At 41.0% G+C, this 144,179-nt stretch overlaps 2 protein-coding genes across 2 annotated transcripts in view; one reads left to right on the top strand and one right to left on the bottom strand.

The window, feature by feature from the left end:
- ABHD3 (abhydrolase domain containing 3, phospholipase) overlaps window positions 1–11,188 on the bottom strand; it is a 19,090-nt gene extending 7,902 nt beyond the window's left edge. Inside the window, exons 1-4 of the mRNA XM_060243910.1 lie at window positions 10,972–11,188; window positions 7,157–7,320; window positions 5,053–5,235; window positions 2,772–2,817 (exon numbers count right to left, since the gene is read on the bottom strand). Of these exons, the coding sequence (XP_060099893.1) occupies window positions 2,772–2,817; window positions 5,053–5,235; window positions 7,157–7,320; window positions 10,972–11,118 (540 nt within the window). The 5' untranslated portion in view covers window positions 11,119–11,188. The remainder of the gene's footprint in view (window positions 1–2,771; window positions 2,818–5,052; window positions 5,236–7,156; window positions 7,321–10,971) is intronic.
- A 12,058-nt stretch (window positions 11,189–23,246) lies between these two features.
- On the top strand, window positions 23,247–106,748 carry MIB1 (MIB E3 ubiquitin protein ligase 1). Its single transcript, XM_060243908.1, has 21 exons — window positions 23,247–23,879; window positions 30,355–30,526; window positions 31,503–31,632; window positions 33,166–33,270; window positions 38,938–39,004; window positions 39,313–39,517; window positions 40,273–40,456; window positions 42,961–43,105; window positions 46,246–46,379; window positions 47,684–47,791; window positions 51,146–51,343; window positions 54,232–54,383; window positions 78,420–78,552; window positions 82,817–82,903; window positions 85,842–86,003; window positions 93,303–93,484; window positions 96,802–96,994; window positions 97,734–97,812; window positions 99,562–99,675; window positions 100,221–100,321; window positions 103,150–106,748. The coding sequence occupies exons 1-21, from the start codon at window positions 23,651–23,653 to the stop codon at window positions 103,288–103,290; spliced, it is 3,021 nt and encodes a 1,006-aa protein (XP_060099891.1). The 5' UTR covers window positions 23,247–23,650; the 3' UTR covers window positions 103,291–106,748.
- The last annotated feature ends 37,431 nt before the right edge of the window (window positions 106,749–144,179 follow it).

The following is a 144,179-nucleotide window of genomic DNA, read 5'->3' as shown; positions in this document are numbered from 1 at the left end:
TCATAATCGACTGTGTCAAATGCTACTGAGAGATCTAACAGCAATAGCAGCGCTGACCCACCTTGATCCAGATGCCATCTAAGGTCATCTGTGAGGGCGACCAGAGCAGTCTCCATCCCATGACCAGGAATGAAGCCAGACTGGAAGGGATCAAGGGTAGAGGTATCCTCCAGGAAAGCTTGGAACTGCTCTGCCACCGCTTTCTCAATCACCTTACCCAGGAATGGTAAACTCGAGACCGGGCGATAATTGGCCAGGACCATGGGGTCCAAAGCTGGCTTTTTCAAAAGCGGGCGGGCCACTGCCTCTTCAAGTTTAGCCGGAAAATTCCCTGTTTCCAAGGATAGATTAATAATGTCGGCTAAAGAGCCCTGGATACCCTTGCCACCTGCCTTAATAAGCTAGGATGGACATGCGTCCAGTGGGCAAGTGGTCGGCTTCACTGCAGCCAAGATCCTGTCCACATCTTCCTGATTAAGACGTGAAGTGATCCAATATGGAACCCGAAGATGGGCAGCGGGCTTCCAGTTCCCATACTGTGCCAACCGTGGCCAGGACAACAGCTAAGACTTCAAGTGTACATGCTTTAGGGCATGAAATGTAGTAATATTTTACCAAACAACTTGCAGAAACTCTCACCACACAATGAAATCCTAGTTAAGTAACATTATACAAGATTGTACTTCATTCAATAGGCAAACTCTGTACACTCACATTAGGGTTGGATTAGATTACCCTGGAGGTCCCTTCCAACTCTATGATACTAAACTTATGGACTGGATTGCAAATAAAATTGTACAGTTGGATGCAACATCACTGCATTAGCATAATAATAATAGATTTTATTTTATTTTATAATACTGCATGCACATCTACTGCCAACTGAAAGAATTGTATCAGCACAGTAAAATGAGTAAGCACTTCAACACTAGCAGCACCATCACTGGATGCATCTAAGCAGCTATCCAAAGTTGTGCAAAAAGGAGAAGGTGGATAAAAGGGAATGCCTGAGGGAAGATTCTGAGGGAATTGAACTGGTTAAGTATTTGTTCTTCCCATCACCCCCATTATCTCAGCAGATCTGAGACTAGGGGAATTTGCCCATGTCTAGTTCTGCCTTAATTACACACTACTGTGAGAAGATTTGAACTAGGGACTCTCGGTTCTAGCTCATGGTCATCCCCAGTATGTCATACCATTGGATTACATCCAGCACAAGGATTGTGAGTCTCTTCCACTTTCATATCCCTGTAGTAGCCCTTTCCAACCAGGGAAAATTTATTCCTGCAGTCCACATGGAATAATAGCCAGACTGGTTGATAAAGTGCAATGAAGAGGAGGAAGGGAGAGAACTTGGGGTGGGGGGGGGGGTGCTCTGTTGTTGAAGGAGGCAGAAAGGGTGATTTCATCTCCTTTAGCTTCCCCACTGCAGCCTCCACCCATGCAGCTATTAGTTCATATGAATCTTCAGGGGAAGTTACTTCAGGGGAAAACAGAACAAAAGCATCCTAATAATATAAGGCCTGAATACATTACACCCAGAAATCTAAACTAATACTTTCAGAACAGGCTTGGCAGCTGATCTGCACAAGTAGAACACTCTGCTTGTTGCTGCTGGGGCTAAGATCTCCTGTTAAGATCTCCTGGGCAAGCTTCAGGTTTAGAAACTGACAAGAAGATTTAGTAGATTTCCCTCTGCCCTCCTTTGGTCCATGCTTCGAAGATGACAGCTCTTCCTCTTTTTTTAACCATCTGCTCACTCTTCCAACAAGCTAGTAGCTCCTATTTGCTTGCTATCTTCTGGGTCATAGCAAGGACTGGACCTACTGGCTAGAGATTAAGCAAGTGACTGACTGCTGTGTGCCCTGCCCTCCCCCCACCATTTGGGGCTGATAAGCCAGCAAACAAGGATGGCAGAAAAGAATAGTTGCCACTGCTGCTTGCTTGTCCACTCTTGTCTGAGTAGCAGTTGGGATTTGTCTCTACCACCACCCTGCAGAGCAGAGCGAGAGCGAGCGAGAGTCAGCAGTGCTGCCATGGCTCCTTCCAGGGCAAGCAAAGAAGAGCCATTGTCCATCTTTTCTTTCTGAGCAGCAAACAACAGAGAAGTGATGAGGCACAGCAGTAGACATGGGCTCAGTAGTGGAGCCTTCTAAGCCAATGGGCTTGACAGCTGTCAGAAGATGCCACCCCTTTGTATTTTGCCATTGCCTTCTGGTTCCCAACTAGATAACAGTCTAGACTGACAACTGTACAGCACATATTGCTACAAGAGGATAAAACCACAGGCTGCTCAGCCAACATTGGGAGAAAGGACTGTATATTTGAGACGTTTTTTACAGTAAATGAGGAAGGAGAACCAGTACAGAACTTGCGGCTATCCCAGCAACTGCCTGGGTCTTCCGTCCCTCAGTTTGAGAATGCTTGTTATTAAGATGAATCTGTGCTTCAATTTAGCTTGCAGATCTAGAAATCTGTTCTCCCATTCTAATTAATTGACTTCTTCATGGAATGTGATAGTACACTGCCAACCAGGAGTCTGGAGAATGGTTATGTGGCATAGATTTCTGTAAATAACACTTTCTTTTTTGCTCATCCTTATTATGCTACATGAAATAAATGGAAACAATTACCAGCAAGGACTTCAACCTCCCAACAATAGCATCAATAGGAACTGCCTATGGAAAAGTTGCAAGCTTACAGGTGTTGGCACCCTTGCTACATATGTGCTTTATGGTTGCTCAAAGATCTTATTTAAGAGTCATTCTTACCAAGAGGTTTTCACCAGCAACTCCTCGATAGTTAAAAACCACACACCTTTAAAAAAAAAAAGAGCACTTCTTACTGGGACTGTTGATTGTCTTTAGATCCAAAGAGCCATGCATTCCAAAGCTGCTCTGATTTATAACTGGGTTTGTCAATGCATCAGTGAAGGGATGTAAATTTATATACTTTCATTCATTCCTACATTCATACATATCTAGATTTTTGAAATCTTCTGAGCTAGAGCACACAGGTTCATTTAGGAACAGGTGAGAAAAGGGTGAAGTGCTAAGGAATTCAGCCTGAGAGTGGGAAGGCACCTGGCTGCTTCCCTGGAGCTTATGGCCAGCATCTGTCAGTTAAAACCAACCCTTGACTAAAAATGCACAATACACATTTGCTGAGAACCCATATTTTATTTAATGTAATAATATTTCAAAGAAGAAATAACCTGTAGAAGAGGGACAGCAAACCTTCATTACTACCAAGGAGGCAGGGAAGAGGAAATTGGGCAGAATACACTGGTGTGCTAAACAAAATTTCTTCCTTCCTTCCTGACATAACAAAGATACATTCCCTTTTACTGCTAAAACCCATTGGCGAGGGGTGGTTTGGAGGAAATGATTCCCCCACTAAAAAAATTATTGAACTGAATAGTAAATTACATTAAAATGAATCCAACCACAAACTACATTTGTCAATACTGGTACAAGTACTAAGCGCTATTTTAACCATTCCTGGCACCAGGGTAAAATTAAATATGGTTCTTAAGTCCCAACAGTATTCTTGCTTGAGAAGAGACAGGCTTTCTTTTAAAATAACCTGGTTTAAACTATAAACTCAGCATACATATATAAGGTTGGATCCAGCCAGCTTTTTCATTACGTCTCAACTAATTACGCCTCTTGCTACCACCCCTGGCCTATGAAGCTTTTATCTGTACAGGTCTCATGATTCACAACATGACCTCTTTTTTCGTTGGTCAAAGACGACATCCTCTTCCCTGTTTCACCACTAAAAAATCTAGCTAGATCCAATCCATACAGTGCTCACCTAAACAGAGACATACCCATCTAAGCCCATTGACTTTAATGGATTTGGAAGGGTTTAAAATGTTCATGAACCACTGATTATCTCTTAAAACTGAACTTATAGCTCTTATATTATAAACTGTTGTCCGGATACAAAAATAGGATGGATGAGGGCCAATAAACTGTAGCTTAATCCAGATAAGACCAAGTTGGTTTTGGTACCGATTGTGGAGCCACTTGACTCTGGATGGGACTGTAGTCCTGTAAAGGAGCAGTTTTGTAGCTTAAGGAAGTTGTAAAACAGGTTAAGATCCTGTTTTACAGTCAGTTGCTCAAATTTGCTTCAGTTGCTTCACCATCTGTAACCCTTTCTTGGTAAATGTGATCTGGCCACAGTGATTTGTGTTCTGGTCACCTCCAAGTTTGATTAGCAACATGCCCTGTGTGGGAACATTTCTGAACACAGTCCATAAGTTTCAGTTAGTGTGGAATGCTGCAGCAAGATTGTTTGCTGGAGTGGACTACAAGCAGCACATCACTGTTGAAAGAATTTCAGCAGTAACCTGCTTGCTTCTGGTTCCAATTCAGGGTGCTGGTTTTGACCTATAAAGCACTGCACAAGCTAAGACATGGATTCTTAAAGGCCATCTTCAATATCTTCATTTCAGGCTTTTAGTAACCTGGTGACCATGAGGATATGGTCTTTTCAGAGGCTACCCCAGCTTTGGAAGCCTTCCCTCTCCTTGGATCTGATGCCATTATTATATGTTTTGCAGTACCAGACTAACTGTGTAGTCCTAAGCAGACTTATGTTCACTGAAGACAACAAGGTCTTCAGTCCCTGTCTCCCCTTTTTTGTTTTCTGCTCTTTTTAATTGGTTTTACATTTCTGCTACTGGTGTTGGTTTTAAGTACTCTCAATTGGCTGCTCTGGAGTTTATTACTTATCAGTGTTTTAGTTAATGCTGCCTTTATGATTAGTTTGGACATTTGTGATATTTGGGGTTAGATAGGTTCAACAACTATGGTTTTATGAGATCTTTATTCTGTTAATTGTTGAGGCACTTTAGTAGAAAAGCAATATAGGAATACATAAATAAGTGGGTGATGGAAAGTCAGGGCTATTGATGAGAAAGAAAGTATCTTCCCTCTTCCTGGGCCACTCTCTTCACTTGCCATGATCTATTACAGTTTCCCATTTGTAAAACCGAATTCAAGCTGTCCTAATGAAAGTACTACTAAATGAAGCTGATTATACCTGTAGCCCAAGTCTTTGCTTTGCTGAATCATATGGAGAATGTAGGATTCCCTGCTTGATCCCGTGAGGCCAGGCAGCAGGATGATAGTGGGTCGCGTGCTGGAATCTGGGTAACATATGCTGTCATTGTTATCAAACCAATCCAGGGAAATCTGTCCTCCATCTGTTGCTTTAATGAGCTCACTGGGAGAAACAAAATTAATTACGTAGCTTTGCAAAAAAAAAAGAAAAGGAGCCAATGATCACTTCTTTCTATTCATGAAGTGGATGTCCCACCTGCAGACGTGCTGAATGGAAAAACCTGGCAAGGGGCAGGTTCCTAGTGGTAATAAATCCTTTCCTCAGCTATGACAGCAGTTGAGAACCACACTGACTTCAATGCTGCATCCAAGAACAGTTAGCAGAAACAAACTATCCAAGAACAGTTAGCAGGAACAACACTGGCAGCCAAGAACAGTTAGCAGGAACAAACTATCACCCATCTGGGCTTGTCACCTGCTTCCTAGGGATTAAAGTGGCCAAGGGTGGACTCAGAGGATTGGGTCTTGACAACCCACTCACATTCTCACCTAGGATCTTTCAGACTCACAGAAGGATGGATGAAATATTTGGCCTTGGAGAACATGTGCATCAGGTAACCATCCTCAGACCCAATTCCTTCTTCCCCACCAGAAAACCTGATTAAATACTAAGGCTCAAGCCTGCCCAACCCTACCCCACTGTGACAGCTGTTCCTGAAGCAAGGTTGATAGATCTGAGCATAGGATGCCCAGAGTCTTGTGATCCAGCTGACACTTTATGGCTTGAGCAAAGGAGCTGCAATCCATGCTCCCAGAGATGGCTCCAGGGAACTATTCTGCAAAGGATATCCACACAGAGAAAACAGCTCCTACTCAGTTTTCATTTGATGGATCAGGAGCACAGGCTGTAAACTGGATGTCCCTACAAAATGGGATTTGTGTTGTGGGCAGATGCTTCACCCACACTGCTCTGCCTTCTGTGGAATGTGCATTCAAATGTGCATCCTCATACAGAGTGGAATGTGCCTTGAATGTTGTAGTGAAAGCAGTTTAATGCAAATAGGCAGGATCTCTACTCAGCTGCAGGATTTGGATATGCATCCACTTTATATATTTAATTTGTTATTAGTACTAATTGTACTTTACAAGATGTTACCAGTGGCATCCATAAACTGATTGGAATATTAAATATGCAGATTCAAAACAAATTTCTTTAAAGCCAATATTAATATGTCAACTGCACCATTGCTACAATGTTTTTAAACACATTTCAATTAATAATAATAATAATAATAATAATACATTCATAACAACACTAATGAGTACTTTATGCAGCCTGACTATATCTGAGTGGGATTGTTATGCAGCTGCACCTACTATTCAATGGACAAGGTAGGTAGGTGTGGAGGAGGAGGGGGAACCCTCAGAGAGGTTCAGGAATTGCACTCCTGTGAGCTTCTACTGAATTCAAGGTCTGACTACAGGCCACCTCAACTCATCAACTCAAGTTGCATGACTGAATTACCATACAGAGCCACTCTTTCAAAGTCTTTCAGAGTCTTGTTTTCTAATCGCAGACTAGAATGATATTTATAATGTATAGATTGATGTTGATAAGTAAATTAGGTGGACTACAACTAGGAAATACATGTTCTTTTGTGATTTACCTAGATTTGCAGAAACCTCAACTGGCAGGAAACTTTATTACCTTTTATGGCTATCCAGATCAAATGGCCAAGCCACACTTTCACCATGTGATCACAGCCAGTTTGCCCTCTTAATCAACAAACTGTATGTATTTCAGCCCACAATACCTGATCCCCTCATCAGATGAAGTGTGCTTAGAGAGCACACGAAAGCTTACGTTCTGAATAAAACTTGGTTGGTCTTAAAGATGCCACTTGACTTCTGCTTTGTTCAACTCTTTCAAAGCGTACGCTTGCTTTCAGGACCAGTTCATGGGCCCTAGACAATAGGTATAACTGGGCCCCCTTCCCCCTTTGCTACAGTCCCTTTCTTCTAACTAAGGATGGGCACCAACCCAATCTCATTTCTGCAAGATTATATACTAGAGACATACTTACTTCCTGTATTGCACATATGGTTGAGATGTGATTAATGGACGCAGGAGAGTCTGTACACGGCCCTCCCAGCACCACACAGTGGGATAGTAGGTTTCTGTCACTACTGGGCAATATTCCTGTAGAAACCAGTAGAAGTTCTTACTGCCAGTCACCAGCTCAGGTTTCTAGAAAGACAGATGAATGTTTATACTAGAAGAACAATGTGAGATACTTTTATTTTCTGTTATTTTAAGTTTATAGTTATTAAAAGCATAAGCATTACAAGAAAACAATTTTTGACTGGCACAGGATCAACACAAATTTCAAGTCTTGCTTATACATTGTGCCAATTGCTAATTAGTTAATTAAGGGGAGCTCTGTGAGAAATCATGGGGGAATGGACATTCCATTCCCTTTGCCCTGTCTTTCCTTCTTCTTGATCACTCCCACCACCTCATTGCTTCTCTCCACCCCCACCTCTTTCTCTCTTTCTTGGCGGCAGAGGGACCTGGAGTGAAAAGCATATTGTCTGCACTGTGTGCTCTAAGCTACTGCTAATGTTGTTGCAGGAGTAGGAATAGGGTTGCCAGGTCTGGATTGGAAAATACATGGAGACTTTGGGGATGGATCCAGAAGAGGGAGGAGTTTGGGGAAGAGAGGGACCTCAGCATGGTGCAATGTCATGGAGTCCACCCTTCAAAGCAGCCATTTTCTCCAGGGGAGCTGATCACTGTCAGCTGGATATCAACTGTAAAAGCAGGCGATCTCAAGGCCCCATCTGGAGGCTGGCAACTATGGGTTGTAGGGGAAAAGAACCAGGACAAGATGCTTGGAGTCTGTGAGGAGAGTCTTCTTTCCCAGCTCTCCTGCTGTCACCTTCCCCCTTGCAGCCAAAGTGTGTGTTTCTGTATCTCTCCCTCTTACTCTCCTGCCTGCCTCCTTTGCCCCTCTATAGCCTCCTCTTCAGCCGCTGCTGGCACTTGCTGCAATATTGTTTATGTTCATTACAGACAATCCCTGTAATGACAGCTGAGATCTCATCACATGGTGTGCAAAAGCTCTTGTTTTCCTTTGGGTTTGATGTCCCTCTCAATTTTTTAAAAAAGGGTTTGCAGCAAAACTGAGGCTTCTCCCAGATTTGTTGATGCCCCCCCCCTCCCAAATCACAGCCCTGCTCTGTGGAGTTTTTGCTTTGCATTCTAAGGTCATGATAAGAATTAGATACATTGATATATATGGGGAGCAGGGCTTTTTTGAGCAGGGATGCACAGGAAAGCAGTTCTGGCAGGCTTGATGTCAGAGGGGTGTGTGTGTGTTACCTAATATGCAAATGAGTTCCTGCTGGGCATTTTCTACAAAAAAAGCCAATTGAGGAGTGTCATTTGAGTACTATGTGTTAGATATCAGTAAACCCTGGAGGCAAGCAGGGTTATAAAGTATGTAACACTTGGTATGTATTATATGCCACCTTCAGCCTTGGGGAAAGGTGGAACATAAATGTTACTGGTAAATAAACTGCATCAAGTTTTGGATTGGATTATCTCTGCATAAGAATATGCTTGTTCTGATGTAACTTTCTATTCAAATGTTTGTTTTCTAAAAACCATGATATGCTACATACTTAGGCCCTTACTGCTCAACCCTAAGGTTTTCTGCAGCAGCAAATAAATACTCTGGTCAAATATGGCATACCAAATGCTGCACTGTGACATCATTGTAAAACTTAATGTCAGCACTACAGGTATGTCATGATAGTATTCAGGTGGCAGCCACCCTTTGAAATTATTCAAACTTTCGATGGTTTTTTTAAAGGTACAAAGCTGTTCATCTTATGAAACTAGTATAGAAACTAGTGTAAGAAAGACATACCCTTTAATTTTTTCAGGACAATTACTTTAATGATTGATGGTGTGCTGTAGGCCTCATTTTGGGCAGGAATTCACAGCAGCGAGCTCTGAAACCTCTAAGTTTTATTGTACTCTTTCTTTCTTAATTCTCCCCCAATAGTTGCTTCTGAGTCCCATTGTTCAAACCCCCTGTGAGAATTTTGCTGAACTCTAAGATTTGTCAAACTTTCTATTATTTCCCCCCACAAAATATGGAAAAATTACCAAAAGCAGGCAGATGGAAATCTTCATCATGCCACTGTGGCCACATAGGACAAAGTAATTTAAAACGTATGATGGGAGTAAGGTTTTATTATGACAGTCATCATTCATGAAGCATTTTAAGGTAGATGCTGAGCTGATATAATTTAGTACACCTTCCGGGGATGTCAGATGATGTGTGGTATATGCAAATGAGTTATGCTAATGAGCTCCAGCACCTCTTTTTCTATGAAATGACCCCTGGTGTGCTGCAACTAAAGAAGAATCCATGTCAATATACAAGAGGCAGGGTGAGAGCCTTTGCATGAAAATTATATGGCTCAAACAGAAGAGGCAGGTTCCAAGGTATGTAGACGAGAATAAGCTTTAGTGCAGGAAGTCATCTCCAGCACTTTTCTTCATGTGAAAATCCAGTCTACTGCATTTCACAAGAAGCACACAGAAAATTGTCTTTAGCTGCATAAGCCTCAAATATATTTCAATTACTGAAGACGACTTTTAAAAAAAGCTGCATTTTGCTATCCTGGCCTGATATCCCATATACTTGTAATAAATGAACAATTTTCTGTACATTGAAATAAATTAAATCAAAAGGACATCATCTCTAAGATGCAGTCATTCAACAGCTTAGTTACACTGAATTTGATTTAATGGAACAAAATCCTTGTTAATTAGGCACTCTTTCATGATACTTTCTCTGCTCTAAATATATAGTTTGGTAATCTCTAAATTGTCTGGCAACAGCTCTACAGGCCTTCCCTGTCCTCCTGTCTGAGACATTTTTTACTGGAGGCACTTAGGACTTCAGGCATACAAAGCATGTGATCTGCTACTGAGACACACAATCGTTTCCCACCTGCCCTAGCTTCACCTTACATGCTTTTGCATAATTGCCAATTGGTTCTCTTCTAACTACTCATTCTAACCCCTTAGTCTAACCCTAATATCAACAGAATATTTTCTATATTCTGCTTGAGTTCAGTGGCACCTTTAAGATCAACAAAGTTTTATTCAAGATATGAGCTTTCATGTGCAAGCACACTTCTTTAGATATAACGAAATGGAAGAAAACCATTCCAAATTATAGACAGGGCTGAAAAGTACCGTAAGTATATAGCATGATGATGACATTTTGAGCCAAAACAGGAACAAGCCAAGAGGATGCAAGTAGTGCTCTTGGAAAGTCTCTGAGAAGCCCAAGTCATAAACTTGCTAATGGTACTAACAAAAGACATTAACTACTTTGGAGGAAATTGAACCCCCCTCTTCCCATGTAATACTGCATCCCGATTGTTTAAAAGATAGGTCGCCTCAAAACCACAACTTTAAAAAATAAATTTCAAATTCCATATCGTACAACCCCCCCCGCCCTTCCCGGTCTCTGGTCATCGGTTCATCTGCAATATCTGCTGAGCAAACACTGAAGCGTTGGGTACTAAACAGGAAATGGAACGTCCAACTCGACATTTGTTCAAGCAGAGAAAAAAGCACCGCAAAGCGCTCCGCCCTCCCCGCTCATTCCAAGGGACTGCTGAGATTTGCAAGCACTTTCCTTCCCGTCCGGGACGCAACGAGAAGCCAAGGCCAATTGGCTCGCTTGGTTCAAAACCCAGTTTCGTTGACCGATGAAGACCCGGGCCGGCTTTCCCCACCTCCTGAGGCTCCCTCCGTCTTCTTTAGCCGAGCAGGACCGGCCAAGTCCCAAGAGAGCGACGGGCCCCTACCCACCTTGGCGATACTGCTGAGGTAGTACCAGGCGTAAGCGACCCCAAAACACAGCACCAGGGACCAGCCTACGCCGGGAGCCAACAGCCCCTCCGGGACGTGGCGCTCCAGATACAAGGACAGCTCCCGGCTCAGCCCCTGCAGGTTCATCTCGGGAAGTGCCTGGAAGCCCGCGCGGTCCGCAGGTTACATTCCCGGGCGGGGAGGGGGGAGGAGACACCCGGTGTGGCTCAAGGGGGTGGCGCGCCGCGGCTTCTTGCTGCTGAGAGGCGGTGCCTCACGCCTCAGTCGCTCTGTCCTTGCCCAGCCCCTTTCTCTCCCCGGGGAGAAGACACTTGGCGCTGAGCAGAATGTCTTCGAAGGGCCACAGGAACACGCGTGTTCGATGCGCATGGCTGTGCAATGAATGTATGTGGGCCACAGGGAGAAACTAAAAGACGATTCTTTGCTTCTACGGAGGTAATTTAAAGAACTTCTCAAAAAGGCTAAAGGCGAACGTATGAGGGGGCAATCAAACCTTTAAAAGGTAGTCCTCTGTGCAAGCAACAGTCGTTCCCGACTCTGGGGTGACGTCGCAGCACGACGTTTTCATGGCAGACTTTTAACGGGGTGGTTTGCCATTGCCTTCCCCAGTCATCTACACTCCCCCCCACCCCGCCAAGCTGGCTACTCATTTTACCGACCTCGGAAGGATGGAAGGCTGAGTTAGCCTGGATCCGGCCACCTGAACCAGCTTCCGCCGAGATCGAACTCAGGTCGTGAGCAGAACGCTCGAACTGCAGTACTGCAGCCCACTCTGCACCTTAACAGCCAATAAATACATGATCTGTGGCAAAATAAGGCCTGATCTATGCATGCCTCTACAGTTGGTAATCGCCAAGATATCCCAAATCTACAACTGGTCGCCAGACTAGAGATCAGTTTCCTTGCAGAAAATGGGGTGATTTGGAGGATGAACCCTATGGAGGTCCCTCTCCCAAACCCAGTCCTCCCCAGTTGCACCTCCAAATCTCCAGGAATTTCCCAATGTGGAGTTGGCAACTGTCAAATGCAGCAGAGATTTGGTAGAGCTGGCATAGTACTTGGAGTATCAGGGGCATGGCAAAATGGATCTTGGCTTCCTAAGCCCCTCCACCTGTGGATTTGCCCCTGACAGAAGCATATTGTTACACCACTGAAAATCAGATCACACATGCATATCTTTTTTGTTGTTGTTCAGTCACAAGGTCGTCCAACTCTTTGTGACCCCATGGACCAAGTCATGCTAGGCCTGTCTTCCACCATCCTCCGAAATCTGCTCAAATTTGTGTTACATCAGTAACACTGTCCAGCCATTTCATCTTTTGCTGTCCCTTTCTTCTTTTGCCTTCTGTCTTTCCCAGCATCAGGATCTTCTCCAGTGAGTGCTCCCTTCTCATTTGGTGGCCAAAGTATTTGAGCTTCAGCATCTGACTTTCCAGGGAACAGTCAGGGTTGATTTCCCTCAGGACTGACTGATTTGATCTTCTTGCAGTCCAAGGGACTCCTAAGATTCTTCTCCAGCATCACAGCTCGAAAGCATCTATTCTTCTGCGCGCAAGCCTTCCTTATGTTAGTAACAAATGGTAACAATATCTATTTCTTGCATCATTAATAACTTCTTTTTATCTATCTCATATATTACTTTCTAACCACCCCTCCCCCCGTTACTTGACCCCCACTGGTGTTATTTACTTAAAATACTAACATTTAAAGGTACCCTTAACTAATAAAAACAAAGATTAATATTCTTCTTCCTTCTAAGACTTAATCATTATCAAAAATTGTCCAATGCCCTTTTATTTTCCACTCTTTTTCTACATATCTTCTAAACTTTTTCCACTCCATCTTAAAAACTTCTGTCATAGTCTCTTAAAATTCTTGTTAATATGTCCATTTCACTCCATGTCATAACTTTTACAGTCCAATCCCATTTTCTGGTATATTTTCTTGCATCCACAACTGCGCATACAGTGTCCTAGCAGCTGAAAGCAAGTACCAGATTATAGTTCTATCTTCTTTTGGAAATTTTTCCATTTGCAATCCCAACAGAAAAGTTTGTGCAACTTAAATTCATATCCCAAGATCCTAGAAATTTCTTGTTGAATCATCTGCCAATACTTTTTTGCTCTTTAATAAGTCCACCACATATGGTAGAAAGAACCTTCATTTTTTTTACATTTCCAACATCTATCTGGCATCTTATTGTTCATCTTTGCCAACTTTTTAGGAGTCATATACCATCTGTACATCATTTTAAAACAGTTCTCTTTAATACTATGACATGTCAAAAGCTTTATAGAATTCTTCCACAAATATTCCCAAGTTTCCATCTGTATTTCTTTATTTACATTAATTGCCCACTTAATCATTTGAAATTTCATTACTTCATCTTCCGTAGACCATTTTAAAAGTAATTTATATAATTTTGAAATTAATTTTTCATTGTCTCCAAGCAAAACTTTTTCCATTTCTGTTTGCTCTCTTCTTATTCCTTCAGTTTTAATATCATTTTCCACCAAGCTCTTTATTTGTTGCATTTGGAACCAATCATATTTATTATTCAACTCTTCAGCAGTTTTCAGTTCTATTTTGCCACTTTGTATTTTTAATAGTTGATTGTATGACAACCACTTTTCTTCACCTGTCTCAGCTTTTATTTTTATTGCTTCTGCTGGTACTATCCATAACGGTTTTCTCTCATCCCCATACTTCTTATATTTCATCCAAGTATTTAGCAAATTATTTCTTATATAATGGTGAGAGAAAAAAAATCCATCTTTTTTCCCATTGTACTTATAAGCGTGCCAGCCAAATTTATTTCTATGACCTTCCAACGCTAAAAGTTTTTAGTTTAACAGCGTCACCCATTCTTTTATCCACACTAGACAAACTGCTTCATGATATAATTTTAAATCTGGTAATTGGAATCCTCCTCTCTCTTTTGCACCTGTTAAGATTTTAATTTTGATTCTTGGTTTCTTCCCAGCCCACACAAACTCTGAAATTTTCCTTTGCCATTTATTAAATTGTTTACTGTCTATCACAATCGGAATCTCTCTCTCGGCTTGACTTCGCAAACGAAGATTTAAGAAGGGTGCAGTAGTCCACGTCTGCTGCAGGCTCGCTGGTGGCTGACAAGACCAATGCGGGACAGGCAGATCTGGCCACAGTGGCTGCAGGGAAAAGTCTGATTTGGGGTTGGTGCTGTAGCAGTGCGATTCTTCTTCAATCTCCTTTTGTCCTCAAGACCAGCTATGCGTGCGTTCTCAAAGGAAGAGACAGCCTGGTGGATGGTATGCCTCCATGCTTTGCGATCTGAGGCTAGGTCAGACCACTGGTGATGGTTGATGCGACAGGTGCCAAGGGATTTCTTCAAGGAGTCCTTGTACCTCTTCTTTGGTGCCCCTCTATTTCGATGGCCGGTGGAAAGTTCGCCATACAGAGCAATCTTGGGAAGGCGGTGGTTTTCCATCCTAGAAATATGCCCTGCCCAGCGCAGCTGCGTCTTCAACAGCAGTGCCTCGATGCTTGTAACCTCTGCCCTCTTGAGGACTTCAGTGTTGGTCACAAAGTCACTCCAGTGGATGTTGAGGATGGTGCGAAGGCAGCGCTGATGAAAGCGCTCAAGGAGTCGCAGGTGATGACGGTATAAAAACCCACGATTCGGAGCCGTAGATGAGGATTGTCATCACAACCGCTTTGTAAACATTGATCTTTGTGCCTTTTTTCAGATGCTTGTTGCTCCACACTCTTTTGTGCAGTCGGCCAAATGCACGGTTTGCCTTTGCCAGCCTGTTGTCAATCTCCTTGTTGATCTTGGCATCTGAGGAGATGATGCACCCCAGGTAGCTGAACCGCTGGACTGTCTTCAGAACTGATTCACCCACAGTGATGCAGGGAGGGTGATAATCTTCCTGGGGTGCAGGCTGGTGGAGAACTTCTGTCTTCTTCAGACTAACTTCTAGGCCGAATAGCTTGGCAGCCTCTGCAAAGCAGGACGTCATATGCTGCAGAGCTGATACTGAGTGGGGGACGAGTGCAGCATCATCAGCAAACATAAGTTTTTCCATTGTCTTGGAGTGAGCCTTTAGTCGCCTCAGGTTGAACAGGCTGCCATCAGTGCGATAGCGGATGTAGACACCATCGTCATCATCTAGATCTACTGCGGCTCTTTGAAGCATCATGCTAAAGAAGATCGTAAAGAGAGTTGGTGCGAGAACGCAGCCTTGCTTTACACCTGTGCCTATTGGGAAGGGCTCCGAGAGGTCGTTGCAGTGTCTGACTTGGCCTCGCTGGTCTTCATGTAGCTGGATGATCATGCTGAGGAACCTTGGGGGACATCCTAAACGTTCCAAGATTTGCCACAGGCCTTTCCTGCTAACAGTATCGAAAGCTTTGGTAAGGTCGACAAAAGTCACATATAGACCCTTTTTCTGTTCCCTGCATTTCTCTTGAAGCTGCCTGAGAACAAATACCATGTCGGTGGTGCTCCTGTTAGCTCTGAAGCCGCACTGGCTCTCTGGGAGGAGTTCTTCTGCAATGGTGGGCACCAGTCTGTTCAGGAGTATTCTGGCAAGGATTTTGCCTGCGATGGAGAGCAGGGTTATCCCCTGGTAGTTGGAACAGTCTGACTTTTTCCCTTTGTTCTTGTGTAGAGTGATGATGATTGCATCGCGAAAGTCCTGTGGTAGTTTGCCTTGTTCCCAGCAGGTGACAAGTACTTTGTGAAGTGTGCTATGTAGTACTGTGCCCCCATGCTTCCAGATCTCTGGTGGGATTCCATCAACTCCCGCTGCCTTGCCACTTTTCAGTTGCTTGATGGCTTTAACAGTCTCTTCTAGGGTGGGGATCTCATCCAACTCTGTTTTCACTGGTTGAAGTGGGGTGAGGTGGATTGCTGAATCTTGAACTACACGGTTGGCACTGAAGAGAACCTGAAAATACTCCGACCACTGGTTCAGTATGGATGCCTTGTCTGTGAGGAGCACTTGGCCGTCTGCACTATGCAAGGGACTCTGAGCCTGATATGATGGGCCATATACTGCCTTCAGGGCTTCGCAGAACCCTCTTAAATCACCAGTGTCTGCACATAGCTGGGTTCTCTTTGCAAGCTTGGTCCACCACTCGTTCTGAATGTCTCGAAGCTTGCGCTGGAGGTTGCTAATTATTATTTAATAGTGAGATTGGTCTATAATTTTTTACATTCGTGACATCTCTATCTTCCTTTGGAATCAATGAAATAACAGCTTCCTTCCATGTATTTGGTATTTTCCCTTTTATTCTTATCAAATTCATCAATTTCTGAAGTTTTGGAATTAACTCCTCTTTGAAGGTTTTAAAAAATTTAGCTGTATATCCATCTGGCCCAGATGCTTTTCCATTTTTCATTGCATTAATTGCTGCTTCAATTTCTATTTTTTCAATTGGATCATTCAAGACTTTTCCCATATTTTCTGTTAAGGGTTCTATTTTAATCTTTTGTAAATACTCTTCCATCTTTTCTTTCTTTATTTTAACACCCTTAAATAATTTCGCATAATATTTAAAGGATTCTCTTTTTATTCCTTCTTGATCTACCACCTCTCTTCCCTCCACCACAATTTTATTAACAATTTTACTTTCTCTCTTTTTCTTCCATTGCCAGGCAAGATATTTTCCAGGTTTATTTGCTCCCTCGACAGATTTCTGCTGCAACCTTTTCAGATTCCATTCCAGTTCTTTATTTAACAAATGTCTCATTTGTGTTTGTAATATTGTAATCTCCCTCATTTTCTTTTTCCCTGGCCTTTTTCTCAGTTCCCCTTCTTTTTTCTTTATTTCATTTTGAATGTCCAGCATCTGTTTTTCTTTTGCCCTCTTGTCTTTATTATTCAATTTAATCAATAGTCCTCTCATTACTGCTTTATAAGCATCCCACACCGTCTGAAATTCTATATCTTCTTTATCATTTATTTGGAAGAAAGCTTTAGTTTCATTTTCTAGAAATGTCACTATTTATTTATTCTTTAGTAAATCTTCATTCAATCTCCATCTTCTCGACTTTTTAGACAATTTTGTAATCCATATTATTGGATTATGATTAGCCCCTATTTTAGGTAAAATCTCTATTTTCTTTGTTATAAGGCATAAATCTTTAGTACCCCACAACATGTCAATTCTGGAAAAAGTTTTATGTCTTGCTGAAAAAAAGGTATAGTCCCATACTTCAGGATTAAATTTCCTCCATATATCCTCCAAGTTTTCTTGTTTGACCAATTCAAAAAAAGACTTTGGCAATTTTCCTTCCTTATTTTTTTTTCCCCTCCAGACCTATCCAGTGTGTTCTTAATTGTTCCATTAAAGTCCCCCATTATCAAAACTTGATCATATGTCACTTCATCGAATTGTTGTATAATGTCTTTAAAAAAAGCATCCTTTACTCCATTTGGTGCATACAGTCCCAGTAACTTTTTTTTGCATTTAATATTATTTCTACCACTACAAATCTTTCATCTTTATCTTTAAACGCTAGTTTCGGGTCCAATTCTTGTTTAATATAAAAAAATCACTCCCCTTTTCTTCTGTTCAGCCAATGAATGAAATTCTAGTCCCAATTGTTTATTCCATAAAAATTTGTAATCCTTTTGTTTGATATGTACTTCTTGTAAACAAACTATATTACAATTTTGCTTTTTTAATCCAATGAAATGTTGCCTTTCTTTTTTGTGGTGAATTTAGTCCATTTACATTCCAAGACAATAATTTGTAATCCATCATGGTGCAAATTCTTTATGTTCTTCGTAAAATCCATGCAGTTCCTGTGTGCTTGTAATTGTAATCCTTATTTCTTGTAGCTCAAAGCTCAAACCTTCAGGTATTATCCATCTATACCTCATTTTATTGTCCCGTAATTTTTCTGTCAATTTCTTATATGCTCTTCTGTCATTTATCACTTGTCTTGGCAACTCCTTCATAATTCTTACTCTGCTGCCTCCCACTATCAATGTCTTTTCAAAGTTTTTATTCATGATTTTCCCCACCATTTCTTTTGTCATGTATCTTATAACCACATCTCTTGGTAGATTATTTTTTTTGCATATAGTGAGTTCACTCTATCCATATAGTCATACATGTTTCTAGTCCCTTCAGGGTCTTCCTCCAAAAATTCTGCAATTATTTTTATTATATATTCTTTCAAATCAGTTTCTTCATCCTCAGGTACTCCTCTCAGAAGTATCTGGGTCTCCATCAATTTGCAGTCATGAATTGCCACTTTTTCTTGTATTTTTAACGAGGTGGAATCATGTTCTTTCACTCTCCGTTCCACCTCTTGCACTTTTTTTGATGTCACCACAGTCTCATTTCTGAGATCCTCCATATCTATTTTTAGCTCTTCAATATCTTTTCTAATTTCTTTTTTGGAAGCAGTTATAATCTCCCTCATCCCTTTCATTAACCTGGCTTCCATTGCATCTAATTGGTCCTGCATTTTCTCCAGTGAAGCAGTCCTTGCATGGGTTTGACATGTAAAAACACTGACAATTTTGACCTCACCAAATTAAATTTCAACTATCAGATTTAAAACAGTGAGGCTTGCTCTTTTCAGTAAGCCTAATTTCACTGTCCTCAGAGCCTCCTGGGCTCAGATATTAATTTTTAAAGTTTTTATTTTTTTCAAAATGGCGATCGCGACTTTCTGCCTTACTTTAAAAAATTGTTCGTTTTTTCCTCTAGAGGCTTCTAAAATAGTTATTAACAGTAATGTCCAATAGTATTTACCTTATAATCTTCACCTCTGTCGGCTCCACCAATTTTTAATGTCTCAAACACTTTAAAAATTGTAATTAATTTTTAGCCTCCTAGCAATGGCCACCGATGTTTTTATATGATTTTATAGTCCTAGAGTAGGCTGGCTGCTTCGATGATTTTCCTTTTCTATCCGATACTTCCTGCTTTACTTGCCACCAAATCCTCTTTTCTCTGGTAGAGAGATCTCACGATGCTTGACGTATTTCTTGTGTTGGCTGTGGGAGCTGCAAGTCTATGACAATGGGGCTTTTTCTCCAAAACCGCAAGTAAACAAAACAATAAATTCCTTTCCACTTTTTAGCACTGTCCTTTAAATTTACAAAGTCCAAATTTTGCCCCTTCTCCCCTTCTTCTTCCAAGCTTTCTAGATTTCAATTTCCCACCTTTTGATTTTATTTTGTTTTATTAGTTCCGGAATGAAAGATAGCCATCTGTACCTTTTCTGTAGTTATCCAGATCAACACCGGTCTTGTATAGCTTTAGATGTTTAGCAGTATCAAAGAAGATTAGGATCCTCTCGAGCTGATGTCAAATAAATGACTCTGGAAACTTCTGCAGATGATGAAAACGCAACTCGTCTCCGGAGATCTCTCAAAGGAGCCCCCCCCCAGGACTCCCTTTTAGCCAAGGTAAATCTCCTCAAAGTTTCCTGTGCATATCTTGGACTGATCTCTGACAGAGAAAAGTAGGCAGTAGGCATTAGATTGCCTTCCACTACCCTGAACAGAAGTTCCAGCCTGCTCCCCTTCTGAGAAGCAGTTCAGCTCGGCATTTTCCAACCTTGGAAGTCCGCTCAAGCCTTCCTTATGGTCCAGCTCTCACAGCCATACATTACTCCTGGGAATACCATAGCTTTGACTATACGGACTTTTGTGGGCAGGGTGATGTCGCTACTTTTTATTATACTGCCTAAGTTCACATAGCTGTCCTCTCAAGAAGCAAACGTCTTTTAATTTCATGGCTACAGTCACCGTCTGCAGTGATCTTGGATCCCAGAAATGTGAAGTCTGTCATAACTTCCATGCCTTCCCCTTCTATTTGCCAAGGAGTGATGGGGTTGAATTCCAGGATCTTAGTTTTTTTGATGTTGAGTTTCAAGCCTACTTTTGTGCTCTCCTCTTTCACCCTCAACAAGAGGTTCTTTAGGTCCTCTTCACTTTCTGCCATTAGAATGGTATCATTTGCATATCTGAGGCTGTTGATGTTTTCCCCGGCAATCTTAATTCCGGTTTGTGCTTCATCCAGGCCAGCATTCCGCATGATGTACTCTGCATAAAAATTAAGTAAGCGGGGTGACAATATACATCCTTGTCGAACTCCTTTTCCTATTATAAACCAATCAGTTGTTCCATATCCCGTTCTGAGAGTTGCTTTTTGACCCTTATACAGGTTTCTCAGGAGACATGTGAGGTGTTCTGGTACTCCCATCTGTTTAAGGACTTGCCACAGCTTGTTGTGATCCACACAATCAAAGGCTTTTTTTTCTTGGCTGGTCCTGCTTGGCTAAAGAAGACAGAGGGAGCCCCAGGAGGTGGGGAAAGCTGGGTCTTCATTGGCTAGTGCCTCTAAGCACTAGCACAGGTTAGGATGCCAGCTAATGCACTCACTCCCTAATGGCACTTTATAAATCCCATCCAGGATACCCATAACTCAGATTATAGGACATTTCAGATTATATGAGCATATCTCTGGTCTGGTCATTGTTCTGAAAAACTGGAGCACATAATGTTACACAGTGGTAGCTGGGACAGCACACAAAGGGCCCTTGGCACACTCTCCAACACCAGTGTTGCCAGTTGGGAAACCATGCCCCATTAAGCGACAAGGACACACAATAGGAACAAGAAATATTTCCAGTTGGGATGGCTGTAGTCTGCCATCTGCTGAGAAGAATTTCAACTATATTTTTTGTTTATTTCCAATGGAAAGGACAAGGAATTAAGTTCTTTTTCAACTCTGCTATCCAGTTGCTGTTGAAGAGCTTTCTGAACCATTGGTGTTCATAGCTAGAAAGGGGAAATATAAAATTAATTGGGAATTTTTGGATACTTCAGCCTTAGAGATACTTAAGTCCCATTGGTATAAAGGAGCTGAAGATGGAGTTTCATATTAAGGGAGATGCATGGCTGTTGCCCCAGACATGAGCCTGGTGGCTCCCCACCACCACTTTTAGTAATATGTAGATACCATTATACTCCACAGCTGAACAGTGTGGAAGAATTTAGGCACAGTGATCTCCTTCCATGCATTTCCTTTAACCCACACTACTGGGAGAGAGAGGAGCATATGATCTAGGACTTCTGTTTGGGGAAGTTTCTGTACCCCCTGGAACGTGTTATTTCATCTATCTGTTAAGTGTGGTAAATCAATGAGGATAAACTGCTCTTAGATTTCACAGGTTCATGCCCCTTTGCATAAATGCCCAGCTTGTGTTAGGGGGGAAAAATAAACCAAAGCCAAGCGAGAATCACCTGATGAAGAAAAATCCTTTACAGAGCAATTAAAAGTGCATCTGCTCAGATGCCTCTTCAAGCCTTCTCAAATGGGGCTCTCCAAAGAAAATTTTCTTAGGATGATACTGCTAAGCTTCAAAAATCTTTTCTTCAGGCTATTAGTGGGAGCCAGGTCTAATGTTTAATAACATATGGAATCAATTTATATTGTGAGCTACATTTTGATAATATGTTGCACCAGGACTCTTTTTGTAGAAAAAGCCCAGCAGAAAGTCATTTGCATATTAGGCCACACACCCTGATGGCACCATTGTTTCACATAGGGCTTTTTGTAGAAAAACCCCAGCATGAACTTATTTGCATATTAGGCCACACTCCCTAAAACCAAGCCAGCCGGAACTGCGTTCCTGTGTGTTCCTGCTCAAAAAAAGCCCTGTACTATATTGTGAGGTAAACCTGTAAGATTAGATAATACACATTTCTGTTTTACCTTGTGCAGCTGTAGCTTTTGCTACCTTGACTATATCATTTATTTAAATAAAATACAAATATTTTATTTATTTATAGTCTGTCTTTCTCACTGAGACTCAAAGCGGGTTACAAAGTTTTAGTCAAATATGATCAACAGAATGAGACAGACAATAAACAGTGCAATAGGATTGTAGAAATTTGAAACCAAGTAGAAATCTGAAACAGAAGCATAAGCATTAAATAATGCAGAAATAACATATTATAGGGTTACCAGATATCTTCTTTTTTGGTATCTCTCCTCTTTTGAGTTCTAAAAAAACCTGGGGAAGCGTTCTCTTTTGGGATTGGAAGGTTAGGAATATTCCTAGTTAGTAGCAATTATCACAGTTTAAATAGTAAGTGTATTTAAAATGAGATGTGTCATTGTGATCACTTGTTTGAAGTAGTAAGTTGGGAAATATGCCCTCTTTTTATTTCAAAATATGGTAACCCTAACAGTAGGATCATTTTCGGAGCAAAAAGCAGTATATACCATACACAGTCTTTGGTAAAGGGCAGTCTCTGTCCCTTTACCAAAGCAATTTTCTGAACCATTTATTTACAGTACAGCCCTAGTACCTGTGTAAAAAAGCCATCCTGAATAATTTAGTTTTGCATAGTTTGCAGAAAGCAAGGAAAGTGGATGCCTTCCAAAACTCAACAGGCAGACCATTCCATAGTGTGTGTGTGTGTGTGGGGGGGGTTACACAAGAGTGAATGCATGTGTATGGGTGGTTGCTGACTTTGCCCATTTACTGGGTGGCACCTGCAGAAGTGAACTGAAACTGTCATAGCAGTGCACAGGCAGTCCTGCAAATATGATGGACCAAGTCCATGAAGGGTTTTGTATATGACCGCCAGTACCTTGAATTGAGCCTGGTTACTACCTATATCATTTTAAAAATAAAATATAAATAAAACAATTCTGCTACATTTCTAAGGCTTTCCCCGTTTCCCCTGTATTTCCATATAATTATAAATTACACCCTTCATTGGACAGGGCTTGCCTTCAATTTTATTTACTGTCTGATATAAGGTATTTGTTTATGCTAACACAGTCCCATATACTTTTCATAATCATGCTCTTAATGCAGCAATTGGTACTGAGCTGCCACTCTTAATAGCCATGAAGAAAACAGACACTGCTGATTCCGCTCGTGAAAGCAAGCTATTGGCACATCCAGTGTTACTGAGGTGATAAAAGTGAAAATTGAGGCAGTTGACGTTGATAGTTATCATTAAAGGCAACAAAATCACTTTATATTCTTGATCGAATCCAAATCAATTATATATTTTCTGATTAAAACACAGCTCCTAGCATTAATCTTTCGGAGCTCTGAAGAAGACGGGAAACGAAAATGCCAGCGCGGCCACAAGCAAGCCACTGTCTATAAACCTGTGCCCAGACTACTGCAAAGTTCCGTTCGGTTCCCTAGGTGTCGCTACGGAGCTTGTCTCTTTGTTCCCTCTCTGCTTCTCCTGAAATGGCAGAAGGGGAGCATGCGCAGGAAGAGCTACGGCCTTTCCTCAGATTCTGGTCTCCGTGGTTGCGCCGCCGCCGCCGCCGCGCCCGGATGTACCAGCTGACGCGCCCGGCTGGCCTCTGTCTCTGCAGACAGTAGGAAACAGCGTGAGAGGCTCCTGCCAGGGAAGAACCATTCGGGAGAAGGGGGGACTGTTGGTTAGTTCGTCGTCAACGCTGCGCTCCGCTGGCGGAGGCCGCATCCAAGCCCACCCTCTCAAGTAATACAGGAGACCGGCCGGCCCGGTTCCACGCTTTCTTCGTCCCGACGCGACTCTGGGAAGAGACTGCTCGCTTTCCCGTTATCGGCCGCAACGGCCCACAGCCGCCCTCTTCCTCGCCCCCGTCTCGCCTTGTGAGGGCCGTGGGCCAAAGACGCTGGGCGAGAATGAGTAGCTCGCGGAATAACCGGGTGATGGTGGAAGGCGTCGGAGCGCGGGTGGTGAGGGGCCCGGACTGGAAGTGGGGGAAGCAGGACGGCGGCGAGGGCCACGTGGGCACCGTGCGCAGCTTCGAGAGCCCCGAGGAGGTGGTGGTGGTCTGGGACAACGGCACGGCCGCCAACTACCGCTGCTCGGGAGCCTACGACCTGCGCATCCTGGATAGCGCGCCCACCGGTAAGAGCAAGGCGGGCAGGCTGATGGGCGGACAGTCTGCCCGCAGTTGTCTGTCTCTGGGATTCCTGCTTGGGGAAAGGAAATGGTGTGTTCCGCCTTCCTTACGCAAATATCCTCCAGGCGGCTGCCATTATTACATCCAACTTCGGCTATCAAACAAGTAAGGGGTGCTGGAAGGGGGGAGATTTTAACTAGCTAGGCGGCTTCCCGTCTTTGCTGGGAATCGCCAGACGAGTGTGATGGTGGCTGGCGCCTTCCCTTCCCTGGCGTGGTGTCTAAGGCCAGAACTGCTCTGGAGGGTGAAGCGGCCTTTGATGCCTGTCATTGTCGCTTTAGCTCTCGGATCTGCAGCTGGAATCGAGGGCTTCCCAAAGGCTCAGAGTGGGAATTATGACAGGCAGAACCAGGCTCGAGAAAGGCCTGGGGGTCGAGAGCATGTGTTGCTAGAGGGGGCTTGACTAGATGGAGAATGTACTGGTGGGGAGCACCACAATCTTTAAAGGCTGAGAAGCTAGCTGAACCGAACTCACTGGTACCACATAACGTTTTTAGAAGAGCTTTTTGTTTTATTGGGAGGCTTCAGAGATGTTATAGTAGTGAGAAGTTCTCAAGGCCCAGGCATCTTTTTTGTAAGTGGAATGTTGTTTTTATCTAGCAGTAAACATACTGTGACTCAGACATAATCTCAGCAATTTTTAAAAATGTTTTGTGTTTGATTTAATCTTTCAAAGAGGGATGAGCTGTTTATGCGATCAGAAACTTTAAAATAATCTAACACCAGTTAATCCTTCCCAGCCAAGAAGAACTACAGGGAGGAAGGCCCCTTCTTTCACAAAAACACTGTGGTTATGATGTTTATCCACAACATAGTCTTTGTGTCTGTAGTAAGATAATTTAGTAGTACAACCTTGATCTTTTTGTAATGCTCCATTTTGTTAACAGTAGCAATTATAGTTTGTGCCTTTTGTTTTCTCAAATTATGCCCATTGATCACTGGTCCATATATACTTACTCCAAAATGTGAGCTTTAGTGGGGTATTTCCAGATAAGTGTGCATCATCCTGACCTGCATAGCCTAGGCTAGTGGAATCTTGTCAGATCTTGAGAGCTAAGCAGGGTCGGCCCAGGCTAGTATTTGTATGGGAGACGTCCAAGGAATTCCAGGATTACTATACAGAGGCAGGCAATGGCACACCACCTGAGCATTTCTTGCCTTAAATCAGCTGTGACTTGACAGCAGCAACAACAAAGTGTTTATAGGAAAGTTGTCTTACTGTTCTTCAGTTGATGAATGCCTTTAGAAAATCTTCAGACATTGTATACATTAAATGTGGAAGGCGCACACAACCTAAGAGGTGATTAGCGCTTTCAATTTTGACTTGCTTTTACCTTTTAGATAGAAGCCTTAGAAGGGCCCTATTTCCCTTACTAAGCTGATACAGATTGCTATGGTCAGAGCTGTAATGTCATAACTTTATCCTAATTAGGTTTAGTTTTCCAGAATAATATTTCTAACAAACCTAATTGCTATATTGTACCCTGCCCTGAGCCCACTTGAAGGAAAGGCAAGCTAAAAATTGAATAAATCAGATCATTAATTGTACTGCAGTCTTCGAGTTATGGTGTATAAATCAGTGTGATACTTTTTGGGATGCTGGTGCAGCATGTTATTGATTTGAAAATGCTCTGAAATGAATTGTCATAGAATAATAGTCATACTAGGGCTTTATTGTGTGAGTAATTTATCAATCTGTCCAGTATATTTTTATCCTATCATTCCTCAAGGAGTTCTGAGCAGCATATATGGTTATTTCCTTAATTTTATCTTCACAACAGCCCTCTAAATCAGGTTAGGCTATGAGATTAACTGTTTGAAGGTCAGCCAGTGAGTTCCTTGACCACTAGAAGCATCTCTTTAACCCAGTTAATTATCTAAGGGTTTGAATTCAAAATAGGAGAGACTAACTTAGTAGAGGATATACATTCAATATAAAAGGTCTCATGCTAAAACCCTGTTGCCTTTAGCTATGTGATCTTATCCTGAGAAAGATTTCTGTTTGAGGCTCTGAAGAGTTCTTGCTAGTCTGATTGTACATTCATTGAACAAGTCACCTCTTTGACAGAAGACAGCAAATTTTAATATTAGGAGTCTTATGCAAAGTATCTAAAGCAGTGCTTTACACAAAGTTTACTTTGTATTTTTTTATTATTTTTAAATTATATACCACTCTTAAAACACCAGCTTTGAGACAGGTCTTTTTGTGTTCTTTAAGCACTGTGTTTCTATATGCTTTGCAATCATAAGTACTTGAAAATTAATGTTAATTGCCACAGTATAGTAAGGAAATATAAATTGTAATATACTCTAGGATCAAATTTATCCTAATGTTTAGTAACCTGTAGCAGTTGCAGAGTGATGTTTGTTTTATAAATTCCGATTGCTTGCAGTGTGAGTTGTCATTACTCTCTCCTGTTTGCTCTATCTTAGACAGTTTCCATAGGATAAAGTTGCTGTTGTCTATAATACTTACATCCTGTATAGTATAGTGTAGAAATGCAAGGAAATTTGTGAATACAAAGAAATTGCCTTTCCCATTCGACTTTGGAAAGAAGCATCTTTCATGTTTCCAGCTGGGTCTTGTAAGGCTAGAAGCACTGATGGGGTTTTTCTTGAAAATTATGAATCAGATGTTTTTCTGAAGCTTTAAATAGAGCATGATCACATTTAACATACTTATTTTGACTAATATTTAGTAAATAAATTAAAAGTACTTCATGTTAACTTTATGATCCAATAGCAACAAATGATTGAACTGAAATATTTAATTATGGAAAAAGTAATCAGATGTAATTGAAATGTTGTGTTCAGACATTTCCAAAGATTTATGTGGAAATTATTTTCATTGGAATAATGCTGGTAAAAATTTAAAGACAATGTAGCACATACTTCCCTTGGATTGTTTCAGTTTAAGGGAAACAAATCTAAAAGCACTGAAAAAATGATATATTCATTTTAGCATTCCAAATAATTTTTGTCCCGGTGTCTAAAATTACCACCAACCCACTTCCCTGGATTCTGCTGTCCTCCCCTACTCCCCACTTTGTTCTGAGTTGTGGTAATCCACAAGGGTTCTGCCACTACTTAGATCTCTTCAAACCTTCTAAACTCGGAAGGCAAACTTAAGAGGAGAGGAACATTAAATTATGACAGCAGCCTTGCCTTACTCTCTAAAGGCCATTTAAGTGCCATGCCATGTGTTTGGACTCTAGAACAGGGATGTCAAACATGTGGCCCAGGGCTGAATCAGGCCCCCAGAGGCCCCTGAGCAACTGGTTGTCATCTGCTTCCTTCTCCCTCTCTCTTGCTTCCTTCCACATAACAGCTTGCTTTGCAAGGCTTGCTCAATTGCACAGGAGCTACAGAGCAAAACCTCTGTTTCTTCATTGGCTTAGGCTGCTCCTTGGGGAGGAAGGGGGGGGAGGCAGAGTTCGCTTTGCCAGGTTCTCTCAATCCCACAGCAGAGCTACTGAGCCAAGCCTTTCTTCCTTCTATTTGCTGAGGCTCCTCCCCCTCCTGGTCCCCTGGGGAAGGAAGGAAAGAGCCAGAGCTTCCTTTGCCCAGTTCCCTAAATCCCATGGGAGAAATACCAAGAAAGCACCTTTAAGACCGAGTGCTAATGTTTTAAGGATGTTTAAAGTTTTTTTAAAAAATCTTTAGTTGTGTTTGCCTGTGTCCTTTATAAAGCTTATATCTCTGCTACCTAATCTTACATGGCCCGGCCCAACAAAGTCTCATTTATGTCAGATTCAGCCCTCATAACAAATGACTTTGGCACTCCTGCCCTAGAGAGTAGGCTGGGGCTCTTGGGTGGTCGCTGGGCTTTTGGCAGTGGCTTCTCGTGGTGTGCTCTGTTTTTAGGTTAAGGCTAAAAAACATGGAAAGTTCCCAAATAGTGCAGCTGTATATGGCAATTTGCCTACATCTTTTTTTGCCTTGCTTTTAACCTACAGAGCTGGGGTGTCTGAACTGTGGCTTGGAGGCACATGTGGCTCTTTCACACATATTGTGTGGTTATTGAAACCCCCACTGCCCCATCAGCAGGCTTGGAGAAGGCATTTGTTTCCTTAAATCACTTCTCCAAGCCAGCTAGCAGCTTGCAGAATGCACTTAAAGTTAAAGTTGCTTTCTTTTCACATCTTTCTCCCTCCCCATCTATTTCCTGCCTTTCTGGTTGCTTCAAACATCTGGCATTCATGTCTTACATTTCTCAAGCATCTGACATTTATTCTATGTGGCTCTTATATTAAGCAAGTTTGGCCACCCCTGGTACAGAGTATGTTATCCAAGTTGCCACCTGGAGGCTAGCAGCCATGTAAGCGACAAATTTGTGGAGCATTCAGTGTAGCTGTTGGTTAGCTGTTGCCAGACTCTTGACTTCCCACATTCATGATCAAGTGGGGGAAAGAGCACAGGCAGACACCTGATCTTTCTGTCACGTTTCTCATGGAAAATAGTGTGTGGTATTTGGGAGTACTGCTTGTCCAGCAAACTCTAGTAGTCAGTCTCCAGAATGCAATATTATGTATTGGTTGAGCAATTTACATAGAAGTACATTGGTACATGCATTCTATACACATGCAGTATACACACACATTCTATACATATGCAGTGTCACACATGAAGCTGTCTTCTGCTGAGTAAGAGAGTTGGTTTGTCAAAATCACTGTTGTCTACTTTGTCTGGTTGTGGCTTTCCAGGGACTCAGATAGAGGTCTATCATATCACCCACTATGCCTGAGCCTTTCAATTGAAGATGTCAGGACTGAACCTGGAACTTTCTGCATGGAAAGCAGGTGCTTTGCCGCTGAGCTCCCCCCACCCCGAATTTTTGAATGTGTGTTGGGACTTCTGAGTAGGTGGAAAGTAGCCTGATTGAGGGACAACTTGGTGGTAGACTTTTGGGGCAAATGCAGCTAAAATTGACATCATCATGTTAAATTCTATCCTTTGAAAAAAGTTCTTCCGATTATTGTAGTTCTCTGGTGACTTAAATATGGGTTTCGCATTTGGTTTCTTAAAAAGTCTCAATAGGGAAATGTACACAGTTAATCAGTTTTTCAGTTTCTTTCTCGGGGAGCGCAGGATATAAATGGAATAAAGTAAAATAAAAATTTCTTAGGGGCATCTTGTAATTGTCTCAGAAATCCTTTAATATTTTAGTTACAAAATATGTTTTATATTCTTGTAGGTATATATAAACTGTAAGGGTATGTCTACATTCATAAAGGTTTGTGGCAAGAACCTAGTGCTGCTGGATTCAGTTACTGAGATTATTACATCTGAGAAAATAAGAGTTAAGATGAATCACAACAGGTATCCATTTAGTGAAGCATTTTGTTTCTAGCATTGGGAAGCTTACTACCAAGGCATGATCCTGCATGGAGCAGGGGGTTGGACTAGATGGTCTGTATGGCCCCTTCTAACTCTATGATTCTATGAAAGTGGTAGCTTTTTGTCATTATGTCCTCAACATTTGTTACTGGGAGGCCTGTTGCTTATGAACATTTCATTTAGCAACCATAGCTAATAGTCATGGGTAGATCAATCCACCATGAATTTGCCTAATCCTTTTTAAAAACCACCACAGCATCTTATGGCACCGAAGTCTGTAAAATCTATCTATCTTCTTCATACAGCTGTCACCTTATGCAGAAATTAAAAAAGAAAAGGGATTACTTAATGATATTTTTCTGGTATTTAATTATATGTTGTCTGAAGAAGTCTTTTCTTCTTTTTGCCATGTGCATCCTTCTGATCTATCTTATCCAAATTCTAGTATTATAACAGAGTTTTTTACGACAATTTATTCCACAACACTCATAATTTTGTAAATTTCATATGTGGGATTTGTTACCCCCCCCCCCCATACTGCAGCTTTCCTTCATGTGGGAAGAACTCTTATTCCTTGATCATTTTTACTTGTTTTTTTCTACACCTATTCCATCTCTTTTTATGGGTATGGGGCCATTATTAAAACTTTTAGACTAGTCATTTTGTTTTCAGACTTCTTTCATGAATTTGCTTATTTCCCCAAGGCAGAACACTGTATACATGTTTTTAATGAGCTACCCTAATCACATCAAAATATTCTTTTGTGGATACTTACAGAGCCATCATGGAAGTATAAATAAGACTGAACCTTCAAGCTTCATCTTAAGCAGTATTGCATGTGTGCCTGATTTATGAACTGTCATAGATTATTATAAGTAAGTAGGTCAATTCCAGCGTTTGGCACAATTCATGGATAAATACGTGTCATAATTCAGAACCTGAATGCAGTATGTGATAAACTGAATCATTGGTACTGTGTAAAGAATGTGTAAAAGTTAATTAAATGTTCATGGCTGTTGGGTTTTTGCTTACACAACAAATGCATGTTCCAAAATGTTGTGTGTCTTCTGCTCCTTTTCACAGGAATTAAACATGATGGAACAATGTGTGATACTTGTCGCCAACAACCAATAATCGGTATTAGATGGAAATGTGCTGAATGTACAAATTACGACTTGTGCACGGTATGTTATCATGGAGACAAACATCATCTACGACATCGCTTTTATAGAATAACTACACCAGGAAGTGAAAGGTAAGCTGTTAAGGGGCTGGTTATAGGGATTGTATCCCACCAGCGCTGCCTACCTCTTTCTATAAACAATTTAAAATGCTGGTTCTTACCTGTGGGGCTCTAAACTGCTTGAGGTCAGGGTAGTTTAGAAGAACCATCTCCTTCCATATTATCTAGCATACCAATTAAGGTCTTCTCATGCCCTTGCTGTCTGTGCCTGAACCTACAGTGGTGCCACCTCACCTACGTTACTTTCCTAGGCACTAGACCAAATAATTTCTCTTTACTCAGGCTTATATTTAAGATCTTCAATTTTTTAAAAAAGTTGCCTTATGGTTACCTAAAATGAGAACTGGCTATATCAACATAATTTAAACTGAGAGCCAGTTGGGTGTAGTGGTTACCTGCGCGGACTCTTACCTGGGAAAACCAAGATTGATTCCCCACTCCACCTACACCTGCTGGCGTGACCTTGGGTCAGCCACAAGTTCTGTCAAGGCTGTCCTGCTCAAGAGCAGTTCTGGGAGAGCTCTCTCAGCCCCACCTGCCTCACAAGGGTGTCTGTTGTAAGCTGCTCTGAGACTCCTTTGGCTAGTGGGGTATAAATCCAATCTCTTCTTCTGCTTTTATGTGCTTTTATATTAAGGCTTGTTTTTCATGGCTGATTTCATTTACATGTTTTTCATTGATCTTGTTTTTAATTCTTTGCTGTTATTTGCTTTTTTCCATTTTAAAGTTTTGTTTGTAAGTCATCTCAAGCAGGTCTAGAGAGGCAGCATACAGAGTTTTAAAATATTTTATCTTCATATTTGGATCAAGAACTATAGTTATGAAACAGTATATGACTTCGCTATATAAGCAGCAGCTAATCTGAATTCTGCAATTTTTAGTATATCAAAAAGTGATTTCTTTATTAAAACAGGAAGAGAAAATATATTGATCAACTTGCTTGTGCTGTAGAATCTATAAAAGGTGCTTATTTCACATTAAATTTTAGGGTATTATTGGAGTCTCGACGTAAATCAAAGAAGATCACTGCAAGAGGAATCTTCACAGGTGCTAGGGTGGTTCGAGGAGTTGATTGGCAGTGGGAAGATCAGGATGGTGGCAACGGACGTAGGGGAAAAGTAAGAGTTCAGATACTTTCAAGGTCCCTTATCAATTTTTTTTAAAAGAACCTTACCAGGATAGGGGGTTAGGTTTGTCCCGCCTCCATTGAACCACATAACAACCCTGTGAGGAAGGTCATGCTGAGAAAGCACAACTGAGCAGTATCCTAACCATTGTATCATGCTGGCTCTCACAAAACTTCTATATCAGTCTGTATACTGTTAACTGTTCACATATTACAGTGAACACACATACAACTTGCATGTCCATGCTGTGTATAAGAAGGAGTCATTGACTGTGCACTTTACAAATCTAAATGGGCGCCAGTACCTGGATAAATGTGGAATTTCAATCACATATTCCAGGGATAGCCAACGGTAGCTCTCCAGATGTTTTTTGCCTACAACTCCCATCAGCCCCAGCCATTGGCCATGCTGGCTGGGACTGATGGGAGCTGTAGGCAAAAAACATCTGGAAAGCTATCATTGGCCACCCCTGACATAGTCAGCTGTATGTGCCTTGAATGTTACATGAGAATTATTCAACCCAAGTGTACACTGTCCACAGCTTGTGTATATGTTCACTGTAACTGTGTGAACAGGGCATGTGAGTGACAGGGTTCTAGCTGAGCTATTTACTTGAGGGTTGCTTCAGTCATATGACTGCTCCCTTTTTGACCAAAATATATGCTAAGAATAGTTTGTCTGCATTTGTGATCAAGAAAGACATGCTACTTGTAGGTGATATTACTTTGTAAATGGCTGTAATTGGTAACTGTTCCATTATGTGTTTTAACTCAGTAGTGTCTGTTCCTCTAGTTAGATCAGGTGGGTAGCTGTGTTGGTCTCAAGCAATAGAACAAAGTTAGAGTCCAGTGGCACCTTTCAAGGTGTGAACTTTGTGTGTGCAAGCACAGTTTAATTGTCAGACAATTAAACATTGTTGGTCTTAAAAGTGTCACTGGACTCTAACTTTGTTCTATCCCTGTTGTGTTGTTAGCATAGCTTCTCTTCCCTAGGCTGTATAGGGTACCACACAAACATAACAAGTGTGTGTTTCCCCCACTTTAAGGTACCAGAGGTGGCATAAATATGTCCCAACTTCTATTTACAAGTTTCAAAAAGAACTGTGACTGCTGCAAGACTTTCTTAATAGAAAGAAATGATCAGAGATGGAGCTGCACTTTCAGAAAACGAGCTACAGGAAAAAAAGAGCTCCATCTCTGATTCCTCTTTGGGAAAGGGTATGGTTATGGAAAGAGAGATGGCTGTTTTCCCAACTAGTGGAGCAGAAAGTGTTGGAATTTTCATGGTGATCTCTAGTACTGCTTCCCTTTCCTGTCACTGTCCACCTCTGTTGTTGGTCATTTCCCCTTGGCTAATCAAGAAATATGTTTTCTGGATATGAAGATACTTGGCTAAATAAAATAAAAATAAAATTGATTTTTAAAATACTTTGAACAGAAATTCTTACATCAAATACTTATTTATACATTGTGGGGAAATATCATTTTTGCACCAGATACATACATCTCTTTTTGATTCTGTTAGGTAACAGAAATCCAGGACTGGAGTGCATCAAGCCCACACAGCGCAGCATATGTTTTATGGGACAATGGAGCTAAAAACCTTTACAGAGTTGGCTTTGAGGGCATGGTAAGGAGTAATGTAACACAAAGAGTAAAATTGCTTTGTGGGGGAATGGAGGAATAGAAAAATGGTTTGTGCTGGGCTATTTATCTTCTTTTGTGATGTCCTTCTGTCAGTTTGCATGCTATTAAGCACTTCATTGTTCCTACAGCTGCATGGACGGTCATGCATATGCATAGGTCTGGTCTCAGTTTATTGAGGCAGATGACGTAAACTTTTGAGGTGGATTCTGTCTCACTGTTACTGGCAGATGCTTTTATTAATACGTTGCCTAAGAGGGCTACAAATTCCTAGAGAAATATAGTTTAAATGTTTCTTTATAATTGTAAATAAGTTTGCTGTTTTTCCACTCTAATAGTGGTCAGATATTTGAGTTAGCTTCCTAGTACAGTGATTGCTTAGTTGCAGTCTTGATCACTAATTTTATGTTCATTTCAGGTGTTCTAGGCTATAATTGCTATACTGTCTATAAAACAGAAGTAGAACCAATTTTTGCTTCTTCCTAGTAATCTAGATTATGAATCAACTTTCCTTGATAACAGCTGCCATGCATCTTTTCAGAAAAATATTTAATTGGAGAAGCGTTAAAACTGATGGTGTTTGGTCTTGTTTTTAGCCCTAGTAAATTATTATTCCATTCTTTTTAAGATTGGGATTTAATGCTGTCCATTGTTTGTTCAGATCAGTCATCACATTTCTCCCATTTTACTCATTTACAACCTGTGTCTTCCACTACAAAAGCTTTTTTCCTCTTTCTCCACTATGATGAATGCTGGATTTTTTTCTGTGGCATAAAATTTTGTATACACCAGTATCAAGACTACAGTTAATGGATGTAATATGCCATTAATGGAATTATACTTTTGTGTATCATGTTGGCATTTTACTTTTAGATGTGTCTGTCTCTTGATGGGAGAAGTGTTTTAAAACAGAAAATCTGTTTGATAAGAAGGTGATCTTGCACTGATTCTCTGTAAATTAGCCTTTGGATTTTTGTATTAAACATTTATCCGAAGTCATGTTTTCAGCTTTTGGAAGCAGCTCATTTGGTTTAATTTTGTATACTTTTTTTGCATATTTTTATTCTTTTTTTTTTGTCATTGTCAGTAAGGGAGAATACAGTTAATGTGATTTGTGTTGATAAATGCAGAGTTCTTGCCAACTTTATAAATGCAGCATAGTTAGACTGGGAGAGTACTCTTGTTTCTACTTTGTAGTTTATTACAGTTAAGATTTCAAAAGTTTGAGTTTGCTGGCCTTTCTCTTCATATATATACAACTGCTGATTATTGGCAGCTGTGTGAGCTGATTATGTATTGTTCTTTCCATCCTGCAGTCTGCGAGTTCCTCAAGTTTACTGGTCTGGGGTTTTCTCAAAGTAATAAAGAAATAGACAAGATCTTTGCTGTAACACATGGCTGGCTTATACACCACCTGTCCCTTTGTTTGCTCCCTTAGTTCCAGATGATATGAGTTAGAGAACTCTTCTCTTCTTGCTCTCTTCACCTCTTTAATGTAGGTGCATTGAATGATCTTTGCCCCAGGGGAATTGCTTCAGAGATAATACCAGATGGCTGCTGTTTGGATTAGAAAGAGCGAAACAGGGAAGGGGATATAGGGGTTCTTCTGTGTATACCCAATAGATATATGTTTTTAGATCAATTATTTTAATCTGCATCCTATGAATAGCACAATTAACCATAGCTTGCAGAAATCTTTTAAATATTAAAAATGATATATTTTGGTGAAATTGCTTAATTGCTAGTGTTGTCAGTGGAGCTTAAAAATGATGTATGCAATATGTTTATGCAGTCTTTATACTTAACCATATTTCAGGGCAAGTCCTCTTGAACCTGAAAAATTTCTTCAGCTTGTGATTTAAATTGAGAATATTACGAGCATGCATGTTGATTTTTGTGCCATTCACTGACTCCAAGCCTCAGACAAGGCATTTAAAGCTGCTGCAGCTTGGCACATGCCTATTGTTGAATGACTTGAACTCATACGTTCCTGTTCTATGTGTGCCTTATAGACATGTACATGTTTATTTATTTACATTAGACTTTTATCCTGGCCTCTCTGCAAGCAGACTCAGGGCGGCTTACAACAGTCGTTTACACAATTTAAAACAATAAGTCAATAAAATCTATAAAACATTAATACAATTAAAATTTAAAAACTATTCCATGGTGCTGTAACATTACTATGTTGGCGGTTCTGCTTTTCAGATGGTTGGTCACCGGGAACTCTAGCTGATGTCAGGTGGCAGCTCTCTCTCAGTTTAAGCATCGAAGGCCTGTCAAAACAATTCGGTCTTACAGGCCCTGCTGAATGTAGGAAGGTCCTGCAGGGCCCTTATGGCCTGCAGGAGAGCATTCCATAACTCTGGTGCTGCCACCGAGAAGGCCCTGGCTCGTGTCAAACACAACCTGGCCTCCTTTGGTCCAGGGGTGGACAGCAGATTTTTTGTCCCTGAATGCAGTGCTCTCTGGGGGATATATGGGGGAAAGGCGGGCCCGCAGATAAACAGGTCCCTGACCATAAAGGGCTTTAAAGGTCAATATCAACACCTTGAAATGGATTCGGAACACAATAGGTTGCCAGTGCAGCTCTTTCAGCACTGGCTGAATGTGCTCCCATCCCATGTAATTTAGAAAGCAGTAAAATAGTATCATGACTCAAAGCATTGAATGTGGCTGGGAATTTTAAGACTGAGTTATCTATCATGTAAAGGGGGGTGGGGGAGGATGAGGACTGGTTGATTTGGAGGGGGGAAAACCCTCTTTGCAATCACCATATGTTGTGAACAACAACCAGTTTACAAATTCGCCAATTCCCAATGTTAGAATCCACTAAATCCTCCCACCCCCAAACTCCTATTCTGCCAAAATAAATAAATACTGTCTGTTATGGTATCCAGCTTCACTTTTATCTGGGAGGAAGTACTGTAATTGCACAGTGAATGCAGTGGCAATACATTCTTGTCTGTCGGGCAAGACTACCATTGATGCCTCAGCTGCTGCAAGAGTTGTTGCTTCTATAGTTATGTTGACAATATTTGTAATTATAGAACATGTGCCAGCCATTCATGGGGCAGTGCTTTGTGATGCAGAATTTATGAGGAAAGAAAGGGAGCACTGTACAGTCGTATAATCCAGAGATTGGGGCCATGGACAGACAAGGCAGATCTTTCCACAAACTTGATTAAGGCCCTAGGTTTGCACAAAACTATTTTTTTTAAATTGAGCGGATCCCCTGTTCCCCAGGAATAGTAGAAGCAGTACCTGTAGCTTTAAGAAACAAATGCCCTTAGTTGCTCTTGCAAGATAACTCCAACAGTGTTGCTAGCCTCATTGGAGGGTTAACCCCCCATTAATAGAAGCAGTACTTGTAGCTTTAAGAAACAAATGTCTCCCATGGCCATTGTAAGGCAACCACAACAGTATCACTGCCTTTAAGCCTTAGTTTCTGTTAGAAGAAGGCAGCAGGAGGGGGCAGGGCTCATGTCAGGGGCTGTTTTTGGCCTTTGAGGGAGGGCTCACCAGGGCCAGGCCCATCAGCAACCACCAGGTGAGTTGCTGCCACATGATGTGAATGACTCCCCCAGGCCCATTCGCCTACTACTAGGAATGGGCGCGAACCACATTATGAGCCAAAATTCAATCTGAATTCTGGCTGGATCGGCGCTTGAGAGACAATGTCTGGCATGCATATGGTTTCCAAAGAAATCGCCAAGCTTTTGGGTGCAGCTCAGGGCTGTTTAGTAAACAGAACCCACCCAGAAACTGTGGTGTAAAAATAAACATTTTTGCTAAACAGTAGTGTGGTGTTCTCCAGCCTTGGAAACACAAATAGGGAGCATCCAAAGCTTGACAGGCACTGCTGCCTGCCAATAACAGAGTTCTCATTTGTCCACAATGGGACTCAGATCTATGTAAGTATAGGACAAACACATGTTACTTTTGTTGGCTTTGTGGTTTTGGATGGAGATGGTGTACAAACGAAAGAGCTTTGCTTCTAGGCATGGTAGGGGGATTACTTAGCTAGCCTAGTCAGGGGCCAGTCGGGCTTTCTTTGCCCTGACTTCCACTGTGTTGTGATTTGGGTTTTGTTTGTTGCTGCTACGGGTGAAAAAATTGAGATTGAATTCCTCTTTCACATAGCATCTTTGTTTAGCAGGATTTTCCTGTATTCTGCTTCCTTGACAGTTTCCTTTTTCTTTTCATTTTATTTCAAATCTCCCCCCTCCCCTACTTTGGGTTGCAGTAGGTTGAGTAATTACTTGGGGTGTGGTGGAGTTGGCTGCTTTTGAGGGGCTTTAACTTAGTTCTCTATTTTATCCCACCACACACACCTGGCTGCTTCTTGTTTTGGGTGATCTGTATTTTACGGTCCACTGACTTGACTTTCCTGACCACTGCTCTCCACTTGAAACACTCTCCTACTGATCTGCTTCTCCTTGAGGGGGGTGATCTGTATTTGTCAGCCTGCCTCCCCCACCTTGGCTTGGGGGGCTTGTTCCAGAGTTACTGGGTTGACTTCCCTTTACTTCCAGCTCTCAATTTGGAATCCCCCTCTCTGACCTGCTTCTCTTCTGGAGAGCCATCGATCTATGCCTATCTGTCTGCTGTCCTGCCTGCTTGTCTGTTTCCTTCTCTGACAGCTGGCCCACCTCAGCTGTGGTTGGATTGGGTGCTTGATTATCATGAGAGGGGATGGAAGGGGTTGTACTTGTGACCATGGGTGGATACCATCACTTTCCCCTGTGCCAAGTGGTCATGGGCAATGAGCACAGCCTCTCCCCACCGTGGAGGACACCTCCAGCACATCATTGGGGTCTTGGTGACTACTTTTTCCTGCTCTGACCATGTGGCTCTCAACTGCTGCTCAAGAGTTTTTGGTATTGCTACCTAAGCTGCAGCACGAAACTCTGTTTTAAAGGGAAGATAGTGATAGCAGTGACTAGGGTGGTGGTGGTTGCGAAGCATCTTCCCCTTTCACGTCCCAAGATTCCCAGCTGTCAGCTGCTCCTGTTTCTATTAGTATGCCACCATCTAACGCTCCCCAGTCCAATGCCAGGAAACAGCTGTGTCTTCTACCTGCTCCAACCATTGGCGTGGAGACACGGTTCCACTCCACTGCATGGAAGTGTTTCTGCACCCTGGGGAGTGCCACCTCTGTGTCCGGAGGGTCAGGGACCCGCAACACTTGGCCACCAATGTTCTCTGGAGGCGTCTGCAAAGGACACACCCCAGTTTGTTGCCGCTGAAGGAAGGAGTGTTGGCCACTAGTGGGAGGTGGAAAAGGCCCACTCCTATTCAGCAGGGAGAGGCAGGGGAAGAGCATGCCACTCAAAGAGGAGGGCTCTGGGTGCTGTGGCTGAGACTACAAGGCAAGCTACCCTCCAAGAGGTTATGCTCACAGTGCTGGAGGAAAGGGCAAGAGAGAGGGCTCAACAAACAATCACTTACCCCATCAGACAAGTGTACTGAAAATGAGTAGCAAGTGCACTGAAATAATTTATACATAATAGGCATTAAAGCTACCAAATGCTTGTGTGGCACAACCATGATGGTGTAAAGTCCAGGCACAACAATTGTCAAGGTTTGTATTTAATCTATTAAAACTATAGTTCTCTGTAAATGTGTTATATGTATGTGTGTTGCTTTTCAGTCAGATCTTAAATGTGTCCAAGATGCCAAAGGAGGTTCCTTCTACCGAGACCACTGTCCCGTACTGGGTAAGTTAGAGAAAACCTACTTTGATGTTTGCTTGTTGGATATAATATCCAGAGAAGTGTAGAGATGTGTCTATATAACTTTATTTAAGTTATGTCCTGCCTCCAGATCCCCAGGACTTAGGGTGACTTACAGCAATAGAACCATAAAATATAATAGTCTGGTTCAGTCCAACACCACCAAAGAAGCTGTTTTTTGTTTTTTTTTAAAATAGTATCAGGTTGAATTTGTGGCTCCTCGGTACTTAGGAATTTGTAAAACTGTGTGTGATGTGTTTACATCCCTACCACATATTTTCTTTTAATTTTAGGCGAGCAAAATGGTAACCGGAATCCTGGTGGTTTGCAGATTGGTGACTTAGTTAACATTGATCTTGATCTGGAAATTGTCCAGTCTTTGCAGCATGGCCATGGAGGATGGACTGATGGAATGTTTGAAACTTTAACCACCACTGGCACTGTTTGTGGTATAGATGAAGATCATGATATTGTTGTACAATATCCAAGTGGCAATAGGTATAGTAATAGCAGATTTTTACTAAGGCAGACTTTGGTTCTTATGCAAGTATTTTACTTGAAGTTTACTCTTGTATCCTGAAACAAGAACAGAAGTATTTTTCTGCATTCTTTATAAACCTAAATGAAATATAATTTTAAAATCTTTAGATAAAATTGTAAAACTATGATAAATTTTAAATTTCAAATTACAGTGATTGGAGAAATGTCAAAAGGCTGCTTCTTGTCATTGCACCTATGTCTGTCTCTTTAAATAGTCTCTTAAATCAGACAATACTTTGTTATACAATATAAACAATATATTTTTATTGATACCATCTCTAAACATACTGGACATTGCATTAAGACTGGTGGCGTAGGCGCTTTTCAGGTTATACATGTGATAGCAATTGGCAATAGTTAATTATTATAAGCAGTTTTTTTTCTTAGACTGTGTTTTTACCAGGAATGTTCACTAGTAGTTGTGTTTGGGCTTTGAGTTACCTGATTATATTCTGAGAGTTGTGCATAGGAGGCCAGCAATTTGTTATAGAAGTGAAGTCACATAAATTCTTTTTTTATTGCTTTTTTAAAAAGTTGGATGGAGGCTGACTCTCCCAAGCTAGATACCTAACCATGGAATGTTGGATTCTTGCAGAATCTAGCAATCAGACTACTGAAATGGGGGCAAAATTGGCTAACAGCGAAACCCTACGTTTTTGTAAAAGCATAAACCATTTTTGGTAACACCGCTTTAAATGACTTATATTTTCTAGGTGGACTTTTAATCCTGCAGTTCTTACCAAAGCCAACGTTGTCCGAAGTGGAGATGCTGCTCAGGGAGCTGAAGGGGGTACTTCCCAATTTCAAGTGGGTGACCTTGTCCAAGTTTGTTATGACTTGGAAAGAATCAAGCTGCTTCAAAGAGGACATGGTGAATGGGCTGAAGCAATGCTTCCTGTAAGTTTTTAAAAAATATAAATGGTTTTTAGTATATAATTTCACATTAGGAAATTAAGCTTTGTAGGTTAGGTAATGTTTCCTCTAGATGACAGTTTGTGGTGCAGTCTTCTGGAATATTGTATAATTTTATCGAACTTGTTGTTAGCCGCCCTGAGCCTGCCTAGGCGGGGAGGGCGGGATATAAATAAAAATTATTATTATTATTATTATTATTATATGGTATGAGTATTTTTATGTGTTCCCTGGTGCCAGTTGATGATAAAAATTTTTGCATCTCTGCTAAGGTTTAGTTTAATTTAAGGTAATTTTTAGATTTATATCCCGCCCTTTCGTGCAAGCGGGCTCAGGGTAGTTTACAGCGGAAATTTAAATACCAATTACAGGTTAAAAATAAAGCATCATAAAAACATAACAGTATAAAACGTAGGTGATACTGTATCACAAACACAGATGGCAAAGCTATACAGTAGTGTATAGGCTGATATTTATCAACACAGCACAGTCACCATGATGGAAGGTGATGGGGAGACCAGTTCATAACAAAGGGATGCCTGCTGGTTGGGTTCTTACACTTTAAATGTTGTCATTGGGGCTGATGACCCTGTACCACTGCCTAGGATACATAAACCTGTTTGTGCAAGTGCTAGAAAATCCATCTGGAGAAGCCTGATATTCAGAGATTAAGGGCTAGTCTACACATGCAACAGAATAGAATTCCAGGTTGGCAAAATGGGCTATACCATTCTAGCCAGAAAATTGGACAAGTCCCTTTGTTAAAGTTTCCCATGTAAAATCTTCTTGAAAATACATTAACACATCTAGGGAAACACCAGACATATCAGCCACTTTTTTTCCACCTGCAGGTATTTATTGACAGAACTTAAAAAATGTAATCCTTCACCTGTGGATTGAAGTGGTATATTCCATTATACCACCTCAGCACTCTGCCACCTCTTTACCACATCATTCTGCTGCATGTGCAGACCTGGCTGGAGTTGTCCACTAAATAAGTTGTTGCGCCCCTGGCACGCCTCGGTGTCCCTGGGTGTGGCCGTCGCCCCTCTACCTGTGACCACCCCTTTTGGGTCTCATGCTGGTGTCCCCTGAGGTCTCAGAAATAGGAGGGGGAACCGGGTTACTGCACCTCAGGTCCCCTTTCCTCTCTGGCTGTGCTTGGGCTCCTGTCTCTCTCAGTTGGCAGCCCCTCTGTAACATCAGCCAGCTTCCTCCCCGACCTCTTGGCCCTCTGCCTTTTATCCTTCAGCGAATTCCCTCCCCTCTTCCTGGGTCCCACCCCTGGCTAGCTCCGCCCCTGTTAATAAGCCCGGACGCCAAGGAGAGGCATTCTGGGGCTTGGCCTCTCTGGGGTTGCTGGGTCGTCCATGGCTGTAGTGGAGTGTCGGGGTGCGGCGGCAGTAGCCGCTGTGGTTCGGCCTGCCGGCCCCTCCCTCATTGAGCTCCTCCCTCACCTCTCCTCTCTGGCCTCTGCGAGGCGGCTGATCTCCCTGCGTCCGAGGATGGGTGCGCTGGCTGTGGGGGCCGGGGTGTGTTGCTGGTGGCGTCACTTTGCTGCCAGCCATTGAGGTACGTGGGGGCCTGGTGGTGGGGGCTGCCAGCGTCGTCCCAGGTAGCTCCTTGGGTGCCAGTGGGTGGGGAGGGAGGCTAGCGAGTGCAGGGGGGCCCCCCGTGGAGTCCCAGCCCAGGCTGGGCAGGACATAAGTATATGAGAAGACATACCATTTTACTTTCCTAGAATCATTTTTTAGTGATAAGGCTTGTTTGTGACTCTGAGAGATTATATTTCTATCAATAAAGACCTCAGAGGAATTCAACAGAAAATAATGTTGGTACTTAAAACTCTGTGGTAGCTACAGAAAGAACACTTTCCCCCCATGTGAGGTGCAATCAGCTGTAATACATAGTAGGAGTAGACTTTTTTTCTTTGTTGGATGTATTTAGCTTCATTTCTTTTGCTTCTGTTATGTAATCAGCATTCCAGCTGGTCTTGGAATGGAAGTTTTGATGGAGAACTCTAGTATCCAAACTAGAGAATAAAATAGCAACATAATGATATAAAATCCTATATAAATCCTGGGACCTGTTGGGAACTGCAAGTAAGAACAATTTGGTCATTCCATCCCATGCCTGTAACATCTCCTTTTCTCTAAGAGGAATCTCTGAGAGTTCTCAAGGGCTTGATTAAATGGATTTCTTCCCCCTTATTGTTTAACCAACTCTTGGCTGCTCTCAACATTCTGTGCCTTGGAAGCATATCCAATACTCATTAAATTGTTTTGGGGTTGGGTTCATTTTCCTTTTGATTAATTTACATCATATTTTTCTGCAAGTCTGCAGGTGACTTAAAATGCTGAGATGCCTACTTTGTCCGTGGGTGGCCTTTATTTTGATTAGTGAGGCAACCATCCACTTTAATATCAGGCAGAGCAGTATGAAGTTTTTAAAAATGATGTATTTGGGGGTTTGTCTTGTCTTCAATTTAGACTTTAGGTAAAGTTGGAAGGGTGCAGCAAATCTATTCAGACAGTGACTTAAAGGTAGAGGTCTGTGGAACCTCTTGGACGTACAACCCAGCTGCTGTGTCAAAGGTAGCATCAGCAGGCTCTGCTATAAGCAATGCATCTGGTGGTAAGTTAGAAATTTTTATGGCATGTTTCTGCATAATTTGAAACTTTGAAAGATGCTTTTATCAAAAAGTAATATGCAGCAAAAGCACTCTGCTAACTGTGTTTTCTTCTGTTCCACTGTGTTACTGTAAAAGGAGAAAAACAAGTTACAAACACAAATTAATAGTTTGGTTAGTTATGTAGTCTGTGTAGTTTAATGTGTCTGGAACATTAATCAGTGCCAAGTTTACAAGATATTACAGTAGGACTGTGGACACATGAAGCTGCCTTATACTGAATTAGACCATTATTCCAAACTAGCAATGGGGTCTTAGGTAAAGATCTTTCACATCACCTGCTACTTGATCCTTTTAAATAAAGAAGCCAGGAATTAAACCTGCATACCAAGGAGCTGTTCTTCCACAAAGCCTCCATTCATCCCAATTTTGTAACTGTCTTAGGCAGAAGAAATTAATACTACAGTAAAAATAAATAGTACTTCTGTTGTCATATCTGTTATACAAATATATAAGAATACCCCAGATTTTCTGCCTTTACAAGACTTAACCCAAGCAATTTCTATGATATAAGGAAAACTGAAGGATTGGGCCTGGAATGGAAGTGCAGCAAAGAGAACTCTGGCAAGAATACATGTGCAAAGAGACCATTCCAGATGTAGCATATCATTTTACACTTAGTTATAAAGAAAAGCCTGTTTTTATTTCTCTTTAAAGTAAAAAGTGGACACTATTTCAGGTTTTTTTTGAATCAGTGTTTTTGAGGGGTTCTAAGAGCCAGATATGACCTTTTAAATTAGTTTTCAAATTAGTATGGAAAATTATTAGTTCACACAAATATTAAGTGGATTTCTTATTTTCCTATTGCTCTTGTTCTTAAAACTTAATAGTTAGTTCTTAATAGTTAGTCCCTTAATCTTAGAATTGATCTTTTAATCATTAATATTTATTATGTTATGAACTACCTTGGAGTGATATATCTCAAATAAATAGTTCAGATTGACAGATTAATGTACAAGGGTATCAAACTCATTTGTTATAAGGGCCAGATCTGACATAAATGGGACTTTGTGGGGCCAAGCCATGCGTGTCATAAAATATAACACCAGGTAGCGGAGATATATACTTTTTAAAGGATATAGACAAGCACAATTAAATATGTTTTTTCTTAAAATATAAATATGATTAAAGGTCTTGTGATATTTTGTTTAAAATGGTAAGGTGGGGAAAAAGTGGGGTTTGGCAATGCAATTTTAAAATAAAACATAAAGAAAAAGCACAAGGATCACTGCAGAAACTGAAAATATAAAATGTTCTGAGGTTAGGAAAACATGAAATGGCTGGACATTGCAAGTTTCTTGCCCCCCCCCCCCCCCCAGATTGGCAATGGCATGCTAGTGTAATATCTCCCTTTGGCTTTGGGTTCCCAAGTTAGAGTACTCAATAGGCACCAGTTTTCAAGTCCATTCAGCAGAGATGGGCTGGCCCAAAGCCTCAACCTTTTATTTGCAAGAAGACAACTCCAGTAAGCAACAGCTTCAAGTGGCCATACAAACATTGGAAATTGAAATGACTCGGGTTCCACCTCTTTGAAATACATTTAGTACAGACAACAATGCAAGGAAAATGCAGAATGGATTTTCTATTAAGGTCTGTGGACCCAGAAAGGCTACACCCAGAATAGTCTATCTGGGCTCAGGGACCTTAATAGAATATCCATGCCACATTTTCTTTGCAGCTTTGCAAGCCCAGAAGAGCTTCCTGCTGAACCAGGCAAATACAGAAGGAGCTGTGAACTTTGGCAGCCTCAGAGCTTCAGAGATCCAAGTGGGCAGTTGTGTTGGTCTGAAGCAGTTGAACAAAGCAGGAGTCAAGTTTCACCTTTAAGACCAACCAGTTTTTTATTTAGAACATAAGCTTTTGTGTGCTCTATAGCACACTTCATCAGACGAAGAATCCAGCACAGTGAGCAAAGCCATACATAGCTAAGCAGAGCCATACATAGCTGGTAGGCAGTGGCCCGGAATGCAACATGGTACAGATTTAAGAACCAATGACAGTGAAGTAAAATTATCTGGAGGCAGAGCTTTAGAATGTAAACTGGTACAATGACAGAATAGTAAAATTAACAAATTGAGCAAACCTTTGATCTGAGTAGCATGAGCATGTGAAAGCAACTAAACAGCAGTATGCAGTAAAATTAATAAATTGAGCAAACCTTTGATCTGAGTAGCATGAGCATGTGAAAGCAACAAAACAGTAGTATGTAAAAATGTGAGATTGTCTGTCAATGACAATGGGAGATGGGTTCAATATATGTAATGGGATAAACAACCAAAGTCCCTGTTTGAATGTGTCAATACAGCTAAAAGAGAAATACATTGGATAGTGATGTTCTTGTCCACCTCATTTACTATTTAACATGTAAACATCATTCTAGTTTGTCATAAGAAAAAGGAATTCAATAAAATATAGTGAAAATGGGTAAAGTATATGTACCGTAATGAGATATACAGCCAAAATCCCTATTTTGAGTATGTCAGTACAAATAATTATACTGATACACTATTGTAAAAGAGAAACACATTGGAATACTGTGGATGTATAGCTATACTCACTGAGTATATTTAGAGCACACGAAAGCTTACGTTCTAAATAACAATTGGTTTGTCTTAAAGGTGAAACTTGACTCCTACTTTGTTCAGGAGCTTCAGAGAGTGAGGACAGGAGGGGGAGAAAAGAGCTGTGGGCCTGTTTAAAGTCCTGGGCAGGCTGGTTGTAGCCTTTGGGCCATAAATTTGAAACCCCTGGGTTATGTACCTGAGCAGTTGCTGCTCAAGACTGCTCATACAGTGTTCATTCTTGAGCGTTATTGCATTTGAATAGATAAAAGATGCATGCCAGGAGCAAATTACAAGGTGTCAAGTGCTTGTCATGAAGGGGTTAATACTCTACTGTACTTGTCTTTACACTGCATTTTTCTTATATTGCTGTTATTTCCTACTGCTTCCCAGGCCCACTTTTGCACAGCTGCTTGTTTGAAACACACCTAATTGTTGAAAAACATTGAGTTATAGTTTGTCATATAGTATTCAGGAACACTGATCCTATTAAATTAAGGGCTTTATTTATCTTATGTTCACAGAGAGATTGTCCCAGCTGTTGAAGAAACTGTTTGAAACTCAAGAATCTGGTGATCTTAATGAAGAACTTGTTAAAGCAGCTGCTAATGGAGATGTAGCTAAAGTAGAAGACTTGCTAAAGAGACCAGATGTGGATGTGAGTACTTCTGTTACCTTGTTTCAGAGAGTTAGAAAAAGAAGAAGGGTAAAGTTCAGTAAATTTATTCAAGTAAAGTCTCCAAAAGCCCACTGGCTGTTGGGCAAGGTGAAGATAGGATTTCTTCTTATGATCTTTGCAAGTGGAATTATGAGAGTAATGAATGTTTTGTCGGCAAGTCAATCACAACTTGGTTATAGAAGAATCTCAGTTCCCCAAGTTGCATTGTATTTTAAAGGCTTTTGAGATATTGTTCCAGTGTACCCAGTCTATGGACTTCAAAATAGTTCTTGGTAGAATCACTAATTCAGTCAGGAAGAGAGAAGTACAATGTTTGATTTTTTTACAGCTGATTCATTTTGGTATGCCTGTCTTTTGAATCCTGTATATAAACTGATAAATTAAAAATAATTTTTAAAATAGTAAGGATAGATGTAGAGTGCTGAACTGGGGTGGAGAAATAAGTACCTTGGCATGAGTTACTCAGTTTTCCCTTAGCATAAATGTTACTCCTCTCCAAAAGTAGCTTTTAAATCCTTAATAGATCTTAGATCAAAATTCTATAATTTACCAGATTAGAAAGTCAAGAGGTATTACAGTTTTTGGAAACAGTTGATTAGAAGTTTAATACATTTTTTGGAAAATATTTGTAAAGAGTTGTTGAGCTCCTTGATGTTTCATTCAGTTCTCTGTGCCCTCTGAATATTGCAGTATAATGAACTGCTTTATACTGAATCAGAACCTTTGTCCATCAAGGCCAGTACGGTCTACTCAGATGGGCAGCAGGTCTCCAGAGTCTCAGGAAGAGGTCTTTCACATCACCTTGATACTTTTGTATGGGAAGCTGGGATTGAATTTAGGACCTTCTACATGCAATGCGACTGGTTTCCCACTGAGCCATCTCTTCTCCTATTCCTTGTACATATACTTCTAAAAAAAAGGTAAAGGTAGTCTCCTGTGCAAGTGCCAGTCGTTTCCAACTCTGGGGTGACGTCACATCACAATGTTGTCATGGCAGATTTTTTATGTGGTGGTTTGCCATTGCCTTCCCCTGTCGTTTACACTTTACCCCCATCAAGCTGGGTACTCATTTAATCAACCTCTGAAGGATGGAAGATTGAGTCAACCTGGAGCCAGCTACTTAAACCCAGCTTCCACCGGGATTGAACTCAGGTTGTGAGCAGAGAGTTTGGACTGCAGTACTGCAGCTTTACCTCTCTGTGCCATGGGGCTTCTGCAATATACTTACAATATACTATTGTAATATATAAGTTGCCTTGAAATGCTCTATCTTATTCTTGTAGGTGAATGGGCAATGTGCAGGACACACAGCTATGCAAGCAGCTAGTCAGAATGGACATGTTGACATTTTGAAATTGCTTCTAAAACAGAATGTGGATGTAGAAGCAGAGGTATATTTTCTGACATTGCAACAGTTTGCAGATTTAGCATGAGTATGTAACTATCTTTATATATTGCATCACATTTATTTGTGACTGTTGTTAATATTCCTCGTACAGCTAAGGAACATCTTTATTTCTTGGTGCCTCCTTCTCTTGCTCCGATTGTTGTCTGCATCTGTTTTCCTGCTTTCAGTTACAAAAATTGCCTTAGTTATGTTACATCTTATATTAAATTTGTGCTTGTTAATATTCCAGCAACTTAAACTAATGTCAGTGTTGGGGAAAACATTAAAGGGCTGGGAAATCTGGACCCTCAAGTCTCCTTTCCCAAATTCCATTTTGGTAGGTATGGCTGACTGGGTACTTCCTTGCCAGAAAAAGAGAGAGTCACAGACAAGATTCATTCTAAGTTCATTCATTATGTTCCAAGTAGATATCAAGTAGAATACAGAAATCCTGAAACCCACATGTACACCCAGACATAAGGAATATATTCCAGCTATACATCAAGCCCCCCTGGCAGATGAGCTTTTGACCATTAGTAAAACCACAGGTATTGTGGCAAATAAGACCAAATGAATCCTGAGGGTTTCAACTTAAGAGTAGTTTATTTCTGTCACAGGTACAGGATCCCATGCTACATTCCCTCCAGTGGCATGAGCCCCCAAAAGCGCCTCAAGTTTCTCACCTGGCGTAGGGTCTGACCTGAAGGAGTGGCCTGGTGCCACTCCTTCTCAGCGTCTAACTGCTGCACAACCAACTGTACGACTGGTCAGGATCCCTTCTTGCTTTCTTGGTTGCCGGCCTCTGTCTGCAGCTCAGAAGCCCTTGAATCCTCTCCAGTCCCACCTGGAGAAGAGCGGGGCTTCAAACAGTCTTGACATCTTGGTGACCCTGCAACTGCAGTTGCTTCTGAAGCCTGCTCAGCCCACCTAGCAAAGGGCTTTGCTCCAAGCAGTCCTGACCTTTGGGTGAACTCTCACAGGTATATATCTTGGATCTATAGCTGCAGTAAATGTGATGCAGGACAAACCAGAACTGACCTGATGTACTGACAAACACCCCTCCCCTTCTTTCTGTCTCTGGAGCCAGGAAACTTTCAGAAAATCAAGGAAGATAGGTTGTGATACCATGTCTATTTAAACTTTGGTAGGGACACCACTAAGTTCTGGAATGTATGAACATTCTCTAAGGCAAAAAGCATGTACAGGGGTATTGGTAACAGAAGGCCCCAGCCCCAGCAGAGTTCTGCAGCCTCCTGGGAAACAGAACCAAAGAGTTAACTATGGAGCTAATTTACTATAGAAATTAAAGTAACAGGGTTAGCAGTCATAATAATAAATGGGATTAGGACTGGTCTAAACTAGGGCTAGAAGCAGTCAGAACACCAAACTATTATTTGGGAATGTGGGGGAGGTGATTTGCATGCAATCCCACAGCCTGTCCCACTCCCTCAAACTATGGTTCTGTTTTATATCAGCACTGATCTTTACTTGAATCATCTTATAGTGCAACTTGATGGGAGACAGAATAGTCTTATGGATCCTGTCAGGACCATCTGTAGACATCCTATTCAGTACGCCCTTGTCATATAAAATCTTCAGTTTCTGGGCAAGGTAGTTGAGAGAGCAGGAGCTGAACAGCTCCAGGCATTATTTCTGGAAGATTTCTCTATCCTAGACTCATTTTAGTCTGGCTTCTGCTCTGGCTATGGGATGGAAACGGCACTGGTCGCCCTCATGAATGGGCTGTGATATCTGGATCAGGGTGGGCTGGTGATGCTGTTATTAGACCATTTGACACAGTTGACTACATTCTTATGTCTCACTGCCTCACCAGTGTACAAAGGACAGCTAGTCTCATTTCTCCATAGTCAGGGACAGATGGTGGTGCTTGGGAGAGGACATCACCACATTACTCTCTGGTATGCAGAGTTGCTCAAGGGATGATCCTCTCCCCTATGCTATTTAACATCTGTTTGCACCCACATTGCCCAGATAGTTCGATAGTTTGGGCTGGATTGTCACCAGTATATTGATAACATCCAACTGTATCTGATGGTTGGCAGCCAGCCAGATGCTGTCCCAGATATCCTAGTCAAGGATCTGAATGCCGTGGCTTCATGGTTAAAGCAGAGTTGACTGAAATTGAATCCATTGAAGACAGAGAACCTGTACCTGGGTTGCAGGGTAACTGGATCAGGGATCCAGCTCATCTCTGGACAGGGCACCATTAAACCTGCTCCAGTGGCAAAGAGTTTGAGCGTGATCTTGAACACCTCACTTTCAGTGGAGGCTTAAGTCACAGCCGTTGTAAGATCTGCATTCTTCCATCTGCGTCAGGTCAGACAGTTGGTTCCCTGTCTCTCCCCCCATGACCTATCTACAGTGATCCATTAAACAGTCACTTCCAGGCTAAACCAGACTGATCCGGAAACTGCATCTGGTCCAAAATGCAGTGGCACGTGTGCTCACAGGGACACCACTGAGAGCACACATACATTCAGTGCTGTGTCAGCTGCATTGGCTCCCAGTTGAATTCCAGATAAAGTTCAAGGTCTATCTTCTTACATTCAAAGCCCTATGCAAACCAGAACGTATCTGCAGGACTGTCTCTCCCAATACAGCCCCCGAAGGACTTTACATTCTTCCATTCAACATCTGTTGGTCATCACTGGTCCCAAAGATGTCTGCCTAGCGTCAACCAAAACATTCTTGGCTCTGGCACCAGCCTGATGGAACACTTCTTAGTGAGATCCAGGTACTGTGAGATCTAATACAGTTCCACAGGGCCTGTAAAACAGAGATTTTCCACCAAGCCTATGGTCAAGGCTTCAGCAGTTCTCCTACAATGGCATCCCCTGCTCTGCTTTGCTTAGCTTTGCCTTAGCAGCATTTATAGTCTACCATAGCTGCTCCCTCACCCATCCACTTCCCTTGTTCTTTTTCAACTTGCAGCTATGCATAATTTGGAATTTCATCGAATTCATTAAATTGTTTAGCTGACGCCTCTTAAGGGTTTTAATACCGTATTGAAATTTTTATGAATTATATTCTATTTTAATTCTTTGTCTGTTCTAAGAATGTTGTAATCTACCCTGAGCCTACTGTACAGGGGGAGGGTAGGCTGAAAGTCCAATGAAATAAATAAATGAATAAATATGTGGTAAGGTTAGGGCCACCTTGGTAGTGATTGTTGGCAGAGAATTACAAAATCTGGGTTCTAGGCATTTCATGCCAAGATTATTAAGCTTTTGCTGCTTGTAAGGACACTGCAGCATTTTTCCTCTCTCATGCTTTATCATCTACCAGAAGTAAGTAATAGAAAACATATGATTAATTCAATTCAATGTTGCTTGTTTAGGACAAAGATGGAGACAGGGCTGTTCACCATGCAGCTTTTGGTGATGAAGGAGCTGTGATAGAGGTCTTGCATAGAGGCAGTGCAGATCTGAATGCTCGTAATAAACGTAGACAGACTCCACTTCATATTGCTGTCAATAAAGGTCATCTCCAAGTAGTGAAGACATTACTGGATTTTGGTTGTCATCCTAGTCTTCAGGTAATTTTAAGAGCTGTTTTGCTGTTCTGATAAAATAACATGCATGAAAATATGAGTATTGGATTTGTACAATTTACTAAAATTACTAACAGAACCATCTTAATCAAGCTTACTCAGAGATGTATGAACTCGGGTAAACATGTTCCCACACAAAAATTTCCAAATACTACATCTTGATATTCTTGAAGTTTCTTGAAGAATCTCTCCTTATTGCTTCATCCCAAAAGTAATTTGCTAAACTGCATTAAAGTCTAGTTACTTGCAACTGAACCTACCAGAAAACACTTTAAAGCAGGAGGATTTAACCAATTGTTTGACTGATAAATAGAAATTCTTAATCAGTATAAGCAGTTGTTAATTTTGATTTAAATATGTACCTACTTTGTATCTCTGTTAGCTTCTGGTCTCTAACTAAGGTGAATTTCCAAATTTATCATGGTTTTTATTGGTCCTTTGCCAAAAGGAAAAACTGCTAACATTATATGAAAGCTAGGGACCCACCAGATTGTTTGCAGTTTTGCTGATAAGCCTAAGTGTAATAAACTTTGTAAATGAACCAAACCATTAAATTTATTACTGAACATTCAGAAAGGACATGAAGTTGCACTGCAGTTTGTAATTTAATATAATTTAATACTTGTCCTAGATGATGTAGTAATAGCTTATTTGATTATGGAGGATAACATAGGAGATAACAGAGCCAGGTAAATAGCCATGTTGATCTGAAGCAGCAGAACAAAGTTTGAGTTCAGTGGCACCTTTAAGACCAAAAAAGATTAATTCTGGGTATAAGTTTTTGTGTGCATGGTATCTGAAGGAGTCTGCATGCACACAAAAAGCTCATACCTAGATTAAACTTCATCCATCTTAAAGGTGCCATTGGACTCAAAGTTAGAAATCAAATTGCTGCAGAGATGTATTATAGAATTCACAAAGCATAGTTCCGTAGTGAAAACATTTTCAGCAGACTTTGCTGTGTGCTTAACAGAAAAACTTGGTTGGCAGTCCGAAGGGACAAGTTGATGCAGGAAGGCCAGGGGATTAAGGTGGCTCTTCCCTTAAAAGATTTCTCATAAGGTCTACTGTTAAAAAGGCTCCCCACAGCAATACAAGCATAGAATATAAAGTGGTACACCTGCAGGAAGTTAAGTACATTTGAGATAACCTGCCAAATACTAACAGCATCACCTAAAATGCAGCTTGCTGCCTTAGAAATGAAAGTGGTTTCGCTTGTGCAGATACAATCAGGAGTTTGACTCTTAAAATGTGATGCAGTTTGAAGCTAAACTTGGCACTCATTTGATAGATAGTTAAGGCCAGTGAATGAATTTGTGCCAAAATTAGAGTAAGATGTTAATCTGGTAAGAAGGGTGCAACCTTTCAAATTTGGATATAGTCACCATCTGTTATGATTTCTGTGATTTGTGCTATAAAAATCTGCACAAGGCTACACTTAAGACTATGTGTAGAAGTTGGAACCTGCATCTCAGTGGCTGGATGATTTGCTGCAGTTATTTTTACCTGTATAATGGCTTCCTATAGTGATTCAAGTACAAGTCAAGTTTTAAGTGATAAAGTTCGAAGTTGTTTTATATATGGCTGAAGCTACAATGGCAATCTTTATTAATGGCAAAGATGAACATTATGATAGTACTTTTTATGCTGTATAGCAGCTAGTAAGTATAAAGCAGTGATGTTATTTTGTTTCTGTAGTTTAGATATCGTTAGAAATCTAAATAAGATTTTTAACACACGTTTTAAAACCACGCTAATTCCTGAAGCCTCAGTTGAAGCATTTCAAGCATTTTAGTCCCATCAAACATAGTGTCTCATTCCTGCTAATAAATGTTTCATTAAAAGTCAAAATTTGCATTGTCCAAGTTAGCATTTGAATGAAATGCTGGCCACTTCCTTCTATATGTAAGGTATATAATGTACAGCATAATTACTCAAAGGTTATCCATGTAAAGCTGCCTTATACTGAATCAGACCATCTGTTTTTCAAGGTACTGTCCATTCAGACTGGCAACGGATCTCCAGGTCTCAGGGAGAAATCTTTCACATAACCTACTGCCTGGTCATTTTAACTGCAGTAGGGCTGGTTCTTCCGCTAGGCAAACTAGGCGACTGCCTAGGGCGCCAGGAGGGTGGGGGGTGAAAATTGGGCTCCCCACCCCCCTCCTGGTGCCCCAGGCAAGCACCTAGTTTGCCTTTCTCCCCCGCCGCCCGCCACCACCGCCTGCTCCTCCATTCCCTTCCCTCCCACCCATGCCTCCCCCCTTTCCCACCGTGGCTCCGCGCCTCCCCACCACGCCTCCTCCTCCTGCCCTTCGAACCCTTTCCCACCCACCCCGTGCCAATTTCAATGCCAGAACCAGCTCTAGCGCCGCGGTCCGGCTCTCTAAAGCCCCCCCCCCACCCGAACACTCGAATCACGGGTAAAACTGTGCCACGGGGCCAGGCTGTGCTCACAGTCTCTCAGGAACAGCGTCCTGAAAGGGTGACCCCTGCTGCCACTGACTCCTCCCCACTACCTGGATGGGGGAGGAGGCATTGAAATTGGCACGGGGTGCGTGGAAAAAGGGTCCGAAGGGAGGGAAGAGGAGGCGCAGGGGAGAGGTGCGGGGGGGCACGGAGCCGCAGTGGGGAGGTGGGAGGCGTGGAGGTGCTTGGTGGGTGCCAGGCAGCGAGTCTGCCTAGGGCACCATGGGGTGTTGGGACACCTCTGAACTGGAGATGCCAGAGATTGAACCTAGGACTTTCTGCATGCAAAGCAGAAGCTCTTCCACTGAACCATTTCCTGGAAATACACACATAAAATAGATTCATAGGTTTTTCATGATGAAATGCATTCTCTGTTCAAGGGATTAACATTTCTCTTTTTTTAGGATTCTGAGGGCGATACTCCTCTTCATGATGCAATTAGTAAAAAGCGTGATGACATCTTGGCTGTACTTCTAGAAGCTGGAGCAGATGTTACTATTACAAACAACAATGGGTTTAATGCTCTCCATCATGCGGCACTAAGAGGGAATCCAAGGTACAGTAGATAGTAATTACTTCCTTGTGTTTGGTAAACAGAAGGATAATATAATTCATTGTTGGGAAGATTTTATGCAGTAGTTCACAGATGAATGTTTCCTCTGTGCAGTATTCCACTTCTAATAAAACTGGCACTGCTTAAAATGGGAACAGTTTTCTGAAGTAGGGCCATACATACCTCATGGCTGCAACTGAAGGCCACTTTAAGTTGTTTTGTATGATTAACTATGCATTAATGATCTATGCATGAATGAGCAACATGTTGATTGGACATACTGTGCCACCACAATACTTTGTTTTCAGATTACATGCTGAACTGCTCATGGACAGCCCACTGTTGTGATAGCCATCATATGGTGTAGTATAGATAATCATATGGCACAATATAGAAAATTTTTATGTGATAGCTGCAACATGTTGGGAGATTAAAAGTGCCTTCTTAAAATAGAGGCAACCTTTTTCTGAGTAGATTGATATGTGAAGCACTTGACATATACTAGGTTTAAAACTGTGAAGTGGATTGGGATAAAAAAGAGTGCTAGGTTCCAAACATTCGTAATGTAATTATTGTACCAAAACAGTAACTGCAGTTTTTAATGGAACTTGAAATAAAGCTGTTCTTAGGGTTAATGAACTGGAGCTTCTTGAGAAGATATACTGCAACTGTAACTGAAAGTGATCAATGATATAGAACATAGACAACGTAATACAGTTGGCTTCTGCATTGCACCACTTATATTAGTATTTCATGGTTATGCTGGATCTTTGATTCCCAGTGGGGTGTCTTTCATTGTGTTTTCTGGTGCCTACTTGCTTCTTGTGACTTTAATGAAACAGCAAAAAAGTAGTTTTAGGTTTCTGCTGTACAGCTGCCTGATTAACATAGTGCTGAATCTCATCCCAGGCAGGTATGTCGAGCCATGTTCCCTCAACTTGGCATAAACACAACTCTCTTACATCTCCTGGCTTAACAATCTCTCCCTGTGAACTTGCAGGGAGCTCAGTGCTCCCCATTCTTTGGAAAATAAAACCAAACAGCTACTTTCTCAAAAGGAACAGCCAGTCTCCAGTTTCCTCTGCCTGTTTGATATAGGAAGTGCTTCAGAAGCCCAGAAGTATTATCTTTGCATTTGCGGAGTGACCACTTCAAAACAGTTGCCCTCTTCATAGAATACCTAGAATGCCATCTTCCCAACATTTTGTGATTGGCTGTACCCTATGGCAGCCTTTTTGTAGTAGTGGCCTCTGCCCTTTGTTAAAAATTCCAAAAGTGCCTAAACGAGCTGGAGAACTCCAGGGATCATGTTCTTATCTCATTCTCTGCATGGCATTCATGTTAGCATGGGAAGTGAAAATAAGAAAATTGTTCCTTTATTAGTATAGCTTGAGAGCCAGGCCTGATAATAACTGTTGTAATCATATGACAGTCTGTGTAGTAGCCAGGAGATCCTAAGATTGTCTGGCAGCCAGAAGTTCTAGCTCTTAGCGATTATGCACCACTAGGTGGCCAGCTAGACTTGTTTTGTTAAGGCAAGAGATGGCTCAGAGGTGGTGTGCCATTTCCTGCCTCTGCGTCATGACCCTGGTATTCCTTGGAAGTTGCTCATCCAAATACTAGTCCAGGCCCACCTAGCTTGGGCTATCCAGGGCAGGGCAGAGCCAGCTCTGTGCTTCACAGAGCAAGCACATTGCAGAAATAATGTATATTCTCTGACTGCCATCAGTGGGCAGTGAGGGAGAGGTAGCTAAATTGCTGGATGATCCAGAGGTGTGCCATTAAGTGCATAGTTCTGTCTTGTGCTCAGGAGCCTTGGCCATTGCCACTGAAGAGCAGTGCATAGCAAGCAAGACACATTGGCTCCTGGTCATCCCTGGAATAGAGTTCCAGGGAGCCAGATGTTGCAATAGTTTGAAGAAAGCTATGTTCTCCATGATGGAGAAGAGTTTGTCATTTACACCAATCTTCTCACTGTTGAGGCAAGTGACTGCTTCCTGGTCCGTCCATGTAGCCCTTCTGGATGGCACTATTAGTGTCCCAGGGGAATGACCTCTTGGAGGGTGGCATGCTTTGATGTCCCATCCTCAACCCTCCAAGTGCAGGGAGCCTTTCCTACAGGGGCTCCTGCTCCCCCTCAGCTTCTACCTGCTGAGGGGGAATAGGCCTCTTCTTCGTCCTGTTGACCACCACTCTTTCCTCTGGTAGCAACAGAGTGAGGTGCACCCTTTGCAGGTGCCTGCAGAGGACAAGTGTTGGGGGTTTGCTCCCCTCTGGACACAAGCATAGAGCACCTGGTAATCTGCCACACAAGGATCAACTGTGGAAGACGCAGAAGTGTTTCTGAAGTGTGGGCTGAAAATGGGGTCCCAGGACTGGAGAAGCTGGAAGGGACAGCTACTTTTGGGCACTTGGTTTGGAGGGGCCACAAGAGGGGTGTATTTGAGGTGGGAACAGTAACAGGGAGTTGTGGTGTGGAAGCAGAGGATGCTTTCTCCCCCTCTGAATCACTGCTGTCAGAGTCCTCCTTTCTAAAGACTGCTGATGTTTGGGTAGAGCACCTGCTATAAAAGAGTCAGTCAGTGATTTTCTTCTGTAGTATGATGTAATCATTGTTTTTGGAGCAAGTACACAGGTGTAACAAATATATCTCAGCTGGAACTCAAGTACATTATCTCTGGAGCAAGGCAGCTGTTAAGAAGGGAAAGTTTCCTCTTTCACTAAAATACAATTAATGTAGTATGTTAAGATATTTTTCACTTGGGCCTGTAATTTCTTCTCATATAGGACTAAGCTCCTCAGACTATATATTGTGGTGAGCTAAGAGAGAATCATGTCAATTAACAGTCATCATGTCAGTCAAGAAAATTTACTAGAGTTTTGTGCATTGTATGACTTAATAAACTGTTCTTTCTAATATGCCAGCTAGTAAGAAGCAGAAGCTGATTTTGAACATTATGCTCTGTGCTGTTTTCTAGTGTGATAACTTGATTTGGCAGGTGTGTGTGTGTGTGTGTGTATATATATATATATATATATATAAAAGACTGTAACTCAGCATATCAGGTTATTGCATGATGGAAACAAGTAAATTCATGTAGCTGTTTGCTAATGGAAGATGAAAACAGACAGACAACTCTAAAACATGACTGTTTTGTTCAAGCTCAGACTGTTTCCCTAAAATATGGCATGCTGTCTGAATGAGGTAGCACCTAACATTGTGCTAAGGGTCAGAAAGTGGTGGATATAGTCCCTAGTGGTTGTGTTTAGCCTCAATAGTAGATGAAAGGAGAGATGGGCATTAGCGGCATTTGTGACTATAGGATGGCAGCAGGTCATTTTGATGTGCTGGAATTTAAATTTTCAATGTTTAGGTGTGTTCCTGTGAGAAAATTCATGCTGATCAAGATGTAATGCAAACATCTATTGTAACATTGTGTGAAGGCAATACTATATATCTAAGCAGCAGATACAGATCTATGGAATGAAAAAATTAAATGATAATGTAGAGAAGTCTGGAAAATTCTATGGCTCAGATCAGATATAATACTAAACCACAGTTGTAGATGCTTGACTTTAACTTGGTATGATATCTAAAGTGATAAATCATATGACTGTTGGTCAGTAGGCAGCTGCGTCTAAGGACTTGGACATTGAGCAGACAGAAAATTAATACAAGCTTCTCTAAAACCAGAAATCCACAAATTTTTGTTTACTGATCATCCTAAATATTATAGTTGCCACTCACCTATTGCTTTTCCAGATCTTATGTTCAGAGAATACTGTAAATGTGGCATTGGAGTTTTCTGTCTGAAATTGATTATTTATATCCTTTTCCAGTTTGTGTCTTGGTTATGGTAGCATTGCTCAGTGGTCTACACTGGAGGGCTGCCAGTGAATTGATCTTTGGTGCCTTTAGACATCTCTATGGCTTTTGATACCATTCAGCATGTATTCTTCTGGGATGATTATCTTGTATGACCATGGGAAGCACTGTTCTACTATAGCTTTGGTTCTTTCTGGCTCAGTGCAGGGTAACTACTGCTCTCCCCCCAACTTTTGGTCCATGGTCTACTGCAGGATTCCAACTAGTTTCCTGTGTTCTTGAAGATGTAATTGAGACCACTAGAGGTTATTTAGATACTTAGGATCCATTGCCACCAACAAGCTGATGCAAAATTCTTTCTCCTTTAATCTAAATCTGGGTGGAACTGCAAACATTAAATAAGTCTTTTGGGCTTGGTAGGCACACAGAGACCAAATCCAAACAAGAGAAAAGGGATGCTGGTTGGAGAAAAGCTCAACTGGTGTAGGATAGCTGAAGAAGATAGCATTCCCCTTTTGAAAGAACATGTGCACCGTTTGAAGGGTGCTTCTGGACCCTGCACTGCTCCTTGAAAACAGGTAATGGAAGTAGCCAGGAGCTGTGTATCAGTTCAGTGTTATCTATCAGATACAGCCTTTTTTGGAAATGTAGACCTGTCCACAATCACAAATGCCTTGGTAAAATAAACACTAGACTACTCTAACAAGCTTTATATGACTGTTTTTGATGATGGTTTGGGGGTTATAGTCGGTACAGAATACTGCTGTTATGGTGTTAACTGGTGCCACAGAGATCATATATTGCCGTGGCTACGTTGCTTTCCAGTTTATTTTTGGATCCAATTCTAAGTGTTAATGTTGACCTTTAAAGCCCTTACTAGCTTTGGGTCAGGTATCTGCCTGTGCCTATCTGAATCGCCATGTATCTTAAGATCTCCTGGGATTGGCCTTCACTGTGTGTCACCTCTGTATTAGGTGAAGTGCAGATATATGACAGACTGCCTGATAACCTCATACTTGTTGACAGTTTTGAAGAATTTAAACTCCAGAGGGGCAAAATTTGGTAGTGGTGGGGGGAGGGTTGTAATTGGGGAAGAGAGGTGGGGAGAGTCTTAAACCTTCCTCCCCCAGCCCAATTAAGGCTGGCACAGAGAGTAGGATCTTGGCTGCTAAGGGGTGGGGATTGGTCAAGGATAGGGAGCGCAACAAAAACAGTGCTGTTTTTCAGCAGTGACAGCTGGTCTGACAAGATGAATGTGACACCTATGGTTATCTGTTACTGTGCATATGGAATATGTAATGTCTTTTTAGACCTTGAATTACGTGTTTGAGCATGTTAACTGCTGAAGTGTCCATTATCTGTGCAAAATGACTCGTAGAAGGGACCGTAATTAGACTGAGGGGTCACTTTCATATTTTGTTTGAAGGAAACTTTTTGTAGCAAACTCCCCCCCCCCCCATTTTCTGCATGGTATACCCCTCTTATACTATGCAGTCTTGAATCTAGCCAAAAAAATTAATGTGTTTCAGTACTGTTCTCCATGGTCTGCTAATTTCCTGTTCAAAGGAACTGGAACTGTGTAAGTTCAGTGTGGCATTTATTCTGGCTCTTTACATAGGTGAACTTTCTTTTTAAAATAATTAGTCTGTAGTTCTCTATATGAGCAACACTGATTAGTAACTAATATCTGAATGTATTTTTTCCACACAATTATCATAAATGATAGAGAGGTGATAACTTGTAAACCACAAAATCACTTTTATTTCCTTTTCTGTTAACAAAAATGTAGAACACCATGAAGAAAATCTTAGCAGTTGCATACTATTTTTCAATTTTAACTTGAGAAGAAAAGAAAAAATAGAAGAAAATGTAAAACCAATGTATTTGGATTCTTAGTTTGTTTTATAAGAAGTATACAACCTAGTTTTTATCCTAAATGAGAACAAAACACATGGAGTCAGTCACAACTTTGAAGTATATCCAGGAAATAATTTCTAATATTGTAGCATTCCTTTGGGGAACTAATACGTCAATTGTCTAGAATAGGTTGTGATTTTAAGTTTAATTGTATGGCTGGCTTGCAATTACATACTTGACTGTTTTTAATGACTTCTAGTTTTCTTGTGTGTTCTTACGTTGACATCATTAAAATATCCTGCTGCTGAAAGCATTTGTCCTGTAGTGATCAATACATAGCTACAGCTGGTTGAAGGGGACCAAATCCATTTAACAGGTGATTTGGTTCCATTTTACCAGCTTTAGCAAAGCATTGAAGTTTGAAGTTCTTAACTGTTAAAAAAAAGTTTATTTTGTAAGTATGAAGTATACATTTTCATTTTTAAGTTCCCCAGTATTTCGCTTACTTTATAGTATGCAACCATCAGTTATCCCTTTATAAGAATATTCTTAGCACAGTGGTAAAACACTTTTTTTAGCTACTAATAATGGTTCTTTGTGAAGCATATATTTTTCACGCAAAATGAACATATACTGGAAGGCAATGCCAGTTTTATTCAAGTTACAGTTTACTACTGTTGCTTTTATTAGAATAGATGTTCAAATGTATAACTGATCAAGGGGGACTGAAAAAGTAAGTAATGTTTAAGATTGCTATTTGTCTAAAGTGTAAATATAATAAATGAGAGTTGTACTTGAAAATTAGGGAATTGAGGCGTTTTCTGTAATATGTTGTTTCTTTTTTCTCATTTTGTAGAATGCCTGGTAGATTTTTGTTAAGAATTCCAAACCAAAAGTGGTTTAAAAACTGCATAACATACCCTCAAATTAAAAAGCATGCCATTTTGTTAATAAAAGATCACTGTTCAGAACAGTTGCAGTAGAGGTACACACACAGTATTTTGTTCCAGAGCCCAAGTAAAGAAGGCACAGAATTAGTTCATGAACAGTGAAAGTGTCCTTTAACTGTGGCCCTCCTCTGCTTTGTTATGAAGTGGTGAGATTTCTTCGATATACATTTTAATGCTTTTTTAAATAGAAGCATAGCATGTGGCTTGCTTTAGACTTAAGCATTTAAGGCAGCTATAAAACTGGCAGCTATTTTTATCAGCTGTAGGAGAACAGTTATACAGGTCCAGCTGCTCAAGTGTTCTTTTGGATGGCAATACAGTTTCATGTACTAGCCATATCAGGACAAAAAGTGACCATGGAAAAAAGTAGTGTAGCATTTGATAATGTCAGCATGTGTTATCCTTGTCAGTCAAATGGTTGAGATGTTTGAGTTACAACTGTGTCAGCAGATGTTCAGAGTTCAACTTGTGCTTAGCTAGAATTCAACAGCTGACCTAAAGATGGAGGTGGCATTTTAGTGACTGATATTCTAAGAGAAAAACTAATATGAGCCTGTGTTTATTGATTTTGTTTCTGCTGTACTAACATTAGAAATACATTTGACAGCATTGATAATCAGTGAATTCTACTCTACCACTAGCAGTAGAATTCTATGTAAAGTTACTCTAATTAATTTCAATAGGCTGAAGACTGAAGTAACTGCATAGCATTGCACTGCCGTTATCTTTAGCTGGATTTTCCTTTGTGGCAGCATCATTTGCCTCTGCGTGGTCAATACTATCAGTAGCCCCTTTGTCCTGGTGTACTCTGCAACAGTCCAGGTTTTCAGTGGCTGCTCCATATTTGCCAGACAGCTTCCTAGAAATCAGAAGGGCCTTCTGACAGTATTTCAGAGTTATTCCAGAGAACTTTGGGGGCAGACTGAGTATGGAGGGGGGAATATCCTGCTAGTGGGGTGTAAGGTATTTTTTAGATAGGTTTCAATACAGCTAAAATGTATTTTATATCTTCATTTGATGTTTGCTTTTGTTTAGTTATTTTTTATATATATTGTTGTTGTCTGTCCTGAGACGCTTGGTAGTAAGGGGTCTTTTAAAAAACTCAGTTCAATGGCTTCTAAAGAACCATAGTAGCAGCACTGATTACAATTCAGCTCAGTAATATTATGCACTATGCTGGGGTGTTCTTGATTAATCAGAATGTATAATTATGAACTTGTCATAAAGTGCATATGAGTTTAGAGAAGGCAACCTGCAACACTATCTGTTCTGTGATGCAGTATGGTTTAAATGCTGCTGCACTATAAAACTCTGATTTATGTACTTTGCATTTTCAGTTAGATATCAGAAATGGATTTTCTTACTGATATCCTAAGAACATAAGAGAAGCCATGTTGGATTAGGCCAATGGCCTATCCAATCCAACACTGTGTCTCACAATGGCCAAAAAAGCACTCTGTGTCTTACAGTGGCCAAAAAAACCAAGTGCCATCAGGAGGTCCACCAGTGAGGCCAGGACACTGGAAGCCCTCCCTGTGCCCCCCCACAAGCATCCTTCATGTGGTTGACCATATTTCCAGGCAAGAAATACCATTTTTTATTTCATGTTAGTGTTTGGACTCAATATTAGGCCATCTACCACACACAGTTGCAGCCCTAAACTGATTAACTAGCGCATAATTCCTATTATTCATTTCGCATTAAGTGTTATTGCTTATTAAATATGCTTAAAATGACTCTGCTTGTCACTTAAGTAGGAAAACTTATTGCATTGTGTAGTTGCAGAATCATACCATGCCACTGCCTCTTAAAGCACATTTATTGTAACGTCTAAATAATACACATGTAGATTCTTCAGTTTCATACCGACAGACCTCATAATCTATTTTACTCAGGTTCAGGGTATGTGTGTGTGGAGGTAAATACTGGATTAAATGAACAGGGTTTATATTGGCCATGTCAGATGGAAGTGAGGCAAATGGAGAAGCACCATTGGAAAGATTGCTGACCCCATCAAGGATTACATAAGCCAATAAATAGTACATATTTTTAACTAACAGTTCTAGTTAGGTAGATGAATATAGGCAAATCCGCCCTTACTCTATGTGTTGAGATTGCTTTTTTTGATAAAAATGTGGAAGGGCCTCCAAAGGGATCTGTTGAGGCTGGGTGAGTGGGCGTCAGCGTGGCAGATGCGGTTCAATGTGGCCAAGTGCAAAGTAATGCACATTGGGGCCAAGAATCCCAGCTACAAATACAAGTTGATGGGGTGTGAACTGGCGGAGACTGACCAAGAGAGAGATCTTGGGGTTGTGGTAGATAACTCACTGAAAATGTCAAGACAGTGTGCGTTTGCAATAAAAAAGGCCAACGCCATGCTGGGAATTATTAGGAAGGGAATTGAAAACAAATCAGCCAGTATCATAATGCCTCTGTATAAATCGATGGTGCGGTCTCATTTGGAGTACTGTGTGCAGTTCTGGTCGCCGCACCTCAAAAAGGATATTATAGCATTGGAGAAAGTTCAGAAAAGGGCAACTAGAATGATTAAAGGGCTGGAACACTTTCCCTATGAAGAAAGGTTGAAACGCTTGGGACTCTTTAGCTTGGAGAAACGTCGACTGCGGGGTGACATGATAGAGGTTTACAAGATAATGCATGGGATGGAGAAAGTAGAGAAAGAAGTACTTTTCTCCCTTTCTCACAATACAAGAACTCATGGGCATTCGATGAAATTGCTGAGCAGACAGGTTAAAACGGATAAAAGGAAGTACTTCTTCACCCAAAGGGTGATTAACATGTGGAATTCACTGCCACAGGAGGTGGTGGCGGCCACAAGTATAGCCACCTTCAAGAGGGGTTTAGATAAAAATATGGAGCACAGGTCCATCAGTGGCTATTAGCCACAGTGTGTGTGTATATATAAAATTTTTTGCCACTGTGTGACACAGAGTGTTGGACTTGATGGGCCGTTGGCCTGATCCAACATAGCTTCTCTTATGTTCTTAAATAATATTTGTTGTTTGAAATATCCATTTTCAGTTGCATTATTTATTATTCTACTAAGAGTCTTTCTTAATTCATGGATTAGTTAGCACATAGCAAATATAGAAAATCCTTCCAAAATAAGAAGCATGTTTTAAAAGCTTCAGTGAAGAATGGTGGCCAAAAATTTTCTGAGGCTGATCTGGAAATTGGAGTTGTAGTGATCTGACATTGTTAGTAGCATTTTCCACACACAGGCTGTATTTAGCTGCATATTCCAGTGTGATTGTTTTTACATTTTTACATTTGGAAGTCATAGAAAAAAAAACTGTATACCTGAGCAAATTTGTATCACCAATAAATTTCACACTTAACACTCTCCACAATTTAGCCAAATATTAATTGTAAATTTATGTATGCTATGTATTTTGCTTTCGGATCAAAGAGAATTCCTCTTTCAGCAGGCATTTACTTCCGTCTCTGTTACTGGTAGGTCACACCTGCCAAAAATACATACTTCTTTACATTCCATAGCACTGTATCTTCATATGGGTACATAAAGAAGTATGTGCTCTGTGCAGGTTTTAGTAACTGTTGAACTATCTGCGGGATGACGCTGAAAAAATTTTTCCTCAAATCCCCATTATTTTAAGGTGCATATTCCTAGTTAGCTCCAGGATCCATGTTAATTGCATTTTTGTACAAAGGTACATTTATTGGTCAGGCTAAACTTCATAGTGATTTCTGCACAGTAGATGTAAAGCATAAAATTCATTATTGCCAAGATCATTTCAAGTGTCTACTGCTGTTTCTTGTTATTTAATATGCTTGCAGAAGAGCAATATAATTTCTGTGTTTGCTGTACAAAATACTTAATGATAAATTGCTTTCACTTTGAAGTTGAGTCGCCTTTAGAATCTGTGACCAGATTTCAATTTGTTATATGCCAGCATTATCAGGATGAAATGGAAATACTCCTCTACATAAAAAGTTCCATCGCTAGCATCTTAAAGTTCCCTGTGGCTTCTAAAATAGATAAGTTGAAGGTGTTTCTATTAAAAATAAAAGAAACACTTATTAAAAAAAACAATTGGAAGTATTTGTTAACTTGATCTAGTTCACATACTATACTAAACACTTTTGGAATAATTTCTGTCTTCACACAATAGTTCACGTGTTTCACTGTAGAGTAGTTTGCAGACTTGCCACATTTATCAGTTTGGATGCAAGTGATGTACTTAGCTTTCTAGACAATTCAGTACCTTTTTATTTAATTGTATGGAATGCACAAAATTAGACTGTAGGAACCAATAAGAATTTATATATACTTCTGAGGTCAGAACTTTTAGGTTTTGCATGATGTACTACATGATTGTAAACATGTAGTAATCTGGATAACGTTACTGATTAAGGTTTCATTTGAAAACTAATTTAGAGAAAGGTTAAGTACAGCATCCTAAGAATCCTGAGAAGAAAACAGGAAATGTTCAATTTCTGCAGCCCATGACAAGAAGCTAGTGCAGCTGATAGAGAGCAAATCAGAGCTTAGCTGTAGCTAGCCCAGTATTGCAAGAAGAAACAGCATTGCAGCATAAGAATTACAACTTGCTTATTTCAGATTTGAGCTGGATTGCATTCATGGTCCATTTCAAAAGTCTTTTAACACTGTCATAATTAACAGTGTGTTACAATTAAACAATGCACAGGCTTCTTATTTTAAGTATATTGAAATAGTTGAGAAATGCTACTTTGCTTTGACTTGAGGGAGAGAATGAAGTCATGAATTTATCTGAAATTAACGCTTTTAAAAAACATGTAGACATCAGTGAATACAATGTTTAAAATACAACTAAAACAGAATTTCTTATTAAATAGTAATCTATCAAGGTACTCAGATTACAAGTGAATTTTCCAAAATGTGCTCTTTACACTGCAAATGCTTGATACTTAGACACACAAAATTCAAGCAAATAAATGATACATGCAGACAGAGACATGTGGAATAATGCAGGATTTCTAATGCTCTATTACCTGTAAGCTTATCATGCAGCATTTTCAGTTGGAAGAGAGGTAATGACCTAGAGAGAGACATCAGCAGCAGCCATCTCATCTTGAGTGTTCGTTCACTCTATTCGCTGATTCAGCTCTTCATTATATGGGAGGGAGGAGCAGTGGGAAGGTGCCGGTGAATACATATTTCAGTTTCTAAAATAGTTTTAACCAAACATGGGCAGTAATTTTGAAAGATATCTGCTACTTTTTTGTAATACTTAGGTGTAGGAGCATAAAGATGAGTTTCTTGTTCTTTGCAAGGCTGGCAATAAAATATTTAGAATAACTTGTTAGAAAACTCAAAGAAGAATAAACTCATCTTGTTTGTCAGTTAAAAACTACTGAAGAAAATGTCGATTCGATCTTAAAAATTTAGCGTGTACCACCCCCCCTTCCAAGAAAATACATGCTTCTTTCTTGCTCCATAGATGTTACACTTCATTTCTTCTTGCTTTGCTTTAGTTCCTAGGCAGATCTGTTGTAGCTTTTTTCCTGTCTTCAGAGGTCAAATACAATTCTTGAGGTCAGAGCTTCCACTTGCATGCTATTTAGGCTGGATGCATTTGCCACTTAGAGGACATGAGCAAAACTGTTTCAGCTTTATAGGCAGCTAAGCATTTGAAACATGCACTCCAGGCAAACAGGCTGTCTTCTGCCTCTCTCTTCCCTGACCATATTTGGTCAACCATTGGAAAAAATAGCCTCTCGGCTGCTGTTCTAGAAGCAGAGGGTGGCATTATCTTTTTCCTCTGACTGCTGATTGTTCATCCTGCAGTCCCAATATTGCTCAGCCATTTGTGCTGAAATGTTTTTAGCTTGGCTATATAAAATGAGATCTTGCATTTCCAGTTGTGTTTTCTAGGTTTTTAAAAACTGGATTCATAAACAGGCACTTCTCAATCTCTGTGCTGGAAGCACTAAGCAAAATGAGGGGCAATTAAAAGATTTCTCTGTAAGGCACAAAAGATTAAACATGTGAAGAAATAGTTTTTTGTCTCATAGGTGTAGATTAAAGTTTTTAAAAATACTATTTGATGTTTTTTAATACTAAGGATAGTACTTTTACTAAGGATAGTACTTTTCAATGAGTGTATCAGTTATTATGGAAGTGGCTAGCTATAGTTTATTTCTGGTGCATATCTCTGTAAAATTCCTTCTAGAGGATTACTCTTTGCAAATTATAAAGCATGATCCGGTTGAAGTGGAATATAAATATTGTAAATATACCTTGGTATGCAAGCCTACTAGAACATAGGTTTTCCAATTTGGAAATTACAGCAAGGTTGATTTCTATAAATGGTTGGAAAGCATTGAAATGTGAGAGCAGAAGTGGCACGTGAGTCTTCAGCATGTTCTTGTACTACAAACCAAGGATCAAGCATATTGTCTGCACTGGTTCAGAGTCCTATGACTGCTTAGAAATACATATTTTTTTCATTTTAGAAGTCTATGAATGGGTCAATCTGGATAGCTCTCAAATATAAAACCTATTGAAAGTTTGTTGGCCAATATATGGTCAAAAGGTTGGATTTTATCATGAAAAGAAATGTTCAGCCTTTACAGTGTTTTCAGATACTACCTTGAAAACTATTGAATACAATTTATGTAGTCTCATTTGAAGAAGTATGTGATCCTTTAAGATTTCCTCTTCCATGCTTCTTCACATTTTTAATATTCTGTGCTACTTCATACAGTGTTTTTAAATATGAATGTTCCTGTTCAGAAATTTGAGCACGTGTGCTAAAACACTTGGGCTAATTTTAAAAATATCCCTTGTTATATTTAAAGTAAATAAATAAAATAAGAAAAGAGGAAAAAATTCAGTCCCAGATTTAGATGGTGCATACAGGCTCCTAACTTTTAAGTTCGGGGGAGGGGGTGGCAGGAATTAACTACAGAGAGTGTAACTCTCTTTATCACTACCAGCCAACAGAAATAAAAGGTGAAAATCATGGGAGCAGAAAGGAAACTTGGCAATGAGAGGTGTTATAAAGCTGAGTGGAATATATGCCACTAATGAAGAAATAGGTTAGTATAGGGGTGTCAAACATGCAGCCCAGGGGCTGAAGCAGGCCCCTGGAGGACTTCTGTCAGGCCCCTGAGCAACTGGGTGTCATCTGCTTTCTTCTTCCTCTGTCTTGCTTCCTTCTGCATAACAGCTTACTTTTCAAGGCTTGCTCAATCATGCAGGAGCTACTGAGCAAAGCCTCTATTTTCTCCATTGGCTGAGGCTCCTCCCTTGGGAAGGAAGGGGGAGAGGCAGAGCTTGCTTTGCCAGGCTCTCTCAGTTGCAGAGCTACTGCGCCAAGCCTCTTTTCCTTCTATCAGCTGAGGCTCCTCTCCTGGTCCCCTGGGGAAGGAAGGAAAGAGCCAGAGTTTCCTTTGCCCAGTTCCCTGGACCCCATGGGAGAAACGCAAAGGAACAGGGGCTTTTTTGAGCAGGAACATACAGAAAGGAAGTTCTGGCTGGCTTGGTGTCAGGGGGTGTGGCCTTATATGCAAATGAGTTCCTGCTGGGTTTTTTTTCTAAAAAAAAAAACCCTGCAAAAAAAGCTAACGTTTTAAGCATGTTTTATTTTAAGGTTTTTTTTTTTAAAAAGTGTATATTTAATTGTGTTTGTGTCCTTTATAAAGTTTATATCTCCGCTACCTACTTTTAAATAGGTATACACATGGCCTGGCCCAACATAGCTCTATCTATTGATGGGTGGTCACTCCGACTGTACCCCGGAAAATCTAGACCTGGTTCTTCAAGCCGTAGCATCTTGGCTCAGGCTGAGTCAGTTGAATCCGACGAAGACGGAGGTTCTCTGTCTGAGTTGGGGTAGTCCAGGGGGGGAGATCCCTCTGCCAGCTCTTGATGGGGTATCACTAATCCCGACCCCCAAGGTCAAGAGCTTGGGTGTGCTCCTGGAGTCCTCTCTTACAATGGAGGCCCAGGTAGCAGCCACTACTAGATCCGCCTTTTTTCATCTTCGGCAGGTGTGGCAGTTGGCTCCCCTCCTGGAGCGCAACAACTTAGCACTGGTGATCTATGCTACGGTCACCTCAGGAATAGATCACTGTAATGCTCTCTACATGGGGCTACCCTTGGCGCTGACCCGGAAACCACAGCTAGTGCAGAACGCTGCAGCGTGGCTGCTAATGGGGCTCCCCCGGTGGGAGCACATTCGGCCAGTGCTGAGAGAGCTGCACTGGCTACCCATTGGGTTCTGAGTCCGTTTCAAGGTGTTGGTATTGTCCTTTAAAGCCCTCTATGGTCAGGGGCCTGTCTATCTGCGGGACCGCCTTTCCCCACACGTTCCCCGGAGAGCACTGCGTTCAGGGACAAAAAATCTGTTGTCCATCCCTGGACTAAGGGAGGCTAGGTTGCGGCAGATGCGAGCTAGGGCCTTCTCGGTGGCAGCGCCAGAATTGTGGAATACTCTCCCAGAGGCCATAAAGGCCCTGCGGGATCTTTCCACTTTCCGCAGGGCCTGTAAGACCTAACTGTTTCGACAGGCCTTTGAGATCTAACCTAATTTGGGAGAGAGCTGCCACTCTACACCATTATAGAGTACCATGATCACCATTTACATTTATATTTATGTTAAATTATGTCATAGTGATACAGCACCAAAAATGCAATGGAATGTTTTAATGTTTAAGTGTTTTAAATAATTTTAAATTGTAGTTTTATTGGTTAAATTGTAAAAATGTATGTTGTTAGCTGCCCTGAGTCCACTTGCGGAGAGGGCAGGATAGAAATTTAAAGTAATAAATAATAAGTAATAAATAGCTTGGCCCCAACAAGACTTCATTTATGTCAGATACGGCCCTTGTAACTCATGGGTTTGATACTTCTGTTTAATATCTACTCTTTGCATGGGCAGGTCTCTGGGCTAGGGGGAATCCAGCACAACAACCCACTGTTTGTAATATTAAATTAATGCATGTAAAATTTTGTCTGAAAATGTGTTTCAGATTTTGGGAAAAAATTGTAAGAGCCAGTCCAAATACTTAGGAGCCAAACATTTTTTTAGCTTTTGTGGTTTTGTATTATAATATTTTCTCTTTATTTTTACCATAAAACCTAATCCTTTCTGAGGAGTTTGTAATTTTATTAAATCTATGACAGCTTTTGTAGTATATAAGTAAACAAGGTTGGGAAGTTTGCTAGGGATGAGAATCACATGTATCCTTGTCTGCCATTTCCCCCCCTCCCCTCTCCTTAGTTGACTTCTTTTTTCTCAGGCAGTCTGGCTAGCCAGACCTCCAATCAGTTGGCATCAGAGGAGAGGAAGGTTAGAGCAGAAAGTGCACCCTCCAAGCTTCCTGCTTGAAGCTTTTTGCTACAGCAGCCCACAAGCTGATGGATGTGGGGCTGTAACTGGCTTTCATTTCCCTCTGTTCCCTAATCAGCAGGCAAGGAGTGATGGCTGCAGAAGGATGTACTTTATGCTTCCACTCTTCTCTAATACAAAACCAACATGAAACTGTGATGATGACACAATAAAGTTCTATAAAAAGTAAAATGACTATTGTTCTTTTATGTATTATAACGATTACAACCAATACTACCTCTAAGCTGTGAAGTCTTGTGAGCAGAAATTATTCTTGGTGAGCTACTGGCATTAAAGCTGTGAGCTACTGCATAAATTAACTTCCTCTGGGGCCATTTTTTCCTGAGCTAAGACAAAAATGTGTGAGCCAGAGGCTAAAAAACTGTGGGCTAGCTCACACTAACTCCGCTTAGAGGGAACACTGGTTATAACTTATAACTATGTTATTTAGTATGATGAACAGTCTTCAGAAAAACTGTTCATAAATTATATTCGTTATATAGTCCATTACATCAAGCTTAAACCATCCTGAAGAAACTGGGAGACTCCCAGCAAAGTCCAGAAACAATAGTGTCAGGATTCACTTCTGATGTTTTCATCTCTAAAGCCTTCATCAGCTAGAGCAGGAAAGTGCAGAGGTTGCAGTAGTAAAGTCTGTTTCACAAAGTCACTTGCTTCTTTTATGCTTCTATAAATAAGTATAACATTTGTGGTAACAACAGGCTCAAAATAACAGCACATAACAAAGTAATCAGAAGTCAGAAATGAAACACTTACCCAAAGCAATATCACAAATAAGGCTTTCAGAATATTCAAGACAGGAACTTGCCTTCTCTAATTCATGTAATTTCTTCATGCACACATACAAACTCAGACAATACAAATAGACATTTCTGATAACAAGTTACAGCTGCTCAAACATCCAGGAGTCAAATTTTAAGTGCCCCAGCAAAATACTCCAACTTGACTATTAAGAGAAATCTGTTTCTAGGTTTAAAGTAATCCATGCAAAATACTTTGACTTAGGTATTATTGCAAATAACAAGAGAAATCAATTTCCTGGTTTAAGCCCTAGGGTTCTAGTGTATTTAGTCGAAAGGCTCATCAACTTTCTCTTTTTAATGATTCCTTTTGTAAATTTATTATGTGTACACAGGCATTTCCCGCTTCTCCAGAATGATAAATTTAAAGTCCTTATATAAATAGTTCTTTTCCTGAAAGTGATTAACTAAAGGGGCTTCAGAAATTCCCCTTTTCAAACACGACTTATGCTCTGAAATTTTTGTCAGATTGGGTGTGTAGTAGATCCAACATAAAGGCAGGGGCATGCACATTGTATCAGATTATTCCTGAGGAGGCACAATTGGTATGTTGGGTCAGTATTTTTTCAAAGTTGGGTAGAATAAGTGGTTTGGGTTGTTGTTTTGTATTTCGGGTTTGTAGATACTCTTCTCTGATGCCCAGCTGATGGGTCAGTTTTTTGAAGTGGTGCTTGCTACTGCTTTGTCCTTCTCCCCCATTTCCTTATCCTCCTCCAACCTTCCAGCTGCTGTCCTGGCCCTATCCTTCAGCTGCTTTCTCCCCTTAGGATGTTTTATCTCATTTCTAAAGTTGAAATGTCACCTCACAAGATCTCAATGAGCATTTTTGTTGTTAGAGTTGTGAGGTCTGTGTAGGGCACAGCTCACTTCTCTGACTGGGAGCATTTTTTTAAAAAGAAGTTTCTGGTTTTCTTGTAAATTTAAGAGTTTTGGGTTTACATGAAAATTCTAGCTGTCGGTACATGCCCCCAAGGAACTGGTTTTTGTTTTGATTTTATTTATTTATTGCATTCTGGGACCTTTGATCAGAATTAGATATATGATATAACATCATCACTTCAATAATATAACCTCAAATTCTAACCCATCTTCTTCCAAATTTCTTATAATTCTATTATTGTTTTAAAAATATCACTTTGATTGAATTGGAGTTAGTATAGAAGGCAACTAGTTATGAAAAGAATTTGTCCTCCACCACTGAATGGTGTAAAGTTAAGTTTATATATAAACAAGTAATTACAAGAATTTCGTGCACATTAATTTTTATGTCAACAAAACATTCCAATGTGAAATGTTAAATAAGCTTTGGGTTTCAACAGAAAGTTTCCAAGAGATGCTATAATGAAACAGTTGATGAAAATACTAAATACTATGGTGACTTGGCACCTAGGATTTGTTGAGCCCTGGTCTACATGAAGTTTGTTTTTAACCTTGATATACTTTGTAAAGTGAAGGAATAAGAATAGTATAGTTTTTCCCTACTTCCCATGATACATAAAGAAAAATGCTTGAATTTTTTAAATATGTCTTTTGTGTGTGGTTGGCCAGTTGCTCTATTTGACGTTACCTAGATTGTTAACCTTACTTCATAGTCTAAAGTTCAGATATTCAAACGGTCAACATTATCTTATTTTAATTTAATAATTTCCAGATAATTTCCACTGGATGCAAATTACAGGCCATCCTCTTACAGGAAGCGTGCTCAAATCGTATTTAGTATTTTATTTACTTCTGACAACTTCTGCCTTGTTTAAAAACAATTGAATGGTTGTTTTCTGTGTATCCTTGTTTTGTAAGTTGTACATGTCATTGTATAATCTTTAGAAATCATCAATAGTAAAATGGTCACCCTGAGTAAACAAATACTTCTTAGCTGGTACTGGGAGTATATGGATAGTACTTCACTGCAACTGTTTACATATAAAGCATCCCTTTCTTTACTGATTTTGGCTCTGGCAAAAGCCATATGGAAATCAGATGGCTCCATAACAGAGCCTATTGCTGTCTAGATGAGTCCCAATCCTCTAGTATGTCCTGTACTTCAAGAAGGCTTTTGACTAGTGTGTCCACTCTCAAAATATAAAGTAAGATGGAGTTGAATAGAATTGAACAGAAATCAGAAGTGAGAGATCAGCAGGCAGCTAATAGCTAGGTCTGTATTTTCCTTTTTTTCATCTGGTGAACACTCTGGTACCCTCAGTGACTGATCTATAATATGTAATAGCAGAAAATTAGACTTCAGTTTCAGAATGCAATAGTTGCTTTTCATAAACTCTGACAAAGACACTTTTGAAATTCAGCCCCAGCAGTCTTAATTTACTACTTGAAAGCAAACCACTGGAATGTGATCTGTATTGGGGTTACCCCAGAAAATTGTTCAAAAGCTGCATGTTGGGAAGAGTGAAGTAGCCATTGACTGACAGAATATCTTGAATGTGCCTTAGTGTGTCTAGTATGACTTATAAGGACAGCATTCTCAGTGTGTTTCCTTCTCCAGAGTTGTCTGAAGCGTTAATATAAAAGTAATTTCTGATTTATTTCAGTAGGCCCAGAAGACATTTTTAAAATGTGCCTGGCAATTCCTTCCCAACATAACTGGTTACCAGATTTTTGCTACTACTTTGATCACCTCTTGTTTCTTCATTCTGATGTTAGCAGTTCCTTGGATCCTTCCATGTACTGAATAGGGAGTGAGTGATCAGCTGTGGTTGCAGCTGGAGAGTTTGGTGGAGTCTTGGCTATACGTCTGAACTTTCTTTTTGTCAATTCATGCATGTGGTTAAGCACTCTGCTTCTATTGTTTATGTGCTTCCTCCTTGCCTTCTGCTCATTCATATCTTTCAATTTAAAATTTCTGAAACATTCTTCTTTGGCCTCATTATTCCTTCTTCCTCTCACACCCTTTCCTTCCCCAGTGTTTTTTTGTACACCAGTTGTACCAGCTGTGATAAACATCAGCAATATGCATGCTAAGTACCATTGAGTGACAGCTGATAGAACTCACTCTCATTGGTGGACTCCTTCAAACTGTAAAAGGAGAGTGGCAGTTAGGCAGTTGAAAAAGTCAGTTATGGAGCTGAAGAGAGTTGAAAGACTGACTAGAGAAGAGAGCAGAGGTCTTTTGGAGATGCTCTCGAGAGTTTGACAAAAGTTACAAGTCAGAGTCTAATGCAGAGCCCATGAAGTGGAGTTTTAAATTAGAGACTCTGGTGAGAGATTGCTTCCAAAAGTGAAGAACAGTCTCTGTGTTTGTCAATCAAATAAGTACATCTTGAGGGGGAAAACAATCCCTTTATTAAAGCTTAGTGTCTAAAGGGGGAAAAGACTGAAAGGCTGGCAGATCAGGCTTTGGAGAAGGGATTTTGATGCAGTAGTACAAGGTCCTCAAAAGGAGCCAAATGCCCAGGTTACTAGTCTGATTGGGCATCTAGGAATGATCATGCCATCAGGAATCTGGTGCAGAGACCTTTGTCATACTCTTAGGTACAAAGCTTAGCACACTCAAGTTTGTGTGAAACTGTGAAATGAAAACGTTAACCAGAAATACAGTCAAGTCATAAAAAGTTAAACCAATGACTTTTGTGAAACCTTCAGAGGAAGTGAAATAACTTTAACGGAAACACTGTAACATGTAAAGCTAGTTACCTCAGCAGAAGTCTTGTGTGCAAGTTTAATGGTCAGCTTACATCTGTTCAATCCTAAACACCTAAATATATACCAATACCCCCTTCCCTGTCAATTTGTTTAAATAAACTAATTTTGTTTAATCTATCCCTATGCCTACTGAGCCATTTTCTGAAAGATAAATTTTGAATACAGGAACAGTGACAGGGTGATCGATTTTAGTGAAGCACTGGTGAAATTGGTTATTGTATAATTGGTGGCAGTGGTCAGGATTCAAAATCCCCCCCTTGTAATACCGACATTCTGTATAGCAGCATTCTGTTCAAAGTATTACATTCTGTGTATGTCTGGGAGGAAGTAGTAGTTTGGAGGTGACAGAGGAAACCTTGGGGAGGGGGAATGAGATTACTTATGTAGAAACCATGGATTTAATGCCCACACACTTTTTTTCTTTTTATTAAATCAGAAAGCAAACTCCACTTGTTCAATATAAAGTTCATCTGTTCTGTTCTCAGGGTGGAATTAACATAAATGTAAAAAAACAAAATACAGTGTAAAGAATTACCGTATATCTATCTAAAACCATATGTCCAAAGTACATAGAAACAGTAACCAAACTGTTGAATTCCAGCATTCAAACTTTTTTTCCAGAAACCAGTGATTCTTCAGATGGGTACTTGCAAGAGGTATATTATAGCTATATATTGATATTGAAGACCTTTTTACTATTACTATTTTTAGTTACATTGAGAACTAATGAGTGATACATTTCCCTCGCTAGTGATACATTAATGAGTGATACAATTTCCCTCGCTAAGGGTAGGCATTCCATCCTTGTACCACCAATATAAGGAAGATCCTCTGTCTCTACTGTATTTCAGGTTGGGGAAGGGATATAGAAGGTCCGATGCTGAAGCTCAAATACTTTGGCCACCAAATGAGAAGGGAGCACTCCCTGGAGAAGATCCTGATGCTAGGAAAGACAAGGCAAAAGCTTGGAGAAGCTTTTGGCCAGCTTGGAGAAGGCATTTCTCTCCTTAAATGATTATCTCAGTGCTGGGTGGGTCTGTGTAGGAGACAGGTGATCCTGTGTTCCTAGGTCATTTGGGCTTTAAAGGTAAGACCAGCATTGTGCCCAGAAACTAAATGGCAACCAGTTAAGAAGAAATAAAGAGTTGGAAGCCATGATTATTTAAGGCTGAATGATTATTTAAGACTGAATCCTGGATAATTGATGTCTTGCTGACGTAGCATTTGTTAATAGCACATTCAGACCAGATAGATGGTTATATGGAAGAATGAAAGAGGAGAAGGCTTGAAGTTATCCTGTTTTAGCATGTCACTGTCCTTAATACCTTTGAAATGTCTGGTAGTGCCATGCAGTCTCCTTTGACCACCAGCTACACAACATCCTATTTCTGCCAGGGAATCCTGTCTTGAATTCCACTCATGTATGTTAAGAGGTGAAAAATATGTACTGTCAGTCTGACAGATTGAAACACACCAGATGGTGCATAAGCAGCATGAACATTATTGCTGAACATAAAATAATATTGTAGGAAGAAGGGAAAAAACCCAGAAATTAAGATTGAGAACAATGATCAAGTTATAGTAATTAGAGGTGGCTCTTCTTGAGATATCTGTGTCTACTGTGATATTAGAAAATGGTGGTAAATATCTGACTATAGTCTGTACAGTGCTTTGGCTGTTTATGGTATCTGAATAGGGTATCTGAAAATATTTTATTATAGAATTGGAGAGCATTCATATGTTTCTGTAGGGTTGCCTAAAAGCCCAAACAATAAATTTAAAAAATAGGTATTACTGAGGGGAAAAATTCCAACACTTCAGCTTAACCATTGAATTTTGGGTCCATTCTCTGTCTGTCTATTCATCATCTATTACTGCTCATATAACTATTGCCCTAAGCAGAAATTAGAATATTATTAAAATAAAAAGACCTTACTTAGTATTATTTCCCTGATATTTAATTATTGCACTTACACATTTTGCCACTGAAAGGGTGACAAAATTGTTTGTATCCAATAATGACCATGTCAACTGGGCTCTCATATTAAGCAGTTCCACATTTTAAAGTAAAGGGATGATTAAATTAGCCCTCAACTTGTTAAATATAGGACACTATAACCATGTGTTCAGTAGTTTCAATTTTGTCATATGAACAACTGCATGTTCTGCTAGCATATAGCACTTTAATATATCTCCCCTCCAAAACTGATGAGGGAAGAGCATTCATTCTTGCTAAAGGAAAAGTTCTTCTGAGCTTTCGTACTGTCAGACAATAAAAGTACCTTGGCAGTTGCATCAGAAGGGCAATTCCCAAGTAAAGAGTCCAACGTACCGCACATGTCCTGGTAGACAAACTAGTAACATCCTAACACATTTTTTTATTTGCCTAATTATATCTTAATTTTTGTATTCTTAACCATGTTATTTGTTACTCCTAGGCGTTTCATTTTCTTTCCTAATAGTTGATCCCATTTTATATAGTATTTATTTGTTTGGATAATTCAAAGTAGAGTGAGCCCTCCCTCAAATTTTAAAACCTTTACTTTAAAAAGTAGTGCTTTTACCCAAGCCTTAGCTTCCATCAGTAATTTGCCCAATTCCACTTTCAGCATTATGCCCGAGATGCATCTGGGAGTAGTCAATAAGTGTTGGAAGAAATCATGCTGGATATAGTCAATTTTTTCAGGAGCGGCCTGAATCCAAATTTCCATACCATATAAGAATTGGTTTAAAACCTTAGCATTATATACCTTTAAGGCTGAAGGGACAAATTCACCTCCCACTGTATAGAAATATTTTAAAGTTGTCCTCCCTCCTCTCAAGTGTTCCTTATCAGATCCAGATGTATTTTCCATGAGAGAGATGCTGCAAAATGGATTCCCAGATATTTTAATTAATTAACCTGTTCCATAGATTGGCTGCTATATCCCATTTGAAGATTCCACCCCCCTCTTGTGCTGAATACTATGAACTTGGAATTTGCCACATTGATAGACAAGCCTTCACAGTTACAGTAATAGAATTTGTTATCAGCTTGTGGAGGCCCATGATTGATCTGGACCAAGGGTGGCCAAACTGTGACAGGAGCCACATATGGCTCTTTCACACATATTGTGTGACTCTCAAAGCCAACAACTGCTTCATTGGCCAGCTTTGAGAAGGCATTTCTCCTTAAATTGCTTCGCCAAGCCAGCCTTTAGCTTGGAGAATGCGTTTAAAGTTAAAAGTTGCTTTCTTTCCATCTCTCTTTCTTTTCTTTCCTGCTTCCTTCCTTCCCTCCAACATTTGGCATTCATGCTTTGCAGCTCTCAAACATCTGATGTTTATTCCATGTGGCTCTTATGTTAAGCAAGTTTGACCACCCCTGATCTAGACATTATTGCTGCATCATCAGCGTATAGAAGGATTGGGACTTCACATTTAGATAGGTGTGGAAGATGGCATGTATCCCTCAGGAGACCGGATCAAAGATGATTAATGTTTAAATTAAACAACAGGAACAACTATACTGTTTGAGCTAGTGTTATATCCATGTGTGTTATTTTATATAGTGTGCGTTTTGTTTGTTTCAGTGCGATGCGAGTATTACTTTCCAAGCTTCCAAGACCATGGATTGTGGATGAGAAAAAAGATGATGGCTACACTGCTTTGCATCTTGCAGCACTTAATAATCACGTGGAAGTGGCAGAACTCTTGGTGCATCAGGTGAAAATTCTTACTGATTCCATAACCCCCCCTCCCCCCCCCAAAAAAAACCCCAATTAAAACACTTGATTCCTGCAGAGTCTGCCAGTCTGACATTAGATTGGCTGGTGAGACTATATATGCACATAATACTGTTGTGAAAGACTATCTTATTGTGAATATCAACAATTCTGGTATGACAGAAGCCCCATTTTGTGCATTCTATGAGTAGTGTAATTATATGAATTAACCTGATTTTTTTTGTTAAGTAGGTAAACCTAGCATAAGTAGTATGAATTTTTTTGTTGTTCAGTCGTACAGTCGAGTCCGACTCTTTGTGACCCCATGGACAAAGTCACGCCAGGCCCTCCTGTCTTCCACCATCCTCCGAAGTCTGCTCAAATTTGTGTTTGTTACATTAGTAACACTGTCCAGCCATCTCATCTTTTGCTGTCCCCTTCTTTTGCCTTCTGTCTTTCCTAGCATCAGGATCTTCTCCAGGGAGTGCTCCCTTCTCATTTGGTGGCCAAAGTATTTGAGCTTCAGCATCTGACCTTCCAAGGAACAGTCTGGGTTGATTTCCCTTAGGATTGACTGATTTGATCTTCTTGCAGTCCAAGGGACTCTCAAGAGTCTTTTCCAGCACCACAGTACAAAAGCATCTATTCTTCTACGCTTGGCCTTCCTTATGGTCCAGCTCTGACAGCCATACATTACTACTGGGAATACCATCGCTTTGACTGTATGGACTTTCATTGGCAGGGTGATGTCTCTACTTTTTATTATACTGCCCAGGTTCACCATAGCTGTCTTCCCAAGGAGCAAATGTCTTTTAATTTCATGGCTACAGTCACCATCTGCAGTGATCTTGGATCCCAGAAATGTGAGGTCTGTCACTACTTCCATGTCTTTCCCTTCTATTTGCCAAGGTGTGATGGGGCCAGATGCCATGATCTTAGTTTTTTTGATGTTGAGTTTCAAGCCTACTTTTATGCTCTCCACTTTCACCCTCAACAAGAGGTTCTTTAGGTCCTCTTCACTTTCTGCCATTAGAATAGTGTCATCTGCATATCTGAGGTTGTTGATGTTTTTCCCGGCAATCTTAATTCCGGCTTGTGCTTCATCCAGGCCAACATTCCGCTTGATGTACTCTGCATATAAATTAAATTAAATAAGCAGGGTGACAATATACATCCTTGTCAAACTCCTTTTCCTATTATAAACCAATCAGTTGTTCCATATCCCATTCTGACCGTTGCATCTTGACCCTTATACAAGTTTCTCAGGAAACGTGAGGTGGTCTGGTACTCCTATCTCTTAAGGACTTGCCACAGTTTGTTGTGTTCCACAACATAGTCAATGAAGCAGAAATAAGACGTTTCACAACATAGTCAATGAAGCAGAAAGTATCAGACGTTTTTCTGATACTCCCGGCTTTCTCCATAATCCATCGAATGTTGGCAATTTGATCTCTAGTTCCTCTACCTCTCTGAAACCCAGCTTGAACTTCTGATAGTTCCTGGTCTACATACTGCTGAAGCCTAGCTTGTAGGATCTTTAATATGACCTTGCTGGCATGTGAAATGAGTACAATGGTGCGATAGTTTGAGCATTCCTTGGTATTACCCTTCTTTGGGATTGGAATATAAACCGATCTTTTCCAATCCTATGGCCACTGTTGTGTTTTCCAAATTTGTTGACATAATGTGTGATTCACTTTAACAGCATCATCTATTAGGACTTTGAAAAGCTCAACTGAGATACCATCATCTCCGCTCGCTTTGTTGGTAGTAATGCGTTCTAAAGCCCATTTGACTTCACTCTCCAGGATGTCTGGCTCAAGGTCATTGATTTCACTGTCATGGTTGTCCGGGACATTGAGAACCTTCTTGTATAATTCTTTGTATTCTTCCCACCTCTTCCTGATCTCTTCTGCTTCTGTTAGGTCCCTACTGTTTTTGTCCTTTATTATGGCCATCTTTGCACAAAAGGTTCCTTGATTTCTCCAATTTTCTTGAATAGATCTCTTCTCCTTCCCATTCCATTATTTTCTTCTATTGCACTGCATTGTTCCTTTAGGAAGGCCTCCTTATTTCTCCTTGCTGTTCTCTGGAAATCTGCATTCAGTTGGGTGAATCTTTCCTTTTCACCTTTGCCTTTTGCTTTCCTTCTTTCCTCAGCTATTTGTAAAACCTCATCAGACAACCACTTTGCTTTCTTGCATTTCTTTTTCTTTGGGATGGTGCTGATTGCTGCCTTTTGTACAATGTCACGAACCTCCATCCATAGTTCTTCAGGCACTTTGTCTATCAACTCTAGTTCCTTAAACCCATTTTTCACCTCCACTGTATATTCATAGGGGATGTGATCAAGGTCATACCTGAATGGCCTAATGGCTTCCCCAGTTTTCTTCAGTTTAAGCCTGAATTTTGCAATGAGTAGCTCATGATCTGAGCCGCAGTCAGTTCCAGGTCTTGTTTTTGCTGACTGTAAGGAGCTTCTCCATCTTTGACTGCCGAGTATATAATCAATCTGATTTCTGAATTGCCCATCAGGTGATGTCCATGTGTAGAGTCGCCTTTTAGGTTGTTGGAAGAGGGTGTTCGCTATGACCAGCATGTTCTCTTGACAAAACTCTATTAACCTTTGCCCAGCTTCATTTTGTTCTCCAAGGCCAAACTTGTCAGTTGTTCCGGTTACCTTTTGACTTTCTACTTTGGCATTCCAGTCCCCTATGATGAGGAGGACAGCTTTTTTTGGTGATAATTCTAGAAGGTGTTGTAGATCTTCATAGAACTGGTCCACTTCAGCCTCTTCTGCGTCAGTTGTTGGGGCATAGACTTGTATTACTGTGATATTGAATGCTTTGCCTTGGATACGGACCGAGATCATTCTGTCATTTTTGAGATTGTATCCCATTACTGCCTTCCTCACTCTCTTTTTAACTATAAAGGCCACACCATTTCTTCTATGGGACTCTTGCCCACAATAATAGATGTAGTGATCCTCTGAGTTAAATTCACCTATTCCCATCCATTTTAGTTCACTGATTCCCAAGATGTTGATGTTCAGTCTTGTCATCTCTTGTTTGACCACATCTAGCTTTACCTTGATTAATAGATCTTACATTCCACGTTCTGATGCAGTATTGTTCTTTGCAGCATCGGACTGTTCTTTCACCATCAGACACATCCACAGTTGAGTGTCCTTTCGGCTTTGGCCCAGCCGCTTCACTCTTTCTGTGGTTACTTGAACTCTCTTCCCCAGTAGCATATTGGGCACCTTCTGACCTGAGGGGCTCATCTTCCAGTGCCATATCTTTTAGACTTTTGTTTCTGTTCATGGGGTTTTCTTGGCAAGGATACTGGAATGGTTTGCCATTTCCTTCTTCAGTGGATCACATTTAGTGTGGGTTCTCAGCTGTGGCCTGTCCATCTTGGGTGGCCCTGCATGGCGTAGCCCACAGCTTCATTGAACCACGCAAGTCCTCTCGCCACGACAAGGCAGCAATCCATGAGAGGGTAGTATTAATTACTACCACTCTTATTTTGAGTTAAATATATCTGGGATTATATGAGGGTGGGGTGGATCAACAAACAGAGTGTAGGAGCTAAGGTGTTCTCCTGGTATTGCCTCTCTATGCTGATATTTAGCAGTTTGTGGCCTCTGTATGTTGAGAATCCCTTAACAAACCATAGTGAATGATCACTGATGGATGTCTCTGCCATGAATCTGTTTAACTTCTTTTAAAGTTATCTGCATTCATGGCCTTCACTACAACCACTGGCAATGAATTCTGCAGTTTAATTACTTGTTGAATAAAGAAGTGTTTTCTTTTGTCTGTTCTTAATATTTTGCCCATCCTCTTCATTAGGTGTCTCTGAGTTCTGGTATTATAGGAGAGGGAGAAAAAGCTCTCTTGTTTTTTTCTACTGCATGTGCAATTTTATAGACCTCTGTCATGTCCCCCAGCTGCCTTAGCTATCTTTTTTCTAGACTGAAAAGTGAGACAGTGCACCTACTTCAGTAAACAAAGTTGTGTTTGGTAAATGCTGATTTTATCTGTTGGTAATGATTTGAAAATGTTTTAACTTAATGCATAAGGTATAAAGTTGTACAAATAATTCATTGATTTCCCATGGATTTAGGCTCCTGAAAACCTAGGAAATATTGCCTGTTTCCTTTCCCTCTGTCTCTCAATCCACATTCATCCCATGGGTATTACATAGGATTATGTAGTTCGGTTTATTATATTAATGAATATCAACTGGGACATTTCTTTCAGGGCAATGCCAACTTGGATATCCAGAATGTAAACCAGCAAACTGCACTGCATCTTGCCGTTGAACGACAGCACACCCAAATAGTTCGGGTAAGATTACTATAATGTATCATAGCTGTAAATGTTGTATGAGGATTGATACCTACTATAACAAATACCTGTGCTATTGTCCCTTCAGTATTTTCTCTGACACACAAAGTATTCAAGTTGTTCACTGTTTCTTAATAGAGCATCTTTTCCTTGTTTAACACTATCACCTCTCAGATTCCAGTTGGTTCTCCCTTATCATAAGCTTTTGGAATGCGTTGCATTGTGCATCTTTTTCTAACTAAGTGTCTTGCCTTCCTTGCATTAACAATGTCACGATTTGCATTGATGGCAACTTGCCAATTGCCATATTTGCAGCTTCACTTTATAGCTCTGAATCTGGATCCTTTCACATGATATGCTCTGCTCTGCTATATTGTCTGCTGAAAATATAGAGATATAATGTTGTCTGTCAGAAGAATAATTTTTGTATATTTTGATGTAGCTGTTTTCTAAATGCTTTGTCTGTGCCTGCAGTGTTGTCAGCTTCATGTGTCATGAATAAGACACAACTAAAAATTTCTCAGCCCAATTCTAGATTTATCTCATGCAAATGAAAGATTAAGCAAGGCAGAGTAGGCCTGTATCACACTGAACAATTATGGAACGGTCTAGTTTCTGAAACTACTGATTGCCAGAATAGATGGCAATACATCTCTATGTGTGTTAGCATTATTTTATTTATGTTTATTATGTTGTCTCTCAAAGTGGCTCACATCAACCAAGGGACACAGACTGTCCCTTCAAGAAAAAACAAACATGAGGAGTGGAGGGAATAGGTAGAGGAGCAAGATGAGCTTGACAGATATAAAATTTACATCCCAGTTGGGGCTAGACTGATAGTCTTGTACTTAAATGGCCAGGTTCAGTGTGGCTGCTGTGCTCCTCTGCTGCCAGAGCCAGATCTGGTGTGACTGCCAGCCGCCTCTGTGGTTGGGCTTAGCGTGGCATGTTTGCTGACATCCACCACTGGGCTGCAGCAGCTCCTTTTGAGCTTATAATAGTGCTGTCTGCACATGTGCAGACCTGTTTTTATTTGAGGGCCAATTTAAACCCCCTGTATTTTTTTAATTTTCAGATTTATTTTTTGCAAATCTGGAGAGTTCCCAAGTTTGCAGGAGCAATCTCTGTAGCCTCCAATTGAGCTATCCGCAGTTGGGGGCCACAAGTGACTAATAGTATAGAGATTCTGACTGGTTTACAGGAGGGAGAAGGAAGCAGACTCCCTGTGGCTGCTTATTCTTGTTTGGGTCCTGAGTGGTTTACCATTTGCCATGGGAGGAAGGTGATGCAGTATTTTGTTTATTTCACATGCCCTGTGTTTTTTGTCTTCATGGGATTTGCATTAATTTTCATAGGATTGTGGGGGGAGGTCTCCCATCCAGATGCTACCAGATCTGCTTTGCTTTCTTTAGTGAAGTTAGTGGATCACGTGCCCACCAATCGTATCCTGTTATTTTCCTCTTAAAAACAAATTATTTTTAAAAACATTGAATATAATGTTGACAATGTTGCATATAATTGTCCAAAGCTAAGATTGCAATGGCAATGAAGATTTTTTAACCCCAAGACCCTAGTTTGGCAATGACCTTCTGTGTGAATCAGCATGTTCTGTACCTAGTCGAACCTGCTGGTCATGTACACAAGCTAGACTGATAACAGAAAATGTCCCTCATTTGTATGTGCAGGAGAAGGCTGATCCAGTCTTTTTGAAACCTGGGGGTCTTTTGAGGAGGCACCAGAAGCTATGCAGAAAATTTTGGTGTCTCTATTGCAACCCCCCCCCCTCACACACACGCATTCCTCCAAACCCCTGGATATACCCTGACTATAATGGTTCCATAGGATATAATAGACCCAGAAAAATCCTTTTTTAAAAAAAATACCAAATCTGAATACTGTACCGGTATTGGAATTTAGAGTGTTTGAGGGGGGTGGGATCCCAATTTTTTGAAGTTCAATAAATCCAAATCTGAAAAATCCCAAATGTTGTTTGTGTGTATGTGCACACCCTTGCTGAAAGTCTTTCACCTGAGATCGTGGAGAGCTGCTGCCAGCCAGGTTAGAGCATTCTGACTTTGATAGGCCTTACTCTAAGGCAACTGTGTGTGAGATAGAATTTGGTGTTCTGCTGGGCTCCTGGATTGGGGCCAACTACTACTGTGTTGAACAACAGGCTACAGTCATGCTGCAGTGTGGATTATGTAGTGTTTATTGAAGCAGTGGATGATCATTGAATTACGCTTAATTAGCAGAAGTACCCTTAATATCATAGAACATGTTGTGATCAGTTTACCTTCTAATTATGGCATGGTAAATTTTATTCCAAGAGTATGACAGTCAGGGCTTTTTATGAGCAGGAATTCACAGAAACTCAGTTCCAGCTGGCTTGGCATCAGAAGGTGTGGCCTAATATGCAAATGAGCTCCTGCTGGGCTTTTTCTACAAAAAAGCCCTATATCAGGGGTGGCCAATGGTAGCTCTCCAGATGTTTTTTGCCTACAACTCCCATCAGACAGTTGATGTTAAATGCTTGAATAAAATTGCATTGGCAAATTATAATAAAAATATGGGCTTGAATTCACTGGAGTATTTCCCTAGACAGACTTTCTGACTTTCCTCCTCCTCCCATTGCAGTCCCAGCTTCTGCACACACACACCCATGCTGCCAGAAACATTATTTTTGGAGGGCATTTGTGGATGCAGTGGGAAGGGGATGTGAATAAATTGCACTTCCCTGGCAAAAATCAGTCAACAGAAAAACACCAGTGGATGCAGGGCACGATCTGGTAATGCAGAGCAATAACAAGTGCTGATATAACGCATAGTAAAGTTCTGTACATTCCTGTATCTTTCAAGCTCTCTTTAAAATAGTTTACAGTTTATATACTCCTGCTTATGGAAGGGAACATGTTCAAAATATTTGTATGTCTGTCCTTAGCTCCTGGTTCGTGCAGGTGCTAAACTGGATATTCAGGATAAAGACGGGGATACTCCTTTGCATGAAGCCCTCAGGCACCATACCTTGTCACAGCTTCGCCAGCTGCAGGACATGCAAGATGTGGGAAAGGTGGATACTGCTTGGGAGCCATCAAAGAACACAGTAAATATATCACTTTATTTATTCTCTCTCTCGTATATTTTTTCTTAACCATATATTGTAAAATCCTGCTCTGTTTTTGATTCCTTTCTGATTTTAGAGCTGCAGGATCTTCTTCATGGTCTCTGTGCAGTCCCACACATGGGTCTTGCCGCAGGCAACGGATCCATACCTCGGAGCTCCAATAGCTCGCCTATAGCGCTTTTTGGCGCGCTTCCCTCCCGCTCTGGGGAGCAGGCACCGACTGCGCATGCCTGGAGCGGGGGGGGGGAGCGCCCATCCCACTCAGTTTCTTCCCTACCGCCGCCCGGACAACACCTACCTCGCTGCGTTTCCTCCTTAGCTCGTTTTTCCTCTTCGTTCTTCTCTTCGTCTGGTATCGTATTCCTTCTGTTTCCTCATATTTCTTCATAATTCTCTCTATTTTTCGTCCCTAAAAAAAAAAAGTCTGTTTCTGCGCTTTCTTTCCCCCTTTTCTTTCTCTCCCTCCCCTCTCCTGTCCGGAGTGTATGGAAGGGAAAGTTACGTTTAAAAAGTGCAGGCGCTGTGGTGCTAAAATCCCCACCTCTGACAGCCACAGCTACTGCTTATTCTGCCTTGGGGAAGCCCATCGAGTGGACTCTTGCCCACACTGTGCTAATTTTGGGAAGCAGGCCCGTAAGAACCGCGCAGCAAGGCTCCAGAGCTTTCTTCTTGAACGGTCCTTGAGGGCTATGCCCACGTCTGGCTCGCCGCCTCCCCCACCACGAGCGGGAGATTCGGCTACTTCGGACGCGCTTCTATCGCAAAAGCAGAAGCCGCACAAGTCCGGAAAGAAACCATCGAAGCACGCCGAGACCGGCCATAAGTCTTCTAAAAAATCACATCATTCCAACTCCACGGATTCGGCGCCGAAAAAATCTCGTCATTCCGAATCGGCTGATTCGGCTCCGAGAAAGCCCCACGAGTCGCACACAGCTCCTAAGAGACCTCGGGACTCGGCCTCAGCTTCCGCATCTATGGATCCCAATGCAACCTCGTCTGGGCAGCTTCTACTCCCTCCAGAACTGTCGGCGCCGTCCGATGTAATCACTGACATGCCGCAGTTAACGCCCCATACATCTACGGCTGTAGAAGTAATTCCGATCCGATCTCGCTCACCTTCAGTCCGTAGCGTGGTCCCCTCCGAGTTTCTCGAGCCCGACCCATCGAAGAAGAAGAAGAAGATGATATTGGATTTATATCCCGCCCTCCACTCCGAAGAGTCTCAGAGCGGCTCACAATCTCCTTTATCTTCCTCCCCCACAACAGACACCCTGTGAGGTGGGTGGGGCTGGAGAGGGCTCTCACAATAGCTGTCCTTTCAAGGACAACCTCTGCCAGAGCTATGGCTGACCCAAGGCCATTTCAGCAGGTGCAACTGGAGGAGTGGGGAATCAAACCCGGTTCTCCCAGATAAGAGTCCGCGCACTTAACCACTACACCAAACTGGCTCTCCGACCCTACTCAAATATACCTAAAGTCATCACTTCGACTTGGGTCCTTCCGAGATGTCGCGGTTTCTCCCTTGTTCAGGGAGTCAGCAACTCAGGTTTCTACCAACCGAGTTCGCTCTTGTTCACCAGCAAACCAGGTCTCCGCGCGTCGGATTCGCCAGCACATCTTCCTTCTCTTCGAGCCCGCTCTCGCTCCCCACGTAGGCGCCGCGATTTCAGCTCGTCTACCTACTATGAACACCACGATTACTATGCACGTCCACGTTACGACTACTCATCTTTTTCTCGATCTCCTTCACCGAGGAGCCGACCTCACCATCGCCTCTCCCGTTCCCCCTCTGAAGAGGGAACACACCGCTCCCGGTACCAGGAATCAGCTCCTTATTTGGTCCGTGAGGTTCTTACCCCTCAAATCCGCTATGACGACTCTCCTCGAACCCGCGGTTACGATAGACTCCGAGAGCTTTCTGGGCTTCGAGACCCCAAATACTTTCCATCTCGGCACGTGGAATCGTTTCGAGACGTGGAGAAACCCCGTATTGCCTCCACGATGGTCTCGACTGCTCCTCCAGTCATTGTTACTCCACCTCGATCATCCAATGATGCTCAGACCTCCAAGCCTCAGACTTCAGCTTTGGAACCGATCGGATCACCTCACTCTCCTTCTAGAGAGGACTCCCACTCCGACAGAGAAACCTCAGCATCATCGGATTCGGAGGACCACCCTGCCTGTGTAGTTTCAGAATCTGCGCCACAGCTCCGCCTTTCACCATCGGATGCTTCTAAAGCCTACTTATATCTCATTACCACTATGGCCGAGACTTTAAAGATCGCTTTACCTTCGGACTCCACCAAGGTTTCGGACATTGTACACGACCTAGTGCAAGCTGACTTCCCACCATGGTCACTTCTACCGATGCTGCCTGTGCATCTTGAGGGCCTGCGAGAGGCATGGGACAAGCCCGCCTCAGTCCCACCTACTTCTAAACGGTTCGACTCTCTCTATAGAGATCATGCCCCTGATGCTAAATTTCTGGCTTCACACCCAGCACCTAACTCCATAATAGTGCACTCCGCCACTAAGGCCAAGCTATCCAGACACCCCACACCACCGGATCGAGAGGGTAGAAAACTGGACACCCTGGCAAGGAAGATATTTAACTTGGCTTCTACCAATTCCAAACTCAATAACTATTTAGCCTACTTCTCTCCTTACATCTTCAATCTGGCGAACCAATTTACGCCCCTTATCCCTTCCCTCCCTGAGACTTCTCAGAGAACGGCTTTCAACTTAGTATCCGAATTGTCCAGAGTGTCCAAACAGCAGATAAACTCAATACGCCATGCTGTTTCATGCTCTTCAAGGGTCTTTGCTTCCTCCGTTGCTTTGCGCCGTCATGCCTGGCTAAGATCTACCAACTTGCAGCCAGACATCAAGCAAAAAATCGAGGACCTCCCTTTTGACGGCCTAGGCCTCTTCCATGCATCCACGGACGAAGTACTGACCTCAGTCGATAATGGCCGCAAGCGTGCCAAACGCCTGGGAGTTTCCCAACCTTCCTCCCAACAATTTACTCGGGGAAAACCATGGAGACCATCGTTTCAGAAATGCCAACGGTCACCTAAACAAAATGACTACTGGAAGAGGAGGGGCATACAACAAAAGCCTCAGTTCCAACAGAGACCTCGGCCTCAACAGACCAAGAAGGCTTCCCTTCCTGCTAAGCAGTCTCTTTGACTTTCTTCAAACTCCACCTGCTTATCACACATGGCTCTCCCCCTTCCTTCCGACCTGGAACTCGATCACAACCGACTCCTGGGTGCTAACCATCGTGCGTCTAGGCTACGCAATTGAGTTCATTTCACCACCTCACCACCACTATTTCACAGCTACCCCCCCCTCCTCACCTCCATCAGGAAATTCGGGACTTGCTCCAGAAAAATGCCATAGAACCTGTTCCTCCTCAACATCGAGGGAGGGGCTTCTATTCGAGATACTTCCTGGTGCCCAAGAGGGATGGAGGCAAGCGTCCTATTCTAGATCTTCGGAAGCTGAACAAACATATCGAATACAGGAAATTCAGAATGATATCTCTGCAATCCATCCTGCCTCTGATCCCCAAGAATTCTTGGATGGCTTCCCTAGATCTTCAGGACGCTTACTTCCATGTGACAATCCGACCTCAGCATCGGAAGTATCTTCGATTCGCCATGGGCCAATATCATTTCCAGTACATATCCCTGCCGTTCAGACTCTCCGCTGCACCCAGGGTGTTCACCAAGTGCATGGCAGTGGTGGCAGCTGCTCTCCGCATCCGGAACATCCCCGTCTTCCCATATATCGACGACTGGCTCCTCATTGCACCAACTCAGCACCAACTGGAGATGAATCTCCACACAACTCTTTCTCTCCTAACCTCTCTGGGCCTGCGTGTGAACACCACCAAATCACACCTCACACCAACCCAGGACTTGCAATTCATAGGGGCCCATCTATGAACCTCTCTTCATCGTGCTTACCTTCCGGAGGACCGAGCGCTGACCATCATCGCCCTTGCTAAATTAGTTCAGCGAGAACCGCTTCAATCTGCCTTCACCATCCAACGTCTTCTGGGCCTTATGGCAGCCACTACATCAGTTCTTCGCTTCGCCAGGCTCCGGATGAGACAACTGCAGCTCTGGTTTGTGCGTGCCTTCCATCCTCACGTGCAACCGCAGAGTACCTTGCTCACCGTTCCCCAGAGAGCACTTCTTTCTCTCACCTGGTGGACTGTACCCAACAACCTCCTCTCTGGCATGCCGTTTCTTCCGACTCCTCCGACGGCTATTGTGAAATCAGACGCCTCCAAGTGGGGATGGGGAGCCCACTTAGAGGACAAGACTGTCAGAGGTCTTTGGACTCCCTCCGAGAGGGCCATGCACATAAACTGCTTAGAACTGATTGCTGTGCACAGAGCCCTCCATTTGTTCCTCCCACTGATCAAGGGTCGGCACGTTCAAATCTCCACAGACAATATGGCGACATTCTACATAAACAAACAGGGAGGCACCAGATCCCTCCGATTGTGCCGTATAGCCATACTGCTCTGGGAATGGTGTGTCAAACACAACATCTATCTGACTGCCATCCACCTCCCAGGTGTGGAAAATGTTCTGGCCGACTCTCTCAGCAGGGTTCGGATAGACCACGAATGGTCCATCAATCTGGTCTACATCCATCGCATCTTTCGGTGCTTCGGGACACCCAAGGTGGACGCCTTTGCCTCCAGGGACAATGCGAAATGTCCCCGATTCTATACCAGGAGAGGCAACGACGCCTTTCTGCAGGTTTGGAGAGGCCCTCTTCACTACCTTTTCCCTCCAACCCCCCTCTTGACACGGGTGCTGATGAAGATCACACGAGATGGCACAGACTGTATTCTCATTGCTCCATGGTGGCCACGGCAACCGTGGTTCACGAGGCTCCTGGAAATGTCCCGCCACACTTATCGCCGCCTTCCTCTTGTGGGCGATCTTTTATCTCAAGCCAACGGCCAGGTACTGCATCACAACCCACAGGTTCTGACCCTAACAGCGTGGAGAATCCGTCCTCCTTCCTCTCTTTAGAAGTAGCTAACGTCATTCTGAACGCAAGAAAGCCTTCCACCAGACTTTCTTATCAACGTAAATGGAAGCGTTTCTGTTCGTTTGCAACATCCAATCATCTGCAAGCAGAATCAGCACCTCTTAATCTGATTCTTGATTATTTACTGTCCCTACAGAGATCAGGATTCTGCTATTCCTCGTTAAAAGTTCACCTTTCTGCCATTTCTGCGTTCCATGACCCCGTTGACGGCAAAACGGTTTTCTCTCATAGGTTGTCCAAATCCTTTCTCAAGGGCATGTTGCACCTTCATCCACCTGTTAAACCCTTTGTTCCAGCTTGGAGTTTATCCCTGGTTCTTTCCTGCCTAATGAAAACTCCTTTTGAACCCATGGCTACCATAGACCTCAACCTTCTGTCATGGAAGACAGCATTGTTAGTTGCCCTTACTTCAGGGAAATGCGCAAGTGACTTATGTGCCTTCTGCCATGATCCTCCCTACACCATTTTCCACAAGGATAAGGTTGTTCTGCGACCAGACCCTGCCTTCCTTCCTAAAGTCATCTCCCAGTTCCACTTATCGACATCGACTTCTTTGCCAACGTTTTTCTCCAACCCAACCGACCCAGGACAAAGAGCCCTGCATTCCTTAGATGTCAGAAGGGCTTTGTCTTTCTACCTTGCTTGTACACAACCTTTCCGTAAGGACCCTAATCTGTTTGTGGCCTACGGTAAACCTCACAGAGGACACAAAATTTCTACCCAGAGACTATCTAAATGGGTAGTTAGTGCCATCAAGTTGTGTTATGAACTGGCTAAGCAGCCCCTGCCCGAAGACCTTAAGGCTCACTCTACCAGAGCGGTCTCGACGTCTTCGGCTTTTCTACAGGGCGTCTCCTTAGAGGACATCTGTGCTGCTGCATCCTGGTCCTCACCATCCACGTTCGTCTCCCATTATGCCTTAGACGTTCGTGCGAGACGAGACGCCTCCTTCGGCTAAGCGGTCCTCAGATCCATCTTCCATTGAAGCCACGGGTGAGTGCATCCGCTTCCATCTATAACCTATATGGTGTGATGTGATTTGATTATGTGACTAACTCTTTTCTTTTACCAGCACCCTCCTCCAAGACATCCAGCTGGCTAGTCACCCATGTGTGGGACTGCACAGAGACCACGAAGAAGATAAACAGGTTGCTTACCTGTAACTGATGATCTTCGAGTGGTCATCTGTGCAGTCACACACGCCCACCCAGCCTTCCCTGCTGCTGGCCTCCTGTGATTGTTGTTTAACTTTGTATAGTGTCAGTGGCAGCTGGAAGAAACTGAGTGGGATGGGCGCTCCCCCCCCCCCCCCGCTCCAGGCATGCGCAGTCGGTGCCTGCTCCCTAGAGCGGGAGGGAAGCGCGCCAAAAAGCGCTATAGGCGAGCTATTGGAGCTCCGAGGTATGGATCCGTTGCCTGCGGCAAGACCCATGTGTGTGACTGCACAGATGACCACTTGAAGATCATCAGTTACAGGTAAGTAACCTGTTTATCTGCAGATAGTGCCATATCGAGCATGAGTGCAGTTTGGAAAATAGATTAACATGCTTTTATTAATTTTATAGTATCTTTTAAAATATTCCAAATTTTTTTATTTTAGTTGGATTTTAGTAATGTTTAATCTTTAAAAACATTATTAGAACAAAACACAAGTAATACTGAATAAAGATGCACTAAAATATGTTTAGTGTTATGCATATCTTTAGCTTCTCAGTGGGGCCTTCTTGCTAACCTCTAAAAATTCAAATAGAATGCTTGTTAAGTATAACAGTTGATATTTTGTACATATTTCAGAAATTTGTTGATATATTTCAGTTGTTTCACAGGCAGAGCTGAAAAGAATAGAGCTACCTTACAATGTCTGTTTGAATAATTTTCTGTATTTTGTTATCTGCCTTGAGTGTCCTTAAGCAAAGCAGGATATAAATAACAAACAAATAAATAATAGTATTTAGAGAAGATTGGGGTAATTTGTGGGTTTGTCTAAACTTACAAATGTGAAGAAATACCAGAACTGTTGATAAAGCTGTGCAAGCACATTTGTTATATGTTGAGAGGCTTGTACAAGGGAAAACTTTCCACAGATTGAATAATCTTCACTCCACAAAATGCTGTTGTGTTCAGTTTTTTCCTTCTTCTTAAGACTTTATTTCATGTACATTAAGAGAAACTCAAGTTAGTTGCACATTTACTTTCTTTCAGTTGATAATGGGACTGGGAACTCAGGGAGCAGAGAAGAAGAGTGCAGCATCTATTGCTTGTTTCCTGGCAGCCAATGGAGCTGATCTTGGTATTCGTAATAAGAAGGGTCAGTCTCCCCTTGACTTGTGTCCTGACCCTAGCCTCTGCAAAGCCTTGGCAAAATGCCACAAAGAAAAGGTCAGGTGCGTATTCTAATTAAGCAATAGCGTTTGCACAGTCTGCATTTTAAGTTGCATTTCCTATGAGTCCCAGAACAGAATGGTCAGTTAAAATTAGGCTGCATAGAATATTTGATTTAGTAAGAGATAAAAGGGTGGTTTTCTCACTTTCTTCTTCAAGTTTAGGGTATGAAATCTTAGTCATTTTTAGTACTTCACAGAACCATCTGCAATGAACAGTGGGGCAGGCTGATAAAGTAAGAATCTTTTCCTGATAGAAGAAGGCTGTTACTTAGTGGAAGGGAGTTGGATTCAAAGATATTTTCTCCTTATTTGATGCCACCAGAAAGCACAGGCAAGCAGCTTGCTGGGTGACTTTGGGCCACTCTCACTTTCAGGGTTACTGTGAGGATAAAATGGAGGAGCGGAGAACAGTAGAAGCTGTTTTTGTTCCCCATTGGGAAGAAAGGCAGAATATAAATGAAATAAATAATAAATGTTATTTTTTTCTAGCTTGGTTTTAGGTTTTTTAATATAAGAGAAATTCTTCTTTAACCTGATTTTGACTAATATTGTATGCATACCAGTTGTGCTTCTTGTGAGCCCATAGGCCACTGTAGCTGTTTTCCTAGTGCATTTCTTTACAGCGGCTCTGACTAATCTAATGCATGCATCACATTCTGGATAATAGAAGGCTAACTAAAATCCTTGATTATGGGATATGATGTATACACACATGAATATACACACCAAGGTATTATATAGTGTAAAGCACTTCCCCATAGACATAAAGAAATGGGATGCAAGGAGTTTTCTACTACTTGTGCTTCTTCATGCTGAGTGAGATACTGGTCTAGAAAACTTACAAGGAGTTTGGGGGTGTGTGGAAGACCGCTGCTGGAAGTTGTTGAGTGCAAGCTCAATATTATGCAAAGTGTCTTAAATCCCAGCCATTACTGCTTTCATTTCTGCTTCGTCCATGAGAATTTTAGATTTTTAAAGTATTTAAAGTTAAGCTTTGCCAGTTTTCTTGTACAATATTAACTAATTTACCTAAATAGTGGTTCTTTTAGCAGTGTCATCCTGAGGGCCATTGCAGTTGTGGTGGCCAGCTACTGACACTAAAATGGCACCACTGTTCCATTCCGTATGAATGTTCCACAGGGAGAAAATAACACATGCCCCTCTGCAAGACAAAGAAAGCATAGCAAGCATGCCCAAGTCCATAGTAATCCCAGCACTAACCACCAATTAGACAATGGCAGCTGATAGCACTCACGTGAATGGCAAATACAGATGTAGTCAATCATTCTCTGCTGAGCTGCCACTGCACCACTCCCCCCCACCCGAGCCTGTGGCAGGAAGAAAAAATACAGGAACACTGTGACACCAACACAGGCAAGTGGGTTGAACACACCTCCCCCAAGCCCATAGGAGATGGGCACCTGTGTGGTGAACAAGACACTCACCGCTTCTCTAGCAAGTGCCCAACTGGCAGCAAAAGTGCTGCCTACACACAACCAACCCTGCTGTAAGCCACGTACCCACTTCCCCTGCAAAAGTTAAAAAAAAAGAACACAGATTCCAGACCCCAATTCACAGCCCCCACACCCAAGTCTAGTGTCCTTACACTGGGCCAAGAGGGTAGGTTCAAAAGAGGCATGCCATCAGGCACTAGGCCATTACAGATATTATCACCACCCATTTGAGGCAAAACAGACTATTGCACAGACAGGCATGGCTCAGTGGAAAGGTATTGGTTCTATTGTTGCTTGGCCAATTGAACCTGAGAGCATAGTGGGGCAGCTGCCATTCAGCCTGAGCCACAGTTATGCCCTGTCCCCTGCTGCGAGGGGGCACTCTAGCAAAAGGGTGTGATAACAACCCAGTACAGGACTGTTGACATCTGCTGCATCATAGGCAGTTCTCCCTGGGAGTATGTCCCCATGACATGGGCATAGTGCTGGCTGGCTGTGGTTTGGGATTCTCACTCCTGCTTATTTGTCAGCATGGTCACCCCTTTGGGTTGAGGTTCCAGATATGGGGTACCTGTTGGGGTTCTTAAATGAATCATAGTAGCCAAACTGCATGGATTTTGTTCTTCTGTTTGCATGTTGGGGCTAAGTACTCCCTCAGTGATGCTAAGTGCCCTCACTAGACCTCTTTCTGCCACCAAAGTGCAGTGCTGTGCACTCTATGTGTACACAGCAGAGACCTCTAATACAGAGTCCCATGATGCATGTGCTACCTACTGAGCTATGGGTCATCCTGGCTGGGGTTCATGTAGTGCTGCGGGGCCTGTGATTGAGTGCAGTGGAGGGCATATGACCACTACTGGGGTGAGGGTGATTGGTTGCAGATATAGTTGGCCTCCTGTATGCTTTTGAGGTCTGTGGGTAAGACCATGCCTGTGGGGTAGGGGTTCATGGTCTGTCCTGTTGTATGGTCTACACGCTACACCATGGTTTTTGATGGCATTGTTTTCTTCTGGTTTCAGGGGGGCATTCCTGGGCTGCAGCAGCCTAGGAAGCAGACTAACCCCTGCCATGCTCCTGGGTATGCCACTTTCTCCACTGGTGCAGTAGCTTGTGCCAGCATTGCTCTGAGATGTTGTCACATTGGCTCTGCCTGTGCTTCTGGGAGATATACTAGTATATCTACCTTAGGAACACTTTGACGTCTCCCTGTGTGCTTCCATTTCCTCTTCCCCATCAAGATTCCACTGTTACCTTTTCATTGTTTGTTTGTTTTTAAATCCACTGTGAGTGGAATTTTCTTCCATTGTCATTAACTGAATGGTTGTAAGATCTGACTCCCTGGCTGTAATCTTTCTTTAGTTTTTTTGTTGATTGGTCTGCTTTAAGATACTCTGAATAACTGTATTTGCCATTTAGAGAGCTATTTTCTGAGTATGTTTTGAGTTATGCAAGAAGAGTTAGATACTTTGCATGATGCTGAATTGAGAGTACATACAAAATTTTAAACAAATGAAGTTTAATATAGTATAGTATTGGCCTGATCTGGATAGCCCAGGCAAGCCTGATTTTATCAGATCTCAGAAGCTAAGCAAGGCTGACAGTGACAAGTACTTAGAAGGGAGATCTTTAAGGAATTCCAGGGCCAGGATGAAGAGGCAGGCAATACAAGCCACCTCTCTAAAAAACGTTTTAGCCCCATAAGGAGTCACCAGAAGTCACCATGACTTCCAGGCATGCAAGTGCAAATACACACACACAAATACCTTTTTTTAAAGAATGCAAAATATAATCTAGTATTGGCTACAAATATGCTGAATTATAATGTTTATACAATATAATGTCTGAATGAAACTTTGTGTTTAGTGGACAGGTTGGTTCCAGAAGTCCTTCGATGATTAGCAATGATTCAGAGACCTTAGAAGAATGTATGGTATGCTCAGATATGAAAAGGGACACTTTATTTGGTCCATGTGGACATATTGCTACCTGCTCACTTTGTTCACCAAGAGTAAAAAAATGCCTCATCTGCAAAGAGCAAGTTCAATCAAGAACAAAGGTATGCTCTTTCATCTGGTGTTTATTTCAACATGGCATCTCTTTACTTAGGCTTCACTGCAATAACATGTAAAAGTCTAATCAGTAACAGTGTATCAGTAAATCTTGGTTTCATAAAAAGTGTGTACAGTCATTATTTCAATTCTAACAGCAGCTATTGGGATAAATAAGAAAGAGAATAAGTAGTATTAGATAGGAGTAGTACATGAGATCACTTGTCAAACCATGTATTTTATTCTGTGTAAAATGAGATATTTTATTTTTAAGGTACTCCAAGTTATTGTTGCACCACACCCTTTGAGAGCCACAGCAAAGCATAATTCTTAACTTGGGTGAAAAGTATTTGCTGTTACCACCAAAATGTAGCTCTGTTTGCTAGAAATCCTCTTTCTGTCTGGTGAGGAATCTGTGGCTTGGGTCTACTAGAGCCTTTACCTTTTGGAAGGTATTTCGGACTGAATGGGGAAGCAAAAAGTCACACTCCATGGACCAAAATCCTTCTGTACGCAGGCTCCAATGGGTCCAAGCCTATGTTTTCAATTGTGACTTTATTTATAAAACAGATGTTTATAGCAGTTTAAAGTGTCTAGTGATCACAGGCTACATTGACTGATTTACCATATAAAATGCAAACCTAGTGGTTGTGCAAGTTATTTTAGTAGAAAGATGCATGTGTATGCTATTAAATAAAGGAATTAATTACTTGTTATGTAATGATGAGCTGTTCAATTTCTTTGCAGATTGAAGAATGTGTCGTATGCTCAGACAAAAAAGCAGCAGTACTCTTTCAGCCTTGTGGTCATATGTGTGCTTGTGAAAGTAAGTACCTTTGGTAGATGAGAGTTGTTCTTAGTTATGACCATCAAATTGACTGTTTGAATTTGAACTCTGAAATATAGAAGGCAGTTTCTGCATTCTGCCGTAACGGAGTGTGTTATAACTAAGTCTGACATGATGTGACAGATTTTACTTACATCATATGTATGTGGTTGACATTTGCTACTATGGGGGACAGTTAAACAAAGCCATTGGGTCACTCTTGTGGAAGGTTAACAGTTATCCCCTCATATTGATCCACTTCATTCAGCATCCACTGGTGGGCATTAAGATAGGTGTGGGCCTTTGTGTAATCATTCCTTGTTAAGGTGGGATGTTATGTCATCTGGCATCTGGATCAAGGCGGCTCGGCGGTGCTGATGTTGTTGGACCTATCGGCAGCGTTCGATACGGTCGACCATCGGCTTCTGGCGCGCCGCCTTGCTGACGCTGGGATTCAGGGGCTGGCCTTGCAATGGCTTTCCTCTTTCCTTGATGGTCGGGGACAAAGGGTGGCGATTGGGGAGGAACTGTCCCAGAGACACACGCTTGACTGCGGCGTGCCTCAAGGGGCGGTACTTTCCCCGATGTTATTCAACATCTATATGCGCCCCCTTGCCCAGATTGCCCGAAGGTATGGGCTGGGTTGTCATCAATATGCGGATGACACCCAGCTCTATCTGCTTATGGACGGCCGGCCCGCCTGCGTCCCAGAAAATCTGGACCGGGCGTTACAGGCAGTGGCTAGGTGGCTTAGGCTGAGCGGGCTGAAGCTGAACCCAGCGAAGACAGAGGTCCTTTGCTTGGGTCGCTGCGGCCCGGGAAGGGAAATCCCCCTGCCAGTTTTTGACAGCGCGCCGCTGACAGCGTCGGGCAGGGTCAAGAGCCTGGGGGTGCTATTGGAGCCTTCTCTGACGATGGAGGCTCAGATAGCAGCCACTGCCAAGTCCGCTTTTTTTCATCTTAGGCGGGCGAGACAGTTGGCCCCCTTCCTGGAGCGCGACGACCTAGCAACAGTGATTCATGCTACGGTCACCTCGAGGTTGGACTACTGTAATGCCCTCTACATGGGGCTACCCTTGTGCCGGACCCGGAAACTGCAGTTGGTGCAGAACGCTGCTGCCCGGCTGCTATTAGGGCTCCCAAGATGGGAGCACATTCGGCCGGGGCTCCGGGATCTGCACTGGCTGCCAGTAACATTCCGAGTCCAGTACAAGGTGTTGGTCATTACCTTTAAAGCCCTGTATGGCCTAGGACCTGCCTACCTTAGGGACCGTCTCTCCCCACACGTTCCCCAGAGAGTACTACGTTCCGGCTCACAAAATCTGCTGGTAGTCCCTGGGCCAAAGGAGGCCCGCCTAAAATCCACCAGGGATCGGGCCTTCTCAACAGCGGCACCTTACTGGTGGAACCAGCTGCCGGAGGAGGTGCGGGCCCTGCGGGACCTAGGGCAGTTCCGCAGGGCCTGCAAGACAGCCCTCTTCCGGCAGGCCTATAACACCTAACTGATACTTTGGATGGAACATCTTTGGATGGAACAAAATGCTCTTATAGACCGCTGGCTTTATTTTATCTTGTTTTATTAACTATGCTTTTATTGTATCTGTAAATGTTTTAAATGGAATTGTATGAATCATTATGTTGTGAGCCGCCCTGAGACACTTCGGTGAGAAGGGCGGGATATAAGTCCATTAAATAAATAAATTAAATAAATAAATATGTAAACAGTACTGAAATTGTACTTTTTTCCAGATTGTGCCAGCCTGATGAAAAAATGTGTACAGTGTCGGGCAGTGGTAGAGCGAAGAGTGCCTTTTATCATGTGTTGTGGTGGGAAAGGTACAGAAGACACCACAGACGATATTTGTAAGTTATAACCTTGGTAAAACTTGCATCTCTTCCACCATTACATCCTCTTAATGCAGACCTCTTGGATTTAGATGGAAAGGTAGAACTGTGTGACACCAAGGTGACACAGTGCTCCAGATCTTCGCATGATTTTTCCTTGCAGCTTCATATCAATTTTAAAAAGAATGGGCGATAAAATGAACCATCCCTGAGCTAACAGAAATCCCTCAACAGCACCTTCTGGGATTTTCCTTCAAGAAAATAGTGATACCAGCACAGGACTATTCTACACAGCCCCAGTCCAGCCAGGAGCCCCACATTCAGTGGTATCAGCTATTTCTGAATGGTCCAGGAGAACCAGCAGCCAGTTCATATGTGGAAAAACAGTTGACTTTTAAATACCACAGCATATATTGAACTATAGATTTTTCAGTGATAATTTATAAACCTGTTCATACAGAATTATGTAATTCATACAGTGCAATGAGATTCATAGTTTAGGATATTTTAAAAACAATTTTGTAAGTGTTACATCACAATTTCCCTTTTTCTGTGTTGTGTAGCAAGTGGAAACATTCCAGTTTTGCAAAAGGACAAGGACAATACCAATGTTAATGCTGATGTACAAAAATTGCAGCAGCAGTTGCAGGACATAAAAGAACAGGTAAAGAAATCATCTCCTTGTATGATAAATATGAGAGGAACATTTATGGTTCTTTTAAAGCTGTTATATCACTGTACACAACTGATGTGCTCATTTATAGTTACTAAGATATTTTGCAGTTGGTATTATATTTTTTCCATATTTTTAAAAAATATAGAGAACAACTGAGTTCAGAGTGGAGAAAGGTCACAAGAAATAATCAGTTTCCATAAAATATCCATAGACATAAAAAGGTGTTCAAGAGATAGTGATAATACACATCATGCATTAATTCATTCACTGTTACAAGTGAGACTACGGAGTTAATGGTTAAGACTTGTGGCTTTTGTTTTAATCTGTAGTGAAAATATATGCAAATACTCTCCGAGTATCAAATCAGTAAATATTTTCTCCTCTCTAAAGCAGGAGGACAGTCAAATCTGGGAAAGCTTCTGCCCCTTAACCAGCAAACAGTTTTCTGAGAATCAGGATCTCTCCCAGCTTCTCCAGCTAACCTGTAAGGCCCTTTTCTGGGATCCAACAGGGGCTGGCAGCTGTAAAAGGACAGTGACCCTTTGTTATGGGCTTTACTTTTAGCAGCAATAAACAGTATTAACCAAGACAGCAAAGAAGACCAGGGGCCAATTTGAGGAACTTGCCACAAGTACCAACACTGCCACATCATTCATGTCCATTCTCTCTATAGGGTGAAGACACAGGGCTATGATGCATGGGGATTACTCATTGAGACTCTCAACTGCAGTTCTCTAAACCCAGTTTCTGAGAAAAGACAGCAAAAGACTTTGAAACCATGGAGTAGCACTAACACAGCAGAAGGGTCCACACCAGGGAGAAAATTAATTAACTTAAACTCTTATTCTCTCAGCTGTCCCCCCCCCCCCCAAAAAAGCTGCATGCTCATTTACTCCTGAGTTAAGATCAACAACACAGAGAAATGTTATTGAGAATCTATACTTTCTTGTAATATTGTCAGAGAGAGATGCTGGTCCTGGTCATGCCATAGGTGGGAAGGCCTAGGTAACACTGTTGCAGAAGAATATGCCAGAAATAATCTGGAATGAAGGATGAGTGGCAGAGTTGGCAGCACTGACTAGGATGATTGAGGATTTTCTGGGCAGAGTCAAGTACTGTCCTTCAGATTCTCTCTACCACACTACTCAACAATTGAAACCAAATACACAGCACAGAATTTCCAGAACCATAAAAATCTCCATCTGTTTGTGTGCCCAAATGTTTGAATTCCCAGAAAACTAGGGAGGAAGAACAACTTGCAGAAGGGGGGAAACGAGCTTCTTCTGACTTTTCCAGAATAACAGAGATTAGCCTGAACTGATATGGCCTTCCAAGGACCAATCAACCAAGCCATCAGGACAAACCACACCCTTACCTTTTGCTTTCTGAAGGCTGCAGCTACTCCTTTCACAGCTTCAATGCCCTTCTTATAGATAAGATATGGGCATTACTCTTAAATGTGTGTTCGTGATTCATGACTTCTGTGCAGTAACTTTATCAGTAGATGTGTAAATCCTGAGATAATCTGTCAGTTTGTTTCTTTTTGTAGAGCAGGGAAGGGGAATTTGTTGCTTATTAGCTTTCCCATAATAATTGTTCTGGGATGTGCTTATTCCTGTCATGGTAACATTAAGTTCTGGGAAGGATGGGGAGATTCTGATTCTCAGGAAGGTGTGCAGTAATTTGGCCTGAAGGTTCAGAACTCTGGAAAACAGACTTGACTGCCCTCTTGCCTCTAGAACAGGTCAAAATATAATCTCATTTAAAAGTATTTGAAAACTGTTTCTGGTAGAAAATGGATAGTCGTGAGAGAGAGTGCGTGTGTGTGCATACATACCTGCACCATGTTAAAGGGAACAATGGATCTGAAAGAAAGAAATATAGTAATCACTACTAATACTATACTATTAGACATGTCATAAGAGGTGGTGGATTCAAAATATCAAATATTATTGCAAACTTAACAACATTATCTGTCTGACATTGAAACATTAAGTAAATTAGGAACTTCCTGGTCCATAGCTTAGCTCTCTATTAAGCACAAGTTTCATTTAAATTTTGCTAAATCTAGTCCTTGATTTTTATGCAATTTGCAGTTCTCTCTGTTACTTCCCGTGGCGTAGAGTGGTAAAGCAGCAGTACTGCAGTACTGTGGTCTGAACTCTCTGTTCACGTCACAACCTGAGTTCGATTCCGGAGGAAGCTGGATTCAGGTAGCCACCCCAAGGTTGACTCAGCCTTCCATCCTTCCGAGGTTGGTAAAATGAGTACCCAGCTTGCTGGGGGGGGGGGGGGGAGTGTAAAAGACTGGGGAAGGCAATGGCAAACCACCCCGTAAAAAGTCTGCCATGAAAACATTGTGAAAACAACGTCACCCCAGAGTCGGAAACGACTGGTTTTTGCACAGGGGACCGTTCCTTCCTTTCCTGTTACATAACTATCACTGGTAAGGACATTTTGGGGGAAAAGTCATCTATAAAATAAGTTACATGGTACAGTAAAGATACAGAGCTTCAGATCTTGGTTTAAGCTATGAATGAAAATACTGGCAGCTTTAGACAAGGTGCTGTCTTTCAGTGTCAGCTTCCATCTCTAGTATAGATAATTTTCAGTGGTGTTGTCAAGATTACGAAGAATGCATGTGAAATGCTAAAGCACTACAATCTATCTAAGCAGTTCTATTTTCAGACAGATATTGAACAGTCCTTGAGATTTATTTGCAGTGATTCCAGTCTCATATTTAAATTTGAAATAGTATCTGTTAAGAGATTCTTTGTTGTTTCTCCAAATAATAGTTACTTGTTCATCTTTTACAGACTATGTGTCCTGTGTGTTTGGACCGTTTGAAGAATATGATCTTTCTGTGTGGGCATGGAACATGTCAACTTTGTGGTGATCGAATGAGTGAATGCCCTATCTGTCGAAAAGCTATTGAACGAAGGATTCTTTTGTATTAAAAATATAAAGTGTCTCTTTCTTTTACTATGTCATGCTAGTAAACTTAACTCATTGAGTAAGCTTTAGTGGCAGCTTTGAAAGCTGTCATGAAAACATTTCTAATGTTACTACAGAGTAAGCATGCTGCATTGTAAGTGCTTAGAGACTGGCAATTTCAACACAGATCAGTATTTGAGTGGCTAACCTTTCCTGTTAACAAGAAAGCTAGATCAAGGATAGATTAATCAACGAAGCAGTTTTTCATTCATCTTGACTCCCCCCTGCTCCTCACCCATCCCTTTATGTAAAAGGAACAATCTTGATTTATTGTCTTGGTAATGTTTTGCATGGATGAGTTCCAATTTCAGATGTTAGTGTTTACACTGCCAGTAGTTTTCATGTATAAATTGGGTTTTTTAAATTCTCTAAACTGTATTGAAGATTTTTCATAGTGTTAGTAAACTGCAGCAGCAAGCTGAGGCTTATAGCTAACTATGGGGTTAAAAAAAAAAAGGAAGCACAACAAATAATGCTTTCGTTGATTCTAAAATCTGTAATTTTGTTTGGTATATATTGCTCCAAATTAGTTTGAAAGCAAACAGCAAAGCAAACAAACAAACAAAAAACTTGTTGAGCTCAAGGGCTGCCCTGTGGGCTCTACACACACAGTGGGATTCTGAGTCCTCTCCTTCCTGAATTATAGCTGTCTGACAGCCTGTTCCCAAAATGGAGGAAGCTCCAGGTGTAATACAGGCCACTACCAATAATAAAAGGAGTAAAGTCGGGGCAAAAAAGTATACCCTCTACATGCCTGAGTGTTTTTGGATCTTAGCCTTATTCCTTCATTTTAGGGACCAGTGTTATGGAGAAGGAGAGTGCATGGTGTTATTTGGATACCTTTTAACCATGGACTCAATACTAATATTTGGAAAGTAATGTATGGAATCAGGTGTCACTTTGTAAGTATCTTGGTTAATGTATTTCCTTCTTATAAAGGAAAAGGTTCCTTTAAAATAAGCATTATATTCCTGTTTCAGATTTGGCAACACGTTTGAACTGCCTAATAGGTCAAGTTACTTGATATCATTCAGTTACTTATAAGAAAGACAGTACTTGATATTTCTGCAGGACTTCCACAAATCTGACCACTTGGTGGCTTAAACAAACTTCACCAAAGGGCCATGGAAACTAACTCTGAATGTTCATTTAATTGTTTATAAGTATTAAACCACTGACATGACGCATAGCTTCAGGAATAAAAACTTTAATTCTGGAAGTTAACAGATAGATATGTCTTTGTATTTAATTCCAGTGTAGATATTATATTGTTATAACTAGCAATTTTATTCCTATTAAATTAATTTAAACAGGAATATTGCTTGGAGGAAGATGCTGTGGATATAGTCTGCTCTTCAGAAACATTGCTTAATATTTTGATTTCTGTTAATTGACCGTATACTTAGGAACACCATTTATGTATAGAAGGCAACTTTGTATATATGCAGATATGTGTGGCATTGGATTCCAGATGTTGTTTCTGTCAGAGGGCTAGATGTTACTGATTCTTTCCTCTCACTGCAGATACTAACTTCATCCCCTCACTGTTTTTGAGGGCCCTTTATCCCCCAGGACTTGCATTTCAGTGGGCTGTGGTAGGAGGAGGGTGGCAGAAGTTCTGTTCTGATGGCAGAAGTGCATTATGCCAATTGAAGATTACCGTTAGGTCCAGTTATATGCTCATACAGTAACAGAATGGCATGATGCTCCATAAATCAGTAGTCTCTTTGCAAGCCAGAATTTTGAAGACTTTATTTTCTGAAGTGGCTAGATACATAGATTAACTCGATCATATTTTAATTGAAGAGCAAAATGAAAAGACTATGGCTAATGATTCACAGACTGTACAGATTTAGGAATAAGTTCCATTGATGTTGGTTGGATTTGTAAGATTGAGTTTCCAGGCTGTGATTCCTAAGTTCACCATCAGTAAGTTCCATCAACATCAAGAACTGAGGGCCACACTAGGCATTGCATTTGCCAAGAGTCTTATAGACAGATATGATGCTTGGGAATAAGGAACTTGTTCCCAAGTGCTTGGGCCTGATTTGGCTCAGGAGTGTGGTGCAGGGGTAGAAGGAGCTTCAGCCTCCACCACCTCGAGTTGAGACAGTGATGGAGGGGGGTTGTTTAATCTGATATGAGGCTTCCCATGCACTGGCTGCAGCACATGAAATCGCAGAGCAGAGCAAATACCCCCACCGCTGGCCATTTTGTCTTGAGAAAATAGTGCAGGGGAAGCTGCTGAAGTTTCCCCTCTACTGTACTGTGCTCCTGAGCCACAACTGGTCCCCAGAAAACTTGGAAACATTAGTTACTGATATCAATCTGTCTAAGATGGGCTGGGAAACCCCAACCTGATTCATGGCAGATGTAATGTCTGATTTAGCCCTAAGTTGTATCTTCTTCACTTTATCGTAAATGTATACCGGAGGCACCATTATTTTATAGAGAAGTTACTGGTAATTGTTTCCTCGGGACATCTCTTGAAACAATTGTCATGTTTAAGAATTTTTTAAATAAAATAGGTAACAGTAAAGCACTATTTGATACAATGACCTATTTATAATTTAGCATCAAATATAACGTTAATAATTGATGTTAAACACTACATTTGTCTAAAGAAACTAAGCCCAAAAAGATGTGAAAATAAAGGCCTGTGAGTGAAAATAAAGGAAAATATAGAATGTTGGACATTATAGGCAGATGGCAAATTTTGAGAATCAAAGACATTTACTTTGCAAAAATGTTATTTAATTTTAAAGTCCCTATAAAATTTCAGGTATTTGTATCATCAGAGGTCCATAAGCATAGATGCAGGCTCTCCAAGCTGATAAAAGTACAATAGAAGTCCAATGCAAATGGATACTTTCAGCATTAAATTTTAACCCAACTGCTGGAAAAATTAAGAGCTCCCATTCATTTTGTTCTCTTGCCTATTAAAATCATTTTGTTCTCTCCTATTAAAATCATAGAGTTGGAAGAAACCTCCAGGGTCATCTAGTCCTACTCCCTGCACAAGATTTTAAATATTACTGTCAACATTTTAAAATCTTGAAAGCAGAAGAGTAGAATTAATTTGATTAAAAAGAGGTGTGAAGCACTGAATAGACTTCAAACCTAGTAGAATAAAGGATACATGTTCTACTTAGTGATTTGGACATCTAACCTTTTGTGGCTTTGATGCTATTTTATGCCTTTCTGTTTACTGTGTGAAAAACAAGTTACTGTTAACATCTCAGTGAACAGATAACACTACATTGTTTGAAGTTTTTCTTAATTTATTAATAAATTCTTAGTTAAGCCTTTATAGTAAACACAAGCAGATGTCAAGACTTGAATTAAAACTTTTAATAAACAGTGTAAATATAAATCTGGGGCAGATGTCTGTATTGAACTACATTATAATTATCCACTCATTGAGATGATGCTCTGAAACAAGCAGCATTGTAAAACCTTTTCTGTGCAGTCCGTCACACCAGTCTTAATAGATTTTCTTGCCTAATAAGATGTCCTTGTCAGTATTTTGTTGAACTGACTTTTGACTAATGTGTGCTGATTTATATATGACAACATTGATTAAAAGCTTGTAGTGGGTATAAGATCTCATAGATGTCCACAAACTTTAGCAGCTTTCCTCATCTATTTCAGTGAAGGTCCCTCACCACCATCACTTGAAATGAGGAGTTCCATGTGCCACATCAGTGCATTTAAAAAACTCTAGATAATGTGGGTACAGTCTGACAAGAACTGCTTACTGTGCCATTTCAGTTAATATCTGGAGTGCAGTCTTGGCTGGATACTTTTACAAGCCTTGTTGAAATAAGGATTGTGGATTAGTATTCCTTGTGATTGCACCCTAACTTTCATTTAAAGTCATTCTCTTAAGTGTGTTTGACCATTAACTGGTTCAGTCGCTCTTAGGGCTTTTCTGGGTTAGGGCTAGCATTGCAGCATAGCCCAATTTAATTATTAGGTGTCCACACTGGGCTACCTTGGCTTCTAAGCTAATGTAGTTTTAGATCTTTGGGGTTAATGTGGCATTAAAATAGCATTACCTCCTAACTGGCAGTATTATACAGTAAGAAAATTACTTTTTTACCTTGGATGGATGGGAGGGGGATCCTCTTTAAAATGAAGTTATGTTTTTATTCTATTTCAGTTAGGTGGTATAGAGCCAACCAAGAATCATAAGCAACTGTCAGAGCTACCACATCAGTGTAAAGGGATTGCCTCAGAATGCAAAGGTGATAGGCCCCACGGCCTAAATTGACAGCATTAAGTCTTCAGTCAGACTCCTACAAAGAAGAATATTCACATAGTTGAGGAACTTAAGCGTCTTTTTTTCCAGGGGAGCCCCCCTCCACTCTTGAGTTTTTCTTAGTTTCTGACAAACCACACCTTCCTTTCTGCTGCTCCCTCTGTGATTCTCAGGTGTTGTTGCCTCTGACTATGCTAGCTGAGATTCCTCTTTCACATAGATTGACAAATGGAATTATATTGTCCAGTAGCCAGATATGGCTTCAGAGTCATGCTTTGGCTATCCCATTATATAATCAGAACATAAATCTTGTTTATAATACTGCTTATTGTTGCTTTTCTAAAGAATATTGTTGTATTTTAATACATATTTTTATGCCAACATTGTTAATATTTTAGTGCCAACTTTATAAATTTTACAACTGTATGAAACTTAACTCAGGGCTGTGAAACACCTTGACATTTGTATGGTTATCTTCAGAGAATTATGTGAGACAATGCCTTTTGTGCCTTGGCAAAGCTATTGAACAGACAACAATTATGAAGTTCTCTGAGCTTTTATAGTATACTTCACTATGTTTCTACATGCTCTTTGAGAAGAACTGCACATTATTTCAACAGCCTTTCCAAAATATGGACATGTGGATGAAATGGAGACATTTTGAGAAAACTGGCCAGGGAATTCATAACTCTTCATTTTCTGTTGCTTTTCACTGCTGTTGCTTTTCACTGCAAGGTTATTTTTTTTCAGCGTAGCTTGTTTTCTGTATTAGGGCCCAGCCTGTCAGAAGGAGCTGTAATTTCCAGTCAATACTTGCTGGGAAATGTAACCTATGCATGTTCCCCTCATTCAACAAGCAGCTTGGTACTGAAGTAATACGTAGTTCTGTACTTCAGCAGAAAATACTACATGAGTGCTAAGTTTATGTGTGTGTTTCTAAATTTTTCACTTTATGATTTATCTGAATATTGCTGCAGTATTAGGGTGGTTATAGTCAAAACATAAAGGGCAGTGCTCCAAAATTTATACCTATATGAAAAGATCAATTAACAGTCACATTAACAATCTAGTCCTCTAGATCTGCATGTGACTGCCACAGCATGATACAATAGGATTCTTTGTGAAACAAGCCACTGTATATTTCCTTTCTGTTGCATTGGTAATTAGTATAATTACTTATAACAATATATCAGGCAAGTAATGTTACACTAATAGAGATGTCTGTAGTGAATAGAAAGCCTGTAGGACTGTTTTATATATATAATCTGATCTCCATGCCCATTTGCTAGCCTTTTGTTATTGAGCTAGCTGAAGGTCCTGAGTAGATTTTCAGCTCTGGTTTGAGGCCACAGATTGTGTTATTGAGCCAGTCTTTGCACCTGACCCTAAGCACTTATTTTTAATGCAACTCTGTAATATTCATTATATGCTTTAAAATATATTGCAGTCCCGCTTAACATTTCCTAGATATGAGAGTGCTGTCTAGGATTTTTAAAATGTGTTTAGTGCTTGAATAATGCAACATTTCATAGCACAATATGAGTTTTCATTTCAAAATGTAGTTTTTGCTGCTTTGAAAAGCAGACTTCCAGTACACAGTAGGTTGACAGTACTGGATTAAATTTGTTTCTGAGGATGTAGTTAATTTCTATATTGCTGATAGCTTTACATAACTGCTTTGATTAGAACTGCTTAGTAAGTTCTATGCTTTTGAATTACAAGACCATGTACTATATTAATAAAATTTGTATGATTATTTTGGGGTTTTTTTAAGAAGCACATGATTAATACATGATTAACCATTTTAATATAGGTTAAACATAGCTTTTTGAAGGTTCTTGTCATGAATTGTGTATATTGAGTAGTGCTGTTAATGTTGTTGAAACTTATCACCTACACAATTATAAAATTATAAAATCCAAAAAGGCTGCTGAATACAGTCCCTTTAAACAAGGTTTTCAGAAAGAGGCAGAAACAGCTGAGCAGCAGGAGCGCTCCTAATTGCTCAGCTGTTTCAGGCTTTCTTGTGCAGTCTCTTTAAAGTTTAAAGGGATTGGTTAAGGAAGCCAGAAAATGGGGAGCAGCCTGTACAGGGTTGGTGCCACTTTAACAAGAAAAGGCCCTGCCCATCATCTGGTGATCCAGGAGACCCTGGGTATTCACCCACCTTCTCCCCATCACCTGAGGGTGTCCCTTACACCCTGATTTCCCAGCAGGAACTCACACAGGAGGCCAGTGGAGGAGAAGAGGCCAGAAGCAGAGAAGGGGCAGCCAGCTGAGGTGGTGGGCAGGAAGGTGGAGAAGACAGACATGGCAAGCCATGTAGCAGTACAGCAGTTGGTCCCACCCCAGGAGCTGGGAGTGGGGGAGGTGGTGTTGGCAGAGAAAGAGGCCACTCCACCCCAGGGGACCATCTGGGTTTGGTGTCTTCCACCAGTGGAAAAACTGAACAATGGATGGGAGCTTTCCCTGTTGAAGTGGTGCCCAGACCCAGCTGTTCCCTTGTGCACAAGAAGGCCTGAAACAACTGAGTAGTAGGGAGAGCACTCAGCTACAGTGGTGGCTTTCTACTGGAGCCCCTTTAAATTCCTGTTTTTTGCTTTGGCCATAAACTGGCGCAAACCCCACAGACTAAAAGTTTGTAGTAGTAGACCAGTCACTTTGGTTCGTGAATCACAAATAATAAAATTCATCACAAATTTTGCTTTGTGGTTTGGTTTGTGCTCATGCTTAGTTAAAACAAACCATATGGAGTCTAAGTACACTAATTTTTCTACAAACACAGCCTCTTAATAAAAAGGGTCACAGATTATCTGGGCATTACAGCCCTTACCTCACTCTTGTCCTCAGAGAAACCACTTAACAGATGCTATGGAACTTACTACATAGGCAGTGGTTTTGAACCCATGCATCAAGACCCTCAGATTGGCTACAAGGTCAACCTGGTGGTCACAAGTTACTTCATTTTTTGCTGCTTTCTTAGTCTATCTTGCTACTAAACATGAGCAAGGATGCCATGCCGACCATTTCTCTTTGCATGGACAGTGAAAGAAACAGCTGGAAAGTGAGGCAAGACCCCTCACTGGTGAAGAAGATTCTTCCATGGTTCTGACCCTAGTCTGTCCTTCACTAGCGTATAACTGGTGTTTAGCTTCTGACTCTTGTCCCTGAATTTCATGGCCTCATGGTCTTGCACTTGACCTCTGTGGAATCATAGCTTCTGTCATAGGATCTGCTGTTCTCTGCTTGCACTTAATATATTATGAGCCTGGAAATGGCAAAGACCACTGACCTAGCCATTTTCCAGTCACTACAGCTTCCTACATACATACATTTCTTTCCTTGTATTTGCTGTCTAGAGATGGACCTTACAGCGCTTCAGAATATTTATTTACTTAGGAAATGTATATGTTGTCACTCTGGGCTTTTCTGCATTCTCATTTTTGTCACCTGGATATCCCTAATGCTTTGGAGGGGGTTCTCTTCTGCACACATTTTGCTCCATTTACTGGTTGATTTGATATTACATCTCTGTACATCCAGGATATTTCCCTGCAGATTCAACAATGTAATATCAAATTGACCATTAGAGGGAGCAAAAGGCATGTAGAAAATGGAAAAGTGAAGCCGTAAGGCACCCAAGCGAAAATGAGAATGCAGGAGAGCCTTCTGAGTTTTGTTGAGGTGGTTTACAAATAAAAACAACACAATAAAACATAAATCAATATATAACAAAACATTTAAGCATAAAACAAACACCAAGGAGCCTAAATCTCTAAAGCAGACCTCATAATACAACAACTTTATACCAGTTTGTGGCTGTTCAATTCTTGCTATTTTAACTCTGTACATACATCAGTAATGATATCTGCAATTTATTATTACACACAGCAAGCCTAAGCAGATGTAGTCAGAAATAAATCCTATTTTCTTCAATGGAACTTACTTCCAGGAAAGTGTTCATAGGATTGCACTGTTAATAGAGTGCTAGCTGTATAAAAGCTGTGGTTTTATTTCAATCAAATGATTCATTAGTTAGAAAAAATAGATTGTTGTTTGTACTGTATAGTCTTAATGTTTGTATTTATGCATCCACAATAATCTACATTTATTAAAATATTCTAATATTTCCACACATGGAAGTGATACTGAATTCTTATGGGTGGAAATAGATGATAATTTTATAGGTATGGAATTTCCCAGGAAGGGGCTTCTCTGTGCTATTCCACTTTTAGCCACTAATATAATTATTCCTTAGCAAGTCAGGATTTAAATGCTGACATTTACATCAGCATACAACCTGTTGTGCTGGTAGAGCACAGCTATAGCTAGCTGTGGAAAGTATCTGGGTGAGGAAAGGGGTGGGAGGACAAACAATATTGTGGTTGGAATCTGCTACAGAATGAGGAGGTGGATGCTGCCTTCCTTGAACAGCTTGACAGGATATCCAAACAACATGACCTGGTAGTTATGGGTGACTTTAACTTTCCTGATGTGAGCTGGGAGATTCCATCTACCATCTCTGCAAAAGTCATGCATGTTCCTGACCTGTCTGGCCAACAAATTCCTTCATGAAATGGTGGAGGAAGCTATGAGGCCATAATACTGACCAACAGGCAAGAAATTGTATATGGGGTGAAGGTGGTAGGGACCTTAGGAGAAAGTGACCATGTCCTGCTAGCATTTCTTTTGCTATGGGGGACCAAGAAAGTTCGTAGCCACACATGTATGTTAGATTTTAGTAGGGCAGACTTTAATAAACTCGGGCATGATGAGAATCATTCCATGGGCAAGACTGATGGAAGGAAAAGGAACAAGTGAGAGGTTGACTCTCCTAAAACAAGCTCTTGCAAGCTCAAGCCATCACTATTTCAACAAGAAGGAAACATGGTGGGGGATCCAAAAAGCCAAGTCTGGGTGAACAGACAACTCAGTGATGTGCTGAGGGGAAAAAAGGAAATTTTCAAGAAATGGAAGCAAGGACATACCTGTAAAGAAGAGTATCTGCAGGTTGCTAGACAGTGTAGGTCAGTCATCCGAGGCCAAAGCTCACGGTGAGTTAAAGCTGGCCAAGGTGGCTTGCTACAACAAGGAAATCTTCAGATATGTGAGAGCAAATGTAAGCCATTGGGCCCACTGTTGGGTAATGGAGGAACTCTGACAGGACAGACATAAAGCAGAAAGACTTAATACCTATTTTGTCTCAGTTTTCTCTCTGAAGAAGAGTACAGGCTCATCTAAAGATGGTAGTAGCCAAGGGGCAGCATCCTGGTTGCTGATTGACATGGACAGAGAGGTAGTTGAGAAGCTTCTGGCTGCACTGAATGAGTTCGAATCCCCTGGTCAGATGGTATGCACCAAGAGTGCTCAGAGGACATGCTAGAGAGCTTGCAGAGCCTTTGGAGAGCCAGTTTGGTGTAGTGGTTAAGTGTGCGGACTCTTATCTGGGAGAACCGGGTTTGATTCCCCACTCCTCCACTTGCACCTGCTGGCATGGCCTTGGGTCAACCATAGCTCTGGCAGAAGTTGTCCTTGAAAGGGCAGCTGCTGTGAGAGCCCTCTCCAGGGTGTTTGTTGTGGGGGAGGAAGGTAAAGGAGATTGTGAGCCGCTCTGAGACTCTTCGGAGTGGAGGGTGGGATATAAATCCAATATCATCATCATCTTCTTTGTCCCATCATAATCCAGACCTCTTTGAGGACAGGAGATGTGCCACAAGACTGGAGCAGAGCAGGTGTTATCCCAGTTTTCAAAACAGGGAAGAGGGATGACCCAGGAAACTATAGGACAATCATTCTAACCTCTGTCGCAGAGAAGATACTGGATAAGATTTTAAAGGGATCGATCTGCAAGCCATCTAAAGGACAACTTGGTGATCCAGGGAAGTCACTATGGATTTGTCCCCAGCAGGTCCTGCCAGACCAACCTCATTCCCTTCTTTGATTGACAAGTTTACTGGATTGAGGGAATGCTGTTGATGTTGTTTTCCTGGATTTCAGTAAAGCTTTTGACAGGGTTCCCCATGATGTTCTGATGGGTAAACTAGAGGATTGTGGACTGGACTCTAGGATAGTTAGGAGGATAGGGAACTGGTTGGAGAACCGCACTCAAAGAGTAGTCAATGGCATTTCATCTGAATGGAGTGAGGTGTCCAGTGGGGTGCCATAGGGTTTAGTTCTGCACCTGCTACTTCTCAATATTTTTATCAGTGATTAGGATGAGTGTGTGGAAGAGCAACTAATTAAATTCACAGATGACACCAAATCGGGAATAGAAGCAAACACACCAGAAGATAGATAGAATCCAACGAGATCTGAACATGCTGGAAAAGTGGGCAGAAGTGAACAAGATGCAATTCAACAAGGATAAGTGCTGAGTTCTACATGTGGGTAACAAAAATGAGGATAGGAGATACACTTCTGGGTAGCAGTCTGTGTGAACAAGACCTTGGGGGTACAGGTGGATTGTAAATTAAATATGAGCAGCCAGTTTGATGCAGCAACAACAAAAGCAAACACAATCTTGGAATGTATCAACAGAGGCATAACACCCAAATTGCAAGATGTCATAGTTCTGCTGTATGCTGCATTGGTCAGGCCACACCTGGAGTATTGTGTGCATCTCGTTGGAGGCATCACTTTAAGAAGGATGTGGACAGAATGGAGTGGGTGCAGAGGAGAGTGATGAAGATAATCAAAGGCCTAGAGACAGTCATATGAGGCTGAGAGACTTGGGAATGTTCAGTCTGGAGAAGAGAAGGCTGAGGGGAGGCATGATTGCTCTGTTTAAGTATTTGAGTATTTAAGTATTAAAGCAGAGGGGAAGACTTGCAATAATGTTTTTAAATTAAGGGTGGGAAAGTTGGATATTAGGGATTTTTTTAAAAAAAAAAACCAGTAGGAGTTCAATAGTGGAATCAGCTACCAAGGGTAGCTCCCCCTCACTGACAGTCTTTAAACAGCGCCTGGATGAACATGCCTTTTCAGGGATGCTCTAGGATGATCCTGCATTGAGCAGGGGATCGAACTAGATGGCCTGCATTGCCCCTTCCAACTCTATGATTCTATTATTCTAACTGATGTCTATCCAGCTGACAACCTATGCCATTGTTATTCACACAGGATTTGCCAAAACTCTCTTATAGCGAAGTACTGATCTATCAGGTTTCCATCAAAGCAGTGACTGACTAGATGAAGATGAATCTCCTTAGCTGCAGGATTGTATTGATCTAGGCTTGGGAACTACTAAAAACCATATATCAGTATTCTCTGTGTAAAGCCACCTTTTATGTTATTGCCCTGACCTAGATAGCCCAAGTCTCTGCAGATTTTGAAAACTAAGCATGGTCAGTCTTGGTTAGTACTTGGATGGGAGACCACCAATAAAGTCCTGAGCTGCTCTGCAAAGGCAGACCAATGGCAAAGCATCTCTGATGTCTTTTGCCTGAAAATCCTGTAGGGTGACCAAAATGGGTTGCTTGACAACCCATTACAACTATGGAATAGAATGTTACCTAGCATTGCCACTGGGTGTCACTGTGGTCACTGGCTCTGGAAAACTCAAAAGATGAATTGGCTGCCCTATGCTACAGAAAATAATGTATTTAAAAACAACTATGTACTAGTTTTGGATTTACTACCACTTTTAAAGGAAACTATAAATATCAAGGTGCTAAATTCACAAAGGTCTTCTAGCAAACCCTTCCTGTGACATCATCTAAAACATTCTGCCATGGAAATCCATTTTTTTTAGCATTAATATTAAAACATTAGGTTTCTCTTCTTCAAAACTGCAATATGAAGCTGTCTGTATTTGCAAATCTAAGTGCTGAAGGTCATTCTGGCTCAAAGCACTCATCCCTCCCGAGCTATTCACCTTTACCAAAGCTAGACTTGCTCTGAAGAAAATGGCCTTTAAAGCTGGTGCCACAAAAGAATGTGTATATCCATGCTTGACAACTCCCACCTTTCAGCCACCTATAATTATGCACACAAACCAGCCACAGAAGCTTTGAACTGTTTGTATGATATACATCACACAATGAGGCCTGCACTTTTGGAGAGGCCTCTTTTACACAGGTCATTGCTAAGGACCAAGTAGGCTCTGTATATGTTATCATGAAGATGACAGTTTAAACAGACCTTATCACTGTGTGTTCAATCAAGGTTTATGAGGACAGATAAAGTTACTTTGTATGTTCATTCAGTAGAATGAATCACACTATTTCTTAGTAGAGACAGCAGTAATATTAATACATACTCTTTTCTATCTGTGTTGCTGCTCATGAGGAAGTTTGTCCATAGAATTAAACTGAGATTTTTTTTCATGGGCCTAGGATTCTGGTATAGCTCAGCTTTACCTTTAATATCACAGCATATCATAGCTGCTTATTTAATGATTCTGGGACTAAATTCAGTTGCCATGGTTCAGTAAAAGTAGATGTTTCTTTCCAAAACAATTAACACTGACATTCATTAGAAAGGCTTCATAAATGTATCTGCTTGCTCATTCTGAGGTGCTATAATCTATCCCATTTCCCACAGATTCCACCCCCTTTTAACCCATGATGATAACATGCAGTACAATCTTTCTGTAAGGAATCACATTGATGTAAACTTGTACTAACAATGAAAGTTGGCCTTGCCACCTGTGGAAATTTGGTCTTTGGAAGATGGTGGAAGACAGGAGGACCTGGCGTGACTTGGTCCATGGGGTCACAGAGTTGGACTTGACTGTGCAACTGAACAACATTTGCCCACTAAAAACATATATCCTACCAGTACAGTATGTGGTATCAAGCTGCTTATACTTCTTTAAACAAGAAGAAAGGCAGGATATTAAAGTGTTAATTAAATAAATAAATTCACATTGCTGCATTCCACAGGATTCTTTACTGTGTGAATTGGTGTGAATAAATAAGAGGTCATAAACAGCATGGTGAAGTATATGGTATGTGGGACTGAACCCCAGGAAACCTAGGTTTACATTGTATAGTGCCTGTATAGTTGGGCTCTAGCCTGTTTTTACTCCTGGCCTCCAATTAATTCATTACTACACTGAGCTATATGATCTACAAAACAATAATCTGAAGGTCCACAATACATAATAAAAACATAATTTCATACAAATAATTATTTGGCAACAAGAGCCAATAGAAGTAACATCAGTAGACTGAATCCACAAATCCTGTAATGGCATTTTGCCTATTGCTCAAAGACCAGCAGAGGGAGAGAACAATCTATTTTGTTTAGAAAAAACTTATGATGCTGAGGCCACAGGTGAAAAGGCCCTGTGATGTGTAGTGTTCCAGTATGCCAGAAACAACTAAGCATATGAAGCAGGGCATCTAAAGAACATGGATAGGTTTCTGTGAGAAAAGGTAAAACTTAAGTTTCCTTGTCTCAGCCTAGGATCCTTTTATTGTTTCTAAAATTTGAGTAAGCCCATTTAAAAGATTGTTTTCACTGAACAGTAAAGTCCCACAGTTTAATGCTTATTCATCATATAGCAAATTACAGTGCACAAGGTATTATCATTTGTATTTCCATAATTTTGTCTGTGCCATTTGGTCTCGAGTCACTAGCTGCAGGATTTGAGTATTTCCTTCCTTGCACACAATTCACATGATCCATAGAAAATCATAAGAAATCCCACAGAAAATGTAAAGCTGTACCAGTTTGATAACAATGCTGACCCTGCCTTGAGTCACATAGGATATTTTTGCTCAGACAAGGGCAGAGAGCTGCTTTCTGTCAAATGGCTGGACAGCTCCTCAGGTGGTTGTAGTCACATTTAAAATTAGGCTGACACTCATTTTGAATTTCAAATGTGGTTCCCTGAAGTAGGTGGGTTTAAGAAAATGTATCTGGACATAAAGACCTGAAACCAAGTTTACAAATCTAATGGAACATCATGTTCCTGCTTCCATAGCAGTTCCTAGCCATTTGATCTCTGTTCTTGTTTTACTCGCATTTGGGAATGAAATGTTTCACGTGAATTTTTCACTCACCTATGGTTAGCCTAGTCTAAGAATATATGGCATGAGCAGAATACATTTAAGTGCTTAAGTTCGCTGTTGCTTATTTCTATTTGTCTTATAGGCTCACAGATACATTACCATTATATATACTAAAAATAGTGAACATTCCCCAGATTCTCCAGACTTCTTTATCTTGTTACATTATTTCTAAATCTTAGAATATTTTATGCTATCTATATACCTGCCTAGGATGTATCCAACTGGCTGCTTCTTGCTCAGGAACAATAGCATATAAGGTGGTAACAAAAAATGTCCCACAGAACACATGCTTTGTATTTTTGCCCCCAAACTATTTAATATCTACATGAAACCACTGAGAAAGATCATCTGAAGATTGGGATTGAGGTGTCACTAGTATTTGGATGACACCAAGTTCTACTTCTCCCTAACAGCTACACCAGGTAGGTCTGTTGAAGTCCTGAATAGGTGCCTTGAGAAGTTAATGGGATGGGCCAGGGCCAATACACAGAAGGTCAATACAGACATGGGCGGAGGTGCTATTGGTCAATGGAGAAGCAGCTCAGGGACTGTGGAGCCATCCTATCTTGGAGGGGGTTGCACTTCCTCTGAAGGAGCAGATTTTTAGTCTGGGATCTAGACACAGTGATATAGAAGACTATAATGTGTTCTTTTATTTTATTTTGCGAATTTATAGTCCGCTCTTTCCCAAGATGGGCTCAGGGCTGATTACAACACAATAAAAACCGCTAAAATCACACAATAGAACAGTTAAGAATTAAACAGTTAAAACCATTACGTAAAAATGAAAAAAGGCTGCATCAGTGATATAAACATCATTCACAGATTGAGACACAGGATGCAATGAGCACCGGGAGGCCATTAGATGGGGTGAGGATGCCCGCCTGCCTCAGCCAAAGGCTTGGTGGAACAGCTCCGTTTTGCAGGCCCTCCGGAATGGTAGAAGTTCTGGTAGGGCCCGAATCTCCTTAGGGAACTGATTCCACCAGATTGGGGCCAGAGCCGAAAAGGCCCTGACCCTGGTCGAGGCAAGCTGGATGAGGCAAGCCAGGAATAGTCAGAAGATGTTGGCTGGCTGATGGTAGAGGCCTCTGGAGCTCATATGGGGAGAGACGGTCCCATAGGTATGTACGTCCCAGGCCACGTAAAGCTTTAAAAGTCAATACTAGAACCTTGAAATGGATCTAGTAGTCAACTGGTAGCCAGGGCAGACTGCACAGCAATGGCCAACTGCCTGCCCATACAGGAAGTTCAGTCAGCAATCGAGCTGCTGAATTATGCACCCACTGGAGTTTCCGGATCAGTCCCAAGGGCAAGCCTGTGTAGAGCGAGTTACAGTAGTCCAACTTGGAAGTGACTGTTGCATGGATCGCTGTGGCTAGGTCCTTGGGAGCCAGATAGGGGGTGAGTTGTTTGACCTGCCATAGATGGTAAAAGGCAGACCGTGCAACTGCTGTGACCTGGGCCTCCAGCATCACACCCAAACTCCTCACCTTCTGAGCTGGCACAAGTGGTGCACCATCTAGTGTGGGAAGTTGGATACCCGATCTTAGCTCCCCATGGCTCAGACACAGGACCTACTCTTGGCTGGATTAAGCTTCAGTCGGCTCAACTGTAACCAACCAGCCACTGCTTCTAATGCCATGGTCAAATGAATTAGGGCGGAGTCCAGATGGCCATCCATCAGCAGATAGAGCTGGGTGTCATCTGCATACTGGTGATAACCCGGCCCAAAACCTCTAGCAATCTGGGCAAGGAGGCACATATAGATGTTAAACATCACTGGCGAGAGAATAGCTCCCTGCGGAACACCACATCCTAGTGGATGATGCCAGGAGGTCTGCTCGTCAGTTGCCACTCTTTGTCCCCGACCACAGAGAAAGGAGGAAAACTACTGTAAGGCTACCCCCTGAACTCCAATGTCGGCAAGGCAATGGGTCATTAGGTTGTAATGAACCGTGTCAAATGCTGCTGTAAGATCTATGATCAACAGCAGCGCTGACCCGTCTTCAAACCTATTCAGTTTGAAGCACATTTATTTTGCTGTTTCTTGAAGGGCCATCAGTGAGCTTCATTACTTTTGCTTTTTAATATGGTACCCCTTGGACTGCAAGAAGATCAAATCTGTCAGTCCTAAGGGAAATCAACCCAGACTGTTTACTGGAAGGTCAGATGCTGAAGCTGAAGCTCAAATACTTTGGCCACCAAATGAGAAGGGAGCACTCCCTGGAGAAGATCCTGATGCTGGGAAAGACAGAAGGCAAAAGAAGAAGGGGATGGCAAAAGATGAGATGGCTGGACAGCATTACTGATGTAACAAACACGAATTTGAGCAGACTTCAGAGGATGGTGGAAGACAGCAGGGCCTGGCATGACTTTGTCCATGCGGTCTCAAAGAGTCTGACTCAACTGTGCGATTGAACAACAAAGCCTTAAGGTTGAGAAGAAAAGCAGGCCTTAGAGAGGGATTGTCATAGATGAGGAATTAAAAGGGAAAAAACAAACACCAGACTAATGCTGAGGTTTAGCGTATAAATAAAAGCGTGGGGAGGAAATGTGGGCATTTTTCTGAATCAATGAGGAGTTGAAGCTGTTAGTCTAATTATCCACCCGTTGTTTTATTTAAGTCAATATATTAACCTGAGGGAATTGTTGAGCTGACATCTATAATTTATGAAAATAGTGTGCAATATTTTACGAAGCAAACAAGCCAAGGTGCCATATGGGACATTTGCCACATGTCTGAAAGCCACCAGCAGTTGTTGCAGAGACAGAAAGTGGGCGATACTTGAGCCTTCTGTGTGGGGCTGCCTTTGAAAGTTGGAAACTTAAAATAGTCCAAAACGCTGGGACCAGGCTACTGTCAGGGGTTGGTTACAGGGATTGTATCCCCTCTGTGCTGAAAAATCTGCATTGGTTACCCACCTGTTTCTGGGCAAAATTCAAAGTGCTAGTCCTTATCTTTAAGGTTCTAAACAGCTTAGGGTGGAGGTTCCTGAAAGACTATTTCTTTTCATCCTATCCAAACTGCCAATTAAGATCTGCCTCTCAAGCCCTGCTCTCTGTCCCCCCTCCCCCCACAGTGGTGAGATGGGTGGCAACCAGAGAAAGGGCATTTTCTGTGGTAGCACATTGCCTTTGTCAGGGCACAGGAACACAGTTCCAGCTGGCTTGCTGTCAGGGGTGCAAATGAGTACCCGCTGAGCTTTTTCTACAAAAAAAGGCTCTGGCCTTTGTAATGCTATGTCCCTTGATGCTTTCCTGGTGTCCTCTTTAATTTCTTCTAGGGACCAGAGCAAAACATATCTTTCCTCCCATATATTTAATTAGACGTTTTATCATCAGCTTTTTAATGGTCTGGTCCTGTCTTATGGATAGATTTATACTGCTTATGTCTAAGGGTTTGTTTTTAATGGCTATTTATTAATATTGTGGTTTTAATTGTAAGCTGCCTCTGAAGAAGTGGCATGAAAATATCCTACATAAAGAAACATATAATTGTTAAACTTCCAGGTTTAACCCCTACATTGTCTTGCTATAGGGTTTGGGCCTGCAGAAATAGCTTTGCCTGAGGCTTAGAGCTGCTGCCACACAGAGAGCTGGAACTGTGAAGTCAGTCAAAGGGTTCAACTACACAGAACACAGAACAGTGGCTGTAACTTCCACCTGAACAAGGTTTGTGTCCCGTGGCACCTTTAAGACCCACAAAGCTTTACAAGCTTTTGTGCACACACACTTCTTCAAATACAATGAAAAGCTTATACCTTGAATAAAATTTTGTTGGTTGGTCTTAAAGGTGCCACTGGACTCAAACTTTGTTTTGTCACTTTGGACCAACATGGCTACCCACCCGAATGGAACTTCCATCTGTTTATATTTTCATTAACACTAGTGGAGGAGGGACTTGGATTAGCACTACAGTGCCATGGAATGGGTGTTTGTCTTTCTGTCCACACAATTTTCCTGATGAAAATCCACAACATCCTCTGTTACTTTTCCTAGTAGGGAAAACTTGAAAATGCCTATACATTTTCCCTATTGGGTCAAATAATAGTTTAAGTAGTACAAACAGTGGAATAGAAAAGTTAACTCCCAGAGCCATGATCTCAATAATGCCTAACCTCTTACATTTGTGTAATTGGAAATACTGGATCAGCACAGTCTCTGGTAGTGGAAAGTGCTGACTTATGGTTGCCCCATAGGGTTTTCAAGTCAAGACAGTATTCTTTAAGGAAACCTTTAAATCTCTGTTGTGCCATAAGCACCATGGTAGATTTTTTTGGCATTTATAAAGAAGAATGTGCCATCAAGCTGCAACCAACTCATGGTGACCTCTTCCATGGGACATTCCAAGCACGAGATGAGCAGAGGCATTTTGCCACTGCCTTCCTTTGTGTAACAGCGGCAGTCTTCATTGTTGGTGCCCTATCCAAGAACCGACTATGGCTGACCCTGCTTAGCTCCCAAGCCTTGACAGGCTCAGGCCAGACTGGGCTTATCAGGCTGTTTGGCATCTATGAACAGGCAGTAAAAGCAGTAAGCTCCAACTGCAGAGGCTATACTGTTCCAGAAAGGGGGGGGGGGGATCAAATTGATGAGTAAACAATGAGACAATGCAGCTCCACTAATCTGTTTCGCAACTTGCCTGCTTTTTTCTTAACCCAAATGAAGCTGTCATAATGGCTGCTTTGGGTTCACAATGGTAGCATTTATACTTTATTTTGCTTGTAAACTGACAAGGAGTGGGATGGGGCTTAGGTCACCTGCCTCTACAGAAAGGTTAGTCTCCCTTTATAGTTTAAAAAATCCTTTATTCTCTTGGGTGCATATTCTGCAATACATGGATCTGATCAGACATGGAAAGCAGAAGTGTGGTGTTCTGCCAAATACTGGATGTGGTAGAGTTACTCACAAGGGTGCTGTAACAATGAAGCCAGTATGCCTTCAATTCCATCAGAGGAAGACCAAGACTGGGTTCACATTCATTTTTTAAAAAAAATCCTGATTGATTGCTGGAAATACCACAGAAAGAAAGGTTCTGCACTGCCACAATATTTGCCCTTTGCCTATGGTAATTCAGTGTTAAATCTTTAAAACTGAAATTAATAAAATATGTCTATATTTTGGGTGCAGTTGCCCACTGGAACATTGTTACCTATTGTATTTTTATCTTGCTTTACTTGGAGGAACTTGGGGCTCTCTTCGCAACAATCCTGTGAGGCAGGCTATGCTTACTGGAAATTTATACCCCACCGTCTCCCATTTAAGTCCCTTTTCTAACTTTTCTTACCACTACAGCTTATTGGTTTTCTTTTAAAATTACCACTATCTGGCTACCAGCACCTTCTGATAGCATTAACTTTTCTGGCTATCCATAAAGCCAGGGCTTTTTTTGAGCAGGAACGCACAGGAACACAGTTCCGCCTGGCTTGGTATCAGGGGGTGTGACCTAATGGTGACATCAGCGGGTGTGGTTTAATATGTTAATGAGTTCCTGCTGGGCCTTTTCTACAAAAAAAGTCCTGCATAAAGCAGTTTTATGGGTGGGCTCCCTAGACAGCCCACCTCTCTGTTCTTTATGAGCATGGAAGGATCCAGCTGGTCCAGTTATCAGCTGACCAGGTAGAAGCTTAAGTTTTAAACCTCAACAAAGCTATTAAGAGGTCTGGAGGTTAGTGTTCATGAATAATTACCTGAAGTATTTAATTCAAGATTTTATACTTAATGCAGATACATTAACGGTGGTGGCTGGCAGCTAATTAATCCTATCAATCCTATGGGCTATTATTTCAGCAGACTCATTCCTGAAAATGCTGGTTGAAATATTTGTGTCTGCTGCCTCTTTTCCCATTTTGCAAGAATTCTAGCACTGATACAGTTATAAATTCATTGTTAAGGTTTTAGTTGGTGTACATGATGGTAGCTAAGAATCCATGAGATTCACTCGGGCTGGTTTCATATTGTGAAATTGAAATGATTTTATCCTGTTCAGAAAAAAAATCGCAAAAGTTTGAACCATTTCTGGGCTATCAGACAGCTGCTGCTGAAGCAGCAGGATCCCGGCAGCAGTCTGTGGTTGCCCATTCGCACTGGTAGCCTGGCTCAACCATGGACCCGCTGCAGAAGGGCTGTCTCTTTAAAAAAAGCCCCCATGTGTGCACTCAATTGGAGAAGCGCACCTCAGAGAGGGGTGAGGGGGGGAAAACCCCCAGACCTTGCTGGAAATGGCTTAGCACAATCACACAGCTCTTCCGCTTATGAGTTGTCCCAGGGCATTCAGACAGCAGCCGATTATGCAACCTACATCCAATTCAGGGGGATGCTACTGGGAAAATTCAGGTAGCTTTTTAATGTGGATAGGAGGCGTTTGGAAATGGGGTGAGTATGGGTGCAGCTTGAAGGGCAGATGTGTTCATGTGATCGTGCACTTTTAATCCAAATGGGAGGAGGGGCCAGATCAGGGCAAATCTCCTGTGTGAAACCACCCTTGGAGTCTCAGAGTGGTTTACAGTATCCTTTCCATTCCTCTCCCCACAACAGACAACCCGTGAGGTAGGTGGGGCTGAGAGAGCTCTTTTGAGAACTGTTGTTGAGAGGAGAGCTCTGAAAGAACTTGTGACTGACCCAAGGTCACACCAGCAGCTGCATGTAGAGGAGTGGCGAATCAAACCAAGTTCTCCAGATTAGAGTCCACGCTCTTAACCACTACATCAAACTGCCAGCATATAAATTACATGGATGTAGTTCTGCGGTTCACTAAATGAAGAAATTTCAGGTGTATAATCAAACTGAGAGACTATAGAGAAAGCAAACCAACACCTTGATTTGGGGGGCAAGTAGTTTTAAATAGAAATAGGCTAGTTTAAAGTCATTACAGAGCTGCAATTTTCTACAATATGTATTTTTTTTAACTTTTTTACTGTGTCAATGCTGAATTCAGGCATGTCTGTCCTATTCATTTGCATATTTATATACTTCATTTATACCCCACCTTTCTACTTTAGTATTTTAGTAATGTACTTAAGGTTGTAATTGTTGTTTTATAACCTACTTAACTCATTGTTTGTATTTTATCTGACCATTCTTTATTTCTGTTTATTTCTCTTTCTCCATTTCGATACTGTGGTTAACTTTGTATTGTGATGGCCAATGGCCACATACAATAAATCTGCTGCTACCTACCTACCCACCTTATTCTCCATGAGGACTCAAAACAGTTTGCATTGTTTCCCTCACCCTTATTTTATTCTCACAACAACCCTGAAAGGTAAGTTGGGTTAAGTGTGTGAGTGGCCCAAGGCCCACCACCATGCTTCATGACAGGATGGGGATTCAAGCATTGTTGAAACATTATACTGGTAAGTGGTGGGAAGAAGATCGCTGTTCTCACTATAGTAAATCGACTGCCTTTGAAAGGAAGTAAAACAAAGGCCTACATACTGGATACCAGGCCTGTAGCTACAGGGAGGCCTGAGGATCCTGCCCCCTGACTTCATGTCGGGTGCCCCTGACCTTTCCTCCTCTCTCCCCCTACCGCCACCACTACGGGGGTGAAAGCTGAGCGGCTGGGGGTCTCCTTCCCCCACGATTTCAATGGCATGGGAGGGGTACCCAGTAGCAGCCGCTGCCCCTCCCATGGCATTTAAAGAACCTGCTGATCAGTCAGGTACCCTGAGTCACAGCGGCCAGAGGAGGGGATCTTCTAAGTGCCTCCCTGACTTTTTAAAATGTTCCCCTCCAACTTTTAAGATCCTGATTACAGGCCTGCTGGATAGCATGAATTCTCACTGATCAGAGTTTGTCATGGTCTACTATTATCTCCAGCAGGTTTAGTTACCCTCATTCAAATAGTTGTGTTTTATAGAGTCTCTGGTTCAGGGGTCCCCAACCTTTTAGAGCCTGCAGGCACCTTTGGGATTTTGTGGGGAGGCGGTGAGTGCCACTCCAAAATAGCCATCACAGGAGGTGGAGCCAAATGCAATACCTTTCTCCTCTGTTTTCAATAGAACTTCAGAAGGGAAATAAAAACGAATGAAGGAAAGCCTGATGGGAGGGAGCAAGGCAGAAACAGAAGGACAAATAAATAAACAAATAAAGCATGAAGGGGAAATGGAATCACACACTGACTAAGGAATGTACAGGTGCTTACCAGTCCTCCTGATCCCATATTGACTGTGAGTGATATTGCAGTTGAAAACCCTTGAATTAGGGCAGCCAGTAACAAGCTCTGCCTTACAATGGCTCCACCCACTTTCTGTAAAACTCAGTGAGTACCCATGAAAGAACGGGGGAGAGGTGCCATTGGGGAATCCCACAGTAGGTGAACTTTGCTGCATCCATTATGAGAGATACCAATTTTTTAAAAAAGTTTGTGTGTAACCACTTGTGATTTTTTCCTGTGCCTGGACACAAAAAACATTTGTAAGAGTATTGTAGATGGGATTTTGATTCACGTCTCATACAGGAATATGAGGACCTCAAACCCAAATGATACAAATATAGTATTAAGTGGTGCTAAGCAACTATTTCAGATAAAAGCATGTTAACATGCTTTCATCAATGGCTTTAGCAAGTCCAGTGTCAGAAAAAGCACATTCAATGTTGCAACACTTGTGTAAGCTCCATGCAGTGTGCTTTGAGTTTTCTCATTCACTGGTGCCTGAAACTATTGACCAAATAGTGTGTGTGCTGGGGGGAAGATTTCACTCCTAATAATTTTGTGTTGTTCCCATCCTAAGTATCCATGTCACATGGTTTGTCATCTGATTATGAAATCTAAGTCTCCCTTGCTTGGAAGTGAGAAACTTGAAATAGGGGTGGAGAATTGAAGAAAGCAAGTGAAGCTGAAACCAGTAATGAAGTTTACCCTGGGAACGCCCAGGGATGGAGAGGAAGGAAGAGGGTTTCCTGGGAAATAAAGAACTTTATTGACCTTTAAAATCTAACCTAAACAGCCAAAGTTGGCTCTATTGTCTGAGAGAGGCTTAATCCAATGGAAGCTGAGAGGGGGAAATGAAATAAATATGAGAGACCTGCAATACAAACAACAAACATCATCACCATTCTGCGTTATAGTTTCCCTCCTACTGAGAACAAAACTCCCTATTGTGGAAAACACACCAGAGTCCAGAGTAGTACACCAAAAATTAAAACAAAGCTGAAATAAATCCCAATATGTTCACATTCAACCAATAAGAGTGTGTGCCAATTTACTGTGCCAAATACCCATTACTGTTTATTTCCTTACACTATTCCATGTCTCTTCCTTTATAAAATCACCTCTAAACATTATCAGGTTTTTTAAAAATAAACTTTTAAAACTTACAGTCACATCTATGGCTCAATTTCTACAGGACCATTGAAAAGTACTAAAAGAATATAAACCCCTATACCTAACACCTCAAGGCAAAATCACCCCACATTTCAGTCTACATACTACAGTGTGCTACAAGCAAGAGAAAAAGTATATTCCAGAGTAGAGAGCAAGATACCAGTCAAACAAGTGAGCTGAGCTACACAGGAAGTCAGTGCGTGTTGGTCTTCCTAATGTTAAATATGGCAATCAGATCTTTCAGATAAGTCACATTTATAGAATCTCCCCAAAGAAAAGTAAAAAGGTACAGGAAGGCCTGTATCTTCCATAAGACTATCTGAAGGTTGTGCTTCATACATCATGACAAAGATACTTAAATAGAAGGCAATTTGTCACAGAACTAAATAAATAATTTCCTGTTCTCGTGTAGACTACACTAGTTCAGGAAGCCATATGCCCTGCATATGCAGTCATTCCATACTTCTCTGAACTTTTCCTAAGATTTTCACTACATTTATTACTAATGTTGTTTGAAAGTTATTGGTACAGAAATTAATATGTTTCAGACATGTTTAAGGGATCTCACAAATAAATCAAAATACTGGATGATGGTCCTTTCCTCATATATAATAATAATAATGATAATAATAATAATAATAATAATATAATAATAACTTTATTTTTGTATCCCGCCCTCCCCTGCCAAAGGCGGGCTCAGGGCGGCTCACAGACATGGAATTCCATGATTCAAATAAAACAATATAAACAACAATTTTAAATACAATCAATTACATAAATAAATTAGTTAAAAATAGATAAAATAGGTGCTATAAAATACTATACGTCATAATCATACATATCCAGATAACACAAATGAGGACAATGAACTATAATTGCAAACCAGATTATTATATGGCTGTTGCAAAACTTGGTAAATTTTAAAAAAGCAAATATGTGTCACCTTCATTAATCAGGCAGGTTTGAAACAGCTGGTGTTTATCCTCTTCTTTCCCTACTTTCAGAAGACAAAACTTTAAACCAAACATACAACTAGATTATTTTTGACTGTCAAATATCTCCTTCCTGAGATAAAAATGAAAATAAAGAACAAAGCAAAACAAATGTAGTTAAGGATACTTTGTCATATTTGAATCAATAGTTTTCTAAATCTAACTAGTACATCTGTGACTGACCATTTGGCTAAGGAAGGCTGGCCAAACTAGAAGAGGTGGCAATGGAAAAGGTGTGCTTCTGTGATGGACTGCACTTTTAAAGAGGCTTAGAAGCACTGTACCAAGAAGTAAAGCACTGTGAAGGGTTAAATTCTTCACAGAGCCAGAGAGCCTTGAGTGACAGCTTGCTCCAAGCAATTTGATTGGTTGGCATCAACTGAGCAGAAAAAGTCTTGAGAGAGTTGGATGCTGAAAGAAGTGACAATGATTCTGCAATAGCAGTTGCTCTGCCCTTGGACTTCTTTTTTTTTTTTCCTGGCTCAAACAATCAATTCCCCACCAGTTGCTGCATGGGTGCATTTTAACTTGTGTCTCCCTCCAATTTCCCTCACATCTTCCTTATCTTGTTTTTTAAAGATCTGGAAGATGCGGGGGGAATTGGAGGGAGACGCAAGCCAAATGTGCCCATGCAGCAATTGATGGAGAATTGTTTGAGCCAGGAAAAAAAAAGAAGCCTGAGAGCAGAGCAACTGCTATTGAAGAAAAGGTATGAGTCAGATTCCTTCTTTTATTGTAAAGAGACATGTACTGAGACCAATGTTCCCTTTTAGCTGTGGAGTCTAGTGAACAAAAATTCTACTTTGTGAGCTATTGGCATTAAAGTTCGGAGCTACTGACATTAAAGTTCTGAGCTACTGACATTAAAGTTCTGAGCTACTGACATTAAAGTTCTGAGTTACTGCATCAACTAGTTTGCTCTGGGGCCATTTTTCCTGAGCCGAGACAAAAATGTGTGAGCTGGAGACTAAAAAACTGTGAGCTAGCTCACACAGTTTAGAGGAACACTGACCAAGACCAGCTATGAATAGCCCTGTCAAAAAAGGGTTTCATGCTAGCAGTAACTGAAAGCAGTTTGAACACTAGCAGGAGTACTGGGGATAATTTGGCAAGGAAATTTGTTTAGTAGAGAAGACTCCCATTCAAGCCAAAGGAAAGGAGATAGACCTTCTAGACCCAGTCAAATAGAGAGAGTTATTTCTGAGGAGTGCAAAGATCCCTTGTCTGGTGTGACTAGAAACTGCCTGACGAGACATCAAAAGTCAGTGAACAACTCAAGAAGAGTACTAGTGTTCCAAGAGAAGGTGTTTGGGTACTGGGAAGAGGGTACCAGCCTTCTGGGCACCAAAAAAGTCAGCATTTACTCAAATAGAGTGCTAGAGTGGGAAAAAGCCTCTCAATATAAAGATCTAAGTAAGAGTCAAAAACAACTGGTGCTTGCACAGGGGACTACCTTTACCTTTTTAACTGTGGATAAATTAAGAACCTTTCATTGGCATGATATATAAGATCAAAAGTCTGTGCTTGTACTAGTTTTACCTCAGTAATTTCAACCTCTGATTCACCTGACCTTTCCCTTTGATGTTAAATAAAATCAGGGCTTTTTTGTAGAAAAAGCCCAGAAGGAACTCATTTGCATATTAGGCCACATCCCTGACATCACCAGAAATGACATCACCCATTCAATAGGTTACTTTCCACATATTGACACAGAACAGTAAAGTGACATCAGCTGCATTTCATGGATGTGTGTTCTCACACAGCCCAATAAGAGCCCTTGTTTCAACACCGCCCCCCCCCCCATGGCTGGAGAGAATGAGAAAAGGAAAACAAAGAAGGGAAAGAAACCTTTTTTTTTTTACATTTAAATCAATTTTATTGATAAAATATAAAACTCAACAAACATGAACTTTAAACCAAAACAATAACCGCAACTTTAGCCATCCTGTTATGATTACAACATAGATAAGAATCTTTAAAAAATACAAAATTTAAATATTTGTCTGGTTATTTACATAAAGCATTCTGTTGATTCTGTACAAATTCAAAGAAAGGGGACCACTTTTCTACAAAATTATTATTTTTGTTTCCACCATCTTTTACTTCTGATTGTTGTATGGTGCCTGCTATCTTATCCATAGTTATTAAGTCCCAGGTTTTTAGGAACCATTGCCTCTTAGATGGTTTCAGATTTAAACATTCCACTGACTTCCACTGATGGGCTATTAATATTTTTGCGGCCAGTAAAAGCAGAGATGTTAAATCTGTTTTTTGTTTTGGCACTTCTTCATTTTCCCAAAGATTTAGTAGGATTGATTCTGGCAATAAAGGGATCTTATGATTAATAATTTGTTCAATAGTGGGCAAGATTTTTCCCCAAAAATTTGAAATTAAAGGACAATCCCACCAGCAATGGATAAATGAGCCAATATAGCCACAGCCTTTCCAACAATTGGCATTAGTCGATCTCTTAGCATGAAATATCTGTAATGATGTCAAATACCACCTTGAAAATTTTTTAAAGTTCTGAAGTCTTAGATTCAATAAATGAGTATGATATAGTTTTGATAACCAAATGTTAGACCAATTTTCTGTTGATATTTGTTTACTGCAATCTTTAATCCAGACTCTTTGTTGGGAGTTTTCCATACTTACTTTATAATTACTAAGAACTTTGTAAATAACTGCTGTTTTACCCTTGAGTTTAGATTCCGTATTCGTCATGGCCTCTTCAAAGGCATTCATTGGTCTATTAATTTGAGATAGAATATTTGGATTATGCAATAAATGGTGAGCCTGGTTATATTGCAACCAGTTGGGCTTAAGCTGAAATTTCCTTTCTAGATTTTTGTTCGTTCTCATCAAGTTATTGATAATTAAATGTTTAAATCTGAAAACATCTTTCTTCCTCCAATTTTGAAAATTAGACAATCTTTGCAGCTGGAAACCAGCCTTGACCTAAAAAAACTGTCGCCGGAGAGGGAGGAGAAGCTAACATAGATTTATATTTGTCCCATATCTTTAATGTAAGCGTTAAAAAGGGGTTAAATTGAATACAAGTGCTACGAAATTTAGGGAAGTTCCAAATTGTTTTATAAATTAAATCTGGCTCTATAAACATTTGTTCTATTAGGATCCAATCTGTTTCTTGGTGAGGTGTAGAATATAAAATAACATATTTTAATTGAGCCGCCAAATAGTATTTTTCCAGATCTGGTAGAGCCAAACCTCCTTGAACTAGAGGTTTATTTAACACTGAATGAGTAATTCTATGCTTTTTTCCTGCCCAAATATAATTTAAAATCAACAATTTCCATATTTTGAAAATCTCTGCCTTAATTGGAATTGGGAGGTTTTGAAATAAAAATATAAATTTTGGCAAAATAAAAACTTTGATTTGTTCTATTTTTTCTAGTAAGCTTAACAAAATCTTTGAAATTGGCTATTAAGGAATTTATCAAAGGTTCAAAATTTGCCCTGAATAAATTTTGCAAATCTAAAGGGATCATGATACCTAAATGTCTGAAAGCAGATTTAACCCAATTAAAAGGAAATGTGTTTTTTATCTTAAGTTCCAAATCTGCATTCAACCAAATAGGGTAAATTTCAGACTTACCAAAATTTATTGTAAAGCCTGCAACATTTCCAAATTCTTTAATTAAATTCATTAATTTAGATAAAGATGTTAATGGGTTTGTACAGTAAATAACTGCATCACCAGCAAATTTAGCTTATATGAAGCGCTTGGGGATCCAATTGAAACTCCCGTAATTTGATGATCAGCTCGTATAGCCTGAGCTAATGGTTCTAGAGATAACGCAAACAAAATTGGTGATAGAGGGCACCCTTGTCTGGTGCCTCTTGTTAGAGTGCAAATCTGTGAGTTACAGTTATTAATTGTTTAAAAAGCTTTAGGCTCTTTGTATATGGCTTCTATGGAACGCATAATATCATGGCCAAATACCATGTGACTGAGTACTGGTTTTAAAAACGGAATTTCTACCTTATCAAAGACTTTTTCAACGTCTAGTGAGAGCAAAACTGCCTCAATTTTATTGTTTTTACTGTAATTAATAATGTTAAGAGATTTTCTTATATTGTCAGTAATTGATCGCTCTGGAATAAACCCAGCTTGATCCTTGTGAATATAATTTGGAATGATCTTGTTTAACCTAGCTGCTAAAATGGAATTTTTTTTTTAAAATCATGATTTAAAATAGAAATTGGCCTATAAGATCCTAAATTTAATTTATCTTTGTCCGGTTTTGGAAGTATCATCACTCTAGCTTCTTTCCATGAATCTGGCATAGATCCTTTTAATAACACTGAATTGCACATATCCAGGAGTGGATTTAGAAGACTGGGTAAAAAAAAATTTTGAATTTTGACATCAGCCCATCATTACCTGGAGCTTTGTTGTTTTTCATATTTTTAACAATTTTTTTGCAATTCAGCACCTTCAATAGGTTTTTCTAAAAGCAATAAATGTTCTTTTGAAATTTTAGTTTTAAAATCAATTTTCTTAAGAAATTCCTCAATGGTCCTTTGATGGGGATTACTAGGCAGATACAAATTTTTAAAATGATCTAAGAATTGTGCAATAATTTCTTTTGGTTTTAAGTGCAGAGAATCCTGTGGAGATCTGATGGCATGTATTATTTATTATTTATTTCATTTTTGATATAACAACATTTGTTTATAGAACTTATGACTATCTATACTATATATGGAGCCAAATATGCGGAATGCTTGGATTGTCAAACTATAGCTCCCTCTCATAAATTGTCAATACTTAAGATTGTATAAAGGCTTATACTTACAAACAGAATGACCTTCTTTGAAAGAATCCTAAAGAATATATATCCAAATTTTGACAATAGTATAAACAGTAAAGAACTATCGTAATCACTTATCTATCTCATCTAAATAATACCTTATAACTTGATTAATGAGCTTACTAACCTCTCACTATAGATAGATACTCTATAATAAAAAAAAAATAAAATTACTCTTAACATCAATAATCCATGGGTTACATTTTATATAAGTATTAATAATAAATTAAAAATTTCATCTTCAGCTATATTATCAAATCCTAAATCTAAGCTAGATGTATTAATTAATTTACTTCATGAAATATTGTTATCAAACCTTAAATGCTATTAACTCTAAAAAATCATATATTATAATTACACTAAATAAGTTAACTAGACTATTCATCTAAAAATAGACATAAGCATTATTTATACCAATGTATTATACAATAACTTCTTTCAATAAGTATAAAATTATGACTCTTATCATATTAAATAACAATTCTCCATATGCACTTCATTAAGTTAAACAAGAAACACAATTATAATGTAAGATATTTTTAACTAATTACACTAAGTTTAATTAGTCATAAATTTTGTATCTTATTAGTATGTTCTAAGAAAACAAATATATCAACATTGATTTTAGGGAGTCTTACAGCCAAGAAACCCCAGCAGCCTTTATAACGAAAATAAATGTTCCTTTGCACTCCGATGTTTGTTTGGAATGCGACACTGAAACAAGACGAGAGCACGTTAAAATATATAATAACTCATAGCATGAAAGTCAAAAGGCATGAAATTCTATATCAGTTTTCAGAATGGGCAGTAGAGAGCAGCAGTTCTTCTTCCTCCTGTGTAATAGAAACATTTAGGGCCGCCAATAGTGCTTTGCCATTGACTCCGTCCGAAGCTTGGAAAAGCGCGCCATTTTTAAACACCAGAATATCCGCTACTGAGCTCCAACGAAATCTAATCTTCTTTTCGAAGAGTTTTGTAGACACGACTCTAAGTAGACGATGCTTTTTTAAATTCTCTGGTGATAGATTTGTAAGAATAAGCACTTTCTTCCCTTTAAATTTAAAATCATTTTTTCGTGCCTCCTGTAGTACTGCATCCCGTAACTCTAATGAGATAAATTGTATGAGGATATCTCTGGGTCTGTTCTTCCCCATGGCTTTCGATCTTAGTCTGTAGGCTTTATTTACGGTATTCAGCGATATCTCATCAATTTTCATAGATTTTCCCAGCCACTCAACCATTAGTTTTGTTAATGAAATATTGTCTTCTGCGCCCTCCTCTATCCCCCTTATCTTCAAGTTTTTCTCCCGCCAACGGTTTTCCAGAACCATAATTTTCTCCGTCACCCTTATTTCATAGCTTTGTAGGGCCTTAATTTTGTCTTGCGCCACATATAACATTTTGGTGGCGTTCTCTGCCACCTTAGAGGTTTCTTTCAGGTCTATGGCAAGAGAGTCCAGTTTAATATTTACTGGTTGAAGCAGATTTGTCATCAAATTTGTAAAAAACATGCAGAGCTCAACTTTGAAAGCAGATAAGTCTCTTTTTGTAATGGGATTCTCTTTGTTCTCCATATTGTTCTCTGGGCGGGGAAAGTTAATAATGGGCCATTTTACCTAGCAGTGGAAACCCTGTGTCACCTGGAGATTTTCTATTATTTACCGAAGGAAAAAAACTTTCAACTGACTTAACTGACTTCTTCGTTGATCTGAGGGTTTTCTGAGCACTTTTCTTCATTTTTTGCAGAGAATGCAGTTATCCATAGTGTTTTCTTTTGTAGTGAGGAGGGAAAGAGGTTGGAGCTATCTTAAAAAGCGTCCGCCATGTTGAAGTGACACCCCCCCCCCCGAAGGGAAAGAAACTTAACCCAAAAACTGGAGTAAGAAACCTAAAAGATTAATATGCAATTAAAAGGCCGAATATTAAAAACAAAAGTGTAAAAAAAATCATAAATCAACATACATGTAATTATTGTAGAAATTTATTGTAGAAGGGCCCATCATAAGTTTCTATCCTATGAACATAAGAACATAAGAGAAGCCATGTTGGATCAGGCCAATGGCCCATCCAGTCCAACACTCTGTGTCACACAGTGGCCAAAAACACCCCCCAAGTGCCATCAGGAGGTTCACAAGCGGGGACAGAAGCCCTTCCACTTTGTCCCCCCCAAGCACCAAAAATACAGAGCATCACTGCCACAGACAGTTCCAACAATATTCTGTAGCTAATAGCCACTGATGGACCTCTGCTCCATATTTTTATCCAATCCCCTCTTGAAGCTGGCTATGTAAAATCATAAAACCACAATAGGAACCCATTCAACTTGACCTGATGCGTTTCGACCTAGATTGGTCTTCAGAGGTCAGAAAGGTAAGTACACATACTGGCTCATAATACAGAACAGAATAAAACAACAGAACAATGCTGGACCACAAGGAAATTTAGTGAAGTGACAAAGGCTTAGAGATATTCTTGAGGCCTCTTGTTCAATAGCCTTATGTCTTAATCAAAGGCATACCTGTAGCATTCAGTGTTTTATTGTATGCCACATGGTCCAGAATTGATCAAGTAAAGTCAGAGCCTATGTGTACTTACCTTTCTGACCTCTGAAGAAGACCAATCTAGGTCGAAACACATCAGGTCAAGTTGAGTGGGTTCCTATTATGATTTTATGATTTTACATAGGATAGAGGCTTATGATGGGCCCTTAAATGATTTTAGCTTTCTACAATAAATACATCTATGTTGATTTATGATTTTTTTTACACTTTGTTTTTAATGTTCGGCCCTTTAATTGCATATTAACCTTTTAGGTTTCTTATGGAGAGAAAGAGAGCCAGGTGTGGCAGAACAGGCAGTGGCAGGCCTAGCTTCTACTAGGAGAGGGCGATCATGGGAAGCTTTTCATCTCTCACTCTTTTTGCAAGTCTGTTAGAGGCTGCAGGCAGCAGAGAGGACAGAGCATGCAGTCTGGGAGCACGTGGCTGCTTAGTGCCTTCCCTCTGCCAGAGACCTTTTTTTGAGCCAGAACCCTGGCTTAGCCAGTTGGAACTGTGTTCCTGCTATAAAAAAAGCCCTAAAAAAACCCTTTTGCTATTTTTGAATTTTAAAAGCATCTTAAGAGCCATTTTCAAGGGTTTAAGGGCAATCCTATCCTTTCCCTAAAGTTTCTGGGTTGAGCACATAGCCAAAATATACCTTACTCAAAGGATGGGTGGTAGAGAAGACTCTTGAGAGTCCCTTGGACTGCAAGAAGATTAAATCAGTCAGTCCTAAGGGAAATCAACCCAGACTGTTCCCTGGAAGGTCAGATGCTAAAGTTGAAGCTCAAATACTTGAGAAGGGAGCACTCACTGGAGACGACCCTGATGCTGAGAAAGACAGAAGGCAAAAGAAGAAGGGGATGGTAAAAGATGAGATGGCTGGACAGTGTTACTGATGTAACAAACACGAATTTGAGCAGACTTCAGAGGATGGTGGAAGACAGCAGGGCCTGGCGTGACTTTGTCCATGGGGTCGCAAAGAGTTGGACTCGACTGCAACTGAACAACAAAGGATGAGACAAACAAAATTTCTTCAAGGGAAGAATAAACAGGTTATCAGGCCTGCTCAGTCAGTGAAGGGACAAATACAACAGAGGGAAATTCTTGCCTCTGAGGAAGGGAAGTGGAAGGAGTCTCTCATATTTGGTGACAACATGATAATACAACAACAAAACCCACAACTAGTTTGTCCACCTTAAATACAAACTATAATAATAAATACTGTATACATTTGTGAGGAATTATCACAGAATTCCTGTCAGAAATGCCATCACTATGTAAAGCTAGAGATGTGCAGGGGGATATACCAAAGTGGCCATGTTCTCCAGGGAAACAGCTCTTTGTAGTCTGGAGTTCAGTAGTAATTTCAGGAGATCTCCAGACCTCACCTAAAGGCTGGCAGCCCTACTGCAGAGTTCCTACCTCTGGAGCCAGCCTGATGCTTCCTGACACAGCTCTCCTCAATTGACTAAAGAGTAGAATATACTTCAACAATGTTAAGTGTTTGCATTATTCCCCCCCCCACACACACACACCTTACTTACCCCTGCAAATTGTACATCAGAGTGCTGCATAATACACCCCTTTCTTGATCTCATCATACTGTATCTTCTCCATTGATTTTCAGGAACATAGTACTTCTTACTTGACAAAAGCATGCTCTACTATATAGCTGCTCCCAATAAAGAAGAGCAGACTCTGGAAAAGTAGATAGCTTCTTTAGTACTTTGCCATTCTTTAGAAAACCATAGTAATGATAATGTTAGCAGCAATATGCATACAAAATGATGAGTTCGTAAATGAGTGGGATCTTCTCCAGCTCCCAAAGCTTTGTTTTCCACTCCTGTAGTTCTTGTCAACATCTGTATTTAGTTAGTTCAAGAATATTGCTTTATAATTTAGATACCTTTTTTAAATTGTAAGGCCCTGTTGTTTGATGTGCCTTCACTTTAATGTAAAGCACACCATTACTGTTAATGATCATGAGCTGTCATCGCATTCACTTTGAAAAGGTGGCAGTGATGAATTGAGCAAGCAGCTCTGAGGGAGGTTGATCACTGGATGCACTGAAGTTTGTTTAAGCTGGGCTTGATAATGGGACTGCCATTTGGAAAGAAGGTATTTCCAGCCATTCTTTGGACAGAAGACATTCCATGGCATCATGCTCTCTCCCCCTCTCCCCTTGTTTATATGGGAAAAGGTTAGACTGAAACACACAACTGATGTGCCCTAAACAGTGCACTTGGATATTTGACGAAGGGTAGCTGGGTGAATTCCCACAGTCTGTTTTGGGAGTGTGGGAGATAAAGAGAGGATCTATAGAGATAAAGAGAGGATCTATAGTAACTAGAATTCTGCTTTAGATTGATATCACCTACTATTTATTTATTAGTTCTTTCGAATATTTTTTATGCTACCTCATCAGACTCTTATTTGAGGCAGTTTACAATTAAAATGATGTCACAGTATAAAAAACAAGCCAACATAAACAACATCAAAACTGTCCATAAAACACAAACAGACCATTAAAACCTGATAAGATAATACTGCGAATTAAAAAGCTAGACTAAAAAAAAATGTTTAGGCCTGGTGCCTTAAAGAAAATAAAGTAGACACCAGGTAGGGTTGCCAACCTCCAGGTAGTACCTGGAGCTCTCTTGTTATTGCACTTGTTCTCCAGATGATTAAGATCAGTTCACCCAGAGAAAATAGCTGCTTTTGAGGGTGGACTCTATGGCATTATAACCTTCTGAGGTCCCTCTCCTCCCCAAACCACACCCTTTCCAGGCTCCAACCTCAAAATCTCCAGGTATTTCCAACTCAGAGCTGATAACCCTAGCACCAGACTAGTCTTGAAGGGTAGAGTGAGGTTCCACCACAGAAAATGCCCTGTCTTTAGTTGCTGCCTGCCTCACCTATGAAAGTGGGGTCATAGACAACAGACCTTGAGAGGCAAATTTTAAGTGGTGGGCTAGATAGTATGAGAGCAGACCATCCTTCATGTACTACTGATAGCTGTAATAGAACTGGCCCACTTCACTCCCACAGTCCACACCAAGGGAGCCATTTGTATATGGTATGACATGTAAATAAAGCTCCCATATGGACAGAGTCCATTGCATCCAGTTGTTACCCTCCTCCTGGCAACGTAATAACTGTGTGGGAAAGATCCATGTGAACAGACACTTGGATACATTATTCACAGGTGCAGAGTGGGACCACACCACATAGGAGCCGCTTGCCAGCCTTCTCACATTATTGGCTGGTTGCTGCCAAGACACCAAAATATCTGTGTCAATTAAACTGGGATCCAGAACATGACTTGGAGTTGAATGCCACATGTAGTTTCTAACATAAAGCTAGAAATATGAATATGTAATATTAGACTGCATTATCCACATGGCTTTTATATGAACAATCCTGCAAGTCAATTATATTTTGTAGTAAAAAGTCAAGTATATTTTGTAGCACCACTTGATATTTCACTATAATTATATTAGAGAGAAACTACTATCTATGCTAAAATTTTTGGCCAAACATGTTTGGCAGGTAAACATACACTTTTCAACAGTTATGATCATGATGTGATCCAAATATCAGATAGTCTAGTCTTCCTGCTGTCTAACTTGAGAAGCATACTAAGTAGTTTTTCAGTTGCAGAATAGCTGTGGTTGCTCACCTCCATTCCACTGTCAATTTCATTGCATGAATTTTCACCATGGTACTGTTGAGTCATGAGTATATACTACTCAGTTTGCTCTCTCTTGTGCATGAGTAAAATACTGCCAATCCAGACAGATGACAACCATTAACATCTATGTTACAAATTTAAAGGAAACCAAACAGTGGACTTTTGAAAAAGTGCAGTATTCATTTATAAATCACTGAATGACTGACTGTTTTGTTCACTTTTTATTGAAACAACTGGTTGAAAAGTAATGCAAAGCAATGATGGATTTGGGGAGCTGCGCCTCCCACCCAACTATGCAAGAATGCACATGCATGAAATGCTGCCAATTGCCTGTACTGTTTAACTATGTAGAAAGTGTCAAGATTAACTTATATGAAGTGCTTTCACTTGGCCTCAGATGGAGTGGAATGGGGGTTAAGCAGCACTCTATTTAATGTATTTTCTTCTAGCTCTATTCTCCTCTGATCAGGAATCCTGAGCTGGTGTATTCTCCTCAGCAGGGCTTTTTTTAAACAGGAACCCACAGGAACGCAGTTCCGGATGGCTTGATGTCAAGGGGTGTGGCCTAATACGCAAATGAATTCCTGCTGGGCTTTTCCCACAAAAAAGCCCTATGTAAAACAATAGTGAGCTCAGAGGGTGTGGCCTAACATGCAAATGAGTTCCTGCTGGGCCTTTTCTACATAAAAAACCCTGCTCCTTAGTTTACTCACTCATTTTTAAAGATCCTAGACCAGGGGTGTCAAACATGCAGCCCAGGGGCCAAATCCAGCCCCAAAGGGCTCCTATCAGGCCCCCAAGCAACTGACTGTCATCTGCTTCCTTCAATCTCTCTCTTGCTTCTTTCTGCATAACAGCTTGCTTTGCAAGGCTTGCTCAATCAAACAGGAGCTACAGAGCAAAACCTATATTCTCCATTGGCTGAGGCTCCTCCCTTGAGGAAGAAGGGGAGAGGCAGAGCTTGCTTCGCCAGGTCTCTCATACCGTTTTCGCACACAACTTACCACATGGTCACATTCCTGTTCTCTCTGCAGCGCTGTCGGATTTCCCATTATCTGCGCTGGAGTTACAGGAAGTGCTGTGGCTTTTGCATAGCAAACGTAAACTGGGTTTTAGCGGTTTACGTTGGCTATGTAAAAGCCACGGCACTTCCTGTAACTTCGGCGCAGATAATGGAAAATCCGACAGACGCTGCGGAGAGAACAGGAACGTGACTGCGTGGTAAACTGTGTGCGAAAACGGTCTCAATCTCACAGCAGAGCTACTGAGCCAAGCCCTTCTATTGGCTGGGGCTCCTCCCCCTCCTGGTCCCCTGGGGAAGGAAGGAAAGAGCCAGAGCTTCCTTTGCCCAGTTCCCTGGATCCCATGGGAGAAATACAAAGAAAACACCTTGAAGCCCAATGAGTGCAAATGTTTTAAGCATGTTTTATTTTAGGTTTTTTTTTTTAAAAAAATCTTTAATTGTGTTTGCCTGTGTCCTTTATAAAGTTTATATCTCTGCTACCTAATCTTAAATTGGCGCACATATGGCCTGGCCCAACAAGGTCTCATTTATGTCAGATTCAGTCCCCATAACAAATAAGTTCAACACCTCTGCCCTAGACAAGCTCGGGGCATACTATTACCTAGAAGCCCTATGGAGAAGTGGCTACAGTTTTGACAGATTAGCAACAACCCTGAAGCAATCTCTTCTGGCTGCTTCCCTTTCCCACCCCATGGGTGGAGCCACCAGACAACAGTAGACAGTTATTCAAGGAGCAGTTGTCATTGACTGGCTTGCTCTCAAAGGGCTGATTACCACTGATAAACTGGCTGGAATACATCGCTTGAGATAGTATTTCTGTGGACCTGGTAGATGTTGGATCTAGCGCTGGAGGTGCCAAGAGTTGTCCCTGGCATTCCCATCAGCAAATAACCTGCTAAACAGGCTCAAGCCGCTCATGAGCAGCCAAGCCACGAGTCAAAAAAATCAGCTCCCAGCTTGAGATGGTAAGCAGTACATGAGTTTAACAGATGAGTCCTTAAGCATCCCTGGAGTATACAAGTACCCAGTTTGATAGCATCTACTTCTCCTTCCTTCCCAAGCTGGGCATTACAGCCATTATAATGAGCAAACTAACAAATCATAAAATAGGGATGTGTGTCTGGATCCTAAATATTCAAAACCTAAAATAAAATAAACAATTAAACAGTGGTAAATAACCAATAAAAGTAATCTATTTAAAATAGTGTACGAATACTACAAATGTAAAATATGTATATTCAAGAAATTGCAGTCAAGCAAAAAGCACATGGTATCAAGCCCAACCAACTCCACTCCGCTCCAAGCAAACACACTTAACAAACTTTACACATAATGGTTTCAGCTGGTGTATAATCCTATGCACCTGTTCTTTTGGGGGGAGCACAATTCATCCAGAACAGTCCTTAATGCCTACTTAGCTACATTGTTGACCAACAGCACCTCAGTCTTGTCTCACTGAGCTTGTCTGGGTAAGCAGCAGTGTCCCTGTTTGCTTGCTATTTTATTCTTTTCTGTGTATCTGTGAGGACTGGGAACAAATGCTTTGGTTGGATATGCTGGCATATAGGCAGGTAACACTGCAAACAGTGATGGAAGCAAAAGTCACACTTGCCTGCTTCCAAGCTCTAGGTGACGTCTGTTATACCATGATACTGTGTCTGCACTGTTGTCTGTAATAGGAGAGAAGGGAAGTGAGAGAGAAACTAGACCCAAACCAGATAAAAGGCAAGAGATCAATGGTGAGGACAGTACAGCTATAGCTGGACATTTCTCATGTCTCATGAAAGCGGTATTGGAGGAGGTGGGCAATTGTGCAGGTGCTAAATCTTTCTCTACCACATTTTCCAACAATACTGCTACTCTCAGTTGCAGCTAACACATTTTGGGGTGTATGGACACACCTTCCAATTCACACACCAAGAAAGTAGGTAGAGATGCATGACATTGATCTTTAAACAGAAACACATCATGTATAATAGGATGGAGAGCCAAACATTGTCCCATCTTGTTATTTATTTCACTGCCTTTTCTTTGAGCATTTTTCTCCCAGCATGTGTCCAGTATCAGAGCCAAGCTGAGAGAAAATGTTTCAAGGACAGGAGTGTAGTAAGGGGAGGTCTCCATCCTTCATGTTAGAGAATAGGTGTATTCATGCATGAGGAACCCACTGTTATATACTATTTCTGCCCATGTGCTTTTTTTGGATTCCAAATGTCTTCCTCTGTCTGCACTGCAAGCAAGAATTGTAGCTGCCTGTAAAATCCCTTACATGAAACTTGACAGGAAGGCTCATTTAGACAAGGGCACGGTCCCTAAGAATTTCATACCATCTGGATGGGAGAGTTACAGTCAGAAATGTGCTTCCCACTGAAATCAAGGATAATGAATATATAAAGGAAATAAATATGTAATAATGATAACAAATAATATTTTTGTAAAACACTAAACGTCCATATATACCTAAAGTCAAGTTCTTCCACAGGGTTTCATATGGGGGAGAGCATTTATTTAATTTACAGAGTGAGAAAGAGATTTCTTATTGGAGGCAGAATGATAGGAGTATCATACTGAGAGAAGGCTTAGAGAGTTACCTCCTAGTATTTAGCAGGGCAGTGAAAATATTGTGCAACTAGCCAACATGAATATCAAAGCATGGAGCTTGAAACTAAAATTGCTTTTGTTATGCAGCCAATTGCATACTCTGAAGTTGCGCCTGTCACTTTGCTGCTGTGGGAATTGGAAGTTTAGAGACTGGTTTGAGTTCAGACTGGAGGATCTAAGATAAACAAATCTGCTGGTGAGAGTGACTAGAGTTAGGTTAGGGAAAGGGTCGCTGAAAGGTCAAGCTGCCTTCGATCTGGAGAGTTAGGTCGTCTGTTTACCCACTCCAAAGAAGTAGGGGGTGGGGGCTGAAACACTCTCTGATCCTCAGAAACAAAGTTGCTGAAGGCAGGGGAGTCTTGGAGAGCCCTTGTTTTTTAAAAAAAAAAAATGCAAAAAAGGCTGCAATCTGTTAGAGGAAGTTGCAATTGAATTAATTTTGTAGGCAAAAGACTGTTTTATCAGATGTTTGAACTACTCTGAGAAGACAGTAGGTTTAAGTTCACGAATTCTTCAACAAAATTTATTAAAAGCATACACAGAATTAATGTGGAAAGAAAAGGAAAGGAAAGGAAAAAGTTTAGTAGTGGAGAAAGCAGAAAAAAATGAAGGTTTTCCCCTGCATTTAGAAGGGTGAAAGACACTTTAATGAGGAATCATATCCAAATGTTTATGAAAGATTAGTTGTAAGGGGCATGGTAATTAAACCTAATGAAGAGTTGATTCATCTTAATGTGTGGATTTTTAAAAATGTTTTATCTAACGCATGGGTATTTTTATAGATCAGGGGTGGCCAAAATTGCTTGACGTAAGAGCCACGTAGAATAAATGTCAGATGTTTGAGAGAAGGAAGGAAGGAAGGAAGGAAGGAAGGAAGGAAGGAAGGAAGGAAGGAAGGAAGGAAGGAAGGAAGATAAATACAGAGGGGAGAGGAAGAGATAGGAAGAAAGCAATTCTAACTTTTAAAGCATTCTCCAAGCTGGCCTGGAGAAGTGATTCAAAGAGACAAATTCCTTCTCCCAGCTGGTCAATGGGGCAGTGGTTCTTTAAGAGCCACACAGTATGTCTGAAAGAGCCACATATGGCTCCCGAGCCACGGTTTGGCCACCCCTGTTATAGACTAACAAAAAGTTGTAATTGGAATGACAACTGCATTTCTAATCCACATTTATCTTCTGAACATTCTTGTTAATTTACTCAGTCAATTAAAAATATGGAATGAAACAAATACACAAATGTAGGATTGTAAAAGTGGACAAATGAAAAATTGGAGAGTAGGGAAAGACCACACACAGGCTGCTTTTCTGCCACGCGGAAACAAAATATGTGTATAAGAAAATATGCATATGTCACAGTCCCTACTGGTGGGGCCTAAAAGTTATCCCAAAATTACAATTGATCTCCACACTACAAAGATCAGTTCCCCTTGAAGAAAATCACAGTTTTAGAGGGTAGACTTTTGAGGGGATAACATCCCTGCTGATCTTGCTTCCCAAGCCCTATCTTCCTCAGGTTCTGCCACCAAATCTCCAGGGATTTCCCAACCTGCAGTTGGCAA

Source organism: Heteronotia binoei, chromosome 7, assembly GCF_032191835.1.
Source record: "Heteronotia binoei isolate CCM8104 ecotype False Entrance Well chromosome 7, APGP_CSIRO_Hbin_v1, whole genome shotgun sequence".
NCBI classification, from domain to species: domain Eukaryota; kingdom Metazoa; phylum Chordata; class Lepidosauria; order Squamata; family Gekkonidae; genus Heteronotia; species Heteronotia binoei.
Note: the sequence above shows the minus strand (reverse complement) of the source record. Positions and strands in the feature narration are given on the sequence as shown.

Coding starts and splice junctions, on each gene's coding strand:
- MIB1 (XM_060243908.1), top strand. CDS start 23,651: ATGAGTAGCTCGCGGAATAACCGGGTGATGGTGGAAGGCGTCGGAGCG. Junction 39,005..39,312: donor AGACCACTGTCCCGTACTGG/GTAAGTTAGAGA, acceptor TTTTAATTTTAG/GCGAGCAAAATGGTAACCGG. Junction 96,995..97,733: donor AAGTTCAATCAAGAACAAAG/GTATGCTCTTTC, acceptor ATTTCTTTGCAG/ATTGAAGAATGTGTCGTATG.